General features: G+C 42.6%; 2 protein-coding genes and 1 pseudogene across 5 annotated transcripts; all 3 read left to right on the top strand.

The window, feature by feature from the left end:
• Nucleotides 1-6,636: 6,636 nt before the first annotated feature.
• LOC111076205 lies at nt 6,637-17,967 on the top strand. Of its 3 annotated transcripts, none has more exons than XR_002608001.2 (2): nt 6,637-6,981; nt 8,824-8,932. XR_002608001.2 is itself a non-coding variant. In XM_022369886.2 (2 exons), exon 2 carries the CDS (start codon nt 15,280-15,282, stop codon nt 15,976-15,978), a length of 699 nt encoding a protein of 232 aa, XP_022225578.2. In that variant the 5' UTR covers nt 6,706-6,981; nt 15,168-15,279; the 3' UTR covers nt 15,979-17,967. The 3 variants fall into 3 exon arrangements, 1 of the variants encoding a protein (XP_022225578.2); XM_022369886.2 differs by lacking the exon at nt 8,824-8,932 and adding an exon at nt 15,168-17,967 and having other exon boundaries at nt 6,706-6,981; XR_002608002.2 differs by lacking the exon at nt 6,637-6,981 and adding an exon at nt 7,001-7,394.
• Nucleotides 17,968-41,635: 23,668 nt separating this feature from the next.
• LOC111076190 (stress-activated protein kinase JNK) lies at nt 41,636-115,214 on the top strand. 2 transcript variants are annotated; one of them, XM_022369874.2, is made up of 6 exons: nt 41,636-41,819; nt 52,392-52,521; nt 52,581-52,778; nt 55,508-55,772; nt 55,841-56,124; nt 114,269-115,214. In XM_022369874.2, exons 1-6 carry the CDS (start codon nt 41,695-41,697, stop codon nt 114,380-114,382), a joined length of 1,116 nt encoding a protein of 371 aa, XP_022225566.1. In that variant the 5' UTR covers nt 41,636-41,694; the 3' UTR covers nt 114,383-115,214. The 2 variants fall into 2 exon arrangements, with proteins under 2 accessions (XP_022225566.1, XP_022225565.1); XM_022369873.2 differs by lacking the exon at nt 114,269-115,214 and adding an exon at nt 92,137-92,412.
• LOC111081977 lies at nt 113,060-113,942 on the top strand (annotated as a pseudogene).
• Nucleotides 115,215-144,179: the final 28,965 nt, after the last annotated feature.

Genomic DNA, 144,179 nt, shown 5'->3' with positions numbered 1-144,179 from the left:
GCGTCGTTGTGAGCGGGGTCATTCGTATCGTGTGGTTAAGAAAAGAAGTAAAAATAAAGTGGTCCACAAGAAATACTTTTACGAGAACTAATTTAAGCACAAACTGTATCACGTTTAAAACCTATCCTAAATACATTAAATAAACACTGGAATACTTTAATTTTCCTACAATTTGGGGGCTCAACCGGGATATGGCCCAAGCGTGAAGTGCAACTTAAAATTGTAAAAGTGCTGTGCGTTGGCAGAACGTTCTAGAAAAATCAGGCCACATACATACTGCGTAAGAAGGTCACGAAAACGCGAAAAGTCAACGGCGCATAAAATCTGCAAACGTTTTGTGTGCAACCGACTAAGCGGCGACAGTACATGTGTATGTATGGGTGGACAAGGAGACACGAAACGACCAAGCAGCAGAAAAGGCTGGAAGAAGACGTTTTCGTGGAATCGACTCGGACGACACGCAAGCAAGTGCCGAGCAACGAAAAATCAGACGAGAGAAGCAGATCTTCTGGTGAGCGTCGGCAAGCAAGTGCCGAGCAACAAGAAGGAGGCGAGTGAAGCAGAGTTCTGGTGAGCGTCGGCAAGCAAGTGCCGAGCAACAACAAGGAGGCGAGTGAAGCAGTTTTCTGGTGAGCGTCGGCAAGCAAGCAACCTTTGATTCTTGATATTTAACGTAATCGATATTCAAAATGCAACTAGAAGAGATCATGTTAATGCGAGTTGCAGATCTGCGCTTGAAGTTATCTGAACTTAATTTGTCCACGACTGGTAGAAAACGCGATTTACAGGATAGTCTTCTTGCTCACTTCGGCATTCGGGATGATGATGATGAAGATGGTGGTTCGGATGGAGATGGGTCGGTAGTTACCGCAAACGAATTTCCGGGGATTGCCATGCCACAGACCCGATCTTTGTTTACCCTGAAAGATGTAGAGGGTAGTGTATCCACTTTCTTAGGAACGAATAGCCCAGATGTAGAGCAGTGGGTACAAGAGTTAGAAGAATGTTCGGTCACCGTGCAGTGGAGCTCACTACAGTTGTTTATCTATTCCAAACAGTTGCTTGATGGAGCTGCAAAATTATTTGTACGCAGTCAGAAAAATATTAGGGACTGGAATTCACTAAAGGAGTCATTGCGGCAGGAGTTTACAGTTAAAATATCTTCTGCGGAAGTACATAGGAAGCTAGGACAACGTATGCAAAAGAAGGGGGGAAACTTTATTCGAATTTCTATACGCTTTGATGGAAATAGCAAAGCCAGTGTCACTGGATGAAGAAAGTTTGATAGATTATTTCGTGAAGGGCATACCAGATGTAAAGACAAACAAAATTATGTTATATCAGGCTAAAACAATCAAAGAGTTGAAGGTACAAATAGAAGTGTATTTAAAAGTTCGTACTTCGAGTAAGGTACCGATTAGGTATGAAACCCGTGCTGGTGATACTGATAGCCAGAAAGGTTTTGAACCAAAAAGAGAATCAGTACGAAAATGTTTCAAGTGTGGTGCTACTTCTCACTTGAAGAAAGATTGCAAAAGAAGGGATTTCAATTGTTTTCGCTGTGGTCAGGCAGGACATCGGGCATCAGAATGCAAGGTAGATTTGGTTGTTAAGGATGAGAAAGGTGCCAACACTGTTCATGAGGGAAAGACAGGGCAAAAGTCGAAAAGTGAGTTTACAGCGTCCGGTCTCGAACTCAAGAATATTGTGCATTCTGTGGTAACTTTTAAAGGCCTAGTAGACACTGGAGCTGATCTCTGTCTAATGCGTCGACGTGTTTTCCTGAAACTGGGTAATGAGATGCTGACAGGAAAAGGAAAACGTTTGACAGGAATATGAGAAAGCCTGGTACTGACTTTTGGGAGCTTTACCATACCAGTGAACATTGACGGAATCCCAATGAAAGTCGAATTCCACGTAGTACCTGACGAGGACATGGGTTTTGACGCAATTCTAGGCAGAACGATTTTAGATACAGTCGATATGAATGTGACTAAAGGCGGGACTGAGCTCGTACTGAGGACTGAAATGAAAAGCCAGAATAAATACCAGATAGAGGACAGTTCATGTAGCGATTTACTGGCAGAGTTCAAGAACATGTGTTCCGAACAGTTGCATGTGTGCTCTAAGGTAGACTTGTCTCATTTAGGCCAATTGGAGCAGTCGGAGGTGAAGAAGTTAGTAGAAGATTACGCACCCATTCGCAACGCTAATGCGCCAGTGGAGATGAAAATCATCATGAGAGATGAGGTTCCAGTATACCAACATCCACGTCGTTTCCCAGTTTGTGAGCAGCAAACGATAGACGAACAAGTTAAGGAGTGGCTAGTGGAGAAAATCATACAGCCGAGTACCTCGGATTATGCATCTCCAGTTGTTTTGGTAGCGAAGAAAAATGGAAAGAAACGCCTGTGCTGCGACTATCGAAAACTGAATGAGAAGATAATAAGAGACAATTTTCCAATGGCTCATATGGAGAGTGTGCTAGACAAGCTTCAGGGTTCCATGGTATTCACGACATTGGATTTAAAAGACGGCTTCTTTCATGTTCCAGTTGAAGCAGGGTCTCGAAAATATACTTCATTTGTTACGCAAAGTGGGCAGTATGAGTTCTTATATGTTCCATTCGGCATATCGAATTCCCCCTCCATTTTCACCAGGTTTATAATGTCAGTTCTTAGGGAGCTTGTAGAAAGCAACGTTGTCGTAGTTTATATGGATGATGTCATAATACTAAGCCAAGATAATCAAGAAGGGTTTCGGAAATTAAAAATGGTATTAGAGGTAGCTGCGGAAAATGTTTTGCGTATCAATTGGGGAAAATGCCAAATATTGCAGAGGAAAGTAAGTTTTCTGGGATACATTATTCAGGATGGAACAATAACACCAGGAGCAGAGAAGATTCAGTCTGTGAAAGAATTTCCAATACCACGAGATAAGAAAGGTATCCAAAGATTTTTAGGTTCGACTTCATATTTTAGAAAATTCATAAACGGATACGCTACAGTCGCCAGGCCTTTATCGGATTTACTGAGAAATGAGTCAAAGTACGAGTTTGGAGAAAAACAACAAGTGGCTTTCGAAAAGCTTAAGTTGGCATTGATTAGCGAGCCAGTATTGAAACTTTACGATCCAAATTTGGCAACCGAAATCCACACTGACGCATCCAAGTATGGATTTGGAGCTGTCTTATTGCAAAAGGATCCTGTAGACAGTATGTTTCACCCTGCTCAATATATGAGCCGCAAAACAACACCGTTTGAGGAAAAATACGACTCTTATGAGCTAGAAGTATTGGCGATCATAGGAGCTCTAGTTAAGTGGCGAGTTTATCTGTTAGGTCTTAATTTTACCATCGTAACGGACTGTAATGCTTTTAAAATGACCATGAATAAAAAGGAAGTTCCACTCAGAGTAGCTCGTTGGGCATTATATTTGCAAGACTTCAATTATAAGATAGAGCACCGTTCGGGGTTGAAAATGAAGCATGCCGATGCGCTAAGTCGAATCTCTTGTAACTTTTTTACAGATGCATTAGCACATCGTTTAAAGGTAGCTCAATTGAATGACGATTGGATAAAGGCAGTTAGGAGCCTAGTAAGGAATGAAGGCTATGAAGATTTTTATATTCACAACGATATTCTTTTGAAGGATCAAAATCGGGAACTAGTTTTTGTGCCATCAGTAATGGAGAACCAAATCATTTCGAATGCGCATAGTCAAGGGCACTTTTCAACTAAGAAGACGATAGATTTAATAGAAAAGTCATACTTTATTCCGAAGCTAAAAGATAAGGTCGAACGAATCGTTGAAGGGTTTCTGACATCTATAGACAAGGGGAACATGCCATTTGTAACCTACCATGTCGATCATGTCGGACCCATGGAACTAACTAATAAGCGTTATAACCACATATTAGTTGTAGTTGACGGATTTTCTAAATATGTTTGGCTCTACCCAACTCGTAGCACTGGGGTAGATGAGGTCTTGAACAGTTTGGAGAAACAAGCGGTAAACTTTGGAAATCCTCACCGTATTGTTTCAGATAGGGGCACTGCGTTTACGTCACACGCATTTAGAGAGTACTGCGAATCGAACAATATTCAACACCTACTGATTGCAACCGGTGTGCCACGCGGGAACGGACAGGTTGAGAGGCTGCATAAGCTGGTTGTACCCATGTTGTCAAAGCTTAGTTATGACAGTCCAGCTGCCTGGTATAAGTACGTAGGGAAAGTCCAGCAGATCATTAATAGTACTGAGCCTAGAAGCACCAAAGTTACTCCATTCAAGCTATTAACAGGAGTGGATATGCGTTTAGCTGATAGCAGTGAGCTAAGGGAGTTAATCAACGATTTTGTCATAAAGGAGTTAGAACAAGAGCGTGAACAGATCCGTAATGAAGCCCGACAAAACATTGAGAAACTGCAAGGAGAAAATAAAAGAGCTTTTGACTTGAAACGTAAGAAAGAAAAAGAGTATAAAGTGAACGATTTAGTTGCCATTAAGAGAACCCAATATGGAGTGGGCCTAAAGCTTAAAGGGAAATACTTAGGACCGTATAAAGTGGTTGCTGCTAAGGAACATGGGCGCTATGAAGTAGAGAGAGTTGGAGATACGGAGGGTCCTTTTAGAACGTCGACGGTGTCCGAGTACATGAAGCCATGGCCAGGTCCATTCGAGGCGAATGTTCCGTCAGGAGGGCCGATTGTGGGATTTGAACCTGGCGGGCAATCACAAAAGGGGCACACTAGAAGTGGTGCTAGTTATACGGCAACCCTCTGATCACCGGTCGATAGCCATGAATCGATAACCTACCCGAGCGTCGTTGTGAGCGGGGTCGTTCGTATCGTGTGGTTAAGAAAAGAAGTAAAAATAAAGTGGTCCACAAGAAATACTTTTACGAGAACTAATTTAAGCACAAACTGTATCACGTTTAAAACCTATCCTAAATACATTAAATAAAGACTGGAATACTTTAATTTTCCTACACAAATCTTTACAGATGGCTCAAAACTGGACAATAAGGTTGGAGGGGGAATCTACTCCGAACAGCTAAACATAAGACACTCTTTCAGGCTTCCAGAACACTGCAGTGTCTTCCAAGCGGAAGTAATAGCGATCAACCTTGGGGTGGCTTTGTAAAATTGCCACTACGGCATCTCATTTAAACATTTATAGTGACAGCCAAACTGCGATCAAATCGCTAAATGCGATAACATCGAGCTCGGCTACCGTGACAAACTGTCGCAAATCTCTACATGAGATGGCTCATCAGTTTGTTATCAGCCTAATATGGGTCCCTGGCCACCAGGACATTTGGGGCAACTGCATAGCAGATGAGCTGGCCAGAGCTGGTACAACAATCCCCCTTCTCCATGATAAGGAGGATATTCGTATGCCAATGGCCACCTCCAAGCTCAAAATAAAAGAACATTTTAAGCGATTAATAAATGACAGATGGCAAACTGTGCCACTATGTCGCATAACTCGGCAAACATGGCCTAACATTATTAGGAAGCGCACCGATGAGCTTTGCAAACTCAGTAGGAGTAGGAGCAGCTAAGTCATACGCTCCCTCACAGGACATTGGCTAATAGGCACCCATGCTAACAGGATGGGTGCCCCCTACAACGACTTCTGTAGTAGCTGTAGAGATGAGGACGAGGAAGAAACGGTGGAACACCTATTCTGCTCCTGTCCGGCTCTCAGTAGAAGGAGGCTACAAAACCTGGGAATGCCTTTCATGAACGACGTATCGGACATGTCTAATTTGAGTCCAAGAAGGATCGCAAACTTCATAAGGGCATCCGGATGGGACAACTGCTGACATAGTGTCTCACAAGGGAAGAGGACATGATCCACGCGGCATCACAACGGGCCGTAACCGGCCCAAGTGTGTCGTGTTCCTGGCGATCCCGTCAACCGCCTCAACCTAACCTAACCTAACCTGTGTACACTTTTTTTATTCAAAGCGTTCATAAAATATTTTTTAATTTTGCCATCTCTTTTCGGCCCCACTGTAAATACAAACAATACAAACAAATAACAACTTTAAATTTTAAAGTTTAAAACCAAAATCGACCTATTCAGGGCCAGATCAACCTTCAACCGGGCCCTGGGCAACCATCAATCTGGGGCCCTCCATTTTTTCATGCCAGTTCCTTCCTTTTTTCATATGAAATAAAAACTTATAAATTTAATGTTTGTTTAATTAATTTGTATGCCACTGATAATGGCTATTATATTTTTTATCCATTATTTGGAGTTTTGTTTTTTCAACAAATTTTTTCTGTTAGCCCTAGAGAGGCCGTCGGCAACTGCTAATGCGGCCCTGGACCTATTCCCGTCGTCAAATTTCAAAAATGAAAATGTATCCAAAAAATGTATATTTGGCAAAGCCTTCGAGATTTTAATAGTTGTTTTAATTATGAGCCAGACTACAATATGCTGGCTCAAGTTATTAAAGAAGAAACGGAGGACGGTTTATAATATAATTTTTAAGTTGTAAGAGAGACTATACCTTTAAGTTTGTAATGTTATTTAAATAATGGAAACACTAGATCAAATCATAAATATGTTTTTTAATAATCTGAATTATATATTTTATTCATTTAAACCACTTGAAATCAATGTTTTAAATTTATGGTATTCAAAATCGTATTTCTCGAAATTAAAATGGTATTTATTTTTTGGCCGGAAGGTATTTTTATCGTTATCGGCGCGGTCACGCTGTCTCCATCCCTAGTCAAATATTGGGATGTACTTACCACAAATGCAAGTTTTTCGCTTAATACAATTTTATCAACACATAATTTAACGGTAGTATTAAAAAGAACAGCTCCGGTATAAATTATTACATCATACAATTAAATCGATACATAAATATTTAATTTAAATTTAACTATTCCTTAGTCGTCTAATTAATGTGTTTAAATGTGTGAGTTAAGTGGTATTTTACAAATATTAAAAGACAATATGGTAAGTAATCAATTTACTATTGAGTTTGCCTATTTGATTATCTACATAAGTGCATGCCTTTATTTATTTTGTATGTATATATGTATTTATAAACATACTATGTGTATCCCAAATTGTTAAATTAGAAAATACGAATTCAAGAAAAGTACATAGCACTGATTTTGTATAAGATAAGAGAAAGGTTTAGGAATATGGTTAAAGTACATACTTAAATATATTTTCAGTATTTAACATACATACATATGTTGAATAGAACGCATTCAAGACAATCGATTTTTTTGTTTGAATGTACATATATGTATGCATATGAATGGCTATGTACATATGTATGTATTTACAACAGTATATTTTAAATGCAAGTTCAATCAATAAAGCACAATATAAAAAACTAGAACAAATAAAAATATATGATGGTAAGATTATTCAGTACATAAATAAATTATTTGTTCTTATATTACATATGTATGTACATACAAATTTTTTTACTAAGTAAATATGTTTCAAATTCAATTCAAACAATAATATTCGAATCTACATTCAAAGTTTTTACATCAAAACTGCTTGAGAAGTTACAAACTAGGCCGAGTTAAGTCTGGGCTTGGTTAATAAACTTACAGCAAGAATTTTCCTTCCATAATACAAAAATTACCGATATCATAATACAAAAATCGCAGGACAGCTCAGTCGGCACAAACATAGTGTAAAAACTTCGCGTGACTTAATTTTTCTCCTCGGCTGCGAAGTATATGACTTTTTTCTGCGCAAAATTAAATTCTAAACTGCAAAAAAAGCTCAATATACTGTGCCGAGATTTGTATACCTATACTAAAAGAGTTAAGGGGTATATTGTATTTGTGGTAAAAGTGGATGTGTGTAACGCAGAGAAGGAAGCGTTTCTGACCCGATAAAGTATAAATAATATTGACCAGAATTAAAAGGTGAGTCTCTGTCTGTTTGTCCGTCCGTCTGTCTTTTTTGACGCCCAGTTCTCAAAAACTTTAAGAGCTAGTACAACCAAATATTGTTTCCAAACTCGTGTGATATCACACTGTTACATGTGTATTTCAAAATTTCCACAATCCACAATTTTTAAGATACGTTAGAAGCAGTATCGTAGGAAATGATCATATCTACCAGATTGCTGAATATGGCTCTAAAAGGATCATATAGTCAGAATAAAAAAATGTATCTAGTTGCTAACCCTCCTCCTTCCAGCGCTGCAGCGATTACTCACTATCTATCTCGCTAACACACTCTGCCTGGGGTAATGCGGTATCTGGCGGAGGTGCAAGAAGAGAGATGTAGATGACAGATGTAGCAAAAAAATGAAAACGGATAAAATATTTTAAAATTCCACACAAATCATACATACATGCATACATATATACTATATACTGAGTACCGGGTATCAAAGTAAAAGCCTTTTTACACTGGGAGCGTTTGCTATCGATATCGGAATAGACGCAATGAAGCCGAAAAAAAGGCGTTTACATTGGCAGACGTGCGTCTTGAATTTTGATTTGGGTGAAAAACGGCGTCTCCGGCAAGACGCAAAAAATCATGACGCAGCCCCAATGCCTATAAATGTACCACAGTATTTACCGCGACTCACGTTTCCTCTCGTTTGAAATATGGGTGGCGGTGGGTAAAGTTTGATTTGTCAATACATGTATTTTAAGTCAATGCGCTTTGGTTTTTATTGAAGGACACAATAATATTATTATTCCCGTTACAAGGATCTTGTAGAAGACGGACTGAAAATAATCGTATTTTAATGTTTCCTCTAATATTTTTTATTCTGTTTGCCTCAAAACATCTTGCATTTAAATTCATATCTTTCAGTGTAAGAAACGGAGCCAAACAGTTCGTTCCTGATGTCTGAGCGCACCAACGCTCTAAAAACTAGAAGGAAAGCTGTGAGTCGCTGCTGTGGCTGCGACTACTTTTATACCTGTACTCAGTTAATATATACATACACATAAACATATGTATGTACATATGTGAGCTAATATATTTATACATTAAGATATTTTATCAGTTTAAATCTACAAATAAAATGTTTATTATGCATCCTAAATGTACACTACTGGTCAAAAAAAATAAGTACATGCTCATGAGCTTTCTTTCACGTCTCGTAAAACTTTTTTAAAAAACAAAGAAAAAATCCACTTAACTTTTAGATTACTAACCTACAGAAGAATATAAAAAAGATTGAACATAAGCAATTTTCCCTTAAAATATATAGTTTCTGATCAATTTTATCTAAAAAACATAAACAAGGGGTGGTCAAAATAATAAGTACAGGAATTCAACAAAGACAAAAACTTAAAGCGTATCTAAATTTTTCAATTTTTTTGTATTATTTATAATCCTATGTTAGTATCCGGTATAGCCACCCTTATTTTGTATCACTTTGGCGATTCTTTTTGGCATACTGGCAATAGGTTTACGGCAAGTCTCCACTGGAATCTCATGCCAGGTTTCCCCATAAGTTTTCAATAGGGTTTAAGTCAGGAGACTGACTTGGCCAATTCATAACGTTGACCTTGTTTTCTGTGAACCAATCCTTGACCAGCTTTGAGGTGTGTTTCGGGTCATTGTCCTGTTGAAACACCCATCTCAAGGGCATGTTTTCCTCAGCATATGGTTGCATAATGTTAGTCAAAATGTTTTTATATCCAAATTTGGTCATAGTATCAGTTATGCGATGTATCGGCCGAACGCCATGCCAAGAAAAACAGACCCAGACCATTATGCAACCGCCTCCGTGCTTAACCATTTTTTTTTGTGTACCGGACGTCCAATCCTTTGCCTTTTGGGCGTCGTACATATCTTCTATAGGGCTGCTCAACCGAAGTCGAGGTTACTCGGAGGCAAGTCTGCCCATTGTGATGCCCACACTCGTCACGGGTGTCCAGTGCCTAGGCAGGTTTCGCGAACCATCCCGAGGCCTCTATAAAGAGCACCAGTTTCTCTAGAGGCATGTTTGCCAGGCTGTCCAGGTCTTCGTAGAAGGCGCCGCCGAGTATTCGGTGACGCCTCCCCATGAGTGCAGGACAGTTGCAGAGAAGGTGCTGGATGCTCTCTATTTCCTCCTCGTTCCCGCAGCTGCGGCAGAAGTCATGGTGGGGCAGTCTGTACCCGACTCTTCCTGAAGCTTAGGAGAGTCTTGGTGTGTGATTGAGTGCGCACTGATCTGGTTTAGCGCGTTAACCGTATCACGTACGAGTCTGCTTGGTCTGGTCTTGCAGGATACCAAGGCTTTGATGGCAGCCTGACTGTCGACGCAGATTGCTATGTTCCTCGGAGGTATCTCCAAGGTGTATACCAACTTAGCCGCTTGCCATACTGCAAGCCTGCAAGCTTCTCCGCCGGGAATACACTGCACCAGTCTGGTAGTCTTAGGGATGTGTTGGTTACTAGTTCCTCAGAGAAGATTCCAGCTCCTGTCCCTTCGGCCGTCTTAGACCCGTCGGTGAAAATGGAGAGCTCGTTCTGCCCCAGGGCCTGTTACTCTTCCATTTCTCCCTGTCCGGTATGAGTCCTTTGAAGTTTTTTTTCCATGAGAACTCTGAAACACTCCCCCCGACCGTTCCACCTTCCTCCTTACGGAGTATAGTGGCGTGACCATAAGGCGATGGCTTGAAGAACTGCGCGGCTAGTAGCCCAGCTGCACTTATCTCAGAGATGGAGGTCTATCGGTTCCAGGCCTAGCATGGTGTCCAGAGCTGCCTGTGGGGTGGATTTGAGAGATCCGGTGACCCCAAGGCATGCTGTCCGTTCGACTCTACGGAGGTTCTCCTGGTGGGATTTGGTGTTAACCGCTTCCCACCATACCATGCCTCCGTATGTCAGGATGGGTCTTATTACCGTATACATCCAGTGCACTATGGGAAATTTGACCACTTTTTCTGGCCAAAATTAATAACTCAAGAACGGAGCAAGATATTTCGCTTCTGTTTTTTGCATCGGGTTAAATGAACCAACATCTATTGGAAATAGAAAAATAGAGGGCGTGGCACCGCCCCCTTTTTTTTAAACTCATTTAAATTTTCTCATTTTTTTAGAGTACTACTTTAACAAGTAACAACCATTTTTGTGACAGCATTAGGTTATAATTATTGGACAATAGTGGGCGTGGCATGCCTTTAACAAGGGGAAATGTTTTAGCGCATTCATCTTGTAGCCCTGTAATGAAAGACAATTAATAATGTTCTGTAAGAAATATATTTTCCTTACACACCCCTTAGACCTGCTCTTCGTTTTCCAATTCAATATTGTATTGATGTTCTAAGTCTAATTCATTAAAAGGGCTTTCATCCTCACGATCCGTATCATCCGGATTTGATGAGCATTCTAATAGGTTTAAAACCTCTAATGGAAGACACATTCTCCTCTCTCGCTGAATACGTCTATCCAAATTCACTGAAGAAATTATCGGATCAGAAGGATCTATAGCTCGCAGAAACACGTCTGTTAGGATTTCAATCCTACCGCATTTTCTGGCATGATCAGACGAACAGATTTCTTAAATTTATTTCGAGATTCAGCTCCTTCTCCGAAATATCCAATAGGAGGCACAGAATTTTCAATGATATCCCTTGCTTGAATTAAAATTGTATGAACACTTGTGGTCATTGGCAGCCAAGGGTATTTATCAATGATTATCTCGGCAGTACGATAACAAAAAGCTTGAAATTTTGAAACAGAAATTGGCAGCTGGCATGAAAGGCATATCAAAATCGTATGTAAATTTGCAATTAGCTGCTCATCGATACCAGTGATGTTGGAAAAAGCATGAGGATCGGAAAATGCTCGCTGAGCAGTGTTACTATCGTTGGTACTGCCAAATCCTCCAACTTTCGGTTGATCAACTTTAAACGAAAGGTGTTCCCAAAATAGGCCTTGGACTTCATCTTTTCGCTAAAGAACCTCTTTCTTATCAACACAGCATCCTCCTTTGCGACTTTTCCCCTTGATTCCCCACACTTGACAAAAAAATCTGAGTTTGCCAAATTGAGGTTATGTCCTAAAAATTGAAATTTCTCGCAAAATCGTAAAAAGTGTTATTTTTAATTACATTCATTTGAACAAGAACTTAATACTCTACAACATAAAATACATCTTGTTGATGGACTCTGCTGGACTCACTTTAAATCCCTTTTGCAAGATGAGACTATATCAAAAATATGCATTTACAAGGCTACTTACATTTTGGCTCTATTAAGGGGACAACACGATTTTTTTCTACATGAGAAGTTCACAAACACATAATAAAAACCGCACTGATTGGAATTCATTTCAAAAATTTGAGTAATATTGTTTGGTTTTTGTTTTTTGGCCACTTAAAGTTAGCAAAAAAAAACCTAATATTGCAGAAGCATGTGCTTTGCAAATGAAACAGCTGTGTTTATCAGCTGATTCTTTCGATGTGGCGCCCTCTAACAAGATTTCTGTGATGCAACACTAAAGATTGAAGTATTGTGAATGCGTTGCACTAAAATTTGTTTTTAATATTCCGACTTTCAGAAAATGGGTTTTGGCCAGAAAAAGGGGTAAAATTTCCCATAGTGCAGTGGATGATGCGCGGCTGTAATCCCCATGTCCGTCCAAAGGTCTTCCTACAAGTGTTGAAAGCTGCCATTGCCTTTTATTTCCTTTCCTCCGTGTTTCTCTTCCAGGAGAGTTTGGAGTCAAGGATGACACAAACATTCTTGGCTTCGCTTGATAGCTCGAGTGTCGTTCCACCAATTGCTGTTAGTTTGAATCTCGGTATTTTATATCTTCGTGAGAACAGCACCAGTTATGTTTTTTGAGGATTGACCCCCAAACCGTTCTGGCCTGCCCAGCTGGCGGTGGTGCCCAGTGCGGATTCCAGAAGGTTACTGATTGTGGGCAGAAATTTACCCGTTACCAGTACTCAGGTCACCGCATAGGCCGGACCTAACCGCCCTACCCAGCGGGGGGGGGGGGAACCCCGGGGCGAACGCACGGAGGCCCGGGGACGGGAGGGGCACCAGCATGGCTGGTCGGATATCATCCGGTCCCGGTGACTTGTAGGGACTGAATGATTTAATGGCCAGGAGCAGGCCTGGTGTGGTGGGTGCCTTTGTCAGTAGACGTCGAAGCCTTGAGGCCTCAGTGGTACCATCTATGGCATCGCAGAATGCTGCCCATGACTCCCTCTTCGCCTTCCTACAGGTGTTCTTGTAGGTATTGAAGCTGCGGCGATAATCGTCCCAGCTTTCCTGTGTGTTTGTCACTTTTGCTTTGTTGAAGAGTCTCCTCGATTCCTTCCTGACTTCGCTCAGCTCCCGTGTCCACCACGAGTTGTGATTGGACTTTGGGGGTCGGCTGATCGGGCAGAATCTGAGAAACGCCTTCTGTAAAGCATTGGTGACGTTCTGCGTAGCTTCCTCTAGTGCTCCCGTGGTCCGAAAAGGAACACTCACTAGACACGTGCCAGTCATCAATGGTGAGGCCAGTGTTATATCTATAACCTCTGCACGGTTCCTGTTGCGGAAGATGGGGTCTCCCCTGTTGCACACAACAAGATTTTTGGACAGAACGTACTCGAACAGCGACTCTCCTCTCGAATTTGTGCCCGTACTTCCCCAGAGGGAGTGATGGGCATTCGCGTCACAGTCTAAGACAATGTCGAGTCCCTCCCTCCGCGCTTGGTGGATCAGGGCCCTGCCATCGTCCGAGGGTGGGTCTTCTTCTTCGAACGGCAGGTATGCAGAGGCCAGGTATAGGTTTTTCCCGTCCCCCCTTTCACATAGTGCCACCGGGAATTGCTGTACCTGGAAGAAAACAAAACATTAAGATCGTTCCGTACCACGATACAGGTTCTTGTCTTGCCCGCGGGGTGTGGCATGAGAAGGCGGTATCCGCGACCGCTCAGTCCCCGAACCCTTTCACTTACGATCCAGGGCTCTTGGATGAGGGCCACGTCTACCGCCTTCTCCTCCATAAACCGCAGCAGGTCCGCCGATGATACACTTGAGTGATGCAGATTAATCTGCACCACCTTCATGCTATTCAGCGGACCTGGGATGTCGCGGTACTGCTACCACCAGGGTGCCAATACCGAAAGATATGCGGCTGTCCGTTGCAAGGAGTTTGGCACGGCTTTCCCGACCTCGCGCTATCGCCCTTGTGATGGTCAGATGGCTCCAAGATCCGGTTCTGTGCCTTGATCAGAACTAGTGTCCTCATCCGCCTTGATCGGGGGAGAAATCCACACCTTCATAATCGTTCTCCTGGGAATCTGATCCGTGGGGACCACGCAGAGTGCCCCTCCTGGCCATAATATGTTATTCCACTTTTTAGACCCATCTGGCCAAGACCATGCCAAATGATTTTCGGCAAATATTTTCCTCGTCTGTAAATTGTTTCCTCGGAGTAAGTGAACTTTTCCGGCTATACGTCCTGGTAAGTCTGCATATTGTAGTCTGCGACGAGCTGTCGGAGATATTACATTTCCAATTTCAGCGGAAATGGCCTTGGAAGACATGAACGCATCCATTTTTGCCAGAAATAAATACATTTGTACGTTGCGGCTGTCCGTTTATTGGTGAAGATTTTTTCTTCCGTCCTCGATTTTCAGTTAGCACTTTGGATTTTAAGGCATTCTGAACAAAACAAACCGATCGTCCAAGACTTTTGGCAATATCCCAAATAAAAAATAAATAACAACAAACCTTTGTCCAAATCCTGATAAAATACTTAAAAAATTATAAATTTCACTAGTGTACTTATTATTTTGACCAGACTAAAAATGCCCATCCAGCACAAATTTCAGCTTAGAATTGAATAGGTGGGGTTCCCCAATTTCATTTTGAATTTAAATGCTTTGCAACACTGTAACCCTTCAAAATATAAACAGTTGGCAGCCATTATATCAAAAACATAAGAGATATTTAATAACAAACTAGCACAATACCTCTATACTTATTATTTTGACCAGTGTACATGATAATAAGCTATTACCTTTTATTGAAATTAAAACTCAATAGCTATTAAAAACGCTAAATATCTTAACATTTGGTGACCCCGACATGATTGTACAATAATTAATCGATCAGTGCCATCACAAACTACATTTCAACATAATAATTTACACTTAATTCGTTCGTCCGCTTTCGCTCGCCGCTCTGCTCCACTGCCATCGACCATATAACCAGTGCCATCGACCACATAGCTGTCATACAAGCAAATACACCAGTTCCCGTTTATTACGCACGTTGCGCTTTTGTTCCTCTTCCCGCTACGAACGTTTCTAGAGCTGCTGCTGCTATGGATGCTGCCAGGAAGCAAAAAAGGGTGTCTTTTCTGAGGATTAAGTCAACGAAACTATGTGAGAAAGTGAAGACATTGGCTGCCGCTTTGGAAGATGAGGCTGCGGTCTGTGATTACTACATGCTACTGGTAAAGCTGGAGCAGATCGAGAAGGCATTTAAGACATTGCACAACGAGCTTGAAGAATTGGACTGCACCGACATCCATAGTGGATTGTGCGACAGCTTTGGGACAATTGCCAGTGCTCTCAAGGCTTCCATCATGAGTGAATTTGCTAGGATTAGCGGATACATGACTCTGCATTCTACGTTTCCGGGAGCAAATGCAACTGCAGATTTTGCCGGTCCACAGCCGCCACCTCGTCGTAGGCCAGGATCATCCCTTCCTTCTATACAATTGCCAAGGTTTAGCGGAGGATATGCGGATTGGACGGACTTTTACTCGATGTTCAAGACCATTATCGACAATCATCCATACCTATCCAACATTGACAAGTTTCAGCATCTGCGATCTTGCCTGCGTGATTCGGCGTTGGAGACAGTTCGTTTGCTGGAAATCTCAGACATCAACTATAATATAGCATTGGATTTATTGAAAAAGAGGTTTAATAATCGTCGTTTAGTTTTTCATGCGCTGGGGCCTGGAGCTACAGGCTATGGAGGATGGCTTAGGCTCGATGCTGCGGGAGATTTCTGACAAGTTCAACGCTCATATTCGGGCGCTGCAGGCTTTGGGCACTCCTGAGCAGATCGCAAGATGCATCATCATGCAGGTGCTGCTTCGTAAACTTGATCCAGCGACTCAAGCCAAATGGGAGGAACGTTTAGAGCACTCGGCCTTCGTCAACCTGATTCCGCCATGGAAGAATATGGCCTCGTTTTTGAAGCAGCGATGCACGACATTTGAAACAGTGGATTTCGCTATGGAAACCGATGCGCCGAGCAGCCAGAAAACCTAACCATTCTAAATCAACACTTGTTGCCATTAACCAAAACAAGCTGCGTGCTGTGCGTGCCCACAAATCGCCATAAAGAAGCCAAGAGCTTTTCCCTGTGTAAATTGCCTTGTACCTGTGGGTGCACCAGACTCTCCTGCATTTCGGAGGCCCTGAAGCTACTGCAGCCACTGTATCTGTGCCACTTGGCACTTAGTCTCTGTCTGCGTCGTCTCAACCCATCACTGAGTCCTCTGCTTCAGCGTCTACGGCAGCTACTTATACCACTGAAGCATCTATCCCAGCATCTACCTCTTCTACTCTTATTGCCCAGGGTCTCAGTAATGATGTTGTTCTGCTAGCTACGGCAACAGTCTTGGTCAAAAATCGTTCCGGAGTTTTTATTCCCTGTCGAGCGTTGCTTGACTCTTAACTGCACTTAATTACTTCTCGCTTCGCAAATCAGCTTCGAAAAATAAAATCATCGATTTCAGTATCAGGAATAGGCGATTCTACCTTTGTGGATGGCGTTTCGTTCAACGTTAGCCTGCACTCTCGTTCATCGGAATACTCAACTCTCATCACCGCTGTCATAGCCTCTTCCATAACCGACCGACAGCCAAGCTTCGGAATAGACACTTGCAACTGGAATATTCCAGCGAACCTGCCACTAGCTGGTCCAGAGTTTTATAGTCCGCAGCGTGTCAATCTTCTATTTGGCGCCAGCTTGTTTTACGAACTCCTCTGTGTTGGTCAGGTCAAGCTATTGCCGGGATTGCCATCAATTCAGAATACTCGTTTGGGATGGGTCATATCTGAAGGTTGTTCCCGTGTAAAGCAGATGTCCTCTTTAATGGTTTCGCGCGCTCCGGCAGTAGCTGCTGAGGATAACCTAGACTAGAGACTTGAAGTACTGCTGCGACGGTTTTGGGAGGTAGAGAATTGCACTGAACCCATAGTAAATTCAACCAAAGAAGAGCTAGATTGTGAAATACAATCTGGATCTCTTGGGAGAATTGTACCATCAAGCTCTTCGTAGATTCTTATCCCTTGAACGGAAAATAGATCGCCGTCCTGATGTTAAATCTCTGTATGTTGCTTTCATAAAAGGTCTAGGTCATATGTCTTTGGTTCCTGCAGAGTCAATGAACTGCTGCAGTCAACACGGCCAAGTATAACTTCTATCGTGCTATAGGCACGTCGGTGCTTGGATTTGAGGGACTGCGTACGCTGTTATGCCACCTTATGCCTTAAAGATGCTGTTGAAAGTCAGGCTTTCAACGCGGGGAGTATGTTGGGTCGGGTCAAGCAGCATAACGCATATGCCTACGCTCGGCAGCGGCTGTTCTGCATCAGCTATGTCTCCCGCTGCTTTCGTGTTGCTGCTGCACCTGTTGTGTTTAAGCAGCTCTCTCGTTCGTCATCTACCGCTCGTGATCGGCTCAGAAACCGCGCCGCTCAAAACTGTGTCTTCGACCACAACAACGACAACAACCACTTCAATTGCTCAGCGCCCGATACTGTCGATCCACTGCGACAAGCCCCACCTCTCCCAACCAATAAGTTCGAAAAATGCCAACGGAGCGTTTATTCAGACTGGGCTCGATCGCTATGTGCTATCAAAAGAAAATTGTGCCCACAAAATGCGAAGAACAACAATGCAGCACAAATAACTAAAATAGCCGAGAATAGAGCACCCAAGGCCAACAAATTAAGACCGCCACCTATTTATGTTCGACAGGCAAATTGTGCTGAACTGGTCAAAAAAATTGGCGCAAACACATTCTATGTCACGTCCGTAAAAAGGGGTAACATAAAAGAAACAAAAATACAAGTCAATGACGAACAAAATAATCGATCAGTTGCGAAATACCTCGAATATGAAAAAATGAATTACTACACCTACCAACTTAAAGTAGCAAAGGATTACAAGAGGTTATCAAGGGAATCGAACCAACAGTCCCAATCAATGAGATAATAGATGGACTTAACGATAAGGGCTTCGAAGTCCAAGTGGCTATGGACATAATAAATAAAAATAAAATTCCCCAGCCAATGTTCAAAGTAGAACTGACACCTGAAAGTATGCATATGAGTAAAAATGAAGTTCACCCAATCTACAAGCTTAAATATCTACTGCACCGTAGGATCACCGTCCAATGCACAAATTCCCAGGAATATGGACACACGAAAACGTATTGCACTCTACGGGCAGTCTGCGTTGCCTGTGGTGATGTTCATCTCTATGAGGCCTGTCCCATAAATAAGGAGGACCCATCTGCTTAAAAATGTAGCAACTGTGGGTGAAAGCATACTGACAACTATAGAGGTCTTGTCTATAAAGAATTGAAAAATCGCCTAAACCAACAAATAACTGCAGCTCGAGACCCGGTCGTCCGACAAAACTTACCATATATACCATCAACTACGACTCCAGCAGTTTCTTTTGCTCAGGCGTTAAGTTACAACAACGGGTCGTACGCCTCAGTCTCTAAGCCGACACTTCAACCAACCAAAGCAGGAATAATGCAGCATCAGGCATCAAATCAGATCCCAGAAATCTCTGCCCAACATACCTCTGCAAATCCATTCCCATTGCCTAGTGGAATTGAGTCAATGCTGGTAGCTATAACAAACACAATGGTAGCAATACAACAAACGATGCAGGAGCATCGCAACCAAAATTTCCTCCTGGAGCTCCTAATCAAACAGAAATCTGTTTAAATGGCTTCTCTATATATTTTTGTTTTTGGAATGCAAATGTCATTTCGCAGCACAAATGCGAGCTCTTACAGTTCCTCGCTCAACACGACATTGACGCCATGCTCATAACAGAGACTCACCTAATAAATAAAAACTATTTTCACCTCGATGGCTATAACTTCTATGCGACAAATCATCCCGATGGTAAGGCACATGGAGGTACTGGCGTTCTGATCAAGCATCGCATCAGGCATTATCCACTGCATTCATTTGCTACACCTTATCTACAGGCAACATCAATTCATATTGAGATTCAGAGCGGCTACCTAAACCTAGCTGCAGTATACTGCCCACCGCGCTTCTGCAATTCCGAAACAGAATTTATAATTTTCTTCGACCTACTAGGTGGATTTATAGCAGCTGGTGACTACAATGCCAAGCACACCCATTGGGGATCTAGACTTACCAACCCGAAAGGAAGACAACTGTATAACGCTATAATAACGCCAAAAAACAAGCTAGACTTTATCTCTCCGCGCAAGCCTACATATTGGCCCACAGATCCAAACAAGCAACCCGACTTGATTGATTTTGCAGTTACACGAAGGGTGCTGCAAGTTCAGATTCATGTAGATCACTTAACAGATCTATCATCGGATCACTCGCCCATTCTACTTCACCTTTACGACCATCCATAGCTTACGGAACGCCCACACATTCTAACCTTTAGCAAAACAGATTGGCTCAAATATAGGAAGTACATAAGTTCTCACATTGATAGCTGCCCAAACATTTATTGTAAAGATGATATTGATAGGTCAGTCGAAATATTAGTATCCTCAATGTCACTGGCGGCAAAACACTCAACACCTATATTAGCACCTAATAAACTTTCCAACAGCAGTCGTATTTCTTAGCACATTGAAGTGCTGCTACGCGATTAAAGAAGGCTTCGCCGAGAGTGGCAAGCACACAGATCACCTGTCTCGAAAGAGCGGCTAAAAATAGCCAACCACCTACTACGCAGAGCCCTAGAAAATGAAAAAAAACCGAGCTCAAATATCCTATATGAAGCAACTCTCCCCAACTAGGAAACGATTCCCACTGTGGAAAGCTAAATCGGGCGTTTGCCCACCAATCGAGAGTGAATCACCTTTGCGTACACAAACAGGAGAGTGGGCTCGCAGCAACAAAGAGACGGCAAATACATTTGCCGTCCATCTAGAAAACGTCTTCAAACCACACCCAGCAACAAATAGCTTTGTGCTCCCACCAACCAAAAATCCCGAAGCTACTCCGCCTATCATATTCCAATGAGGAGAAGTCACAAGGGTCATTAAAGACCAAATCTCAAAGCAAAAGAAAGCTCCGGGCCACGATTTTATCTCCCCTAAAATGATCATAGAATTGCCGAGCTGTGCAGTGTATTTCCTTACTGTGATATTCAACAGCATGATGAAATGGGGCTACTATCCTCAAGAATGGAGGAAATCAGTCATCAAAATGATCCATAAAGCCGGAAAAGACAAGTCCAAGCCATCTTCAGATAGACCTATCAGCCTACTGCCTTGCCTGTCAAAGATATTTGAAAAGCTGCTCCTGAATCGTATCAAACAATACCGACACATCAATGGTGCCATCCCGACTCACCAATTTGGATTTCGCGAAAAACACGGAACTATTCAACATGTAAACCGTATAACCTCTGAGATACGAAATGCATTTGAAAGGCGGGAGTATTGCTCCGCTGTTTTTCTGGATGTCGCCCAGGCTTTCGACCGCGTTTGGTTAGATGGCTTAATCCACAAAATCAAAATATTACTTACACAGAACATCCATGCAAAGATTGCCTCTCTGAATATCATCCAATTGAAACTGGTGTACCGCAAGGCAGCGTGCTTGGACCGACACTGTATATCATATTCACAGCAGATCTACCGACAAACAGTCGAACAACAACTTCGACATTTGCTGATGATACTACCATACTAAGTCGCTCCAAGTGCCCAAGAAGGGCCACGGATCACTTATCATCTCATCTGGTGGCCTTAGAAAAATGGCTAGCAGACTGGAGGATACATGTAAATGAGCAAAAGTGCAAGCATGTATCCTTTACGTTAAACAGACAAACTTGCCCTCCAGTGTATCTGAACAACATCAACATTCCACAAACCACCGAAGTAACATACCTTGGTGTTCATCTGGATAGAAGGCTTACTTGGCGTAAACACGTCGAAGCGACAAGAAATCTACTTAAATTTAAAGCTAGTAATCTACATTGGCTAATAAACACCCGTTCACCACTAAAACTGGAGTACAAAGTACTGTTGTACAATGCAGATCTCAAACCCATCTGGACATACGGCTCCGAGCTATGGGGAAATGCTTGCGTCAGATATTTAGAAATAATCCAGAGAGATCAATCGAAGATACTAAGAACTATCACTGGGGCACCATGGTACATACGGAATGAAAATATCCATAAAGTCTTAAATGTAGGATCAGTTAAAGATGAAATTGCCAAAGTGAAAGCAAAGTATCAGGCCAAGCTTCAAGCCCATCCTAATAGACTTGCGCAGTCTTTAACTTGGCACACTAGCCATACACGACTCTGGCAAAGAGACCTCCCCACCTAGCAATAATACTTCGCTAGGGACGTACTCCAAGTAATTAAGTGTAATTAATTAAATAAATATATTAGGTTAAGATTTGCATACTTGTCGTCAGTCTCTAATTGGGAAGATTCGATAAATAAAATATCGTGATAATAAAAAAATAAAACTCGGAGAAAAAATTATGAAAGGGCCCAAAACGTTGGGTAAACGGTGATTTTAGGAGTTTTGGTCAACCAATTGTAGCTTAGCCGTTTCTCCATTGATTTTTATAAACAATACTTTAAACGACGCCTATTGCACCTAAACACAAAAAATATAAGATACTTAAGTTATTTGAAAAAATAGGCGCTGCCGCTGAAAAATCATAAAAAACAATAAAATATTTGATAATTCCTTAAAAAAAGTTCTGCCATAATCTCAATATAGAATTTCAAAACCTCAAATCTATCAGAAAATGTCAGTCCGATTGTTAGTCTTACTTAATCATTAATACATTTTTTTTTTATTAACATTTAACGAAAATATTATTATTGTGAAATAAATGAAAAGGGATTATATTATAATTTTATAAAATTATTTACCAATTTTTTACTTGGCACCGTGATCATAGACTAAATTTTGGTATTCTTCTTATGGACTTTCTGGTTGAATCAATAAAGCTTATAACTCTCTTGTTCATATGTTTTAAAACCCTCTTCAGGTATGTATTACATACTATGTAACACTCATGCTCATTTGTAGCAGCGAGCAATTCAAAAAGAACACGATCTGTTGTTTCCTATATTTGCAACCGATAACACTATACAACAGCCAATAAAATACTGTCATAGTTATTATTCGAAAAGCAGAAAAAATAATGCTGAAGCATTTATCAGAAGAAAAATTTTCAAAATAATACAGACGTTGCTGATCTGTATATTGTGACATGGTTTGTTGACAGAAATTGTTGATTGTTGGCCCGAGCATACAATATGTATGAGTTCCTACATAAATAATCTATCCAGAGTCCCAATATTACTGGCCTGGTAGTTCAAAAAACTAAATAACCTTTTAATCATTCATTACGAGAACGTACGCAGTCTGTTAGGCAAATTGTGTCAAATACATACGAATAGTGCCTCTTTTGACTTTGACGCTGTCGTTTTAACTGAAACCTGGCTTAACTCTTCCTACTACGATCATGAAATTTTCGTTACAAAATTTATCATTTATAGAATGGACCGTCACTCTTTTGCTTTCTGATTGCTGTTTAAACGGATTTCTCATCTGAGTTGTTCCCATTCAACAATATCTATGGCATTGAATTCATTGCAGTCAAAGTTTGTGTTGGATCGGTATCGATTTAGTTGACTTGCTCTTACATTCTTCCCAAATCAGATGCTGATGTTTACTCATATCACCTTTCTGTAATTCAGACTATTGTATCTACTTTAGGTTGCAACGATCATATTATTGTCATGGGTGATTTTAACTTAAATTCTAAACGTAATTTCCTCCATCCCTTCATTATCGAAACAAATCAGAATCTTCTGCTGCTGGTATTGCAAATTTATTTGCCACCCTCTTCCAATCAACGTACTCGTCACCACGTACCACGCATCCACTCCGTATCCCTACCATTTACCTTTTGGCAATTTTTCTGCCTTTGAGGAAATTGATGTTCTAGAAGGTTTTTCAAGGATTGGCCTATCGTTCTCGGCGGGTCAAGACAAGGTACAAACTTGTATTTTAAAACACTGTGCGCAGTCCTAATGCAAACCATTGTCATATCTTTTCAACCTATCATTGGATCGGTCTTGTCTTCAAGTGATTTGGAACGAATCCTACACCATTCTGCTTCACAAAAAGGGTAAAAGAACTCACATTGAGAACAACCAAGGTATTGCTAAGCTTTCCGCCATTCCGAAGCTGCTTGAGTTCCTTGTTATCAGGCAATTGCAACACCTATGCAGTAGTCTGATTTCTCCATCGAAACATGGTGTTTTTAAACATCGATCAACATCGACAAACCTTCTCGAGTTCTCACTGCTCACTGCAAACAGACGTAATTTTCACGGATTTTAGCAAGGCTTTTGACTCCGTGAACCATTATCTGCTCATTCACAAGCTTTCTTTAATTGGTTTCCCCACTAATCTTCTAAACTGGATCTCGTCATATCTTTCTTACCGCACACAACGTATTTGTTTACTAGTGTGTTGTCGAATGTCGTTAATGTTACATCAGGAGTGCCACAAGGTAGTCATTTAGGTCCACTTCTGTTTATTTTATTTGTGAATGACCTTCTTCAAGTTATAACATACTCTTCTACGTGTACGCTGACCATGTTAAAATCAATCTCTCCTACTCTGTTTGGTACGCCTTCAACTCGACCCAAACGAGTTGCAAATTTGGTGTTAAAAAAATATTCTTTTTCTTGTTCTTGTTTCTTGTTCCTTTCTAAATGCAAACTTATTACTTTGTACCGTCGCGCTCCAAATTTTGTTTCATACGCTCTAGGAAATCATGTCTAATTACGCTCGACACGACCCTTTTAGAATTTTATGCTCTAATTATAATAATCTTTATCATTCCCTATCCCCTGAATTATCCCTTAAAATTATGGCCAGTAAGATATACCTGGCCAGTATATATATACTTTATGGGGTCGGAAACGTTTACTTCTCTGCATTACACACATCCACTTTTACCACAAATCTAATTTACCCCTACTCTTCGAGTACGGGTATAAATAGTTTTTTTTATTTTATTTATTTATAAGACAGGAGAGAAAGGAAATAAAAAAGTTAAAAATTTGCTAAACAAAGGTTATGGTAAAAGTGAAGTACTATGATTTTAATGGGTAGTTTGGGGGATATGGTATGGTAAAAGAAAACATGATAATGGCATAAGACTCTAAGTATAGTTTGACCTACATAAGGGTAAACGGATCGGTCGGAAAGTACGGATTGGTCTTGAGGGAAACGCAAAGTCGATCTCTCACAAAAGGTTTTGGGACTCCACTATCCCTAATGCATAATGTGATGTTTATTGCATGTTCTGCGATGGTGCAATGAAGGTAGGCCAGAAAGTTTGAGCTTTGATCGGCTCACAGTTTAGATTACGAAGGGTGAAAAATAAGAATGTGTTGCTCTTTGTTCTGAAGTCTCCACACACAAGAACAATGCGTATACGATATATAGAGTTTTAGTGACATGGGTTACAAGCCCATTGACTTTGTTTACCGAGTCAAAATGACTAAAAGCATAGTTTGTGATCGAAAATTACTCCAAGGCCATTTGATCTTGAAACTCGATGCAGGACATTATGTCGAGACATGTGGTAGAGACAACAGGTGGAATGCGGCGGTGGTCACAAAGCCTAATCTACAATAGAATGATTCAAAAAAAAAAAAAAGGTTTATCTCATTACGGTCGACCAATCGAAGGAGAAAGATATGTTAAGCTTGAGGTTGGCTTATGGCTTACACAATCAAAAAACCTTGCTAAAATCCTTACAAATTACCTTACCTTTACTAGCCTCGGTAGATTAAAGACGAGAACTCTAAATGGTTTATCGATATAACCATGTTGCGACGAGGATGCTGGCTCAAGAGCTGGCTCCAGGCTCTCTTGAAATTTTGTTGAAAAGCTAGAGAGAGAGCGTTCTAGAGCCAGTCACTCTCTTGTATGCATACAGCGGCAGCGACGACTGTATGTGTGACAAGTCTTCTCAAGCATTCTATAATAATTGATTATAATCTACAGGTATTTATGCGGTTTTTTACAGCTCTGTCGAAATATACTTCAGAATTTTTGTTTGGTGATATGACACTTCTAATAGACGCTTGCCGTCCAAATGTATCTATCTCAAATTTTTGCGGGCGAAATGTCGCGAATTTCGTCGCTTGCAGAAACATTGCCTGCATAAGGCAAATCAAATGTATGGCCGTTCTATAATATACTTACTATAATATGTCTTTGGTTAAGGTGTATATAAGATGTATGTATGTATGTAGTCAAAAGTGATGTGTATAACGCAGAGAAGAAACGTTTCCGACCCCATAAAGTGTATAGATTCTTGATCAGCATCAAAATACGAGTCTATATAGCCATGTCTGTCTTTCCGTCCGTCTGTCGGTCTTGATGAGCTCCTAGAGACTATACGAGATAGAGCAATCAAATTTTGTATTCTGACCTCTGTGATATCACACTGTTACAAGTGTATTTCAAAATTTTGCCGCGCCCGTTTCTATACCTCCTTCCAGTGCTACAGAGCTACTCATTCTCTCTCTCGCTCGCATACACTTTGCCACGGGTAGTGTCCGAGCTCCTTTTGGCGGAAAATATGTAGAATCTAAATTGTAGATGTAGAGAGATGGAGCAAAGAAAATTTAAACCCATAAAATATTAAAAACGAGAAGGAACGTGTGAGTCGCTTCTGGGGACGCGACTCTACTTATACCCGTTCTCAGTCAGCATATACATTTTAGAACATATGATTTTTTAGAATTTTAGAATTAAAATTAAAATTAAAAAGAGTTAAGGGGTGTATTTGTGGTAAAAGTGGATGTGTGCAACGCAGAGATGGAATCGTTTCCGAGCCCATAAAGTATATACATTCTTGATCAGCATCAATAGCCAAGTCGATGTAGCCATGTCCGTCCCACTTGATGAGCGCCTAGATCTCAGAGACTATAATAGCCACAGCAACCAAACTTTGTTTCCAGACTCATGTCATATCACACTGCTACAACTGGATTTCAAAATTTCGCCCGCTCCCTTCCGCCACCACAAATGACGAAAATCTGTGGCAGGCACAATTTATCGTAAAGAATGAACATATCTACTAATTTGAATCACATCAAATCATAATTATGGCCAGAATGAAGAAATTAATTTTCAGTTGCTTCCCCCGCCTCCTACAGCAAGAGACCCGATACTCATTCTCTTTCTCGCTCGCACAGTCTGCCTCGTAATGTACGCGAGCTCCCTCTAGCGGAGATGATGTAGAATCTAAATGGTACATGTATAATCTACATGTAGTAAAAAACGTAAAATTTAAAATTTTGTTAAAAATTTATATACTGACTGAGTACGGGTTAGATTCGTACGGTAGATTCGCATCCCCAGAAGCGACTCACACGTTCCTTCTAGTTTTTTTTATGTATAGGTGAATTAATTAAGCGTCAGTTAAAGTATTTTTCATTAAAATCTATGGAGAAACTGTTGAGCTAAATTTGGATGAAAACCCACCCCTCCGAAAATCACTACGAAAATACCGAATGTGCATGGCCGTAGGAAGTACTAGGTTAGGTTAGGTTGAGGCGGCTGTCGGGATTGTCAGAGACCCGACACACCTAGGCCGGTTTCGGCCCATTGTGATACCGCATATATCGTTCCCTTCTCCCTCGTGAGACCCTATGTTATCCATTATCCCATCCGGATGCCCTTATGAAGTCTGCGATCCGTCTGGGACTGATTGATTGACTAATGTCCGAAATGTCAATTAGAAAAGGAGCGCCCAAGTATTGAAGTCTCCTTCTACTGAGAGCCGGACAGGAGCAGAATAGGTGTTCCACAGTCTCCTCCTCGTCCTCATCTCTACAGCTTCGACAGAAGTCGTTATATGGGTCGTTAGTCGTTAGTTATATGGGGTGCCCAGCCTGTTTGCATGTGTGCCTATTAGCCAGTATCCCGTAAGGGAGCGTATGACTTAGCTGCACCTACTCCTACTGAGTTTGCAAAGCTCATCGGTGCGCTTCCTAATAATGTTAGGCCATGTTTGCCGAGTTATGCGACATAGTGGCACAGTTTGCCATCTGTCATTTATTAATCGCTTAAAATGTTCTTTTATTTTGAGCTTGCAGGTGGCAATTGGCATACGAATATCCTCCTTATCATGGAGAAGGGGGATTGTTGTACCAGCTCTGGCCAGCTCGTCTGCTATGCAGTTGCCTTCAATGTCCTGGTGGCCCGGGACCCATATTAGGCTGATGATGAACTGATAAGCCATCTCATGAAGAGATTTGCGACAGTTTGCCACGGTAGCCGAGCTTGTTGTTATCGCATTCAGCGATTTGATCGCAGCTTGGCTATCACTATAGATATATAGATATGAGTTGCCGCAGGGGCTAGTTCCTGAAGACAGCTCAAAGCTTCCTTGATCGCTATGACTTCCGCTTGGAAGACACTGCAGTGATCCGGGAGCCTGAAGGAGTGTCTTATGTTCAGCTGTTCGGAGTAGATTCCTCCTCCGACCTTGTTGTCCAGTGTTAAGCCATCAGTAAAGATTCGAATGGCTCCCTTTGGACCAGGTGGTCCCTCAAGCCAGTTGTTTCTGTGAGGGATGATTGTTTCGAAGGGGGTATCTGTATACTCCCTCGGAACGCAGTAGTCCGTTTTTGTGGGGACGATTTTGTTTCCATTTAGGATGGACGCATGACCGGTGTGATGTGACACCCATTGGTCAGAGTCTCTAAGACGGATTACTGCCATTTCTGCCTGCTCCTTACCTGCAAGGTCAAAGCTCTGCAGGCATAGGACAGCATTTAGCGCATCCGTTGGTGTTGTGCTCAGAGCTCCACTGATGCATAGTGCAGTACGCTGCACCTTGCCCAGTTGTTTAGTGATGGTCGATAGGGCAGGCCACCACACTGCGACTCCGTAGAGCAGTATTGGTCTTACTATTGCTAGGTAAATCCATTGAACTATTCTTGGGTTTATGCCCCATTTTAGCCCAATGGCCTTCTTGCTAGTGTAGAGGGCTATCGTAGCCTTCTTCACTCTGTCTTTGATGCTCAGGTTCCAGCTAAGCTTTTTGTCAATTACCAACCCTAAGTAACTGGCACTGTCGCTGAAGGAGAGCCTGCATCCGTTTAGTATTGGGGGGTTGAGGGACGGGATTTTGTATTTGGTTGTAAACAACACAAGTTCCGTTTTAGAGGGATTAACTCCCAGTCCACGCGACTGTCCATTCTGACAGTCGCGCGAGCTTTGCGGTCATTAGATCGCAGAGTGTTTGAGGGAATTTTCCCGAGAAGATAATGCAACTTCGTCCGCGTATGCTACCACCTTGCAGCCCTCCCCTTCCAGGTCACACAGAATCTTGTTGACTGCTATGTTCCATAGAAGGGGAGACAGGACACCACCTTGCGGGGTGCCTCTGTTGACATACCTTGACTGAGTGGACGATCCCATTGATGATGTCACTGTCCTGCATGTGAGCAATCGATCTATGAGCATCACCAAGTGACGATCCACTCCCAGGTCAGTCAGGGCCTCTGTGATGGCTCCTGGTATGACGTTGTTAAAAGCTCCCTCAATGTCTAGGAAAGCGATTAAGGAGTATTCTTTGACGTGTAGAGATTTCTCTACCGCCGAGATTACTTCATGGAGTGCCGTTTTCGTGGATTTTCCTTTTCGGTAGGCATGTTGTGCGCCTGACAGCCACTGAGGATTTATGGTTGTCCTCAGCTGCAGCCCGACTATTCTCTCAAAGGCTTTGAGAAGAAAGGACGATAGACTTATTGGTCTGAAGTCTTTTGGGGTTGTGTGTGAGGGTTTCCCTGCTTTGGGGATAAAGACTTTTTTCTCCTTTGGCCAAGCGCGGGGGATTTTTCCCACTGTCAGTATCTTCCTGAAGATACTTTGCAGCCAGTTGATGGCCATGTCCCCGGCTTTTTGTAACTGAGCCGGAATGACTTGGTCCGGGCCAGGCGATTTGAAGGATTTAAAGCTGTTTACTGCCCAGCTAATATTCCGTTTTGTGAGGATGTGCACCATCGAGGTTTCCGGGCCTTCACTTGGGGTGTCTGCCGGCTCGATGGTCGTACACCCAGGAAAATGAGTATCGAGTAGAATGTGAGAATCCTGCAGTCTTTCCGGAGGGTATCTATATGTTTAGACCACCAGGGGGGTTTCTTTTTTTTCCCTCTTGGTTTGGTTGAGAGGCAAGCTGGCATGAAGGCCTTATTGCAAGCTTCCGTGAAATTGTCCACAAGACGATTAAGATCGTCTTGTGTGTCCGGGCATTTTGGTGCTAGGGGGGGGGGGAGTAATTCCTCCATTTTTGCACTATATGTATCCCAGTTGGCTTTCCTGGGATTAGTATAGTTAGTGGGTATGGTGCTTTCGAGCGATAGGATTGTCTCGATGTACCTGTGGTCGGAGAAGGAGTGGTCCTCTAGGACTCTCCAACTTTTCATTATGTCTGACAGTTTGTGAGACAATAGAGTGAGGTCAATAACCTCTTGACGGTTTTGTATGATAAAAGTGGGGTCATTACCCCGATTACCAATAATTAGGTTGGAGTTTAGGATGAAGCTGAAAAGTGACTCACCCCTTACATTTGTATCCGAGCTCCCCCATTGGGTGTGGTGAGCGTTGGCATCGCAGCCTATTAATAGGCTTGTATCCGACCTCTCGCTGTCGCTGGCTATCTTGCGAACGAGGTCACTGGGAGGATAGCTTTCCTCGTGAGCCATGTAGGACGACACCAGGTTCAGGCGTGTCCCTTGTAGCTCTGGGCTAGCCGCCATGTTGTCGCCATTGCTAAAATTGTGGAGCAGAAAGATATTTAGGTGCTTTCTTGCTAGTATGCATGTTCTAATTTTACCTTCAGTTTGGGCTACAATCAGCTTGTAGTCCTTCGTCGCTAATCCACAGACCCTGCCTCCTACCACCCAGGGCTCTTGGATTAGGACTATGCCCCCTCCGCTTGCGACTAAGCAAAGTATTAGGACAGCGGATCCTGCTTTACAGTGGTGGAGATTTATCTGCAGAAGCCTCAGAGACTTCATTAGAGTCATTCTCCACCACTGTTATATCGGCGTCAGAGTCGTCGAGGCTCTCGTCCCGACACAGCGCCTCAAAATCGAGCATCAGCTCCGTCTCCGAGGAGTAGCTCTCCAGGGCCGGCTCCGGGTCTACTTCGGGTGCCTCGATCTCCGAGTCAACGTCCTGCTCAACTGGGTTGTTGACAGAACGCGCCTCGGCCGCTGCATCCGACTTGTAGACCTTCATGGTCACCGAGCTGAACCCGAAGTTGAGCTCTCCCTTGGCTGCCTCGATCGGGGCTAGCGATTCCTTATTTAAGACTACCACTGCCTGATTTGTGGGGCCCTTTGATGCCTCCACTTTGACCACCTTCCAGTCTGAGGTTGGCAGTGAAGGGTTGCATCTCTGCAACATCGTGAGGATCCGCTCGGGCTCCTTAAAAGTGGCCGGCACCCATATACGGGCCCTTGGTCTACTGGGCACCTCGCTCCAGTCCACAGCGACGAGCTTCGCCCCAGCGTAGACCTCTCCGATTTGCGCCACCGCAGCTTTGTATAGCTTCACGGAGCGCTCATCTTCGCAGGCTACCACTTTAATGCTCCCCTGGAACCATCCCATGTCTTTGCAGACTGGTGGTGGCCCGGGATCCTACTCGAGAAGCTCGAAGCAGCGGTCGGCCAGTGCCGCTTCCACCCACTTCCATTGGCTTCTGGGTATTTTCCCCTCCGCGCTGCCTTTGTCGAGAACGCCTATCAGCGTCCTATCCTTGGCAATCTGCGCGAAGGATATGTTTGGTATCACCGTGGAGCGCTTCGCGGCAGGTCCGGGCGTCTCTTGAGAGCGCTGCCTCTTCGGTTGTGCGGTCACCTTCTGTGGCTCCACACTGAAGTTGGGCAACACCACCGAGGCCCATTCCACTTTTTTCAGCCAGTCTGCTGTTGGACTGACTAGTAAGTACTATGTTTTGAGTAATTTCAGAGCTTTACTTCGCAGTGCTTGCACTCGGGTTTTTGTGATAAATAAATAAAAGAAATGTAATATCAACTACCTTATCAACCATCCGCTTTGCTTTTCATTCTCGAGAGCAAGGTTTATTCATTAAAACAAAAAGTATAGTGCATATTACACTACTCGACAAAATAGAACTTTTTATTCCCGCTGTGGACCAAAATTACTTTTTCTGATAGATTTCGGGATTTTAAAATTTGTATAATACCATGTTTTTGTATGGTTTATTTTTTTTAAAGCCTAGTACTCAGATCGAAAAACAGATGTCATATATTTTTCGAGCGACCAGTGGTGCGACCAGAGGTGTGTACTGCATTCCGAACGGTTACACTGCTCAGACCGCTGCTTGGTTTTGTTTAAAGTTAACAAAATGCACTTCTTCGGCTGGGGCCGCACTTCCCCAGGCATATCCTGGGCTCCCCAATATTTTATTGGCAAGGTAATGTGTCTGACTATCAGCAGCAACAGATGGCGACGCCACCCGTGCCGACCACCGTGAAGACAAACTGTTTTGAAAGCAATATTTGTTTTATATTTATGAAAATTAATAAAAATATTATATTATAATATCCATAAAATTGTCCTTTATATAATACTGCATTAATTAGATTCTATTTGTCTTCATTATTAAAATATTTCATTTGTTCTCTAATTGCAATGTTTGCTTCGTGTTTGCTGGCAAAAGATATCAAACTGATATCTTTTTCGAGGTTGGTCGAAACATACCAAAAAAACAAGCAAATACTTCTGATACTTTTCCAGTATATACCGACCATTTTGTTTTTCGATCTGAGTACTGCCTTCCGTACAGAGCCTACAAAACAGTTTTCGCCGTAAAAAATTTCTTATCGGTTTCATACGAATATCAACCCTGATTCTGTCCGCTAGGTGTTTTTTTTCGATATGAGTACAAGGATTAAAGATTTTTAAATCTGGTATTTTTCAGGTATTTTTTCAGAGGTTGTGCTTTTATTTTTCACATAACTTAAGTATCTTATATCTGGTTGCCTAGTAGTTGCAGTTCTGAAAAGCGGACAAATAAACGACGACTAATCAATGAGTCTATCAAAAACTAAAAATGTTTGCCAAGAAAGAAATTAAAAAAATAAAATATTTTTAAAAAGTCCTTAAAAAACCATAATTCATTAAAAAATTTGAAATCCCGAAATCTATCAGAAAAAGTCAGTTTGGCCACAGCGTAAATGTCGTGTTGACTAGTGTTATTATAGAAGCCGGGATTCAGCTACTCCGTTTACCCAATCGTAAGTAAAGGTTATGTTTTGTATACTTTTGGAATTGGAGCACTTTTCATAATCTTATCCCTTGTTTCTCTTGCAGTTAAAATGCCTCTCAGAATATCGAATTTGATTCGTCGTACTCGAAACTCAAGCAATGATCTGTGTTCGGCTAAACGCCGGCCCATGGCAGCGCAAAGAGAGCAGAATTAATATCTTACGCACAGCATTGCCTACCTGCCTCTGCGCTTTTGAGTTGTTTGCCTTTTCCCGCAATTCGTTGGCCTGTGAGGGAGGCTCGTCTGCGTAGCAGAAGGCACTTCAAAATCGATCATCGTCGCAAATAAACGTATCGTCGGTTGGCAGGTCACTGTGCTACTGCCACATCATTACATTGAACTCTAACAAACCCCTTGTTCTCGATAAAACACGGTCCGATTGAGTCCACCTGTTGTTAATTCTCGCCCCATAATCCTCCCACTCGCCTTGCATGGCAAATAAGGCATAAATAATATAATCGAACAAACTGGGTCTTGATTTCAATCCAATTTCAATTTCGATCTTAATCTACGATATTGAAAAAGCTCAATAGCTCAACAATCCGCTTAAATTCAAATCTGACTTAGGGAGAACGGACATCCCTACAAGTCAGAAAAATACTGTCTGTCGCTGAAATGCGTTCTGAGGAACCAGCAGAAAGACGAGCGACAGTCTTGAGGATGCACGATTAGGAGGACATCAAAGGTAATCGAAATAAATGAAATCGAAAGTGCGAGGTTAAACTGAACCAAGTGCAAGCAAGTATAGCAAGTGAAGCATATGAGCAATGTGTGTACTTTCTGCTAGGCCTTGAAATTTAGCAATGAAACGAACGAGATTTGTTCCTGGATTTACCGCTAAATCAAAGAATTTCCTATCGAACATCAGAAAATAGATACCTACCATACGCCCCAACACACAAAATACACAAAGTAATAAATTACAGTTTAGTCTACCAACAACTCTTCCTATCCATTCAAAACTCACTACCAACTACTTTATATATACGGACGCAACCAAACTAAATAACTCCATTGGCTTTAGCTGTACAGCCGAAAGCGAAATAATCAAATACCTACTACCTCACTACACCTCAGTATTCTCCAGCGAAATCACTGATATCAGGTTATGCATGAAATAACCCGGAAAATATGCGATTTGCTCCGATTCGCTCACAGCATTAAAATCCCTCAACAATCGTAACAACCATGCGTACTACAGCCTACCCTCATGCAACCTTATTACTGATCATAATCCAAAAATAGTTCAGATTTGGGTACCCAGCAAATCAACAACGTAGAAACGTCGATATATCGAATTAGAAATATTGATAATGGTGGACAATCATTCATGATAAAAATCAACAATATAGAAATTGACATTGACAATCGATGGGTAATACCATATTCTCCTCTGTTGAGCAAAACATTCAATGTAATGAAATCAATCAAATACATTTGTAAGTATATTAATAAAGGCAGCGGTAAGGCTGTGTTTCAAATACAACATAATGATGTGAATGCTTCTCGATTAAATGAAAATTCATGAACGGGAACCAGCAGTAATACATTTAGCCATTCATCTTGAAAATGGACAGCGTGTATTTTCCTTAGCTTTTAATAGTACTTCTCCTTTTTAATATTTTTTGCAATTTTTTCAAACGCTATTACGAGCCCCGACCACTATTAATTCGTACGGCAAGCTTTTTTAGCCATATGCAATGTTAGGTTAGGTTAAGTTAGGTTTATAGGGCTGCTCGACTGAAGTCGAGGTCACTCGGAGGCAAGTCTGCCCATTGTGATGCCCACACTCGTCACGGGATATTGTCCGGTGCCTAGGGAGGTTTCGCGAACCATCCCGAGGCCTCTATAAAGAGCACCAGTTTCTCTAGAGGCATGTTTGCCAGGCTGTCCAGATCTTCGTAGAAGGCGCCACCGAGTATTCGGTGACGCCTCCCCATGAGTGCAGGACAGTTGCAGAGAAGGTGCTGGATGCTCTCTATTTCCTCCTCGTCCCTGCAGCTGCGGCAGAAGTCATGGTGGGGCAGTCTGTACCTTGTGGCCATGCGGCCGATGACACAGTGCCCCGTTATAACTCCCGTCAGTGTTCGCACCCGACTCTTCCTGAAGCTTAGGAGAGTCTTGGTGCGTTTAAGGTCGTAGTGGGGCCAGAGCGAACGAGAGATCTCACAGTTTGGTGTGGTGTTCCACCTCCTGTCCGATCTCGTTCTGGCTCGGCCCATCATCTGCGAGATGATGTCTCGTATTGGTCTCCTTATGTCGCTGACTGCGTCCGCCACTGGCTTGGCCGATCCAGTTCTGGCACACTCGTCCGCACTCTCGTTGCCCGCTATGTCGGTGTGACCCGGAACCCACGTGAGTGTGATTGAGTGCGCGCTGATCTGGTTTAGTGCGTCCACCGTATCACGTACGAGTCTGCTTGTGGTCTTGCAGGATACCAGGGCTTTGATGGCAGCTTGACTGTCGACGCAGATTGATATGTTCCTCGGAGGTATCTCCAAGGTGTATACCAACTTTGCCGCTTGCCATACTGCATATATCTCCGCCTGGAATACACTGCACCAGTCTGGTAGTCTTAGGGATATGTTGGTTGCTAGTTCTTCGGAGAAGATTCCAGCTCCTGTCCCTTCGGCCGTCTTTGACCCGTCGGTGAAAATGGAGAGCTCGTTCTGCCCCAGGACAGTGTTACTCTTCCATTTCTCCCTATCCGGTATGTGTCCTTTAAAGTTTCTTTTCCATGAGAACTCTGAGACACAGTAGTCACTCCACCTGGTCGTTCCACTATCTTCCATACGGAGTATAGTGGCGTGGCCATAAGGCGATGGCTTGAAGAACTGCGCGGCTAATAGCCTAGCGGCACTTGTCTCAGCCTTGCACTTAAGATGAAGGTCTATCGGTTCCAGGCCTAACATGGTGTCCAGAGCTGCCTGTGGGGTGGATTTGAGAGATCCGGTGACCCCAAGGCATGCTGTCCGTTGGACTTTACGGAGGTTCTCCAGGTGGGATTTGGTGTTAACCGCTTCCCACCATACCATGCCTCCGTATGTCAGGATGGGTCTTATTACCGCTGTATACATCCAATGGATGATGTGCGGCTGTAAGCCCCATGTTCGTCCAAAAGTCTTCCTACAGGTGTAGAAAGCTGCCATTGCCTTTTTCTTCCTTTCCTCCGTGTTTCTCTTCCAGGAGAGTTTGGAGTCAAGGATGACACCAAGATACTTGGCTTCGCTCGATAGCTCGAGTGTCGTTCCACCGATTGCTGGTAGTTTGAAACTCGGTATCTTATATCTTCGTGAGAACAGCACCAGTTCTGTTTTTTGAGGATTGACCCCCAAACCGTTCTGGCGTGCCCAGCTGGCGGTAGTGCCCAGTGCAGATTCTAGAAGGTCACTGATTGTGGGCAGAAATTTACCCGTTACCAGTATTACTAGATCGTCTGCGCAGGCCGTAACCTTATATCCGCTCCTCCCCAGCTGAAGAAGGAGGTCGTTGAGGACCAGGTTCCACAGTAGAGGGGATATAACTCCCCCTTGCGGAGTACCTCGTGTGACCGTCTTTCTTGACGAGGAGGAGCCTAGATTGGCGCTTATCGTTCTGCTCCTGAGAACGCTGTCTATCCATCCGGTTACCGTCGGGTGTGTGCCAATCTTGGCCAGTGCGGCCGTTATTGACTCGATCCTGACGTTGTTGAAGGCCCCTTCTATATCTAGAAAGGCCGCCAAGGCATATTCCTTATAGCTTAGACTCTTTTCGATATGCCCAACAACTTCGTGTAGTGCGGTCTCAACTGATCTACCTTTGAGGTAGGCGTGCTGAGCTCCACTGAACACTTGTTTGTCTAGCTTGGTTCTTATATATAGATCCGTCAGTCGCTCCATCGTTTTAAGCAAAAAAGACGACAGACTGATGGGTCTGTAGTCCTTTGGGGAGATGTGGTTTATCTTCCCGGCCTTGGGGATGAAGACCACTCTCACCTCCCTCCACCCATGGGGGACGTACCCAGTTAGGAGGCATCCTTCGAATATTTTCTTCAGCCATGGTAGTAGGTGCAGGCAAGTTGCTTGCAGCATGGCTGGTCGGATATCATCCGGTCCCGGTGACTTGTAGGGACTGAATGATTTAATGGCCCAGATAATCTTGTCTGGTGCCATTATATTTCGTATGAGATCCTCGATTTCCTCTCCTGGATGATCCTCAGTGTCGTTGGTGGCGTTGGATTCGTCACCGGTGACATCTGAGCAACCTGGGAAGTGAGTACTCATGAGGAGCTCCAGGGATTCTTGGCTGCTCTCTGCGAAGGTACCGTCCTGGCTGCGGAGCAGGCCTGGTGTGGTGGGTGCCTTCGACAGTACGCGTCGAAGCCTTGAGGCCTCAGTGGTACCATCTATGGCATCGCAGAAGGCTGCCCATGATTCCCTTTTCGCCCTCCTACAGGTGTTTTTGTAGGTATTGACGCTGCGGCGATACTCGTCCCAACTTTCCTGTGTGTTTGTCACTTTTGCTTTATTGAAGAGTTTCCTCGATTCCTTTCTGACTTCGCTCAACTCCCGTGTCCACCACGGGTTGTGATTGGACTTTGGGGGTCGGCTGATCGGGCAGGATTTGAGAAACGCCATCTGTAGAGCATTAGTGACGGTCTGCGTAGCTTTCTCTAGTGCTTCCGTTTGAATTATGTCCCCTTCCGGTGGGTTAGGCAGAACCTTCTGTACGGTTGCGGAGAAGCGGTTCCAGTCTGTCCGCTTGGGATTGCGGTAGGCCTTGGGCCTCTCCTTGTTCCATTTGATGCTGTACACTATCCTGTAGTGGTCCGAAAAGGAACACTCACTGGACACGTGCCAGTCATCGATGGTAAGGGAGTCGCTATTCGAGGCCAGTGTTAAATCTATAACCTCTGCACGGTTCCTGTTGCGGAAGGTGGGGTGGTCTCCCCGGTTGCACACAACAAGATTTGTGGACAGAATGTACTCGAACAGCGACTCTCCTCTAGAATTTGTGCCCGTACTTCCCCAGAGGGAGTGATGGGCATTCGCGTCACAGCCTAAGACAATATCAAGTCCCTCCCTCCGCGCTTGGTGAATCAGGGCCCTGACATCCTCCGAGGGTGGGTCTTCCTCTTCGTACGGCAGGTATGCAGAGGCTAGGTATAGGTTTTTCCCGTCCTCCCTCTCACATAGTGCCACCGTTAGGTCCGGAGTGCTGTACCTGGAAGAAAACAGAACATTAAGCTCGTTCCTTACCACGATACAGGTTCTTGGCTTACCCGCGGCGTGTGGCGTGAGAAGGCGGTATCCGCGACCGTTCAGTCCCCGAACCCTTTCACTTACGATCCAGGGCTCTTGGATGAGGGCCACGTCCACCGCCTTCTCCTCCATAAACCGCAGCAGGTCCGCCGATGGTACACTTGAGTGATGCAGATTAATCTGCACCACCTTCATGCTGTTCAGCGGACCTGGGGTGTCGCGGTACTGCTACCGCCAGGGTGCCCATACCAAAGGATATGCGGCAGTCCGTTGCAAGGAGTTTGGCCAGGCTTTCTTGACCAATGCTGATCCAGAGTTCCTTGCCGTTCCCCTTGTCTCGCGCTATCGCTCTTGTGATGGTCCAGTCCGATGTCTCCAGGATCCGGTTCTGTGCCTTGATCAGAACGAGTGTGTCCTCATCCGCCTTAATCGGGGGAGGAATCCACACCTTCATGATCGTTCTCCTGGGAATCTGATCCGTCGGGACCACGCGGAGTGCCGCTCCTGGCCAAAGTTCACCAAAACCCTGGACCGTGGTTTTGAGAAACTCAAGAGTTTCTGCATTGCCACAGGCCACTGCTTTGGCTCCCTTATACCACTTGATACCCTTGAACTCGCAGACAAACGGGTTATCTGCGCGCACAATGGCATCCTTCATGGCGGTCAGGATCTCCGATCCTGCCTTCAGCCAATTTACGTCCGATATCTTCCCCTCTGGGTAACTTTGGTCGATGATGGCTACCTGCAGCTCGGCCGGCGATCCTAGGCTGGCCAGAATGTCCTCTGGTTTCGCCTTCTTCGACTCGGAAGCTTTTGTGGAGTCGTCCGTTCTCTGTCGCTTGAACCTTGGCTCTCGACCAGTCGGTTCCACCGGTGCCTTCTGTACAGAGGGCGTTGGTGGTGCCTTGGCACTCGCCGTGTTCTGCGTCAGAGGTGTGGTCTTCCCCCTCTGCTTCCCGGACAACTTTTTCCCCTTTCTCCCTCGCGCGTTCGCAGGCGATGACTTTGAGGGTTGGTCCACCTTCGTCTTCGTGCCAGCTGATGCTGACGCTGAAGTCGACGGTTTGGGGTCCTCAGTCACCGCCGCGTGTGCGCTTGGGGGGGCTTTGTCTCCGTTGGTAGGAGCGACTCCGTTAAGCCGCTCGTACCTCCGCACGTTTTGCTCGTGCTTCTTCTTGAGGCTCCTTTCCCTCGCCGTCAGCGTATCGGGGGGTCTTTGGTTAATACCACGGAGGTATTTTGCCGATGCCCTGTATCCCGACAGCCGTTTGCGTAGGGTCTCAGCCTCCGTCTTCTCATCCGTCACAGGTAGTGGACCCGAGTCGACCTGGATATTGGGAGCCGTGACTTGTGGCTCCGCCTTCTGCGGCTCCTCATTGTATCCGAGTCGAGAGAAGGCGGTAGCCAACTCTGCCTCTGACACTGAGGGACCAGTGAAGACGAAGCTTCCGTCTGTGGTTCCCGGTTCCAGATCCTCTATCGTCCCTTTCTGTCTGCGGATCCTTCTGTTGCTTGTGGCATTACACGATTTGGCAGCCAAGCACTCCACTGCCATCTCGGGTTTCCTGCAGTCACAGGATATCGACGCCGGGGGGCCTGCGCTCGCACCCCCAATCACCGCCGGTACTGGGTCTCCGACTCCCTGCACCTTAACTGGTTCTTCGTTACTGGACATTCCCCCATAACGGATGCGTTTTATCCCTACCGCCAGGGTGAACTACTTTTAGCTTCGGCGCTCCCCCAAGACCTGCCCGGCTTGGGTGGCCCTTCTGGCAGCATTACGCTACCGCCGGTAAAGCTCTTGGGTTCCTTACGCTTACTAGGCCCCCTCATCGCGGCAAGATGGTAGTTCTCCGAGGGGGTATGCAATGTTTAAAAGACGATATTTTCAATACTAATGTAGATAACACATGCGAACTTATTTTTCTCTGAAAGATCATTTTATTCTCTTAACATTAGAAACAAAAAGTTTTGTTGTATTTCAACAACAACAATAATAACAAACATTTCCTTGAATGCTTTGCTTAACTGATAAGAACAATTTGACCACTAATTATTCGTACTCTGCTCTGCTCCGGCTGTTCGTTAATGCCTTTGGCAGCCCACAAGGTCTTTGGCGAAGAGCAGTAGATCTACTCTTGGAGAACATTTGCATGTCATGCAATTTATTATTGTCTTTTTGGGTATTACCGTTTGCGAGGGTACCGAAAAGTATGTATATTCTGCTCCTTTGTATTTCTCCAGGGTTCTGGGACTTACTTAGCTGTAAAAACGAGCTAAACAGACCAAGCCGAGTAGGCAGCGGGCCGACGAAACATTGGTGAAAAAGACCCACTGTCTACGGGGCGTCACGAAAAACCCCGCTATAGAAGCGCATGTCGGTCCCTCATGCACCATCTTGGTATTGTATAGTCTTATTATTATTATGTGCTTCAGTATGTGCTATGACGACGATGAAAAGCTTAACTACTAAAACCCTCATTCCACTTAATCAATATTAATGACTGGTTTCATTATCAGATTTTATTTTATCCGAAAATTACTTAATTTTGATTTTTCGGCGGTTTGCCAACTATGCGCCTAGATCCATGTAAAATACCTGCTTATTTTCAATACTTTTTCTGTTTCTTTGATACTGTGGATGCCCAAGCTAAGTCACGATTGTAAGGCGGGTGAAATCATGATAAGTTGAAGAATATTGATGAAGTGTGATATTCATAAGCTCTAAAATAGGATCTCATCAAGAAGGGTATGGCTATATTGACTCGGCTGTTTAATATAAATACAAAATCCTTTTACGATTATGTCAACAGTCGTATCAGAAAAGCTCAGTCAAAATTGAATTTTTTTTTTTAACTTTAACATAATAACTGTTAAAAGAACTGTAAAATAATGAAAAAACGAGAAGGAACGTGTGAGTCGCCTCTGGGGACGCGACTCTACTTATACCCGTACTGAGTATATAAAATTTTGAGCTTATTATTTATGTAAAATTTAAAAAAAAAAGTTAGAGTTTAAATTTTGTTTGCTACATCTGTTATCCACATCTACAATGTATATTCTACATCTAACATGTAGATTATACATGTACCATTTAGATTCTACATATCCGCTAGAGTGTGCGAGCGAGAAAGAGAGTGAGTAGCGGGTCTCTGGCTGTATGAGGCGGGGGAAGCAACTGAAAATTAATTTCTTCATTCGGCAATCTGGTAGATATGGTCATTCTCTACGATACTGCGCTTTTAGTTTTATCGTATCTTTAAAATTGTGCCTGCCACAGATGTTCGTCCTTTGTGTTGGCGGAAGGGGGCGGGGCGAAATTTGTAAATACACTTGTGGCAGTGTGATATCACATGAGTCTGAAAACAAAATTTGGTTGCTTTAGCTATTATAGTCTCTGAGCTCTAGGCGCTCATCGAGACGGACAGAAGGATGGACGGACAGACGGACGGACAGACAGACGGACGGACAGACGGACATGGATATATCGATTCGGCAATTGATGCTGATCAAGAATATATATACTTTATGGGGTCGGAAACGTTTCCTTCTCTGCGTTGAACACATCCACAAATTTTCTATTTCAATTTTCTATCTAAAGTCCACAAATACAATATACCCCTTAACTATTTTTTGAGTACGGGTATAAAAAGTGAATAGCTTATTTTTGGCTGGAAAAAAAATCATAATTAATTTTTGGAAATCAAAATTGATATAAAAATATCGATAATTCGGAATTTTTGGATTCGATTTTCAACTTTTAAACAAATGTAATCATATTATAAAATTCAGTCCTTTTTTTCAGGCTGATTTGGTCATTAATTAATATTGAAAGGAATTACATCTGTATATTCGTATATATATATGCAATATAAAATGGCAGCTCAACACCAACACTATACTGTAGAAGTGGGCGATACTAATTTTACAATTCATAGTCGCTACATTAACCTAAGGCCCATAGGATCTGGTGCCCAAGGAATAGTATGGTAAGTTGATTTGAATAAATTTAAACTGGAAAGATATCCCTTGCATATCCATCTTTGCAATGGAAAATTACAGATATTAATGTAGTCATTAATCTGGCTAAGCTTTATAAAACACATTTTCATACATCAAAAACCCACCCTTGTTTGATTGGGCTTCCTTTAGAAAGCATGGGTAATGTTTGATTCCAATTTCTTAATTTTGTTAAAGCTCGGGATAGCAACCATAGAAATAATCTACAAAAAAATCCTTTAAAAAACAATTTAAATAGCACTACTTCACACGAGTTTTCCTTAAGGAACAAAACCAACTTTTTCTTAAAGACTTAGGGCTTAGAAATGGTTTGATAACAATTTTTTTTTATATGGCAGAACTTTTTTTATTTTTGAAATTTGGTATTTTTTTAAAGCTTTTTTCAGAGGTAGCGCTTCTTTTTCACGTAACTCTAGTATCTTACGTCTGGTTGTAAAGAACTTTGCAATTTTAAAAGATAATTAAAGCAGCTAGAAGCCAAGCCCAAACACTTTTTGATTTCAACTTACCGTCTGGGATATATGAAGCATTGAAGTGCAAAACTTATGTGCGGTATTTTTTTTACGAAATTTTGACTTTTTGCCAATTGGGCCCGCAACCTTCAAAAAGGTATTTTTTTTTTAATATTTTCCATTTTTTATTTTTGGGTAACGAATTTTAGCTCCAAAGTTTCTCCATAGATTTTAATGAGCGATACCTTAAAGGACGCCTAATTAATGCACCTATACACAAAAAAATAAAGAACACAGAATATAATTTTTTTTTCGACTTTTCTTGAGTTAAAGTCAAAATTTCGGTAAAAATAGCACACAAAAATTATAATTTTATAATTATAATTATAATTTTTGCATTTCAATGCTTTTTATTTCCCAGACGGTAAGCTAAAATCACAAAGTGTTTGGGCTTGCCGTGTAGCTGTTTTAATTATCTTTTCAAAATAGCAAAGTTCTTTACAAACAGAAGTAAGATACTAGAGTTATGGGAAAAAAAGAAGCCCTACCTCTTAGAAAAGCTATACAAAAAAATACCAGAATTCAAAAATTCTTAAAAAGTTCTGTTTTAGAAAAAAAACCATAATTCTTTAAAAAAATTTAAAGTCCCATATCTATCAGAAAAGGTTGGTTTGGATCCTTAAGGAAAAAAAAAAGTTGGATTTTGTCGAGTAGTGTAATCAATCTATCAATCATTTGACTTGTCTGTACGTTGATATGCAATGACTGCACCATCAAGTGGCCCATAAGACACCAAGCCGAAGCCTATGAAGCGCGCAGCCAAGGCAGAAAAGCAGTCTCTCCTACCGCCCAACAGACCGACGGACGCTGCCGCATCTATGTCACCCTTGATCAGGTTGTGCATAAAAATCACACCAAGCATTTTTCTACGACTAACTAAGTTGTAAAGGTTAATTAAAAGCAATCTACGAGAGTAAGATGTCAGTCTGACACCTGCATCCCAGTTAAGGCCACGCAGAGCAAAAATTAAAAAGTTTTTCTGGACTGATTCTATAGGGTCCTGGTGTACTTTGTACTGGGGGAACCATACACAAGAACCGTACTCTAAAATCGAACAAGCTAGATATAGAGAGTCTTCGATATATTAGTGGTCATCAAATTCTGTTGACCACCTGTTTATAAACCCAAGCACTATGGCCTTATTTACCACGGTAGAAATGTGTTCAGAAAACTTTAACTTTGGGTCTAGTCTAACACCAAGATCATCAACCAAAGTAATTCTCTCAAGAGAATACTGAAGTCAGGTCATTAATAAAAAGTGTGAAAAGATGGCTGCCCTGTGGTACTCCAGAAGTAACCTTAATAGGTAAAGAGAAGGAGTTTTTGAAGAGGACTCTTGCGATCTAGAACGAAGGTAGCTAGAAATCCATGAAGGAAGCATGAAGTGTTAATGGATAGGGTGAATTGTTTAAGCAGGGGTCCACACATAGTGTCGGCACAGTACCTGAGTACGCAGCCGGGATCTCCGTCGGGACCTGGTGAAAACACCGGCTTAACTAGTCGAAGATCATGAAGCAGCGAGCTTTCATTTAACAAGGGGCTGAAAATGCAATTCGACCTTGGTAAACTGTATGTATACTGCCGACCAGAGTAGCTTTCATGAGAATAGGTTGTTTGGAAAAATGTGGCAAAAAGATCGGCAATTGCCTGATCATTGATAGCGAGAATGGATGTGCGGACGTTCTACGCTTACTTTTTAAGAAGCTGTAAAACTGTTTAGGGTCCTGTGAAAATCGTATCCTGCATCGAGATAGGTAATTTTTATAGCATTGAGCGTTAGGTTAGGTTAGGTTAGGTTAACCCAGACGGCCTTCACGGGGCCACGCATAGGCCAATATGGCCCTTAGTTGTCCGGATGGGAGTGTATGAACGTTTCGAAAGTATTTATGAGGTTTTGAAGTCCTTAAGGATCGAGGTGTTTTTGGCAAAGGCTAGCAGTTCCCCTGGCGTCCTCTTGGAGGCATCTTCCAGTGATGCCAGTACCGGGGTGCCCAGGTATATTCTCCTAGCCCTTGAGAGAGCCGGGCAGTTGCAGATGAGATGTTCCAGGGTTTCAGTTGACCCGGATTCCTCGCATTTCCTGCAGTGGCCACTGCTGGTGATGCCTAGTTTGACAGCATGTGCCGCGGCCAGACAGTGACCTGTGAGTATTCCCACCAACATTCTGCAGTCCTTCCGTGGGAGGTGCAGTATGTAGTGGCTGAGTTTCCTGTTGCGCTCCTTGCACATGGTTTTTGAGGTTCTGCAGGTGGTGGTTCTGCTCCACCTGCTTCTTGCCTGTGTGTCGGCCCGTTTCTCTAAATCGCTTTGGAGCGTTCTAAGGGAGACAGGCACGTTCTCAGTTCTGTCGTTTTCCAGCCCGACGCCGTCCTTAGCCAGACCGTCCGCCATCTCGTTGCCATCGATGCCTTGGTGGCTGGGAACCCAGTAGATCCGCACTGACTTTGTCGTGCTTAGGGTATCTAGTGCCTCCCTGCTTGCCAAGACATTTCTGGAACTGACCGCCGACGACTGCATGGATCTTATCGCCGCCTGGCTGTCCACGAACAGGTTGATCACGTCGTGTGGACGATCCGTAGACTGAGCAGCCTCTGCCGCTTTCCGTATGGCGAAGACTTCCGCCTGGAATATGCTGCATTGGTCCGGTAGCTTATAGGACAGCCTTATCTCAGGGTCTGTACAGTATATGCCTGCTCCTACTCCTCCTTCCATCTTGGAGCCGTCAGTGTAGATGTTGAGGTGTTGAGTCTGGTCCCGACCCCTTTTCCAATCGTCGGGCCCCATGAGTCGGTCGCACCACCGAGATGTAGATCCAGTGCATTAGAGCAGGTGACAGGCCCCATGTGCTGCTTGGATGCGTATAGCGCAATGGTGGCCTTCTTCACCCTTTCCACTACATTGGGCCTCCATGCCAGCTTGCTATCCAGTACTATGCCGAGGTATTTGACTTGTGCTCTCGGGGTCAGCCTGGTTTACCTTGTATCTCTTGGTAAAGAGGATGAGGTCCGTCTTGTCCGCGTTGATACTGAGTCCTACTTTTCCTGCCCACTCACATATCTCCCTGAGTGTTGATGCCATTATGGAGCTGAGGGTCGATGGACATACTCCCGTAATAATTATGCTTATGTCATCTGCATAGGCTGTTATTTTTGGGGCTCTCCTCTCGAATCTCTTTATTAAGTCGTCGACCACCAGGTTCCACAGGAGGGGCGACAGGACCCCACCTTGTGGTGTGCCTCTATGCGCCGCCCTCACCATGGAAGCGGTGCCCCACTCTGATTCACCCGTCTGCAACTTAGAAGGTTCTTTATCCAGAGGTTGATTGCGGGATGTGTGTTGGTCGCTTCTAGGCGGTCCATAATAGCGTTCGTAGTGACGTTATTGAATGCTCCGGATATGTCTACGAACACTCCTAGAGCATACTTTTTATTATGGAGGGCTCTCTCGATGGTGGCTACTAGCGAGTGCAGTGCCGTCTCTACCGATTTCCCTTTGGTGTAGGCATGCTGGTTGGTTGACATCAGTCTCCCTACATCATTCCTGATGTGTAGATCCAGCAGCTTTTCCAGTGTTTTGAGTAGAAAGGATGTAAGGCTTATCGGTCTATAATCCTTGGGGCTCATATGGCTGCACTTTCCTGCCTTTGGAAGGAAGACAATCCTCGAGGTCCTCCATTGGATAGGGATATAGCCTGTGCTCAGGTAAGCTGAGTATATTGCAGAGAGCCATGGGGTGATCACGTCTTTGGTCACCTGTAGCATGGCTGGGAATATACCGTCTAGTCCAGGTGCTTTTGTACCCGCAAAGGAGTCTATAGCCCAGTGGATTTGCTTAGACGATATGAGACCTGTTGGGGGACCTGTCTTCCTCAGTTACTAGGTCCTGATGCGTTGTAGCGTCAGCAACCTCGGTGCATCCTGTTAGGGCTTCTTCACTGCCCTCAGTCCACTGTCCATCTTCTCGCTTCAGCTGACTCTGTATGGTAGGTTGCTTTGATAGCAGCTTTCGAAGTCTAGCCGTTTCTGGGACTTTCTCGATATTGGAGCAGAAGTTCCTCCACGAGTTTCTTTGTGCCCTGCGTATTTCCTTCTTGTACTCCCTGAGTAGGATTTTGTATTCCTCATTGATTATCTCCTCGTTCGCCTGTTTGGCGATTTTGAAGAATTCTTTGAGGTTGTTTCTTTGAAGCGATAAGTCCCGGTTCCACCAGAGTGCTTTGGTCCTATTTTTCGTTCTCGAGGGTGGACATGATGCGTGGTACGCATCCAGTAGTTCCTTGGACAGGGTCTCTAGGGACGTTTCTATGTCTTCCGGGGATTTCACTGTGCCCGGGCGAGTCGCGAGCTTCGAAGTAACTGTTTTTTTTAACTTTTCCCAGTTTGTGTTCCGGGGGTTTCTATAAACAGTTATCTGCGGAGAGTGTTTAAATTCGCACTTGAATTGAATGTACTTGTGGTCTGAGAAGGATGGTCTTTCAAGGACTCTCCAGCCAGATACCAAAGTACTCTTTCCCGTTACGAGTGTTAGATCTAGTACGTTGGACGAGGTGGGACCTACGAAGGTGTGTTCCTCCCCTACGTTTGCTACATCTAGGTTTGTTGATAGTATGAAGTCTAGAAGTGACTCACCTCTGTCGTTGATGTCGGTGCTTCCCCACACGCTGTGGTGGGCATTGGCGTCCGTACCAACCAGAAGTTGCTGGTCTTTCGGGCTGGCATCCGTCACCAGACTCCTTAGCTCTTCCGGTGGTGCTGGCCTGTCGTGTGCCATATAGCAGGAAGCTACCATAAGGTGCTTTTCCTCGCTTTCTAGCATCACAGCAGTCAGGTCATCAGTGCTGTAATGAGACAAAAGGTAAGCATGGATGCCCTTTCGTACAAGTACGGCGGTTCTGGTCCTGCTTACCGATGGTGAGTGGAAAAGATTGTAGTTAGAGGACTTTAGTCCGGCCACAGCGTTGCCAGAGGCAATCCATGGCTCCTGGACCAGAGCTATGTCGACGGGCCCTTGCTCCATGGCGATGAGGAGCTCCGTCGACGCGAGTTTGCTTTTATGTAGGTTGAGCTGCAGCACCCTCCCTGACATGGGAGGCTGGCTCAACTACACTCGACGGGTTGACTATTACTGTCAGGTCTCCGTCCTCCTCCTCTTCGGAGTCGTCCAGCGCCATACCCTGAGCGGCCTCCACGATGGACTCCAGACCGAGGTCCTTCTCCAACTCGCCTGCCTGCAGGGTGTGCGTGTCCTTGTCTTCGGGGTGGCGCTTTTTGAGGCGGGGGTATACGCTACCCATGCCCCACGCCATCTTCCCGAATCTGGGGTACAGCAGGTCCTCTGCCTCCTTGCTGATTTGGAGGATCGCACTCTGGGCCCCGTTGGGTAGTGGGCTCCCAATGTGCAAGATCCTCCAGTTCGCCGTTGGCACGTCTGGGTTCTGCCGCTGTAGCAGCCTCAGCGCACGGCCTCCTTGGATTGCGATGGGGAAGAGTACCTTCGCCTTTGGTATGGACGGGATTAGCTCCCTGTCCACAACCTCCAGTCTGGCCCCCTCCCACATCGCCTCCATTTGGCAGACCGTTTGCGTCAGCCACTTGAGTGTGGGGTCGTCCATACATTTCAGTATTTTGACCCCGTTAAGCCACCCAGCATCATCGAACGTGGGCATGGGGGCTGTTGGGTCCTCCTCCATTCTTCCGAACAGCGACTCTACGAGCTGCGCGTGCACCATCTTCCACCGCGCCTCCGTCATCTTGCCATTCCCATCGCTCCGGTCAATGAGTGCCAGGATCAGGTGTCGTTTGGTCACCTCATTGACCTTCGCCTTGGATTTGGGCTTCTTTGCCGTTTTGGGTGGAGGTCCCACCCCTTTGGGCCCGCGTTGCCGCTTGCTCGCCGGAGTGTCCTTACTGACGCTCTCGGTCGAGCGTTGCCTTTTGGTGGCGAGAATCTCCTCCACCTTGTTGGCAAATTCCCCCTTCGTCGCTTTCATTTGCGGCATTTGTGCAAAGTGTAGGCGGCCCTCCTCTACCTTCTGCTCGGCCCAGGCTAGCTTGGACTTCTCCTCTTGGGAGATGTCTTCTCTGCCTTGGAGCCGGCTTCGGATCTTGAGCGCCGCCTTGTATTGGGCCTTAGCCTTCATCCCCTCCCTAGAACGCTTCGGCCCTTCCCTACGCAGGGAGCTGGTACCTGGTTCAGGCGAGCGGAGAAGGCTCTCTTCCTCCGTTCTGCTTACGCTGAGCACGCTCTCCAGGTCCGAGTCTGTTTCGACCACGGCACTCGTGCGGCTCAGCTTGCAGAGAGGCGTTTTGGTGGCAGTAGCTTTAAAACTAATATGACCTGCTCCCGCCATATCAGAGTTGTGACCGCTGGCGACACGCAGAGAGGATTGCTCCTCCCCGTGCCCGCCGGTGGTAGCAGTCACGCTTTCCACCGACGTTTTGACTGACATCCCAGTCCCTGCTTGATCCTTACTCCGGTCCATGTGGTTAATATTTATCGGGGGACCACCCCCTAGCGTTTTATGCCTGTCCGCCAGGCACCTCCAGCCATGGCCATGGTTCAGTTCCCCCAATTTTATATCGGGAAGACCTGGACCTGGCCTTAGCTAGACACTGCATTACCTCGGACAGAGCAAACGGCAATGCATTACCCGATCCGGGGTAATGCAGTGCCCATTGCCCGGCCGGCACCCTTTGGGAGGGTTCAGCTGGAGGATTTTCGCCTGGCCGCATTGAGCGTTAATAACGGAGAAATTTGACCTAGCTATTACATAGCGAGAAAGAGAACTGGATAACTCTTTGGTAAACCAAGGAGGCTTTCCAGATCTAACCGGACAAGAAAGTGGGACACAAAAATTAAAAAATGTGTCAATTTATTTTAAAAAATGTTTGTCCCTTTCATAACGTCAGTGCACAAGTACAGAGCGGACCAATCAAAACCCCTAATGAGGTTATTAAGCTTCGTAAACTCGGCTTTACGAAAGCAGCGGACACGTTCAGATAGCCTACCCGTTCGATCCAATACAGTAGGCCCAATATCGACCAACATTTCGAATGTAAGATGGTACGAGTCTTCAGGTATAGTGAGCGGAAAGGCTCGGGTTAGCAACGCTATGGTCGGATCCGAGAAAAGGCACAGATCAAGCAATCGACCCAAAGAATTTTTCACATGGTTGACTTGAGACAGGGATAGGTCTAGCAAGCTGTCGATAAAGTCATGTCGAGACATGGGCACAAGATTATAAGACTCGTTTACCTAAGACCAAACAGCACTTGGCAAGTTTAAATCACCATATGGTCTTTATCTGATATCTGAAACAGTTTTTAAAGCAGACAGGTGATGCTCGTTTAGTAAGATATCCGAAAAAGGTGGAATGGAGCTGTTCAAGTTATTTATTGAGCAGTAATATGTTTTTGTGATACTGTGTACTGAGAATGTATGGAGACGCACTCATGAGGAATATAGGAACAAGACTCAAGAATTTCTAGCGTCGATAGATCCCCGGAGCAGTAGTGTACATGCCCAGTGTTGCTTTGAGATCGCTAACTTAAATATCGTGGCGGTCACTATGAACAGGAGTAAGTAATGAAAATGGAATGAATCAGTTTTACGCACAGGAATTCTGTTGAACCTTAACTATGAAATGTTCCGACGTGAAGTTTGAGTCCACTGGGACGAAAATGTGAGATTCTCCAGAAAGAGGGTGCTGAGCTTACTACGTAAGCCTCTAGCACTCTGGTAGGAACTAAAAGGGAGGGGAAGTTAGTTTTTTGGGATGGGTAGAAGTAGAGCGGGAAGAATCATTGGTCAGGGGCTAGCCGCGAGACAAAAACTTGTCGTTTTGGTGGGACTGAATGTTGCTCGACTTTTGTCTTAACGTATTGTGTGAGTTACATAAATCATAATATTACACACATATACATATAGTGACTGAGCATCGGGTATGAAAGTAGAGCCGCGGCTCACAACTTCCCTATGCAGCCGTTCTCTCGCGTCTTCATCTTGCACCTTTCTTTCTATCGCCTTTCGCTATCACTCTCTCGATCTGTCGCTCTCGTTCGCATTCAATCTGACCCCGTCTTGAATCCAGCTAACTATCCCTTCGACTCTGTATCGCCTTATATACTAAACTATATACTTATATATATATATACTTAAAAATCGTCGTCTCTTCAATAATTTCGCAAAACAACGCTACTGAAGAAGCTCAGTAGCGCAGCACACAAAATATTAAATATTGACTCAAAAACACTAAAATCGCGATTAAAAGTTTATGGGTAATGGGTAATATGAAGACAAAGAAGAAGCAGATATTAGATGAGAACGAGAGGTCAGAGCGAAAACATTCGAGAATAAGTTGTAAAGTCGAGAAGTCGTCCGTCGTCAGTTGTCGGTCGCATAAGGAAAAGTCGTCTTTTGCATTTCCCGATGTACATATGTTATTTGCATCTTTTTTGCCGTAGCCCAGATTATTCCCACTAATGTTTCGGTTATTGACCGGAAACTAATCTTGTGGATAAATGATACTGTACATTAGGCTGGTCCAAAAAATATTTTTTTCGAAATTCAAACAGGACACCCCCTAGTTTTTTTTACCTTAGATTTAATAATAATTTACATGATTTTATTTTTTTTTATAATTTTTTAGAGGTTGCTACCGAATTTTCCAAAAAATTTGAATCAAGAAAATTCAAAAAACAATTTGTTGCTGAATGAGTTGGATAACACTACTCGAAAAAATTTAACTTTTGATTTAGGCTGTGAACCAAAATGACTTTTTCTGATAGATTTCGGGATTTAAAATTTTGTGTAGTACTTTATTATTTTTTTATGGTGTAATTTTTTTTTTAATTTTTTAAATCTGTTATTTTTTTTTCAGAGGTAGTGCTTTTATTTTTCACATAACTTAAGTAGCTTATCACTAAGCAGTTCTTAAAAGCTGACAAATGCAGCTATAAATCGTACCCAGACACTTTGTATCTGCAGCTTAACGCCTGGAAGATATTAAGCTTTCAAATTCAAATTTCATCATTTTTTTCGGTATATTTTTTCGAAATTTTGACTTTAACAACTCGGGAAAAGTCGAAAAAAAAAAATAATTCTTGGCCAACATTTTTGGTTTTAGATAGACGCATTAATTGGGCTCATTAGAATCTATGGATAAACGGTCAACTTTCGACTTTTCCCGACTTTATAGTGTAAATTTTTGGAAAAATGCCGCAAAAAAATGATGAAATTTAAATTTAAAAGCTTAATATCTTCCAGGCGTTAAGCTGCAGTTACAACGTGTCTGGGTATTATTTATAGTTGCATTGGGCAGCAAAAGAAGCAAAAGAAGCACTACCTCTGAAAAAAGCAAAAAAAAAAAAAAAAATTCTTTAAAGAAAAACTACACCATAAAAAAACACCACAATTCGTTAAAAAATTTTAAACCCCGAAATCTATAAGAATTTAAATTTTGGGCCACAGCCTAATTCTAGTGTTGACTAGTGTAATTGCTGAAATCTATTGCATATATATTGATACCATTCATATCGTCATTAATAAGTTATTGGCAGCAAGAAACTTGCACAAGTTTTTGCGAACTAGTTAACTAAATATATCAACCTCAGCAAAACTTCTTGATATTCACTTATCAAAAAATTTTTTAACAGAAAAAAACAAAAACCTTAGATTAAAAAAGTGTCTAAGTTAACTAAAAAACTTGTTCCCCGGGCCCAAACATTAAACTAAAAATTTGAAAAAAAATGTTATTGAATAACAAAGAATAGAATTGGGGGTGCTGTCCCTTTAAAAAAAAACAAAAAATTAATTTTTTGGTCAAATTTTGGACCAGCCTACTGTACATGTTTGGGAGACTATCTGTGAACCGAATAACAAGTTTATTGCCAGTAACTGGGTAGATTCAAATACATATATTAAAAATTCGTATTGACCTTCGAATCTTTAAGGTATACAAATAAAGTTTTTAATGAATTTCTAATACTTAAAATCATATTTCTTAATTTGTAAAAAATTTTGTTTTTCTAGTGCTGCTTACGATACGGTTACTGAGCAAAACGTGGCCATTAAGAAGTTATCGCGACCATTCCAGAATGTAACCCATGCTAAGAGAGCATATAGAGAATTCAAATTAATGAAGCTTGTAAACCATAAAAACGTAAATACACAACATGAGAAATTTCACTTCAATTCTGTAACAACTAATTTTCTTATTAGATTATTGGCTTACTTAATGCCTTTACTCCGCAACGAAATTTAGAAGATTTTCAAGACGTTTACCTTGTAATGGAGCTAATGGACGCTAATCTCTGCCAAGTTATTCAAATGGATTTGGATCATGACAGAATGTCATATTTGCTATATCAAATGTTGTGTGGAATTAAACATTTACATTCAGCTGGAATTATACACAGAGTACAATATACATATTAATATATAATTTAGAGTATATTAAGATAAAGATAAACATAAATATTGCCTCTTTCGTCCATTCGTCACAATATCATACAAATGTCTTCGAGAAAAAGGACGAAAATAAAATATTTTTAAGAATAGATAAAAAAAAGCCCTGAGATCACTCATACATTTTCTGATAGATTTGGGTCTCCAAATTGTTTTTAGTGGACTATTGTTTTTTTTATGCTAGTGTTTTTTTTTTTATTTACAAACATTTTTTATACCCGTACTCAAAAAAGAGTTAAGGGGTATATTAGATTTGTGGTAAAAGTGGATGTGTGTAACGCAGAGAAGGAAAATGTTCCGACCCCATAAAGTATATACATTCTTGATCAGCATCAATAGCCGAGTCGATATAGCCATGTCTGTCTGTCCGTCCGTCCGTCTGTCCGTCTGTCCGTCTTGATGAGCGCCTGTATCTCAGAGACTATAAGAGCTAGAGAAACCAAATTTGGTTTCCAGACTCATGTGATATCACACTGCTACAAGTGTATTTCAAAATTTCGCCCCGCCCCCTTCCGCCCTCCTCCGCAGTATCGTAGAAAATGCCCATATCTACCAGATTGCCGAATCTGAATCAGATCGGATCATAATTATAGCCAGAATGAAGAAATTAATTTTCAGTTGCTTCCGCTCCCCCTCCCGCCGCCAACAACGCATCTCATTTTCCTTCTCGCTCACACATTCTGCCGCGTTCAGTGCGCGAGCAACCCCTAGCGGAGGAGATGTAGAATCTAATTGGAACATGTAAAATCTACATATTAGATGTAAAATATACATTGTATATGTAGATGTAGATATCATATGTAGCAAAAAAATGTAAAATGTAAATTTTTTTTTTCTAAAATTCTTAAAAATCATAAGCTCAAAAATGTATCTACTGACTGAGTACGGGTATAAGTAGAGTCGCGTCCCCAGAAGCGACTCACACGTTCCTTCTCGTTTTTAATTTGGTCTTTATTTAGAAACACATTATTATACAGGCAGGATCCGGTTTTGGTTTGGTACTTTCGGCACACCCTATTGCACCCTATAGCACAAACATACTTTCATCTGATGGGAGTATGGTGGCATTATCAGCCATGTTCCGGTTATCGCAATCGCAAAAAGTTGCGTTTTTATTATTAAATCAAACAAATCGTGCTCCAGTTTTCGTAAATCGCAAGATTTTTATGACTTGAAACCGGTTGAAACGAATTGCACATAAATAAAAACTTGTATGAGTGGGAAAAATATAAAAAAAATATGCTAATGTTTTAAATTTATATAACTGAAAGTAGTTTATTTTCGTATATCCTAATATATTTAATAATGGCACCTCACCAAAATAAACCTAAGCAACAATAAATTGCGAATTCCCATTTGACCGATAAAATATCTATCTATCTATCTATCTATCTATATCTGAGTACGGGTATAAGTAGAGTCGCGTCCCCAGAAGCGACTCTTACGTTCCTTCTCGTTTCATTCTACAACTAAGTTGGATAAATTCATATTTCAGGAGAAGAAACGAGTAGGAATCTCAGAAAAAATAGAAAAATATTGTAGTTAAATATGCCATCGATTTGGCAACTGGAAATGAATTTCTTCATTCTGGCCATAATAATGATCCGATCTGATCCATATTCGGCAATCTGGTAGATGTGGTAATTCTCTACGATACTGCGTTTTAAGATGTTCTAGCTCTTATAGTCTCCGAGATCTAGGCGCTCATCAAGACGAACAGAGATTGACTCGGCTATTGATGCTGATCAAGAATATATATACTTTATGGGGTCGGAAAATTTTCCTTCTCTGCGTTACACACATCCACTTTTACCACAAATCTAATATACCCCTTAACTCTTTTTTGAGTACGGGTATAAAAAGATTGTTTTCAAGACAAATATCACAAAACAATTTGGGAATGAGACACTATCGATAGCAAAAAGTTACGAAAACCGGAGCGCATATAATTTCAATTCGTACGAATTGTCTCAAAATCGTAATCGCACAAATTTACGAAAACCGGAGCAGTATAAGTTAAGATAGACTCCAGAGAATATTTTTGGCAATCACAGAAACCTGATAACTTACTATTTGTTAACAAATTTAACAAAAGTGTGCATGCCAGCGTACTTAAGACTATATTACATTCATATTCCAGATAAAAAATTTTTTGTTAGCAAACAAAATTACAACTTTTTTTTTGAAATTTTTAGTTCAATGTTTAGGGCTTACTACCACGAAAAGAAAGTTAAATATTTTTGTTAAATATACATACATTTTTCAAAAATTCCTCGATTTTTTCAAATATAATTGAAACTTAGAAACAATTTCATTTTGATAATAAGGTATTTTTTATTTTTATTTACTGAAGTAACGATTGGTGAAAATCAAAAAGTTTAACTATGGTTATAGTTAGCTTACTCGCAGAAACTTAAGCAGGTTTCTTGCAGTCAATAATTGATCAATGACGATATTAATGGCATCGGTATAATTTTTTTTTTTAGTTTGTTATAATTCTATTTATTTTTTTTTTAAATAAAAATAAATAGATAAATATGTATTACTATCTAAGCCGAGATAAAAAACTAAGGGGTGTCCATTTATTTTGCTGAACCTACTGTGTAACCATACATATTACATACATAGAAACATATGTATATTAAATCAGTATTTATTTTTTAAATTAATATGTTCCACAGGACTTAAAACCATCCAATATAGTTGTAAAGGCCGACTGTACTCTAAAAATTTTAGACTTTGGACTAGCTCGCACTGCAGGAACTACCTTTATGATGACTCCATATGTAGTAACCCGCTACTACAGGGCACCAGAAGTCATTTTGGGAATGGGGTATACTGAGAACGTTGATATATGGTCCGTCGGTTGCATTATGGGTGAAATGATAAGAGGTGGGGTACTCTTCCCTGGAACAGATCATATAGATCAGTGGAATAAAATTATTGGTAAATACTCCTATATAAATATATTGTTCAGTTGTTGCAAGTAAAGATAATTTTCTTAATTATTTTAGAGCAATTAGGTACACCATCTCCATCATTTATGCAACGCTTACAACCAACTGTACGAAATTATGTGGAAAATCGTCCTAGGTACACTGGATATTCATTTGATAGACTTTTTCCTGATGGATTATTTCCAAACGATAATAATCAAAATAGTCGAAGGAAAGCTGCAGACGCCAGAGATCTCCTTAGTAAAATGCTTGTAATTGATCCAGAACAGAGGATATCTGTAGACAAGGCACTAAAACATGAATATATAAATGTCTGGTATGATGCTGAGGAAGTAGACGCTGTGAGTAACAACCATACAATTTTAAATATATAATATAAGCAACCAAATGTTGTTTCCAGACTTATAAGATATCACACTGAATCAAGTTTCTTTCAAACTTTTGCCACGCCCCGGTGTTTGTTTGAGCTTCTCCCAAACGGCTCTGAGCCTAGCAAAATTCTCTTCACAAATATATTTTAACGGTCCGGCTTATTACACTAGTCTACACGAAATTTTCGCTGTGGCCCAAAATGACTTTTGATAGATTTCGGGATTTAACATTTTTTAAAGAGTTGTGTTTTTATTTAGGTTTGCAGCTATAAATCCAACCCAGACACTTTGTAGCTGCAGCTTAACGCCTGAAAGATATTAGGGTTTCAAATTCAAATTAGATAATTTATATTTTTTTCCGAAATTTTGACTTTAAAAACTCGGGAAAAGTCGAAAAAATATTTCTTGGCATGCATTATTAGTTTTAGATGGACGCATTAATTAGGCATCGTTTAAGGTATTGCTCATTAAAATCTATGGTTAACCAAACCAAAAAAAAATACTTTTTGGAAGGTTGCGGGCCCAACAGCGGATTTTCCCAATCCCAAAGCAAGCGAAAAGGTGGTACCTGAACGTGTTCCTTTGGCATTAAATGTTGTTGACACTTACTTTCTTTCGTTGTGCCCAATCTGAGGTATGGACACCTGTTCAGGTCAGGTGTTGACCTTTATTTTTTCAAAGTGCAGGTCCACACAAATTAGACTTTTGTCGCTTCTACCTAACCATATTTCAATGAAACCAAAGCATAAATACCTAAGATATAGAATTTCATTCCCTAACCCATACAACAATCAGTAATTTTTAGTCTTTTCAGTAAATTTAAAAGATATACAAATTTTTTATTTGGTTTTATGTTGCTACAAGTTTTTAAACATATGTGATAAATTTGGCTACTGCTTGTTACTGTTCTTAAAAAAATTTAAATTTTCTGGCTGTGTTCCTTTGTCATTAGAATCAAATTCCCTTATGATAGTCCACACATAGTCGCCCAACATATTCTCATTCCAAACAACTTGATACCTTCGTTCCATAGCTTTTAATTGTTGTTCAAATCTCTCTCCGTGTTCATCACTAACGTCCCCTAGGTTTGTCGGAAAAAAGTCTAAGTGGGAGTGCAGGAAATGGAGTTTTAGTGCCATGTTGGCTCCAATTTTTTCATAATTCTCAATTAGGTCTTGAGCGATATTAACGTAATCATCACTCCTGCTGTTACCAAGAAAGTTTGTTGTAACCAGTCATACCAGGCTGCTTTTCCATTCGTAGATAAAATATTTTCAAATCCATCAACTTTTAGTAGTTTTCTAATTTGGGGGCCATCAAATACGCCTTCTTTAACTTCTGACAGCGACAGACGTGGAAGGTAGGTAGCTCGTCAAATCACCTTCCTTATCCAGCGTTTTAACAACATTCTTCATTAGTCCCAGCTTAATGTGTAATGGTGGTTGTTGAAAGCTGCCGAGCTTTTTCGGCAACTCTGACTCCACATTTACAATAATTTACTCCGTTGGTTAAGTTTACAAATGTTTTTTATTTTCACGACGCGTTACAAAGGTTTTGAGGCCGTGGCCGTGAACTACGACTCGATGCGTTCGACGAATATTTGGACTGCACCGAGAACAGGGCGCAGCAATGCACTATAAGCAGTACTAGCATATGTGCGTGTGTACGGGAGCGTACTGAGAGAGCGATAAGTATAAGCAGTATAAGAGATGATATATGACTATATGATATTAAGAAGAACTATTATCGGCTGCTGCTCCGAACATACTCCCCCTCGTTGAAAGACTAGGGCTTTTAACAGGATCCTCAACGGGTAGGACGCACAGCTTGTTGACAGCTCGACGAGTGGTTCCAGATGGTGTTCTCAGGACGGCAACTCGCACAGTGCCATCAGCTCCAGCGATGATGTCGATCACCCGTGCTAATGGCCACTTCAACGGCGGCAAGTTTTCGTCCTTTATACAGACGATGTCGTTGACTTGGATGGCTGCGGTGTGCGCCATTTGGCACGTTGTTGTAGCAGAGTCAAATACTCCTCACTCCAACGCTTCCAAAAGATCTGCTGAGCACAGGCGACTCTTTGCCAGCAAACTAGTCTGTTAAAGTTTAGATTTGTAACATCTGGCTCGGGAAACTCCATCAGCGGACGACCAATTAGAAAATGTCCTGGTGTAAGGACGCCAAGATCTTCAGGGTTTTCTGAAATTGCGAGAAGAGGACGAGAATTTATTACAGCCTGGATTTGGCAGACCAATGTCCGCAGCTCGTCAAAGCCAAAGAGTGACGATCCCAGGGAGCGATATAAATGCTGCTTGGCCATCTTCACTGCTGCCTCCCACAAGCCCCCGAAGTGTGGTGAGCGAGGCGGGATAAACTTCCAATTGAAGCCATTGTTGATGCAATGATTATGAACTGCATTACGATGCTTCTCGCTCATAAACAGCCGCCGAAGGTCCTCCAACTCGTTCCTTGCGCGCCCAAATGCATCGGGGTATGCCGCGCGTGGCAACGAAGCGTTTGAGGGCACTCAAAAATCCAGCAGTTGTAAGGTCCTTTACTAATTCCAACCAAACGGCCTTTGTTGCAAAACAGATGAAGACGCTGATGTAGCATTTTGTAGGCGTTCGAGTGCGGCCATCTGGCTTGTAATAGAAGGGACCACAGTAATCGATTCCAGTGACGCTGAATGCAGGCGAATCCTGCACTCGTTCCTTCGGTAGGTCAGCCATTATGTGTTCCACAAGACGAGGTCTGGACCTGCAGCAGATGAGGCATTTCCGCAACGCTCGAGCAACAGTTTTCATGCCGCCGATGGGCCAGAACTGCAAGCGAATAGATCCCAGTAGAGACTGCGGCCCAGCATGGTGATGCTTCCGATGAAAGTGGATGATGATGGCGAACGTCAATGGATGATCCCTGGCAAAATTATTGGGTGGCGTGCATCGAAGCCAAGAGTTGAGTGCCGCAAGCGACCACCAACACGAATCAAACCAACGTCATCTATGAAAGGCGAGAGAGATATAATGCTGCTGGAGGACTTCACACAGTTCCCCTTCCGCAGATAACGGTACTCGGGATAAAGGTGGGCGCGTTGAACGATGCGACACAACAAGTGCGATCCTTTGCGAAGGTCTTCAGACGAGAGATCAGGTGACCTTTTCTTGCTGACGAACTTATGAACATATCCGAAAATGCGCATCATGACTCCGAATGAGTTAATGTGCTTAAACGAAAGCGAGATGTCGACACGCTCAGACGACAGCAATACTCGATGCCTAATTTCCGGAAGACTGAGTTCGGGCGAACAACGTTCAGGCCAGCTACTTCTTTCGCCTTGCAAGAAAGAAGGTCCATTCATCCACAACCTAGACTGCAAGAGCTCCTGAGGCGCTGCTCCCTTTGAAAGAATGTCAGCCGGGTTCATTTCAGTTGGTACATAGCGCCAATCCATGCCCCTCGTAAGTTGCTGTATTGCGGAAATCTTGTTAGACACAAACACGTTGAATTTGGATGGTTCCTCTCGCAACCAAGACAGTACCACAGTTGAATCCGACCAGCAATGGATCGGGCAGTCGAAGGTATCGATTTTCCTAATTTCGCGAAGTAAATTGGCTAACAGGAACGCTGCACATAGCTCAAGCTTAGGCACCGTGAGGGTTTTCAATGGTGCAACTCTAGCCTTCGAGCAAAGCAAATGTACCTCATCGGCGGTATCCCTAAACGAACGAGCGTAGATACAAGCCCCATAGGCCTGGAGGCTGGCATCACAAAAGGCATGCAACTCAAACCTTGCCTTAGGTGGAAGTATGTAACGTGGAAATGTAGCGTGACCCACAGTAGCGAAGTCCTTGCAAAACTCAGCGCAAGCCGATTCCAGTGGCTGAGGAAGACTTTCATCCCAATGTAGCTTATCTCTCCACATGCGCTGCATGATGATTTTTGCTCTTGTCAATGTGGGTCCAATTAATGCCATTGGATCATAGCACCGTGCAATGGTTGACAACACCGAACGCTTAGTGGGCTTGCCAACACCGATTTGAGGTGCAAAAGTAAACAAGAACTTGTCCTTATGGGGTTCCCAGATGAGTCCAAGCGCCTTGGTCACATCGCTGCCATCATCGAGCTTCAGTAAACTTTCCCTTTCTGCCTCAGGGACTTCACGAAGAACATCAGGAGAGTTGGAACACCATTTCCTTAACTGAAAATTGCCACAAGCAAGAAGATCCGTGGTTTGACGCATAATATCCAGCACTTCCTCTACTGAATTTCCTCCAGAAATCATATCATCCACGTAGAAGTCCTGTAGACTGTTTTCTGAACCCATTGGATCAAAGACGACTCATCCATGGCCAGCTGATGCATAGCTCGAATAGCTAAAAACGAAACAGGCTTAGTCCCATAGGTGACAATGTTAAGCTTGAAGATCTGTATATCGTAGTCAACTGAGTCCCTCCACAATATTCATTGGAGCATGGTGTCGGCCATCGAGACACGCACGCACCTATACATTTTACCGATATCGCCTGTAAGAGCAATGGAAAATGTACGAAATCGAAGGAGAGTGTGAAACAGCTTGGATTGAATGGTGGGACCTGACATAAGCAGATCATTCAACGAGAGACCAGATGTGGTAACTGCAGAGCCGTCGAATACGACTCTCAGCCTTGTCGTGGAGCTATCCTCTTTAATGACGCAATGATGCGGCAAGAAATATCTGCACTTGTGTCTATCTTCATTTGGAACCAGAGACATATGATCAAGGGACAGGTACTCCTTCATAAATGCCGAATATTTCGAATATAAAACTGGATTACGCACGAACTTGCGCTCCAAATTTTCCAACCGCCGCTTTGCTTGCAAGTAGGAATCGCCCAAGGACTCCAGACTTCGCTTCATGGGCAAGCTAACAGAATATTCTCCTGAGGGTAATCGAGTGTGATGTTTGACAAAGTGGTCCTCGCAGTGCAGTTCCTCCTTTGTTGCCCTAACGATTGGCTCAAAGATGTGCTCCACTTCCCAAAATTGACGAACCAACTCATCGAGCCGAGTGCTGTGATTGATGTCATCCGAAGATTAGGTTGCGATGAACGACGAGTTATTGAGGACCGAGTGCCCGCCACCAGAAAGAATCCATCCTAGATGTGTCTTCTGCAGCAACGGTAGTCCAGGCGCCAGCTGAATTTGCCCCACACACAGCAACTCGAAGAAAAGTCCGGCTCCGATGAGCAGGTCAATCCGCTGTGGCTTATGGAACGAAGGGTCAGCAAGCTGGATATTCGACGGTATAGGCCAACTAGCAGTGCTAACTGTGATGCTAGGTTGATGGTCCGTGATCTTCTGGGCAACGACGGCAGTGATGCTAGTGGTGAACTCTGAAATCCGCGATTTCAGAACGAGATCCACCGAGATACCTTCTGTTGGGAAGCTAGCATCTCCTATGCCAGAGACAGCGGTAAGCGATTTGGTTGTTCGAAGTTTTAGCTGATTAGCTAGACGACTAGTTATGAAATGCAATTGCGATCCCGAATCCAAAAAAGCGCGACAGGGTACGAAAGTTCCAACGCTGTTTTTTACGAGAACGACGGCAGTGGCTAAAAGCACAGCATCAGATGGACTGTGGGACATAAAGGCTTGAGGCAAGGAGGGCGATACTGCAACCATGGCGTTACGACTTGGTTGTGCTGGTGAGGCTTCAATTGGAGGAACAGATTGGGCAGCCTCTGTTGGACGAATGAAATGCAAAAGAGTGTGGTGCTTCGATCGGCAAGTGCGGCAGGGACCTGATCTACAATCTCTCAATTGATGGCCTTTTCGTAGGCAATTTAGGCATAGCAAGAGCCTCTTGGCTTCCAGGCGACGATCATTCGGCGATAGAATCGCAAACCGTTGACAATTGGCAATCATGTGATGAGTACTCTCGCACAGTTCACAAGAAACTGGAGCGTTCGATGCTACAAATGTCTTTCTTTGATGCGTACTCACGGTTTTTCCGGACTTGCTAACCTGACCATCTTGTCCTTGTCCTTGTCCTTGATCCACATTTTCAAGCGTGCGACATCTTTTTTCCAAGAATCCAGACAGTTTCTCCCAAGATGGCAGCTCTTGATTCGACGAAGACTCCTCCCATTTATTTTGAGAGGCTTTGTCCCGCTTCTGAAGAACAGTCTGCACGATAATGCAATCCGCCACTTCTTCCTTGCTTGCAAGCGACTCCATAGCACGAATATGCGATGTAACTCTGTCGGTCAATTCCCTCAATCTGCCCACCGATGCGTCAGCCTTCTCCAACCCAAATATCCCTCTGATGTGTGCCTGCAAAATAAAACGTTTATTATCAAAGCGTCGCTTCAGAATGTCTAATGCTATGATATAATTAGCTTCATTTATTTCCAACGAGCTGATGGTATTCAGGGCTGCGCCACTCAAGCAGGAACGTAGATGCTGCAGCTTTTCGATAGGGCTCAGCTCAGCCTCCTTGTCAATAATCGCGGTGAACATTGAGAAGAAATTGGCCCGCTCCAGATGACGTAACCGAGATCGATTAGACACTATGACGATTGACTGCGATTCACTAGAGTTGGCGTTGAATGTGGAACAATGCTTATTGCTCGAGCGACTTCCAAGCTCGCGCTGAAGAATGGTCCTCAACGACAATATCGACGAGTCGAATTTGGCAGGAATTTCACTGGACATCGACTCGAAATCCAAATCCTCCAAACTGGTGTGTGCCACAACAAAATTTGACTTAAGCTCCGTCAATGATTCCAACAGCCCTCGCAAGTCGTATTCATCCATTTGACGCAACTTTTCACTATCCATCTCTGTGCGTATGGACTCTAGCCGATCGAAAATAGCTCTAGCCTTCAGTCTCATGAAGAAAATACGAGATACCGGACCAGGGACTTGGGTGCTGGCTGCCTTCGCACTAAAACTTCCGTCCGATGGAGCAGCGCCAAATGTCACAGAATCACTTTCATTGTCCATAGCAAACGATCCACTCTTTTTGCTATTCTTTTTCTTGCCCATGGTTTTGGTTATAGAAAACGGTTGACGCGGAGGGTGCTAGTCGATCACAATTAAATATTATTACGCAACGCGCAAGTTCAAACGAGTTCAAAACGAGTTCAAACGCCTTTGCGTTCACTTTTTTGGCACTTATATATGCGATAGGTATGCACCGGTAAAAGCAACGAAGCGACGACGGAAAACCAACAATTATGCAAAGAGAGATGTACTCTGCTTTCGAGTTCGAATTTCAGAGAGTTATTACTGCAGCCTCTCACAAGAGCTGGCTGAAGCAAACGACCAAAGAGGAGGCGAAGAAAACTAACGGACCACGCTTAGAACTCTATGCAGCCAGTCTCGACAGTGCGTTGCGCAGGCTGAAGCAGACGGTGAAAGAGAATACGAAAACGAATAGCGGGCCGCTAGAACTGCTAAGGTCGGCAACAACGACTTTTGTTCGATACTTTTTTCACAAATGTCACGTGAAACCTTCAAAATTGGATTAATTGATTGGTATAAACACTTTTAACGCACTGTAAGTCCACGGCAATCACGTCGGGGTCACTAAAATGTTGGAAGCTGCCGAGCTTTTTCGGCAACTCTGACTCCACATTTACAATAATTTACTCCGTGGGTTAAGCTTACAAATGTTTTTTATTTTCACGACGGGTTACAAAGGTTTTGAGGCCGTGGCCGTGAACTACGACTCGATGCGTTCGACGAATATTTGGACTGCACCGAGAACAGGGCGAAGCAATGCACTATAAGCAGTACTGGCATATGTGCGTGTGTACGGGAGCGTACTGAGAGAGCGATAAGTATAAGCAGTATAAGAGATGATATATGACTATATGATATTAAGAAGAACTATTATCGGCTGCTGCTCCGAACAGTGGTAAAATAACGTCTTCAAACTTCACGAGAGTTTTGTGTGTTGTAATTTTCCAATTTATTTTTCCGTTTTGGCCAGAGTTTTCTTGAGACATGCTCAGTTCTAGCTCTGCTGTCCCATTGGCACAAGAAGCAGATTGATCAGGTTTTTTCGGGTAACCGCATTACATGGATCGGCCGATTCCAACTATTTTAAAGGAACAAAAGAAACATTCAGAGCCATGAATTTCTGGTTTTCAACACAGCAATGGAGTAAAAATTTCAAAATTTCAGAAAAAATACCGCAAAAAATGATCAAATTTGAAGGCTTAATATCTTCCAGGCGTTAAGCTGCAGCTACAAAGTGTCTGGGTCGGACTAATAACTGCATTTTTCAGCTTTTCAGAACTGCAATGTTAGATGCAACCAGATATATAAAGAAACACTACCTCTGAAAAAAAACATGAAAAATACGAGATTTTAAAAATTAAAAAAAAAACGAGAAGGAACGTGTGAGCTTCTGGAAACGCTTCTGGGGACGCAACTCTACTTATACCCGTACCTCAGTCAGTATATAAATTTTTGAGCATATAATTTTTAAGAATTTTAGAATTAAAAAAAAAAAATTTACATATTACTTTTTTTTGCTACATCTGCTATCTACATCTACATATACAATGTATATTCCACATCTAACATGTAGATTATAAATGTACCATTTAGATTCTACTTCTCGTCCGCTAGGGGTTGCTCGCGCACTGAACGCGGCAGAGTGTGCGAGCGAGAAGGAAAATGAGTTGCGTTGTCGTTGGCAGGATGGGGCAGGGGAAGCAACTGAAAACTAATTTCTTCATTCTGCCTATAATTATGATCCGATCTGATTCAGATTTGGCAATCTGGTAGATATGGGCATTCTCTACGATACTGCGTTTTTAGTTTTATAGTATCTTTAAAATTGTGCCTGCCACAGATTTTCGTCCTTTGTGTGGGCGGAAGGGGGCGGGGCGAAATTTTGAAATACACTTGTAGCAGTGTGATATCACATGAGTCTGGAAACAAAATTTGGTTGCCCTAGCTTTTATAGTCTCTGAGATCCAGGCGTCAAACAAGACGGACAGACAGACATGGCTCTATCGACTCGGCTATTGATGCTGATCAAGAATATATATATACTTTATGGGGTCGGAAACGTTTCCTTCTCTGCGTTAAACACATCGACTTTTACCACAAATCTAATATACCCCTTAACTCTTTTTTGAGTACGGCTATAAAAAAACTAAACTATACAAAAAACTACACTATCAGAAAAAGTCATTTTGGTCCACAGCGGGAAGAAAAAGTTCAATTTTGTCGAGTAGTGTTACCAAACTTAGCAATATTTCAAAACTTCTTTAGCGCATTATAGCCAAAGAGCCAAAATATTTCGGCCTTTACGGCCTTTTCGGACGAAAATCTTTGGAATCCACAATTATGATTATACTAGAAAATGGTAAACGCGGTATCGTAGGAAATGGCCATATCTATCAGATTGCCGAATCTTGTAAAGATCGGATTAATATTATAGCCAGAGTGAAGAAATTCATTTCTTCGCTACTGCGCTACTCATTCTCTCTCTCTCTCACACACACTGCCTCGCCTCCGTCTGTGGCGGAGATGTGGAATATTCATAGATGCAGATGACAGATATAGCAAAATTTTAACTGATAAAGTATTTTAAAACTCTACATATCTCATACGCTCACATGTATACTGCCTAAGTACGGGTATAAAAGTAGAGTAGCGGCAACAGAAGCGATTTACACAGTTCCCTCTCGTTAGATATATAGATTACACAGCCACACAAGAAAAATTGTATATCTGATCTGTAGGTCTGACTATGAGAAACATATATTTTTGGGATCGCTGAATCTGAATCCGAGGTCCATTTTTCACTTGGTTATCACGATTTTTCAATAACCTCAAAAACAAATATGGCGGTAACGCGTTGGAAACTTTTTATACCCGTACTCAAAAAAGAGTTAAGGGGTATATTAGATTTCTGGTAAAAGTGGATGTGTGTAACGCAGAGAAGGAAACGTTTCCGACCCCATAAAGTATATATATTCTTGATCAGCATCAATAGCCGAGTCGATAGAGCCATGTCTGTCTGTCCGTCTGTCTGTCTGTCCGTCTTGTTGAGCGCCTAGATCTCAGAGACTATAAGAGCTAGGGCAACCAAATTTGGTTTCCACACTCATGTGATATCACACTGCTACAAGTGTATTTCAAAATTTCGCCCCGCCCCCTTCCGCCCCCACAAAGGACGAAAATCTGTGGCAGGCACATTTTTAAAGATACGATAAAACTAAAAACGCAGTATCGTAGAGAATGCCCATATCTACCAGATTGCCGAATCTAAATCAGATCGGATCATAATTATAGCCAGAATGAAGAAATTAATTTTTAGTTGCTTCCCCCGTCCCCCCTCCCGCCGACGACAACCTTCTCGCTCGCACACTCTGCCGCGTTCAGTGCGCGAGCAACCCCTAGCGGAGGAGATGCAGAATCTAAATGGAACATGTACATTGTACAATCTACATGTTAGATGTAGAATATACATTGTAGATGTAGATATCAGATGTAGCAAAAAAATGTATAATGTAAAATTTTTTTTTTTTTTAATTCTAAAAAATCATAAGATCAAAAATGTATATACCGACTGAGTACGGGTATAAGTAGAGTCGCGTCCCCAGAAGCGACTCGCACGTTCCTTCTCGTTTTTTTTATTATTACGGGATTTTATTTATCGAATCTTCCCTATTAGAGACTTACGACAAGTATACAAATCTTAGCCTAATATATTTATTTAATTAATTACACTTAATTACTCAGAGTACGTCCCTAGCTAAGTATTATTGCTGGGTGGGAAGGTCTCTTCGCTGGAGTCGTGTATGGCTTGTGTGCCAAGTTAAAGACTGCGCAAGTCTATTAGGATGGGCTTGAAGCTTGGCCTGGTACATCTAACCAAACGCGGTCGAAAGCCTGGGCGACATCCAGAAAAACAGCGGAGCAATACTCCCTTTCAAATGCATTTCGTATCTCAGAGGTTATACGGTTTACTTGTTCAATGGTTCCGTGTTTTTCGCGAAATCCAAATTGGTGAGTCGGGATGGCACCGTTGAAGTGTAGGTGTTGTTTGATACGATTCAGGAGCAGCTTTTCAAATATCTTTGATATTCAAGGCAGCTGATAGGTCTATATGATGATGGCTTGGACTTGTCTTTTCCGGCTTTATAGATCATTGTGATGACTGATTTCCTCCATTCTTGAGGATAATAGCCCCAGTTCATCATGCTGTTGAATATCACAGTAAGGAAATACACTGCACAGCTCGGCAATTCTATGATCATTTTAGGGGAGATGAAATCGTGGCCCGGAGCTTTCTATTGCTTTGAGATTTGGTCTTTAATGACCCTTGTGGCTTCTCCTCATTGGAATATGATAGGCGCTTCGGGATTGTTGGTTGGTGGGAGCACAAAGCTATTCGTTGCTGGGTGTGGTTTGAAGACGTTTTCTAGATGGACGGCAAATGTATTTGCCGTCTCTTTGTTGCTGCGAGCCCACTCTCCTGTTTGTGTATGCAAAGGTGATTCACTCTTGATTGGTGGGCATACGCCTGATTTAGCTTTCCACAGTAGGAAGCATCGTTTGCTAGTTGGGGAGAGTTGCTCCATATAGAATATTTGAGCTCGGTTTTTTTCATCTTCTAGGTCTCTGCGTAGTAGGTGGCTGGCTATTTTTAGCCGCTCTTTCGAGGCAGGTGATCTGTGTGCTTGCCACTCTCGGCGAAGCCTTCTTTTATCGTGTAGCAGCACTTCAATGTGCCTAGAAATACGACTGCTGTTGGAAAGTTTATTAGATGCTAATATTGGTTTTGCCGATAGTGACATTGAGGAAACCAATGCTTCGACTGACCTATCAATGTCATATTTACAATTAATGTTTGGGCAGCTATCAATATGAGAGCTTATGTACTTCCTGTATTTGAGCCAATCTGTTTTTCTAGAAGTTAGAAAGTGTGGGCGTTCCGTAAGCTATGGATGGTCGTAAAGGTGAAGTAGAATGGGCGAGTGATCCGATGATAGATCTGTTAAGTGATCTACATGAATCTGAACTTGCAGCACCCTTCGTGTAACTGCAAAATCAATCAAGTCGGGTTGCTTGTTTGGATCTGTGGGCCAATATGTGGGCTTGCCCGGAGAGATAAAGTCTAGCTTGTTTCGTGGGGTTATTATAGCGTTATATAGTTGTCTTCCTTTCGGGTTGGTAAGTCTAGGTCCCCAATGGGTGTGCTTGGCATTGTAGGCACCAGCTGCTATAAATCGGTCACCTAGTAGGTCGAAGAATGTTACAAATTGTGTTTCGGAAATGCAGAAGCGTGGTGGGCAGTATACTGCGGCTAGGTTTAGGTAGCCGCCCTGAACTTCAATATGAATTGCTGTTGCCTGTAGAAAAGGTGTAGCAAATGAAGGCAATGGATAATGCCTAATGCGATTCTTGATCAGAACGCCAGTACCTCCATGTGCCTTACCATCGGGATGATTTGTCATAGCCATCTTATAGCCATCGAGGTGAAAATAGTTTTTATTTGTTAGGTGAGTCTCTGATATGAGCATGGCGTCAATGTCGTGTTGAGCGAGGAACTGTAAGAGCTCGCATTTGTGGGCAGGCTTCAGTGAGATGAACATCACCACAGGCAACGCAGACTGCCCGTAGAGTGCAATAGGTTTTCGTGTGTCCATATTCCTGGCAATGTGTGCATTTGTACCAGCATATCTAACGGTATATTTTTTCTAGATTTTGGGTGGTAATCTGTGAATTCCAAACATATTCTCTGGAGTCTATCTTCCATATAATACCACTCTACTCTCATCAGAAAATAGTAGGTTTCGTCAGAGACATAGGCCACTCCACAGGCGTTTTGGCTATATTGAACCCTGCACCCATTTGCTCTCTGACTAAGCGAGTAGCTTTCGAGGCCTTTTTGGAATGAAAATAATGTGTAATCAGTCGTCTACGAACTATCACATCATAGAGTGATATGCAAATTGTTTCTTAATTGTTGAGCAGTGGTCGGCAACGCCCTATATTATGTGCATAGGAAAGGGCGCTGCTGCTACGCTGCACTATGGAAAATCTGAACACTTTTTGTGGCAATTATTGCCATTTCCAAACGAAATAATATTTTTTGATTTGGTTTTTTGATATGAGATTATAATAGCAAAATGAAGGTATTTGAAAAAATGGGCGGGGTGACTGTTTTTTTTATAGAAAAATCTCATTTATATTTTTGTCTATAAAATGTAAAAAAAATAAAAAATTTTGGGGACATGTTGAGAATATTTTATTTTATTCCAGAGGGCGTGGCTCGCCTTAAAAACAATTAACAACAAGCAAAAATTATTATTTCAGATAGATATTTCACACAAAATTTAATCAGGAGACCTGATATATAAAAGAAATATTATTTTATTGTAAATAAATCCTATCACACCTTGTGTTAATCCTCATTCAAATTGATCTTCAGCCAGCTCATCGAAAATAATCCGCTCCGGTGGATCTCTGCCTGAACTATTGAACTCGCTTGATAAAAGATCGAACCCCTCCGTTGGAAGGGGCTTATTTTTGCATTTGTATGCTCCTTTCAAGGTTAATAGATGAGATAATTAGATCTGAAGTATCCATTGCCCCATGGAACACATCCGTGAAATTTTCCTTTCGGCTATATTTTCTAGCTTGATGAAGTTGATCAGACTCTTCTGCAAAATATCCCACAGGAAGAATCCTGTTTTCTTTTATATCGCTTGAATGCACTAAGATTTTGTGAACTGTCTCAGTCATCGGCAACCAAGGATATCGGTCAATATCACTACTCGACAAAATCTAACTCTGTTTGGTATTTTTTGTAATGCTTTTTTCAGATAGTTAAATACATTACTTACATTTCGTTGTAATGAACTTTGACATTCTGAAAAGCTGATAAATGCATCTATAAAGTAGACCTTAACACCTTGTAGCTTACCGTCTGAGAAATATTAAGCTTTCTAATGCAAAATTTATCGTTTGTATTCAGTAATTTTTATCAATATTTTGACTTTAAAAACTCCGGAAAAAACTATGCCTTTTGTTTTTTTATTTTTTGTGTATACTCGTAAGTGCATTAATTCGGAGACGATTAAGGTATTGTTCATAAAAATCTATGGATAAACGACTGAGCTAAAATTTACCAACCCCCCCAAAAATCACATTTTACCATTTGAAACGTTGCTGAGGTCCTTATGTTTTTGTCTAAAAATTAAGAATGCAGAGAAAACACGTACCCACGCGCTGATTAACATGATAAATATTTGAACAAAAATTGAGTTTTCTACAAGACGCATTAAGTCATATGGGTCCACCAGTAGTCACCTTTTTTGTACGCCTTTTCGAAGAAACATTTTTGTCACAAATTTCTACTTGTTAAAGGGCAGTTTTTACAGTTAAAACTCACAAACACATTTTACATACCTGACTGAACTGAACCTTAATTGCACTTTTTAGCACTTTTTACAAGATGAAAAATAACTTTTTGCACCAACATTCGCCTATCGATAGCAAACAGCTGATTTGACAGCTGTTAATTTAACAGTGGCGCACTGTTAACTTTTTTTTGCGTAACATTAAAGATCAATATTATTCAGATATATGAGGGATACAAATATATAATTTTTAACTACTTTGGAAAAATGGTTTTTGGGCTGGTTGGTTGGACCCATGGAATGTTCCGTTTTGCCAGCTGTGCCGACCACTGCTTAAAAGGAAATTTTTTCGCATACAAAATTGATTTTCAACGTTATTTTTATAGTTAAAGTGTTAAACACAATACTGAGTGTGCATACAACATCCTGCTTTTGGTTTTTAGTCAAACTCCTAGTTCTCCTATTCTGGACCGAGCAATGATTTATTCTACGCTTCTAAAATTACCGCTAAGTCCAAAAATTTCTTTCATAAAAGTGTTTAATATCTAAGTTAGGCTTTTTAAAATAAATTGTTTTTTTTCAATCTTTTTTCAAATGCTTACCCAATTGCTACGAGTATTTCAGTCAACTCCATTTTTTATGGGTATTTTTCTTATGTCTTAAATAACAAGTAGTAATACAAATGTAACGGAATTATACTATAAATGTCTCAAAAAGTTTTCTTAAAGTGGTAAGGTTCGACACTACTATTTCCTTGAACACAGATGCGTAAAAACATATAAAGCTATACTCTGGTTTTTGCAAAGCTTTTACTTTCAATTCTCAAATAAGATTGTTTGCTTACACAACTGTTTAAAAAGGCAATGTTTTTATAATAATTTATGTTCATATAATTATAATATTAATATACTAATAATATACTAGAACTTTTTTTTTTGAACAATTTTCGAAACGGGTATTTTTTTAAAGTTTTTTTCAGAAGTATCACTTCTTGTTTTCACATGGTATATTACATTTGTTTGTAATGAACTTTGCGATTATGAAATGCTGATTGATCCAGCTATAACTTAGACCCAAAGACTTTGGGATTTGAACTTACCGTTTGGGAAATATTAAGCTTTCAATTGCAAAATTAATGATTTTTGTACGGTTTTTTTTTTTTCAAAATTTTGATCCTGAGTCCCTTTTTTTTTGTCTATAGGAGCATTATTCGGCGGACCATAGTTGCAGTAACTGTAAAAATGTTAAAAATGTCAACTTAGATTCGCCATATATTTATGTATATTAGCTTTTCAGAATGACAAACGTCAGTACAACCAAATGTAAGATACTTAAGTTATGTGAAAAAACAGTGCGCTGCATCTGAAAAAAAGTTAAAAACAGATAAAAGCAGCTATCACAAATTCTTCAAAAAAAAGTTTATGAATAGAAAAAAACAAAATCTTAAAAAAAAATGTAAAGCTCTCAATCTATAAAAAAAAGTCGGTTTGGTTCGAAGCAGAATAAAAGTTCCGTTTTGTCGAGTAGTGTTATTGGTTTAATTCTAGTTAAATAAATATTACTGTTTGTTTTGACACCTGAATAGGCGTTTAGATCGGCTAGAACCCCTTCTAGTTTAAGTAAACATAAGTTCGTAAGTTAGTTGTTAGTTAACGACTCGCTTTTTATCGTGAAGTGAGATGATCAATCAAAATAAATTAGAAGGTGAAAAATTCAAACCAAAACCAAATTCAACCAAATTTACTCTCTCGAGCTATTCGCACCAATGTTGGATTTGGTAACTTTATAAAGAATGTGTAATGTGTAATGATAAGTGTGATGAAGTAATATCTGTCCTCAGAAAGAATGGCGAGTATTTCGTTTTGAAACAAATAAGCATCGAAAATATCTTTAAAACGGCTTAATCTATTATGAAAAGCGAATTTATTTAGCTTGAAGATACCAAAATTAGTATCAAGACATCATCTTCAAAAAAAAATGATGATCGTCGCTCACAAAACAAATTAATACAAAAAAGGGTAGACTAAACGCGATGAATTTTTAGTATGACATACGACTAAGAACACGTATCTTATTGATCGGTACTACAATATGCATTGGGTAAATACAAAAAAAAATATTATACGAAAACTTCATACCGTCTATTGAAGAACATCTTTCGAATACTGCCGGTCTTATCTTCTAGGACGACTCTTATCCTTGCAACCGTCCAGATTGGTAAGTAATAATTTGTTCACTTTTTAGAATATTTTATTATAATTTATCCAAACTTTGGGTTTTCCCATTTTCTCTTAAAGAATATGTAACTGGTCCGTTAATAGTCCTGATTTTAATCATATCATATTTTCTGATAAATATGGGGCTTACAATTTTTTAATAAATTATGTTTATTTTTTATTTTTTTTAAAACGATTTTTTTTTAAAGATTTTTTTTTCCTTTTTAGTCTTTTACACAACCATATAATCTCACAACTGGTTGTAGTGAACATTGCCATTCTGAAAATCTGATAATTGCAGCTATAAATGAACACTGAAAAATCGATTATTTTTTCCCGGCATTATATATTTGTATTTATTTTGATTTTTGTCCTAGGGCTAAGGTAAAACATATTTGTTATGCACTAGTCACAGAAGAGTTTTCGTTACAATCACAATATTTAATCTTCTTTCTAAAAAATATTTGACATACATAAAGATTTATTTATTTCATCTATTTTTGTATTTAATTTAATTTAAGCTCATATTTTATATTGATATTTGTTTGTTTGTAAATTTATTTTATTGATTCTTTTTTATTTAATTTATTGTTTATTTTTTATTTATTTTTAAATTTTATATGTGTATATTTAATTTTCAGTGGCTCCCCCACCTCCTCTGAGGGCTGCAGACAATACCTTTTCTCTTTCTCGATCGCACACATTCTGCGCGACCTTGCATATGTATAAAATACATTGTAGATGTATAATTACATTAAAAATTTAGATGACAGATGTAGCAAATTGTAAAATATAAAATTTTTGTAGTTCTACATAAATCATAAGCTTACATATTTATATACTGACATATACGGGTATAAAAGTAGAGTCGCGTCCACAGAAATTTGAAAATTGGTATTATTTTGTAACTTATTTACAGAGGTAGGCCTTTAAAGCTCCCAATCTATCAGAAAAAGTAGGTTTGGTTCAAAACGGAAAAAAATATTCAATTTTGTCGAGTAGTGTAAGTAGTTAAAACTAAAAACTAAAAAAATTGTAAGCTATAGCAACTGGGACCTTAACCTCACTATGGTGAGTGGTTAAGATTGAGTACACTACACGACAAAATCCAACTTTTTTTTCCTCAAGGATCCAAACCGACTTTTTCTGATAGATATGACTCTTTAAAATTTTTTAAAGAATAATGGTTTTTTTCTATGGCCGAACTTTTTTTTGGAGAAGTTTTGAAAACTGGTATTTTTTTTAAAGCTTTTTTCAGAGTTAGCGCTTCTTGTTTTCACATAACTCTAGTATCTTACGTCTGGCTGCTATTTTGAAAAGATAATTAAAACAGCTACAAGGAAAGCCCAAACACGTGATTTGTGATTTTAGCTTACCGGTCTGGGAAATATAAAGTATTGAAATGCAAAAATTATGATTTTTGTGTGGTATTTTTTTTTTTGTAGAAATAAATGTAGGCTAATCGGACCATCTAAAAAAGGTATTTGCGAGTCTTTTTCCTGCCCTCCTACTCGAAAAACATGACTTTAACCCTTAGTCCATTTACTACTCAGTAAATATTCAAATTTGAGGTTGGCCTTAAATTGGGTGGTTAATGCCATATGATGCAGACACTGCTGCAGGTGGCAGGCCTGTGACTCGTCTGGTCCTATGGGCTAAAGCTTTTATGCCTATTTCACCTTGTTTTGATGGAACAGATGGTAGGAACATCATGGCTAATCCGATGCAGGTAAGATGGTTTGTGTACCCTTCCACACTTGCTGAATTCGGATTTACGAGTTTACAAATGAGAAAATGAGTCTAAAGCAATAGCTTGCTGGTTTCCTGGTTGATCTTTCAATAGTGACTTCTGTAGTCGGGCCGCTTCGGGTAGGATTTTGAGCTTAGACAATAGTTACTTTAGGCACTCTCCAGTCTGGGCATCCTCGCAAGTTAGAAGCATCCATTCTGGCTTGAAACTACAGCAGTGAAAAAGGCTTTTATGTTCCAGCTCTCTTGTAAACTATCTTAATCCAAAATGGAACTCTGGATCGTGGATAACCGAGGCATCGCACAGTAGAACCTCAGCCGAAAATAGGTGGCAATAGTCTTTTTCTGAGTGAGCGCTATGGATAATTTGAACTAAAGCATCTGATAGAGATTTTTCCAAAGGCTTTCTCAAAATGGAAACATTAAGAAAATCGGACTTTTAGTTTATAAGCATTACAAATTTAACATTTTTGCAGTGAGCAGCAAATTACATACTACATCGTTTAGATCGAATAAAAATTAAACTATGTCATGTAAGATTCATGTTTTGGTCTCATTTTTTTAAGGTGTACTTATTTTTAGCATTTTTCAATGAAAATTCATTTTTATACCCGTACTCAAAACAGAGTTAAGGGGTATATTGTATTTGTGGTAAAAGTGAATGTGTGTAACGCAGAGAAGGAAACGTTTCCGACCCCATAAAGTATATATATTCTTGATCAGCATCAATAGCCGAGTCGATAGAGCCATGTCTGTCTGTCCGTCTGTCTGTCTCGATGAGCGCCTATATCTTAGAGACTATAAGAGCTAGGGCAACCAAATTTAGTTTCCAAACTCATGTGATATCACACTGTTAAAAGTGTATTCGTTCCTACTCGTTAAAGTTAACATTAAAAAACAAAAAAAAAAAACATCATAGAAATTATTTTTTTTCTCGCAATTTTAAGAACATGGGCTCTTACATAAATCGAACAATAACCCAAAATTCTGTTTATTCTATTTTTAATTTCCTTTGAGTTATAAAAAATTCAATCTGGTAGATATGTATGCTCATTCTCTACGATACTGAGTTTTTTCGTATTATCAAAATTGTGGATGCCACAGATTTTCGTCAGTTGTGGTGCCGGAAGGGGGCAGGGCGAATTTTGGAAATACACTTGAAGCAGTGTGATGAGTCTGGAAACGAAATTTGGTTGCTCTATCTCTTATAGTCACTGAGATCTAGGCGTTCATCGAGACGGACAGACGGACGGGCGGACAGACAGACATGGCTATATCGACTTGGCTATTGATGCTGATCAAGAATATATACTTTATGGGGTCGGAAACGTTTCCTTCTCCGCGTTGCACACATCCACTTTTACTACAAATACAATACAATAACTTTTTTTGAGTACGGATATAACTAGTAGTGCATCGCAATTTAGGGAAAATTAATTCAGGTAATTAACAATATAAAAATACTCGAAGCATACAAAAAATACAATTAAATTAAAGATTAAAATAATAAAAAAAAAATATAGTAAAAAAGAGCTAATATAAATATAATATAATATAACTAGGAGAGAACTAGGAGCTCATCGTGACGGACGGACAGACAGACATGGCTATATCGACTCGGCTATTGATGCTGATCAAGAAAATATATACCTTATGGGGTCGGAAACTTTTACCACAAATCTATTATACCCCTTAACTCTTCGAGTACGGGTATAAAAACACAGGATTCATTATACATTTTTGTAGCCCAAGCCCTATCAGAATGCACGAGTTTCCCACTGTACTACGGTTTTAAAAGGATTTTAGAGGTTTTTTTAATGAATAACCATTTAGAAACTGATACACTTTTTATGACTACTAGAGATTTTAAAACCAACCGGAGTGCCTTGGCCACTCAGATTTCCAACTCATTTCACCTGGGTTGGAGTGGGTTTCTGTGGCACCTCTGTATGTCTTTTCTGTTTCAGTTTTCGGTAAATGTTAGTGGCATTTTTATTGTTGAATGGATGCTTTGTCAGCCAGATCATTTCCTATGTTCTGGGGTCCACAGACCCAAATACTGTAAGGATTGATAGTTATTTTGTTTATTGTTTTGGCTACACTTAGCGAGTCGGAGGGTATTACAAATGCCGGTATATACCTCTATATACTTGTACGTACGGGACATTCAGCGAAAGGCGCTTGCAAAACCTCCGCGTCTGCAGTATGTACATGAATACAGACATACATACTACATGCTCTCTCCTCTGACGTTGTACTCAGAGACAGAGCCATAAGAACTTTTTGTATCTATGCTAAGTAAAACTTAAAATCGAAATAAACAATCATTTCTAAAACCGTATCTGAATGGAGCTGACGTTCTTGACTTATTACCTCTTCTTGCTCGCGTAGATAGCACAACGAACCAGCCAGGCCCCACCAATAGAATATCGTTGCTGTATTCCCTAGTAGCAATCATTGAGAGAGTTCTTTACAACCAAAAGTATTCAAGATGGAGTTCTGCCGCCTATACTGTAAAATTTGGTATTCAACATCATTAACAGATTTGAGAGGAGAACCCCTTAAATAACAGAAGGTGCGGATGACATACTCATACAGGAGTATGTCAATTGACACTAACCTCAAAAAATAGAACACTTACTCAGGAAGATACTATATGTGAGGCTATGCGGACCTCATCTTCTTTACCAAGAGAAAAAGGTACTGATATAGATCCCCCAAAAATTGACAGGTCTGATTGACACAAAAAAAAAACAACCTGACAGTGGGAAGGCTCTTACCTGCATCACAGGGCGCATAGGTAGACCCCAACAAAGCACTCGAAACCATATCTGACTGCTGATCCCCCGAACTTGCATGCATCCCCCGAACTCTGCAGTGACCAGAGACTTGAAGCGGGAATATACAGTTCCGACCCTGAGATAATGCTGTTTTATAGGCCACCGGATCACTGTATATTTCAAGTGGAAGTCATCGCCATTAGGAAACCAGCACAGTTTGCTCAACTTATGACATGGTCAACATCTTTGTGGACAGCTAAGAGGCGATCAGATCTATGGCGACTGCAGTAAGTTAAAAAAACGTCTTTGTAAGCAGGCAGACATCCTAAGCACATCCTAAGCACGTCCGTACGGATTCCATGGGTTCCCAGCCACCAAAGCATCGAAGGAAACAGACGTTTTGTCTAAGGACGCCGTCAGGCCGACGCATAAAATAGTGCCTGTCTCGTCTAGAACACTTCAAAGCGATCGCAAGAAAGTGGCCACTACAAAGACCAATATCAGGTGGCGGAATACGACTATTTGCAGAATATCGAAAACCATATGTAAAGAGCACTGTGAAAACATCAGTCACTACTTACTGGACCTTGCATGGAAAAACTGCAGACTGGCGGTCAACGCCCCACAGTTCTTTTGAGTTTGCCACGTTCCCGACTAATTGTGGCGAACAATTCACAATTGCCAAAAAAAAAATGGAAACAATTGAGTGGAAGCAGACAATATATGGTTTTCAGAACTCAGAGGGTGTGTATGTCCGCGGAAGGCGGGGCATGGATGGACGCATGGGTTGAGAAATGCTACGTTGTGAAATGGTCGTGGAAAGCACTTAGAAAAGTGCTATTATATGGATCCACTACAGTAAGGGTTAGCATCAGGCTCTCCCCGTGAATACGGATATTTCGAATTTCCGTCAGGAATTTGCCTAAAAAAACCAAAAATTTGAATCCCATGGAAGTGGGAGGATCTAAGAACTATTAATGGGAACACTCCATGGTCATTGTCTTTCTGCAGAGCAGGCAGTCCAACTATGCATCACCAACAAGTGTAGGTACAGAAAATGGGGTCGAGCCAGGGCCATAAAACTCTAGAGCAGTCATGATCCATACAGAATGGGCGAGCAATTCCCTTTAAATTTGTAATTGCTCTGATTTTTATGTGTGTAGGCCAAGACACATGATGTGTTGTTGCAATCTCCAGATCGCGCCTTCGAAGCATTTTTGACGTCTCTTTGACGCCAAATTTCTGTGGCATTGTTTTTGTAAAAATTCACGGATCGCTGAACGCGAGCGACGACCGTCTGAGCCGACTTGCTGGCGCCTCCCGAAAAACATTTTGGAAAGAGCCGCGGGAGCTGAAAGAGCCACGGCGTGCCCATCTCTGCTCTAGAACATCTCAACTGCGTCTACCAGGCTCTCTCACGGGCAAGGAAAAGGCACCTCAGAGCGCTGGTGCTGGCATCACTGTAAGATGCCATTTACATGTTTTGCCTAAGGTAACTAAGGTCTTTATAGGGCCGTCCTTGTTAAAAACTAACCATTAAAACCATTAATCTTTTCTATAGTAGCTATGTATATACTAGCTATATACTAGGGCTGTCTAATTCCGGGATCTTTTGAATTAAACAAAGGTTTTTTGATAGACAATCATTTTATTTTTAACATAGTCAGTTCGTTGTCTAATATAAGCTTTTTGCACATGTCTGCATTGTCCTGGTGGAAAAGATTCAAGTCCTCAATAAATCTATCCAATAAGTTCTTTTACCATTTTGAAGATAGATAATACCGCGTACATCCCGAAAAACGGTCGACTTTAGTGGGTGACAAACCCACCTTGGCCTGCTTTGGTGCAGAATCACCGTGAGAAACCCACTGTTTTGACACCTTTCCTCTCTGGTGTGTTGTGGTTTTATCCACGGTTACGAAACGGCGTAAAAACTGTCCTTATTGTGGTTGAACCAAACCAAAGGCTCCTTCAAAGTTGTCGCACGATTGCGTTTTCGGTCGATTGTGAGGAAACGCGGCAGCCATCTTTCTCATACCCAAGGGATCATTTAAAATTGAAACCACTGAGACATGTGATTGCCTATGGCTTTCAGTATATATTGGAATTTCAATCTCCGATCGGCCAACGCCAAATCGCGTAGGATGTGCGGCACCGATTGTGCTTGTACGGGCAAAACGAAAAAAAGTGGTTTATTTTACCATTGAAATGGATAGTGCAGAGTATCCCATAGTATTTATGAAGCTTTGCCTTGGTTTAAGTGGTGGTTTTTTTTCGCAAAAAATAATGCTGAATGAGCACACGAAATTCACTTTTTCCATTTTTTCTTCAAATTGCGATGAAACCTTCTATCACTGGCTGTAAACAAAAAAACTGACGCAGCTTCTTCAATTTTGTAACAGGAATAAGTTGACACAGGAATAGTTTAAAAGAAGTATCAGATAAGGCCTATCAGATATGTGGCGGTAAGTTCAAGAGGCCACGTACTTATTAAACAGCCCTCGTAATATGGTTATCCAGTCTCAAAGTTTCAGTTATGTTCAAATATAACAAGAAGGCTGCTGTTGCCGCGACTCTATTTTTTACCCGTACTCAGTCAGTATACATATATGTGCGCTTATGATTTATTTGGAATTTTTAGATATTTTATCTGTTTACATTTTTTTTCTACATCTGGCATCTACATCTACATTGTAGATTCCACATCTCCTCCGCCAGAGGACGCACGGCAATCTGGTAGATATGGTCAATTCAAAATTATGGATGCCACAGATTTTCGTTCTTTGTGTGGGCGGAAGGGTCGGGGCGAAATTTGGATACGCACTTGTAACAGTGCGATTTCACATGCGACAAACAATACGGACAGACAGACATGGCTATATCGACTCGGCTATTGATGCTGATCAAGAATATAAACACACATCAACTTCGCCCACAAATCTTATATAGCCCTAACCCTTCGAGTACGGGTATAAAAATGTGACAGAGGGGATCTCTCTTACTGTTTTTCATTAAATATTATTATGTTCATCTGGTTATTACTCCAGAGAAAGTTGTGCCATATAGTCCCAAGATTGTATTTTCGGTTCACACAAAAACAAAAAAAACGAGAAGGAACGTGTGAGTCGCTTCTGGGGACGCGACTCTACTTATACCCGTACTCAGTCAGCATATACATTTTTGAGCATATAATTATTTAGAAATAAAAAAAAAAAAATTTTATATTTTACATTTTTTGATATATCTGTTATCTACATCTACAATGTATATTCTACATCTAACATGTAGATTATAGATGTACCATTCATAGTCTACATCTCCTCCGCTAGGGGTTGCTCGCGCACTGAACGCGGCAGAGTGTGCGAGCGAGAAGGAAAATGAGTTGCGTTGTTGTCGGCAGGAGTGGGAAGGGGAAGCAACAGAAAATTAATTTCTTCATTCTGGCTATAATTATGATCCGATCTAGTTCAGATTTGGCAATCTGGTAGATATGGGCATTTTCTACGATACTGCGTTTTTAGTTTTATCGTATCTTTCAAAAAGGTGGCTGCCACATTTTTCGTCCTTTATGGTGCGGAAGGGGGCGGGGCGAAATTCTGAAATACACTTGTAGCAGTGTGATATCACATAAGTCTGGAAACCAAATTTGGTTTCGCTAGCTCTTATAGTCTCTGAGATCCATAAGCTACACTACCCCTTCCGCTCTCTTCCCAAAACAATTTGGGAATGAAACACTATCGATATCAAAAAGTTACAAAAACCGGAGCGCATATATTTCAGTTCGTACGAATTATTTCAAAATCAATCGGAAACAATTTTCCTTTTTATACCCGTACTCAAAAAAGAGTTAAGGGGTATATTAGATTTGTGGTAAAAGTGGATGTGTGTAACGCAGAGAAGGAAAATTTTCCGACCCCATAAAGTATATATATTCTTGATCAGCATCAATAGCCGAGTCGATATAGCCATGTCTGTCTGTCCGTCCGTTTATAGACTCATGTGATATCCCACTGTTACAAGAATATTTAAAAATTTCGCCCCGCCCTCACAAAAACCGAAAATTTGTGGCATCCAAAATTTTGACGAATCGAAAAACGAAAATATAGAATGAACATATCTACCAGATTGCCAATTTTGGTTGAGATCGGATCATTATTCAAGCTATCATGCAGAAATTCAATTTTAGAGGCTAACATACCATTTCCAGCGCTCCTCATTCTCTCGCTCGCACACTCTGTTCCGTGCGTTCTGTAGATGTAGAATCTAAATTGTAGATGCATAATCTATATTGTAGATGTAGATGAAAGATGTACCAAAAAAAGGTAAATTATTTAAAAATTCTACATAAGGCTGGGCCAAAATTTGACCAACAATTTTTTTTTTTTCAAGTGGACACCCCCCAATTCTGTTCTTTGTTATTCAATAAAGTTATACAATTTTTTTCAAATTTTTATACCCGTACTCAAAAAAGAGTTAAGGGGTATATTAGATTTGTGGTAGAAGTGGATGTGTGCAACGCAGAGAAGGAAACGTTTCCGACTGCATAAAGTATATATGTTCTTGATCAGCATCAATAGCCGAGTCGATATAGCCATGTCCGTCTGTCCGTCCGTCCGTCCGTCCGTCTGTCCGTCTTGATGAGCGCCTAGATCTCAAAGACTATAAGAGCTAGAGCAACCAAATTTTGTTTCCAGACTCATGTAATATCACACTGCTACAAGTGTATTTCAGAATTTCGCCCCGCCCCCTTCCGCCACCATAAAGGACGAAAATCTGTGGCAGCCACAATTTTAAAGATACGATAAAACTAAAAACGCAGTATCGTAGAAAATGCCCATATCTACCAGATTGCCAAATCTGAACTAGATCGGATCATAATTATAGCCAGAATGAAGAAATTAATTTTCTGTTGCTTCCCCTTCCCACTCCTGCCGACAACAACGCAACTCATTTTCCTTCTCGCTCGCACACTCTGCCGCGTTCAGTGCGCGAACAACCCCTAGCAGAGGAAATGTAGAATATGAATGGTACATCTATAATCTACATGTTAGATGTAGAATATACATTGTAGATGTAGATAGCAGATGTAGAAAAAAAATGTAAAATGTTAAATTTTTTTTTTTATTCTAAAATTCTAAATCGTATGCTCAAAAATGTATATACTGACTGAGTACGGGTATAAGTAGAGTCGCGTCCCCAGAAGCGACTCACACGTTCCTTCTCGTTTTTTATTTTTTTTTAGTAACTGTTAAAAAATTTACGATTGGTGAAAATCAAGAGGTTCAGCTGAGGTTGATATATTTAGTTAACTAGTTCGCAAAAACTTGTGCAGGTTTTTTACTGCCAATAACTGATTAATGACGATATGAATGTTATCAATATATATGCAATAGATCTCACCACTTATCCAGCTCATTCAGCAAAATTTGGTTGATCTAGCTCTTATAGTCTCTGAGAACTAGACGACAAACAAGACGGACAAGCAGACATGGGTATATCGACTCGGCTATTGATGCTGATCAAGAATATACATACTTTTTTGGTTCGGAAACGTTTCCTTCTCTACGTTACGCACATCCTTAACTCTTCAAGTACGAGCATAAAAAGGTTGGCGTGAACTTCCAACCACAAGGTTCGCAAATTTTTATTATATTTACATGTTGACCTTTTTTTAAAAAGCATACATACTTTTATTATTATTTTTTAATGCTAACAAATAGCTAAAACTAAGTATTAACATGGGTTGGAGCTATAGCTACTGAGGCCTTAAGCTCTATAGGATTAAATTAGAATATGTATGTACAGAGGTGTATTTACAGTTTTGGTTAATCATATGATGTGCAGGATTTTTGCTTTTTCTAAGAATGTGAGGTTTATATTGGTATTTGTGTTGGCTGGCGATATATTGTCTGGGATCATTGTTATTGAATGTTTAGGATCTTTGTGGGGAAAGGGTGGGACAGATGAATAGTATATGGTGTAGGTATATGGTGTAGGTATATGGTCGCGTTGCGGCACAAAGGACATGTGTTGGGCAATGTTGTGTCTATGTAGTGGGCGTTGATTAGCTTGGTGTGGCCAAGTCTGAGTCTGTTAATGACGACTTGGTGTTGTCTGTTTGTGGTAGCGTTTATGGGGGGATGTGGGGTTAAAGAAGTAGAGTTGGCTGATTTGTTGGTACCAGGTGGAAGTTTTTGTGAGGAGGTCGGTTTGTGTGGATTGGAGGATTTGTTTTAGGAAGTGTCATTTCAGTTGTGGTTTGGGGTGTATATAAGGGGAAATTTGGCAGCAAGTTTGGCTGAGAAATCTGCCATTTCTTTGCCATTTATGCCTATGTGGCTGGGTGTCCATATTATTGTGATCTTAGGAAAGTGTATATTAATCTGGTTTCTGATTGAGCAGGCATAAAAGGAGTGGTTGTTGAGGTTTGTAATTGCGTTAATGGTGGAGAGGGTATCGGTGCAGATGGCATGTTTTCCACGTTTTTTTCAGCATATTAAGAAGGCTAGTACCGAAGAGAATAATGTTAACGTTAAAAAGCCATCTGTGTATAGGAATTTGTGTTTAGGGAGTGAGGATTTGATGGAGTGGAATAGTTGGTGAAAGACTATTGGGGGGATAGTGTTCTTGTTGAATTTGGAGTTGCTGATGTTGGTTGCTTTGTGGATGGTTAGCATGTTGAATTTTTTGCATGTGGTGGTTCTGATTGGGAAAAAGTAGACGATTATGTTTATATTTTGTATGGGAAAAAATTTAACTTTGAAATTTCAATAAATAGAGAGCTAGAATTTTCGAAACCAACATAAGCTGTGGCAACTACAAAACTAATTCAGTTGGAGTTCGGTTGACTTGGCAATCTGTGCCACACCCTTAGGCTTTGTTTTATGTTTCAAAATTTTTTTTTCAATTTCAAAATTCTTGTTTTCTAATATATTTTTTTTTTCCTCTGGACGTTGATTTGCAATGTCTGCACCATAAACGGTGCATGCTAGGAATAATTTGACCTACAAAGTGGAAGGAGCAAGGGAATATAGTTTCTAGTAGATGTAATAGGAATCGTGAAGTTTATAGGGCTCAACAAAAATCACCCCAGGCATTTTTCTACGAAGGTTTATTAAAAGCAATCTACGAGGGTAAGATGGCAGTCTGACACCTGCATCCCAGTTAAGGCCAAAAAAAGTAACAAGTTTTTCTGGACTGACACCATACACAAGAGCCGTACTCTAAAATCGGACGAACAAGCGAGATATAGAGAGTCTTCGTTAAATAGTGGTCATCAAGTTCTTTTGACCACCTCTTTATGAACCCTAGCACGCCCATGGCCTTATTTAACATGGTAAAATGCGTTCAGAAAACTTTAATTTGAGGTGGAGCGATGAAATGTCATTACTTTGCATTTCGAGGCATCTCTTAACATATTTGCACAACACAATGACTGAAAGCTATTGAGATCGGGTTGCAATCAAGATTTAAATGTCCCTATACTGGACACAGAGGTTAACATCACCCGCATACATGAGTACTCAAGAGTTTGCTGCTAGAAATCCATGTCAAAAGATTGGTCGGAAACCCTAAAGGGCCAATTTTTGTGCTAAATGGGACTTTTTTCTCAAAAATTTGAAGAATAGCTGAACCTCAATAATTCTCTGCGTCAGACTTTCTACCTTTCTTATGGAGAGTAATGATAAAAGATTCCTTCCGGAGGAAGGTAGGGTAACTAAAAGAGAGGAAGTTATTTTTTTGGATGGTTTGGATGTAGAGCGGGAAGAAGAGGGTGGAGATGGAGCACTGGTCTGATTCTGCTTAGGGAGGGGGCCAATTCTTTTTCTTAGCTTTAAAATCTTTCACGAGCAAATGCGACGGCCAAAATTTTTTCTGAACAAATGCTTTAAAAATGAGTTCGGCAGACGCTTATCTTAAAGGAGGCTATCTCCCTGGCATCAGAGAAATTAAACTTCTCCACCTTTAAGTCATCGGCTTTTATGTTGCTTTGAATGAAAGCAGTTACATCGTTAGATGTAAGGTCAGGGGCAAGCCGTGATACAAAATCTTTCCGCTTTGGTGGGACTCCCACCAGTGGTTTAGGCTGGTACCTATGATGGCAATATCCGGTGGTCCTGGACGTCTGTTTACTTGTGGAATCGAACTGGACGGAATAGATAAATAAGTTGCTGCGTACTCTACGAAAACGGACGCTACAGACTTTTCTGGGTGCAGGCTCTCCGAGGTGATCAATTTGCCTTCCGAATATACATTACCAGCAGCTGTCGTAGCTCTTGGAGTGGCAAACGATATCAGCTGCTACACTGTAGGAGTCAGTTTTCCAGCGGCCAGTGGCCGAGAGACGATTGTCACTTGCAGATCCCGCGGAATTACCGTTTTGCGCCTAAGAGACTTATTCAGCAGTTTAGAACCTCAGCAGAACAGATAGGTGATAGGGAGAATCTGATAGAACAGCTACGACAAGAGAGCGGGAGAAATAAAGTTTGAGCGGACAACACACGACTAACCAACGCACAAAATAAATAATTAATTATGTTTATTTCGCAATTTAACAGGCATGCACTCGCGGTTAAGGATAGATTTTAAATTTTAAGCTAATTAGAGAGTATTATCAACGTTCCCCCTAACAGTTTTTATTTTTAGTGCTTAAAGGAAGTTAATTGTGTTTTTATAAACGTACTCAAAAAAGAGTTAAGGGGTATATTAGATTTGTGGTAAAAGTGGATGTGTGCAGCGCAGAGAGGGAAACGTTTCCGACGCCATAAAGTATACATATATATTCTTGATCAGCATCAATAGCCGAGTTGATATAGCCATGTCCGTCTGTCCGTCCGTCCGTCTTGATGAGCGCCTGGATCTTAGAGACTATACAAGCTAGAGCAACCAAATTTTGTTTCCAGACTCATGTGATATCACACTGCTACAAGTGTATTTCAAACTTTCGCCCCGCCCCCTTTCGCCCCTACAAAGAACGAAAATCTGTGGAAGTCACAATTTTAACGATACGATAAAACTAAAAACGCAATATCGTAGATAATGCCCATATCTACCAGATTGTAGAATCTGAATCAGATAATAATCAGAAATAATTTTCTGTTGGTTCCCCCTTTTTCTCCAGCACTGCTAACGCTACTGATTCTCTTTCTCGCTCGCACACTCTGCGAATATAAAGTCAATTCAGTGCTGTTAAACGCATAAACGCTATGTGTAACAGAGACTTAGTTCCGATGTATCGACAAATATGGCTGCGGCAGCTGTAAGCACGAAAACGTAAAATGTTGTTGACCTGAACAGTTGTTTCTGAGAAAATTTTTAAGTTGAATTAAAAAAAATTATTTAAAAAAATGCACAAGGCTAAATTGCTCTGGCAACGGTGTTAACTTTTCTTTTGGAATTAATTAATTATGTGTTCAGAAAAAAAACCGGTGCCTGAATGAATATTTTGGCTATTTTTGGTGTTAGTGAAATTTATCTTGCAGTCCCGGGTTCATGCGCACCGCCAGGTCATTTACAAACATTGATACCTTTCCTCAGGGACATCGACTTCGCCATCTGCATCTGTAGCCGGCGCCTTTCCAGTTAAGGGGGTAGGAGTACCCACCTCTAACTGTAATTTCATCCTGGAAGTCAACGCCGATACCGTTGCTGTCGTTTCTGTGGCTCATGTGCTTCGTTTTCTAAACCTTGTTGTCAGCATGGATGTCGAGACACCTACCTCGGAATCTATTGTTATCTCTAATGTTAGTTTAATTTGAGCAGGTTCAGCCCATCTGGAAGAATCTTCTTTACCTGCTTTACATCTCATACTAAATAACCTGTTGTTACTTCATCTTTTCTTACCGCTGTTGCCCCAACTACCCAATTCTATATTCGTTTCTCAACTTATGTCATCAGCTACGGATCATGTTTGGTTTTTCAGAGAGAGTCAGAGAGTATATATTTTCTAAACTTAATATTGATGAATCAAGGTCAAATAAAGCATTACATCATTATTCTTGTTCCTGATAAATAAGGCAAGAGTATGCTTGATACGTTCTTCCGTCCTTCTCAAAAAATAACGTTTAGTTTAACTCATTCACGTTGCCCATTTTCAGTCGGTTTAGTCTCATCAACTTTTGTTCCTTGGTGATGTTAATCTACCTAATATTTCTTGTTCATCGTATTATGACTTTAACCTGATGTTCCCATCTATACAAAATGATTTTGTCGAGTGTTTGACTGAAACATCTTTTAGCCTCTGCACACTGAGTAGAGGTGGAAAAACATCGATGAAGCATTGCAAAGCTTTGCAAGTTAGTAATAAAAAAATATTAAAGCCTAGTACTCTGACGCTCTAAAATTTCCGTCGACCGAAAGTGCTATATATTCCGCTCGATGCCCAGCGTGACCAAAGTGATCAATATGCATGCTCTACGATTAGACTGCACTATTGGGAAAATTCCAATTTTTCGGGTATTAATTAATAACTTTTAAATTAGGCAAGTTTTTTGATGCGGTTTTTTTAATGTTATTTACACCCCTAGAAACATTTTTGGAACACATTTTTTTTCCGGATGCATTTTTTCCATTTTGCATTAAGATTTTGGCAAAAAATTTGACTTTTGCTTTTTAAATATGATACATATTTTAAAACAATAATGTTTTTGATTAATCTCCTCGTAAAAAAAATCTAGAATAGCATTTTCTTTGTTGGAGCTGCCTTTTTTCTTCAAAGAGCTCTGCGTTTGAAAACTCGAAGTCCCTGCAAAAAAATTAATTTGCTCAGATTGTGCGGAAAAGTGCACATTGAGACAAACTGCCTTTATATCAAAATTAATAGCTCTACGACATGACATACATTTAGACGTACACTATTGGACCCTTATGGTCGTTTTATATGCCTAAACGAACTAAAAATATCTTTCCAAGAGATTATTTACTACTTTTACAAAATATTAATCGAACACGCACAACTACAAAGTATTAGTACAACCATTACAAAGTACAAACTCGTGTAATTCGTATCGATTTTAAATTTTACAAAAAAAATTTTCGCGTTTGAACATTTGCAATTTGAAAATAGGCTGCAAAAATATTGCAGTCCTAAAGTACGTGCTTTTCGAAAGCAACAGCTGATAGGGTTAACATTGTTATGTTATCAGGGGTGCCACAGATATCACTTCCGCTGGAAAATCACCTCAATTCCATTCCGCCGTGCCACACACCGATTTTTCAGCGGAATCAAAATCGCTCACAATTTATCCAGCGATTTGATTAAATACACCCATAAAACACAGCTAAAACACATTTGAATCTTACTTTTCCATAAAGGTTATTCAATTGGTGGTTAACCCTCATCCAAATAATTTAACATTACACATGTTGAGTTAATAAAATAAGCATTTTAGCAAATCACTATTCAGCGGATTGTCTGAATTTTCACTTAACGATTCCGCTCTCAATCCGCTGCAGAGCCAGGTGGCCACCTAGGGCGATTCGGACTTTCGAAGTTAATACAGTAATGCCACCTTTTTTAAGCCGAATTCGGACCAAGATATTTAATATTAATTATATTGAAAGCATTCTGTTTTTCTTTAATTAACCAATACAAAAATAAATCATTGCAGTAAAACTTCCTTTACGTCAAACGTGTGCATACTTTTTGTGCAAATTGTGACAACATTTTTAGTCATTTGTAGTTCTACCAGGTGGCATCGCTTCAAAATGCCAAAACAAAACTAACAAACCATTTCTACACATTATCGCCATTGCATTTATGTCAAAAACCCCTGTTCGGCTAAATGCAGACCCATGGCAGCACAAATAGAAGCATAGCGATCATTATACCATAAACTGATAATTGTAATGAACTAAATTAGTAGTTTGAGAAGACAATCACAAAAACCACATACATATCGTAGAGAAGCCTACGCTGGTTTTTATTCTAATATGTTGACTTCGTAGCTCTTCGATGCCAACAGTCTCGCTAAAAGCATTTTTATTAAGCTTACCGTAAAATTCAAATGTCTGTTTTTTTTGAACAGCTGATTGCTGCCATGCACGGAGAGTTGCCAGACAACTGCTAGAATTGCCGAGTACATTGTTTTGTTAACTCTCACGATATGGGATGTTTTTTTGCTTTGAAATTATAAAAGTACAGCATTGAAAAATCAATTATTTCATATCATAAAAGAAAAAATTAAAAACCAATTGTTTTGATATGATAAAATCAATAAAACTGCAAATAAACCCAATTCGAATTGAATCTTGAAAGGTGTCTACCCTAGCTTTAGTTCGAATTTGGTTTGTGACAATGCTAAGAAAAAGGAAATCGCTCGGAATTCTGTGGCACGGCGGAAATTTTTAAGCGGAAATCCTCTCCGCGATTTCCCATTTCACTAGTGATTTCTGTGGCACCCTTGTATATAACATTTTTTGCATTGAACTTTACAGTTTGAAGTTTTCTTAAAATGTTAACAAAAAAACAATTTTAATACTTTGAGAAAATGACAAAATGCCCGAAAAAGGGAAATGTTCTCCTAGGTGTACTGTTTTGTGTTTGTTTACAAATATAAATCTGTTCAAAATTCAGATGTTGCACTAGAGCAAGCAGAAATGTCTTATTTCTAGGCGCTGTGGAGCGGGAGGACGATAATTCGCACTGCAATATTGGATAAATCCCATCTGGAAGGACAGATATGATATCAACATGGTTTTAAACTACTTTTAAATGATTAAAATGCGTACATACCGGGTATAAAATTAACCAATAATAATATCCATATATTCGGTATTGATTCGACTGCCTTAATTAAATTTAATTTGTCTTCATTATTGCACTCTTGTAGCTGTCTTTCATTGTTTCCTTCCACTTCTAATGTGTGTACAAAATTTAAAATTTTAACAGCTTCTATTTGCAAACAGTGTAACCGTAGAGCATGCATTTTTCACACTTCTGTTACTCTTTGCCTCGAGCTAAATATATAAGCCCTTTTTCGACAAAAAATTTAGCTGATCTGGGCTTTAATTTGTTCGCAAAAACTTATGCAAGATGATTGATGACGGTATTAATGTTATAGATATAAATGCAATCGATTTCAATGCCGGTTCCAATTGAAAATAAATTGTTGTTTAGAGGAGGATAGCAAATGTATAACCTTGATTTATAATAAAACGTCATGAATAGATTAATATACATATGTGATTAGGCTATGATGCGTAAGGTGCGAATGCTACGTCAAGACTCTGCTAAGGGCAGTCGGACCGAATTGCCCGTGCCCTAATGAAAGCGAGAGTAAGATAGATGAAGAGAACGATAGCGAAGGCGAAAAAAAGAAGAAAGCTAGATGCATATATAGACCGCGACCCGTGTTTATATATGCGACGAGAGAAAAGTGCGAGAGACTGCAAAGGCATGCAAGTGCTATACCAGATCATGACCATTGCTAAGGCATGTTAGGGCAGACGGACCGAATAGCCCGTGCCCTACGCGATGCTCAAAAAAGAGAGAGCGAGAAAGTGATAGATCGAGAGAGTGATTTCGAAAGGGGATAGAAAGAAAGGTGCAAGACGAAAGAACGATTGAAACGGCTATTACAGTGAGGGGGCGGGTGTAGGTACATGTCGATTACAATTGTACCTAGTGGGCAGTGCAATTAACGAACAAATAACAGGAATTACTTTAAGGCTGCACCACTGATTATAAATGCTGAATATTGCTCGGCTGGGAGACCAAACAATTGTATTTGAAATTTTAAACATTAATATTATTATCTAACACAGAAAAATAAAATTAAGAGGTGTCTTATTTAAATATAAAAAAAAAACAAAATTTTTTGACTCGACCTGCATACACATACATACCTTCATTACATTTTTACATCTATGTATATTAAAAGCGCGCTCAAGAATCATATATATAAATGTATGGGCGATACTCATTCTATTAGATTTATTGTCTTGTGTCTCTTTTAGACCCATTATTCCGACTGAACTTAGTGCACACCAACCATATTGGTTGCGACTAATACTTTGTGCAATGCGTAAATCTTCCACTTGTGCTTCTAGGCACACATATTCTCATGTCTGGTATTTCTTTTGAAAAGCCATTAAAAATCATGAAATTCACTCCCATTATGGTGTGCTCAATTATGTTTTGCAATTCGAAGTGGCTTCGTGCTTATTAGTTGCGCGTCTTCACCTGCAGCCGTTTGGCTACATCGACCAGAATCTTCCTTCTTTTTTTCGAGTTCGCTCACGACATATGTATGCATGTCCTGTTTTGTTGTAGATGAAGCATCTCTCGTGAAATCCTTATTGACTAGCTTACCAATACAAATAAAATAAAAAGAAAAGATTTTTTTTCGACATTTACCAAGGTTTTTAAAGTCAAAATTTTGAAGAAAAAAAACCCAAAGAAATTATCAATTTTGCATTTCAAAGCTTTTAATTTCTCAGATGGTAATCTAAATATACAAAGTTTCAGATCAAATTTACAGCTATATTTATCTTTTCAGAATTGCAAAGTTCTTCACACCCAGATGTAAAATTAAATATAAAAACCTTGTTTTAAAATAAACCCTAATTCATTCAAAAAGAGTTGCAAGCTCCAAATCTACGAGTATTAAAAATTGGTCAACCGAAATAAAATGTAATCTTGAACTCTTCGAGTCGATGTTGTAAAACGCACATAACGAATTTTTCTTAAGAATCATTCCCCACCTAGAAACATCTAAGATGTTCAACACTTAGTGCTCCGTAATAATTACTGCAAGAGATGTGTTTATTCTGATCATATATCTCTAGTTTTATTAATATTTCGACTACTCACAGTTGAGCAACATGATTTTTTCTTAATATTTTTGGTTTTTTTTTTCGTTACAGCCTGCTCCAGAGCCGTATGATCATAGCGTTGATGAAAGAGAACATACTGTGGAACAATGGAAGGAGTTAATTTACGAAGAAGTTATGGATTACGAAGCACATAACACTAATAATAGAACACGGTAGAGATGGAAGTTGTCATGTAGTAGGGAGTCTCATTACCTCCAGCTAAACAAAAATTCTTCTTGTAATGTTAAATTATTATAGGAATAATATCAATATTCAACTTGTATTTAAATATATAGTTGCCATTTAAATAAAAATAAAATATAAAGTCAAATACATTTTTCTTCGGCACATTAATGATTTAAATATACTCTTCAGAAAGTATCATGATTTCGGCTCAATGTATACAAAGCACCGACTAAATACAACTCGCACTTGGTCTTCTTAACGGTTAACAGTGAGGCCTACATGCATTTCAGTTTCCAAAATTAATAGGTTCTGAAAGAATCAACATACTTCCCATGAAATGAATTGTATAAATTTGCCTGTTTCGGTGCATGGTGCTACGAAAGGATCCACAATAAAATTATGTTTTTATATTTTTCATCGATAAAAAACGTTAAATGGTCGAATTGCATTACATATAATATAAATCGCAAAAAGTTACAATTTGACAGTCCAATCGCAAAAAAAAGCGTTCTCCGGTTTTCTTAAATCGCAAGGTTTTTATGATTTGCAACCGGTTACTAGTGAGCCTGCTATTTCAAAACGAGTTGCACGGTATTTAGCACCTAAATAAAAACTTGTATGAGCGTGAAAAAAATATATACAACTCTGCTGATGTTTTAAGTTTATATTTATATAATTAAAAATACATTTTCGTATATCTTAATATATTTCATAAATTTATTTCTAAAGGCCCCCAATTTAGCCTCACCAAAATAAACCTAATTAACAACAAAGTGCGAATTCCCAGTTGACCGATGGACCCTGGACCTATTCCCGTCGTAAGACTTAATATTTTCTTGGTGTGTTCTGTGGCTCGACTCGACGCGGGTTGAGGCATTGACGAAGCGGTTCATAAAATATTTTTTCGTTTTGTTTTGAAAAGCTGATGTTGCGACGGGCGCGCGGTTCTCTTTTAGGCTAGCCTTTGCCTCTGCTTTCGGCTTCGTCAACAGAAAGCGACAGAATACACCAAGAAAATATTAAGTCTTACGACGGGAATAGGTCCAGGGCCGGATTAGCAATTGCCTAGGGCCCCCTAGGGATAACAGAAAAATTTTGTTGAAAAAACAAAACTCCTAATAATGAATAAAAAATATAATAGCCACTGAGAAAAATACAAAATAAAGGAGGGCCCCAGATTGATGGTTGCCCAGGGCCCGGTTGAGGGTTGATCCGGCCCTGAATAGGTCGCTACATCACATCAGCCCTCAAAACAAAACGAAAAACCAATTCAAGCGTCCAAAAATTGTAGAGCCCACACACAAGCACAGTATGTGTGAATACATGGCACACACACGTTTACGTAAACTGAAATCTCGAACAAAGTCGGTTTCGGCAGCTAAAAATTATTCTATGCATACAATCATATATTTTGGAGTGTACACGTACACAACACATGCATGCTTGCTGCCAGTCGGCTCGTGTGACGTCATGAGCCGAACGCGGCCATTCCCAGAGCCCAACGCGGCCATTCCCAAAGCCGAAGATCTGGGAACGTTCGCTGCAAGCTCAGCTGCGCCCCTTTCGTTGTATGAACTGGCACATCTATATACTGTATGGTTAGTGGTATAATATATTGCGATTGCCAAAACGATTAAATATTTAACTATAATTTAAACTAACCCCATTTCCAAAGCAAACAAAGATTTTTTTCCAGACAAATATCGCAAGACAATTTTTGAATAAAACACTATTGATAGGAAAAAGTAACGAAACCCGAAGCGCACACAATTTCAATTCGTACGAACTGTTCCAAAATACTAATCGCAAAAATGTACAAAAACCGAAGCATACCGGTATATCTATTTTCAATTTAATCTCAAAAATTTGTTAAAGAGCGATTACAAAAATTAAAAAAAAAAAAAATGCCTTCATTCCTTGAATTTTTTTTGGCGGACATTTTTTAATGTCAAAGATAATTTTTTTATGACACATCTTTGGACTAGCCCTATAACTGGTGCTAAAGTCGATTTTCGCAACTATTCGTTTTTGTTTTGTAACATCTCTTAATGTAATATCACTCTTTATAACCGTTTTGTTTGCTTTTGCTTATGCTCTTGCTGTTGCTTTGCTCTTTCTCGGCGTTCGTCAGCCGATGTAAGGGAGGCTCGACAGAAAAAGCAAAATACACTTCAAGATCGATCATCACCGTAGTTGAACCGTAGTGGCACAGTGACCTGTCTGCCACATAGTTCTAAACGCTCATAACATAAATATATCGCTTTCAACAGTCTTGAACCGGCCCCGCGTCTTCAATCGACCCATCGTAAACTCTCGTTAATAAATCCGCACACCTTTCGCTATTTTTTGATACTACATACAGCTGTGTTCAATGAAATAGTAGTGCCGCACCTCATCATTTTCACTTTTTGAGACACTTCCAGATATCCAAATTGAACATATCACACCTTTTTAAATAGACTGTACTTAGCATTGGAAAACCGAAGAAATATCCATACATATGAATTCCATCTTCTTGTTTTACATGACATAAGCCGAATACCCATGAAATTTTCTGTTCAATGAAATAGTAGTGTTTTTTTAGAATATTGAAAAAAACAACGAAACTCAAATAAAAACATAAATTTCATTTTCCTTAGGTTTCTTGAGCTTTAATATTTCGTTTTTTATCAATTTCGTTTTCATTGCGAACTTTCACGGGCCGGACATGCGTCATTAGACTCTTGCCAACTTTTCAAAAAGATTTGAGCCAATAATCATTGAACAACTTGCTAAAACTTTGCTCTGGTTGACGGATTTGCAATTGCAACAATGTATGTATATGGTATTTTCCCATAATATTTCGATGAGATTAAGATCCAGATGGACAGTTGGACATGACAAAACGTCAATATTTTCCGGAGAAACCCAATTTTAAAAGGCGTTTTCCAACTGTAATATGCATGTAATGTATTCTTAAGTATGCCTACATACATAGTTTTGATCAATACTCCAACGCCAGACTATATGGCATTAGTACAAATGAGCTGGGCCCCATTGGGCTCAGCCCAGCATACTCACTGATATTTATACCCGTACTCAAAAAAGAGTTAAGGGGTATATTAGATTTGTAGTAAAAGTGGATGTGTGTAACGCAGAGAAGGAAACGTTTCCGACCCCATAAAGTATACATATATATTCTTGATCAGCATCAACAGCCGAGTCGATATAGCCATGTCCGTCTGTCCGTCCGTCCGTCTGTCCATCTGTCCGTCTCGATGAGCGCTTGGATCTCAGAGACTATACAAGCTAGAGCAACCAAATTTGGTTTCCAGACTCATGTGACATCACACTGCTACAAATGTATTTCAAAATTTCGCTCCGACCCTTCAGCCACCATAAGGGACGAAAATCTGTGGCAGGCACATTTTTAAAGATACGATAAAACTGAAAGCGCAGTATCGTAGAGAATGCCCATATCTACCAGATTGCCGAATCTGAATCAGAATCAGATCGGATCATAATTATAACCAGAATGTAGAAAATAATTTTCATTTGCTTCGCCCTCCCCCTTCTCACAGCGACCACGCTACTCATTCTCTTTCTCGCTCGCACACTACCGCGTTGAGTGCGCGAACAACCCCTAGCGGAGGAGATATAGAATCTAAATGGTACATGTACAATCTACATGTTAGATGTAAAATATGCATTGCAGATGTAGATGTAGATAACAGATGTAGCAAAAAAATGTAAAATGTAAAATTTTTTTTTTAATTTTAAAATTCTAAAAAATTATAAGCTCAAAAATGTGTATACTGACTGAGTACGCGTATAAGTAGAGTCGCGTCCCCAGAAGCGACTCACACGTTCCTTCTCGTTTTTTCATGATTTTGGGTGGCAATCGGATTTCTGTGAATGCTAAACATATTCTTTTGAGTCTATCTTACCAAATAATAAATACTATCATCAGTAAAAAGTATTTTTGTCAATGTGACACAGGCCATTCCACATGCGGTTTTCCAACATAAACTCGTGCACCCATGTACTCTCAGACCCAAACGCGAATCTTTCTGGGACTTCATGCATTCAAATAATGTGTAATCAACCGTCTACGAACTGACGCATGACATCACTGACATAGCGATTACAATTTTTTTCATAATTTTTGAGGATTTTGAAGGCCTGGTCTTTCCTTTGACCATCGCCGACCATCCTCTAAAAAACAAGTTTTTCGCATACAAAATCGATTTTCAGTCTACTTCTTATAATTAATTGGATTAAATACAATAGTAAGAGTGCATACAACATAGTTTCCAATCCCATTATACCTCCTGCCCTAAGTTTTTAGTCTAACTCTTAGGTCTCCTCTTCTGGGCCGAGCAATGATTTCTTCAACGCTCCAAAATCAAAAGCATCGCTATATCCAAAACGTTCTTTCATAAAATTATTTGATAACCAAATTGAGCTTATTTAAACTTATTTATTTAAATTAATTTGCTTTGTTGTATCATTTTTAAAAATAAATTTAGCTCGGCACTACTATTTCATTGAACAGCAGATATCATGGGTAGTTGTCTAAAGTCATGAAAAACAAGAAGATGGAATGCAAAAGTATTTCTTCAAGTTTCTTTAAGTTTCTAATGCCTACATTCCAGGCTTTCCGTAAAGGTATCACTTGTTCAATTTGAAGGACTAGAAATATCTCAAAAACAGTTTTGAAAGTAGTGAGGTGCGGCACTATATATATTAACTTAAGTACAATAAACTGTGAATATATTAACTGAACAGTCATCGTCTGGTTAATAAACTCGCAAAACAATGCTACTGAAAAAGCTCAGTAGCTCAACAGCCACTTTCACTTTTATCTTTTCAACTGAATTGGGGCTATATGTTTATGTGTTAATTTAGGTCATAATATAGTAGAAGATTTAGTGTTGACACTAAATCCATTTCAGAAAATGTTTCAACTATTTTCCAGGATACTGGTTCATAATGTTTTTCGATACTTCTCTTCAACTTTATCTCGGTGTAAATTATAATGCAGGTCCTTTCTGAATGAGATTTCATAAAAAATTAAAACAGAATGCTTACTCTTTTTTTTTATCCATTTTTGAAAATATTTTAAGCAACGTGTTCGATAAACTACCATTAAAGGGAGCAAACATTTCAAAGTTAAGGACAGTTAAGGGGTATATTAGATTTGTGGTAAAAATGGATGTGTGCAACGAAGAGAAGGAACCGTTTCCGACCCCATAAAGTATATATACAGGCAGGCTCCGGTTTTAGCTTAAAAACAAAAAATGTGGTTTACTTTTCAAAACGAAAAGTCAGGCGCTCCCGCACTCGTAATCCGCCAGACTTTTCCGTTTTCAAAACGGCGAAAAATTCCTCGCCGAAATCAGCACATTCACAGCCAATATTCTGTGATAAATTCGAAAACTGAAGTTAGGGACTTGAAATTGAGACAAATCTGACTACGCCCACACCTACCGATCATATAAGGTACAATGTAACTAGTTTTTATACCCGTACTCAAAAAAGAGTTAAGGGGTATATTAGATTTGGGGTAAAAGTGGATGTGTGCAACGCAGAGAAGGAAACGTTTCCGACCCCATAAAGTATATATATTCTTGATCAGCATCAATAGCCGAGTCTATATAGCCATGTCCGTCTGTCCGTCTGTCTGTCTTGTTGAGCGCCTAGATCTCAGAGACTATAAGAGCTAGGGCAACCAAATTTGGTTTCCAGACTTATGTGATATCCCACTGCTACAAGTGTATTTCAAAATTTCGCCCCGCCCCCTTCTGATCAAACAAAGGACGAGAATCTGTGGCAGCCACATTTTTAAAGATACGGTAAAACTAAAAACGCAGTATCGTAGAAAATGACCATATCTACGAGACTGCCGAATCTGAATCAGATCGGATCATAATTATAGCCAGAATGAAGAAATTAATTTTCAGTTGCTTCCCCTCCCCCTCCCGCCCACGACAACGCAACTCATTTTCCTTCTCGCTCGCACACTCTGCCGCGTTCAGTGCGCGAGCAACCCCTAGCGGAGGAGATGTAGAATATGAATGGAACATGTACAATCTACATCTTAGATGTAGAATAGACATTGTATATGTAGATGAGATAGCAGATGTAGCAAAAAAATGTAAAATGTAAAATTTTTTTTTTTTTCTAAAATTCTAAAAAATCATAAGCTCAATAATGTATATACTGACTGAGTACGGGTATAAGTAGAGTCGTGTCCCCAGAAACGACTAACACGTTCCTTCTCGTTTTTTATCCATTTTTGAAAATATTTTAAGCAACGTGTTCGATAAACTACCATTAAAGGGACCAAACATTTCACAGTTAAGTACAGTTAAGGGGTATATTAGATTTGTGGTAAAAATGGATGTGTGCAACGAACAGAAGGAACCGTTTCCGACCACATAAAGTATATATACAGGCAGGCTCCAGTTTTCACTTTCACAAAAAAAAAGTGGTTTACTTTTCAAAACGAAAAGTCAGGCGCTCCCGCACTCGTAAACCGCAAGACTTTTCAGCACATTCACAGCCAATATTCTGTGATAAATTCGAAAACTGAAGTTAGGGACTTGAAATTGAGACAAATCTGACTACGCCCACACCTACCGATCATATAAGGTACAATGTAACTAGTTGTTTTTGTTGAGTATTGCCTTCATACCGTGCATTTTTTAGCTGACATTTTTTAATGTCAAAGATAATTTTTTTTACCTATTTCATAGTTTTACTCCGTGCTAAATTTAAATACACGAGTATGCCTTCAGTTGCTTGAATATCAAGCTTAAAACAGTGGAAGCATTTCTACTGTTATTAAGCCAAATACACTTGCCAGAATAACCATGCGTACCAAGATTTTTTGAAACTTTGTCGTTAAGAAACACGTTTAAAACATATAAATTTTAATTTTTTTTAATAAATAAAAAACTAAAATATATACAAATAATGTTTCTTATTATTTATTTTGATTAAACTCCTTAACTTCTAACTCACTAACTTTTCTTTCCCATTTTCTTCGTTGATATATAGACTATCTGGTTGACCGACGCTACATAAAGTTGTCTTTTGTTTTCCCATTTTCTGCATTGATATAGAATCTATCTGGTTCAAACTCAGATTTCATCGAAAGTTGGGGCAATATATTAATGCAAATTTTTTTTATGTTGTGCATTGATGTCTTTTTGAAAGGGTTATAATTTTACGCAAATATGATTCGTAGCTTTTTTAAATTTAATTAAAACCATATTCGCACTGACATGTCGCACGGGACAAAATTCCTAGGTTAATAACAGTTAAAACGAGAAGGAACGTGTGAGTCGCTTCTGGGGACGCGACTCTACTTATACCCGTACTCAGTCTCTATATACATTTTTGAGCTAATGATTTTTTAGAATTAAAAAAAAAAAAAAATTTTACATTTTACATTTTTTTGCTACATCTGTTATCTACATCTACATCTACAATGTATATTCCACATCTAACATGTAGATTGTACATGTACCATTTATATTCTACATCTCCTCCGCTAGGGGTTGCTCGCGCACTGAACGCGGCAGAGTGTGCGAGCGAGAAAGAGAATCAGTAGCGTCAGCAGCGCTGGAGAAGGAGAGGGAACCAACAGAAAATTCATTTCTTCATTCTGGCTTTAATTATGATCCGATCTGATTCAGATTCGGCAATCTGGTAGATATTTGCATTCTCTACGGTACTGCGTTTTTAGTTTTATCGTATCTTTAAAAATGTGCCTGCCACAGATTTTCGTTCTTTGTGGGGGCGGAAGGGGGCGGGGCGAAATTTTGAAATACACTTGTAGCAGTGGGATATCACATGAGTCTGGAAACCAAATTTGGTTGCCCTAGCTCTTATAGTCGCTGAGATCTAGGCGCTCATCGAGACAGACAGACAGACAGACAGACAGACAGACAGACAGACAGACAGACGGACAGACAGACATAGCTATATCGACTCGGCTATTGATGCTGATCAAGAATATATATACTTTATGGGGTCGGAACATTTTCCTTCTCTGCGTTACACACATCCACTTTTACCACAAATCTAATATACCCCTTAACTCTTTTTTGAGTACGGGTATAAATATACCGTTAGCTGAATTTTAACCATTTTGCTCGTATTTTTTTTTATATAGTTGACATATTCAACGAGAGATTTTGTGGAATAATTTTTCTCAAGAATCATTTTTTAAGAGATAATAGTAATAGAAAACATGACTAAAAGCAAAACAAAAAGACGTCGTCAAGGAAATGGCCATATGCTACATCTCTGCATTCGTCAAAACTTCCACTGTTCGGCTAAGTGCCGGCCCATGGCAGCACAAAGAGCAGTTGAGCATATGTAACAGCGTTTTGTTTGCTTTTGCTTATGCTCTTGCTGGTGCTTTGCTCTTTCTCGGCGTTCGTCAGCCGATGTGAGGGAGTCTCGAAAGAAAAAGCATAATACACTTCAAGATCGATCATCACCGTAGTTGAACCGTAGTGGCATAGTGACCTGTCTGCCACATAGTTCTAAACGCTCATAACATAAATATATCGCTTTCAACAGTCTTGAACCGGCCCCGCGTCTTCAATCGACCCATCGTAAACTCTCGTTAATAAATCCGCACACCTTTCGCTATTTTTTGATACTACATATATATTAACTAAATTACAATAAACTGTGAATATATTAACTGAACAATCATCGTCTCGTTAATAACCTCGCAAAACAACGCTACTGAAAAAGCTCAGTAGCTCAACAGCCACTTTCACTTTTATCTTTTCAACTGAATTGGTGTCTATATGTTTATGTGTTAATTTAGGACATAATCTAGTAGAAGATTTAGTGTTGACACTAGGCCAATTTCAGAAAATGTTTCAACTATTTTCCAGGATACTGGTTCATAATGTTTTTCGATACTTCTCTTCAACTTTATCTCGGTGTAAATTAAAGTGTAGGTCCTTTCTGAATAAGATTTCATAAAAAATTAAAACAGAATGCTGACTTTTTTTTATCCATTTTTGAAAATATTTTAAACAACGTGTTCGATAAACTACCATTAAAGGGACAAAACATTTTAAAGTTAGGGACAGTTAAGGGGTATATTAGATTTGTGGTAAAAATGGATGTGTGCAACGAACAGAAGGAACCGTTTCCGACCCCATAAAATATATATACAGGCAGGCTCCGGTTTTAGCTTTAAAAAAAAATGTGGTTTACTTTTCAAAACGAAATGTCAGGCGCTCCCGCACTAGTAAAACGCAAGACTTTTCCGTTTTCAACACGGCAAAAAATTCCTCGCCGAAAATAAATCTAAACGGCTTTTTATACAACTAAACAAATCTTAATTGCAAATGGAAAACAATAGATGACTTATTTATGCATTGACATGAATTTATACTGTCAAATTCATTTCAATGCATCACCCGTGCAATTGAGCCTGTGGCCTTTTTATACCCGTACTCAGAAAAGATTTAAGGGGTATATTAGATTTGTGGTAAAAGTGGATGTGTGTAACGCAGAGAAGGAAACGTTTCCGACCCCATAAAGTATATATATTCTTGATCAGCATCAATAGCCGAGTCGATATAGCCATGTCTGTCTGTCCGTCTGTCTGTCTGTCTGTCTGTCTGTCTCGATGAGCGCCTAGATCTCAGAGACTATAAGAGCTAGGGCAACCAAATTTGGTTTCCAGACTCATGTGATATCCCACTGTTACAAGTGTAACAGTGTTCAAAATTTCGCCCCGCCCCCTTTCGCCCCCACAAAGAACGAAAATCTGTAGCAGGCACATTTTTAAAGATACGATAAAACTAAAAAGTATCGCAGTATCGTAGAGAATGCCCATATCTACCAGACTGCTGAATCTGAATCAGATCGGTTCATAATTATAGCCAGAATGACGAAATTAATTTTCAGTTGCTTCCCCTGCCCCCTCCTGGTCACCAATGAAAATGACAACGCAACTCATTTTCCTTCTCGCTCGCACACTCTGCCGCGTTCAGTGCGCGAGCAACCCCTAGCGGAGAAGATGTAGAATCTGAATGGTACATCTATAATCTAAATTTTAGATGTAAAATATACATTTTAGATGTAGATGTAGATAACAGATGTAGCAAAAAAATGTAAAATGTAAATTTTTTTTTTAAATTCTAAAATTCTAAAAAATCATATGCTTAAAAATGTAAATACTGACTGAGTACGGGTATAAGTAGAGTCGCGTCCCCAGAAGCGACTCACACGTTCCTTCTCGTTATATATATTTTTATGAGCGGGCACTAACGCGTTCGTACAACAGGAGTATATTTGGCGCTTAACAGACAAAGAGTAAATAAATTCACAAAAGTGGATTCCAGAGCGCCTTGAAATGAAAAGTATGACTTTTTGCTGAAAAGTATAACGAAAAGTGAATGTGAATACCGGAGACTGCCAGATATTCTTGATCAGCATCAATAGCTGGTTAGATATCGCCATGTCTGTCTGTCTGTCCGCCCGTCCGTCCGTCTTTAAGTTCCGATGAGCGCCTAGTTCTCAGAGACTTTTAGAGCTAGAGCAACCAAATTTTCTTTCCAGACTCAAGTGATATAAAATCTGTGGTATCCATAATTTTAAAGATACGATAAAAAGAAACACGCAGTATCCTAGAGAATGACTATATCTAACATACTGCCGAATCTGGATTAGATCGGATCATTATTATAGCCAGAATAAGGAAATTAATTTGCAGAGGCTCCTGCCGTTACTTTTGCATAAATTCGAAAACTTCACAGAAATAAAATCTTGTTTTAATGGTACATTTTCATAGTTCATATCTTGGCTAGAAAAAATGCATTCATATTTTTGTTTTAAATGCTGGACTGAAATTTTTGCAGAACATTAAAGTCAGATGTTTGATTAATTACGAGCCGGTGTATGAAAGGCGGGAACTTTTTTTGACTTTGTGAGCTTGTAAGTTATGTATATTTTTAGAAAAGGTGAATGTAAAATATGGAGCAGGAAGGCCGGGATATGTAGAATTTTTATATAAAACAAGATTTTGTTCATATGTGTTAGCTTGTTTTTTCTGCGTATTAATTTGGGCCTTCCAAAATTAGATGAAACTTAACAGACTTGCCTGTCTATTGTGGTTAACAACTAATCCCGAGACAACTACAACCAAAATCTAACCATGAAAAATTAAATTAAAATGCATACATACTTACGAAAGGCTTTTAAATTATTTGCTACCGTTGGCGACCGTTATACTTTTGCGGGTATGTATTTTCATCTTGTAGTTGGCCTTTTTTATGAAACGCTGCTCAGTATTTGGATTGATATCAATAAAAATTCTTGCATTGATTGGAAGTTGATATTTAACAAACTGAAGACGTATCATCAAATAACTCTTCCCGACACGATTTTCCTTAAGGAACAAACCAACTTTTTCTGAAAGATTTGGGGCCTAGAAATTCTTTGATTTCATATTTTTTTTTCTATGCCAGAACTTGAAAAGCTGATATTTTTTATGCTTTTCTGCGCTTCTGTATTTCATATAACTTAAGTATCTTACGTCTGGTTGTTAAGCTGGTTGCCATTCTGAAAAGATTATTGTTGAAACCAGAAATTGTACTCAAGCACTTTGTGGCTTTAGTTTATCGTCTGCGAAATAGTAAGCTTTTACACAGCATCTGCGACGTCACGAAACTCGTCAGCAGGTTCCTCGTTGCCACCTCTTGTGTTCAGCAGCATGCTGAACAGTGCATCTGCGGTCCCGCTGGCCTTCTTGTGGACGTATTTCAGGTGCTCCTTTAAGGACAGGCGCGTGTCTATGAGGGATAGTGGTTCCTCAGTTCTGCACTCTGGCTGTCTCTACCACTTTCCGGCTCGATATTAATACCGCATCAGTTTAGTGAGCAGCCAGCTCAAATCCCTCGACCGCTAGCCAAGTTCCTACGGCCGCATTGACGAGATCCACCACGGCTGTGCGATCTTGGCTACCACCACTATCGTGACGTCGCACAATGGGGCCTCAGCCGAGAATAGGTGGTAAAAGTATTTTTTTGAGTGAGCGCTTTGGATAATTTAAATACACAAACCTGATAGTGAATTTTCCAAGGATTTCAAATATGGAAACTTGAAGAAAAATTGATTGTTGGAAAGACTTTTAGGGAAATTTAATTTCCAAAATATCTATTTTTTTGGTTATTTTTCAACTTTGATATCAAATAAGATAATACTATTCAAAACTACACTCGCTTTTTTTTAGAATAGCCGTTGCCTCTTCCACCTATCTGGAAACGTACCTTCCTGCAAGCATCTGTTAAAAAAGCCCGAAATTTCCATCGGGAGCAGAGCTAGGTCAAGCTTCTGCTTTCAAGTTCCTGCCTTCCTGCAGCACCTCGGCTTCCGTGACCTCGCAGATGTCACCCAGGCTATGCTCGGGCATTGGGGAACACTTGATCTGCTGTCCTTGCGGAAAACGTGCAGTAACTATCCTCTCCAAGACCACGGGATCGGTAGGGGCTTTGACGCCCGCGTTGATCCTCTGAACCACTATTTTGTAGGCTTACAAAGGGGTGCGTCCTCAGGTTGTCCTGCGGTACGCCTACCTCTGCCGGCGTGCAGTTCCCCTTTCCTTCAACCAGGCATGCTTAGATTACACTCTATAGCCTATAGACTCTATAGACCTCGTTGATCCTCCATCAGGCTTATACAGCGCGCTGCTGGCGTGAGGTTAATGACCGACAATTCATTTGACATGACGACGTCTAGAGCGGCGAAAGCCTCCTCGTCTGACTTATGAGGCAGGGGTCGTCGGCTGGAAACGGTAAAATGTGATTTTCGGAGGGTTGGTCAACCAATTTTAAATCAGCCGTCTCTCAATGGATTTTAATGAGCAATACCTTAAACGACCTCGAATTAATGCACCTACATATATTTTTTTCGACTTTTCCTGAGTTTTTAAAGTCAAAGTTGCGTAAAAAATACCGCACAAAAGATCGGGTCATAATTATAGCCAGAATGAAGAAATTAATTTTCAGTTGCTTCCCCTCCCCCTCCCGACCAAGACAACGCAACTAATTTTCCTTCTCGCTCGCACACTCTGCCGCGTTCAGTGCGCGAACAACCCCTAGCGGAGGAGATGTAAAATCTAAATGGTACTTGTACAAACTACATGTTAGATGTAGAATAGACATTGTTGATGAGATGTAGATAACAAATGTAGCAAAAAAATGTAAAATGTAAAATTTTTTTTTTTTTTCTAAAATTCTAAAAAATCATGCTCAAAAATGTATATAATGACTGAGTACGGGTATAAGTAGAGTCGCGTCCCCAGAAGCGACTCACACGTTCCTTCTCGTTTTTCTTAGCATTGTCACAAACCAAATTCGAACTAAGGCTAGGGTTGACACCTTTCAAGATTCAATTCGAATTGGGTTTATTTGCAGTTTTATTTATTTTATCATTTCAAAACAATTGGTTTTTAATTTTTTTCCTTTTATGATATAAAATAATTGATTTTTCAAAGCTGTACTTTTATAATTTCAAAGCAAAAAAACATCCCATATCGTGAGAGTTAACAAAACAATGTACTCGGCAACTCTAGCAGTTGTCCTGCAACTCTCCGTGCATGGCAGCAATCAGCTGTTAAAAAAAACACACATCTGAATTTTACGGTAAACTTAATTAAAATGCCTTTAACGAGACTGTTGGCCATCGAAGAACTACGGAGGCAACATATTAGAATACAGACCTTGCAGCGCAGGCTTCTCAGATGCGCATCGGACTCGTTTTCACGTTTTTGTGATTGTCTTCTCAAACTACTGCTAATTTAGTATAATTTAGTATAATGATCGCTATGCTTTTATTTGTGCTGCCATGGGTCTGCGCTTAGCCGAACAGGGGTTTTTGACATAAATGCAATGGCAATAATGTGTAGAAATGGTTTGTTAGTTTTGTTTTGGCATTTTGAAGCGATGCCACCTGGTAGAACTACAAATGACTATAAATGTTTTCACAATTTGCACAAAAAGTATTCACACGTTTGACGTAAAGGAAGTTTTACTACAATGAGCTATTTTTTGTAATGCTTAATTAAAGAAAAACAGATTGCTTTCAATATAATTAATATTAAATATATTGCTCCGAATTCGACTTAAGAAAGGTGGCATTACTATATTAACTTCGAAAGTCCGAATCGCCCTAGGTGGCCACCTCGCTCTGCAGCGGATTGAGAGCGGAATCGTTAAGTGAAAATTCAGACAGCGGATTGAATAGTGATTTGCTAAAATGCTTATTTTATTAACTCAACATGTGTAATGTTAAATTATTTGGATGAGGGTTAACCACCAATTGAATAACCTTTATGGGAAAGTAAGATTCAAATGTGTTTTAGCTGTGTTTTATGGGTGTATTTAATCAAATCGCTGGATAAATTGTGAGCGATTTTGATTCCGCTGAAAAATCGGTGTGTGGCACGGCGGAATGGAATTGAGGTGATTTTCCAGCGGAAGTGATATCTGTGGCACCCCTGTATATATTGTTTTTCCAAAATAAAAATATATAAAATATATAAATAAATATACCGTGCTATTTATTGTGATAAAATAGAGAGTCTTCGTTATATAGGGGTCGTAAAATTCCTTTGACCACCCCTTTATAAACCCAAGCACGCCCATGGCCTTATTTACCATGGTAGAAATGTTTTCAGAAAACTTTAACTTTGGGTCTAGTCTAACACCAAGATCATCAACCAAGGTAATTCTCTCAAGAGAACCACCGCAGAGGCGGTGGGGCTGGAGGGGCTGGAGCGATGAAATGTCATTACTTTGCATTTCGAGGCATTTACGTGTAACATATTTGCACAACACCATGACTGAAAGTTATTGAGATCGGATTGCATGTGAGAGTGAAATGAAATGGACGCAGAGTTTAACATCATCCGCATACATGAGTACTCGAGAGTTTGTTAAAAATGAAGGCAGATCATTAATAAAGAGTGTGAATAGTAGGGGGCCTAGATGGCTGCCCTGTGGTACTCCAGAAGTAACCTTAACAGGTGAAGAGAAGGAGTTTTTGAAGAGGACTCTTTGAGACCTAGAACGAAGGTAGCTAGAAATCCATCTCAAAAGGTTAGGTGGAAAACCTAAAAGGTGAAGTTTTTGTGCTAAAAGGGAATGGTTTACAGAATCGAATGCTTTGCTAAAATCAGAGTAAATGACATCCGTCTGCAAGTTACCTTGAAAGCCTTTAATGATAAAAGAGGTAAACTCTAATAAATTTGTGGTTGTTGATCGTCGCCTTATAAATCCGTGCTGGACGGAGATATAAGTGATTTGCAGAGATTTTGCAAGTGCGGAGTTAAAATGTTTTCAAACATTTTAGGAATAGCGGATAACTTAGATATACCTCTATAATTATTTGCATCAGACTTGCTACCTTTCTTATGGAGCGGAATAATAAAAGATTCTTTCCAGATGGGGGGACACCATGAAGAGTTAATGGATAGGGTGAATAGTTTAAGCAAGGGTCCACACAGAGCGTCGGCACAGTACCTAAGTACACAGCTGGGAACTCCGTCGGGACCTGGTAAAACACCGGCTTAGCTAGTCGAAGATCATGAAGCAGTGAGCTTTCATTTAACAAGGGGCTGAAGATGCCATTCGACCTTGGTAAACTGTATGGATACGGCTGACCAGAGTAGCTTTCATGAGAATAGGTTGTTTGGAAAAATTTGGCAAAAAGATCGGCAATTGCCTGATTATTGTTTGCTGACATATTGAGAAATGATAGCGAGGATGGATGTGTTGACGTTCTATGCTTACTATTTACGAAGCTGTAAAACTGGTTAGGGTCCTGTGAAAATCGTATCCTGCATCGAGATAATAATTTTTATAGCATTGAGCGTTAATAACGGAGAAATTTGACCTAGCTATTACATAGCGAGAAAGAGAAGAGGGAGAACCAACTTCTCGAAATTGTTTATAAAGTCTTGATATTAAGTTTTTTTGACTGGATAACTCTTTGGTAAACCAAGGAGGCTTTTCAGATCTAACCGGACAAGAAAGTGGGACACAAGAATTAAAAAATGTGTCAAGTTTATTGTAAAAAATGTTTGTGCCTTTCATAACGTCAGTGCACAAGTACAGAGCGGACCAATCAAAACCCCTAATGAGGTTATTAAGCTTCGTAAACTCGGCTTTACGAAAGCAGCGGAAACGTTCAGATAGCCTACCCGTTCGATCCAATACAGTAGGCCCAATATCGACCAACATTTCGAATGTAAGATGGTAGGAGTCTTCAGGTATAGTGAGCGGAAGGGCTCGGGTTAGCAAGGCTCGATTAACCGACGCACAAAATTAATTAAATAAGTTGTGTTTTTACACAATTTTTAGGCATGCACCCGCTGTAAAGATTCATTTTAATGTTAGTTAGTAGGAGAGTAAATTTAAAGGTAAAAACACCGGCTGTTTAAGCAAAATAAAAGGAAAATGTGGAGCGCAAAACAAAAACACGCCTGGTCACTACGAAAGAGAAGGAACACACACGTTCCTCTTGCGATTGATTAATAGAGACATCCCGATTACTTATTTCACGAAGTGTACGTCGTCCAAGGTTTGATCATCTAATAGCAGTCTTATTATAATTCAATTCATGAATAATCTCTCGCGTTTAGAACCCATTTTCAACTCTGACAATTGCCTCTTCGCCTACTTCCGTAAAAGAAACAAATACAAAATCACTTTTTTCGCGAACGAAGGTTGGTTTTTCCAAAATTTTCTTTCGTAAAAACATTATCTTTGCAAATACCAACAACTGAACAAAATTTGAAAAAAATTTATAAAAATCAATTTTTTTTCGCGTTCGATGGTTTTTTTTCGTAAAAACATTTTTCTGGCAACTACGAGCAACTAAATACAAATGTAGTCCAAATCTGCCCAGCCGTTCCCACGCGATGATGCACCATACATTTTTATCTCTCCATTTTTATAAATATAGATATGAAGGATTACAATACAATTTTTAACCTACGACGAATTTCTTTAGCACTAGGTTAGGTTAGGTTAAGGCGGTACCCCTTAACCGTAGTGAGCAATCTAATTGCGGAGTTAAGGGAGGTCCCATCCGGTGGCTTGGATGTATTTGGACAAGATCCCTGGTCTATTTTCGGACAGGTCCGAAATTTCGGTGAGGAAAGGAGCCCCAAGAGCCGTAGCCTATGGTTTCCCAGGGCCGGACAGTGACAGAAGAAGTGGGGGACCGACTCCTCCTCTTACTTGTCCCTACAGCTTCTACAGAAGTCGTTATGAGTGATTGACAGTCTGGCAGTGATGGTTTGCTGTCATCGTCTGTCGGCAATTAGCTCGAAAGCTTCGTGTGTTAGTAGCCTACACGTAGCCAAAGGCATCACTACTTGCTTCTTCTCCGGTAGGAGAGTTGTGGTAGTACCTTGCCTGGCTAGTTCGTCGGCAGCATCATTCCCGTGGATATCCCTGTGTCGTGGGACCCATATTAGGGAGAGATCTAAATGCTCTGCGGTCTCATAAAGAGACCTGATATGTTAACAGTCGTTGAGTTCGACGATATTGAGCCAAGTGCTCTAAGAGCTGCTTGGCTGTCTGAGAAGACGCACACTGAGTGTATGGCTAAAGAAAGTTTGGAGACCATAGAAATAGCCTCGTTTATTGCTCCAACCTCCGCTTCGAACACACTACAGTGATCCGGGAGTCTGAAACAATGACTAATGTTGAGCTCGTTACAGTAGACGCCACCACCCACACGGCCGTCTAGTTTTGAGCCATCAGTGTATATGTGGATCGCATTTGCGGGACCAGTTTCGCCCCTCTCCCAGTCCTCCCTGAGTGGGATTGATACCTGGAAGGTACCGTCGAGAGGTGATCACTCGGTATGCAGTAATCTGTCCCCTCCGGTAGTTTCGGGAGTCTCGTCAAGATTCCCGAGTGTCCAAGGGGGCGTCTCAGGGAGAATACGTCCCAGGTGGTCTGAGTAACGAGTCCAGCTTGTCTGCCTGAGGTCCCGGAATTGGATTGAGAAAACAGTTTCCACGTACCTGTGGTCCGAGAAGGAGTGTTCTTCAAGGACCCTCCAAGATACTATGTTGTTCTGTATCGTGTGAGAGGCAAGTGTGAGGTCCAGGACCTCCTCGCGATTTTTAATAATAAAGGTGGGATCGTTTCCCCGGTTTAATATGACCATCTGAGTGGTCAGTATATAGCAGAAGAGGGACTCACCCCGTTCATTGGTGCCGGTGCTTCCCCACTGACTGTTGTGTGCGTTGGCTTCGCATCCCACAATTAGGCCGATGTCCTTGGCCTCGCAGTCTGCGATGAGTGCCCTTAGGGTCGAGTGTGGAGGGGGTGAGGTTGGTCGTGACCCATATATGTGGAGCACGTCCTTAGTGAGCTCTCCTGGCCTTCGAAGCTCACCGCTGTGTGATCTTCATCGCTGAAATTTGGAAGCAAAATTAAGTGTAACTCTCTTTATGCAAGAATGCAGGTACGGATTTTACCTGTGAAGTCAGCTACGTATAGCTTATAGTCTTGAGTCCTCGGACCGGAAACCCGGTTTCCAGGGCTCCTGAACGAGGACTATATCGGCTCCACCCTTGGCTAGGTGGAGCAGTGGGGCAGCGCATGCTGCCTTACAATTGTGGAGGTTTATCTGCAGGAGTGTCAGGGACATTCCTGAGACTGACCTCCACCATTGTGTGGTCGGCATCGCTCTTGGAGGACTCCATATCCTTTCCGACATCGATGCGTCCAAGACACCTGACATATGGCTGCAGGCTTCACCGAGACCCACGCTCTGGCCCTCGGTCTGCTGGGGATGTCTTCCTATTTTTCGGCCTCCAGTTTGGCCCCTGGGTAGACCTTCTTGAGAGCCGCCACCGCCTTCATGTAGAGGGCCGCCGACAGCATCTTGGCAGGCGATGCCTTTCAGCGTGCCTTGATGATACCCAGCGTCCTCACATTTAGGCGGTGACCCTCCATTCTCCGCGAGCTCCTCCAGATATCTGTCCTCCGCATCGACCAGATGCCATTTGTCCCGAGGAACATTACCCTCCTTGGCGCCCCTATCCAGGACGCCAATTAGGGTCTTACCCTAAAGGCAGCGCGCCTCCTGTCTCGGTAGGACGGCTTCTTTTTCTGCGCTGCAGTTTCGCCGCAGTTCCGCCGCCTGCCGAGGTTGACGGGAGCTTACCAGCCGCGATATCGCTCTGCTTGGCAGCCACCCCGATGCCCGGTTTGCCCCGGGGCCCCCTGGCTTGGATGGGCTCGATTGGCTTATCGGAGCCCTCCTCGCAGCTTTTTCTGCCTGAAGACGGTGGACCGACCTAGTCTCCTTCTTCATCTTCTTAGGACCTGGTTTCCCATGCGTTGATGTAGAGGAATTGGCTTGTCCCTCCGGTACTTTAAGAGGAGTACCGAGCTCCTTTGCAGCTTGTTTTTGGAAATTTGTTCTTGAATTTGGCATGTTGTTCCCACGAGTAGGCGGGAAGGGGATAGTCACCCGAGGCATAGCTCGCTTGCCTTGGGAAGCCTAAATTAAACTGAATGTCGGCAGGTATCCAGAGTTCACATATACATATACCTTCGGCCACGCATCCATTACCATATCCTGTTTCACCGTGGATTGGGGTAATTTCACAACGAGAGTTGTCTACTCTCCGCCCGACTAAAATTCGCCAGCATCCGTGGCAGACACTTGACCGTACCAGGACCTGTTACCAGCCGCCCCACGAGGAGAGTATAGTCGCACTTCCACCGGAGTTTACAGTTACGGCGAGTGACGGGTGGCTCGTGATCCCCCCGTATCCTAGAAGGGCAACCCGAAGGAGCAAGGCCGCATTGGATCAGGGCAAGCCCTGACCCGAAACACCATTGCCCCTAGTCCGAGAGTACAGTTATGGCGGGACAGGCCTTCATCCGTTAGTCCCCCTGTATCACCCGAATGTCTGACGGCCTATTTAGCACTAACTTTCAGGGCTTTCGGCTTGCCTTTACTATAGGTCATCGATTTTATTTGTAAGACCAGCTTTGGAAATTAAATTTGTTATGGTGCGGATGTTTTCCATAGATGGTTGCGTTAATTCTTTGGCTGGGAGCGTAGGTATGCTCAATCTTATCGTGTTGGGCTGATAGTGAGGTAGCTTTGCAGAAGGGTAAGTTAGCAACACTAAGTCCTTTGAGAAGGTGTGTGTGGGTGACAGCAGTATGTCCAATACGTAAGCGGGTGAAGGGCCGTTTAGCAGAAGACTTTGCGTCACTGGGATAATTTGTGGGTAACCCTTGTTGGTTTAAGCGCTTATATTTGTGTTCCAATGAGAGATATGTTTTTTTATTTTCTATCGTCTGCCTTTTCGGCAATGTCAATGATTTTTTATTTTTTGTGCCAGCGTGCCTTCTTGTCAGCTCCCTCGTTTCATATTATTCCAGCAGGACCTGGAATCCAAATCAGCTCATTTTGTTTATTGGGAATAATGAGGTTGCTCATTTTGGATATTAACATGTTGGTGATATGTGGGTTTTTGATTGCCATAATTAAACAAAGTCTATCGGATGAAATAATATGAGGTTTTCTGTGATACACTGTATATTTTACTGCTTGTAATATAGCGTAAGCTTCCACAGAGAAGATGGAGCATAGATCGTTTAGATGCAATAATGGAGTTTTCACTTGCGCAATGGAAAATTATGTATAAGCATCCGCTTTTGATCTATCGGTGTATAGGAATTTCTTGTTTCGGGATAGGGTGTTGTTTAAGACTGCATCGATATTCCGCTTTTTTCATGTTGATTCCTTTTTTCCGGTTGACCTTAACAATAAAGATGCCAGGTGTCACAGTAAAGGATATTGACCAGCATGCCGTTACCAAGGCGGTTCCCATCTACCTCAAGAAGACTGGTAAATTGAAGGTGTCCGACCAGATGGATATAATCAAGTCAGGCAAATTCAAGGAGCTGGCCCCTTAGATCCCGACTGGTTGCTCCTCGATTCTGCGTCATTGTGATACGCAGTCCCGCTGGTGTTGGCTCCATCACCAAGATCTTTGGTGGTCGCAAGCGCAACGGTGTCCACCCCACCGCATTTTGCCGCGCCGTTGACGGTGCTGCCCGTCAGGCTCTCCAGGCCCTCGAGCACGCCTGCCTGTTCGAAAAGCACCCAGAGGGTGGCCGCAAGCTCAGCTCCATCGGACGCCTTGATTTTATCGCATCGCCAACCAGATTGTGGCCAAGCAGCGTGATGCCGCCAAGCTGACGGGATCGTTGGATCGCACCTCCACGCGAAGTCTAAAACCTTTTTAAGCTTATAATTTACGCGTTTCTTGTTTCCAGAAATGGGAAAATTAAAATGAACCATGTTTAGTCTGGAAGCTAGGCTAGATCCAAATGTATTACAATGTTCCATAAAATTGAAATTTTTATCAAAGGAGTGATTCTTGGACACGGAATAATATTTTTCTGTTTGTTAAAAATGACATTGTAAATTTAGCTGCCTACCTTCATCCTAATTAGTTGTTTAACCTCCATATGCATGCCTATTCGATCAAACGCTCTTTCGAATTCAGGCAAAGGACTAAGACGTGATTGCAGGTGGAGAGAGCTGAGGTGGTAAAGTGGTTAAAAATAAGTAAGCCGTCCAAAGTACTGTGCTTCTGTTTGAAAGAAATTGGACGGAAATTGGTTAGTTCAGTTTGTGATTGGTTTGGTTTCGGGATGAGGATTATTAAATATCTTATACGTAAAAGAAAGAAGGTTAAACATGATCTTATATTTGTATCTATTCTAAGACATTCAAATCAAAAAGAAATATATTTTAGTATTTTCTTTGATTTTGTTGATTTTATATATCTTTAGTTGTAGCCAAATCTTGAATTTTGATAAAATATTTAAAATTTTAGGTAACAAATTTTTTTTGGATAAGTACTTATAGTAGTTAGAACAAAAAAAAATTCTCTTCATATTTTTGGTTTATTTTTCTATTACAGCCTGCTCCAGAGCCGTATGATCATAGCGTTGATGAAAGAGAACATACTGTGGAACAATGGAAGGAGTTGATTTATGAGGAAGAGCACTATGAACACTATGAAGAAGAACACTAATTCCACTATGTACCGTTATAAAATTGGAAAAATTAAACCTGAATTTTCTGATAAATTTATTATTTTTTTTTGTGTGTAACAATAGTCAAAATTGTCTTCTGATAGATTTGGATTTTTTTATGATAGGATTTTTTTGAAGTATTGAAAAACGTAGTATTTTTGTAATAAAAATTTCAGAGGTAAGCTTACATATTTCCATATAACTACATATAAATTAGCAATTTAAAGACAATTATTTCACAGTGATGTAAGTGAAAAAACCAAAAACAAATATTTTTACGTTTTGTGACCCAAGTCTATCATATAATTTGAAATTATAAATTGATAAATTAGAAAATCCGATGTTGTTACCAGGTTCAATTAGACTTGGAGGAGACAGTCTAGTCATATTTCTATTAGAAAAAGTATTAGGTTAGTCACGGTATCTGCATCTTATTACAAATTCTTTTTGTATTGTTAATTTATTAAAAGAATAATAATATTAGTAAACTTGTATTTAAATCAGACCTCGCAAATAAGGGTTCAAACTTCCGGGGTGTAAACGCTTATTTACAGAAAAATTGAGACAAGTGACAGAAAAGAACCGACCAAATTTGTTTTTACTCAATTCGCTCTTCTCCTCTGTTTTTCACAGAGCACTTTGTCGCGAGCTTGTGAGTGTGGCGTCTATGGCAACAACCTTTTTAAAAAGATCCCAGAGAAAAAATTTCTCGTCACCCACCCCTGCTTCTAAACGATGAATTTTTGCATTTTTTGTAATTTAATTTGCGTTAAATATTTTAATGTGGTTTTCATTTTTCGATTACTTAATAAAAAGATAGAACAAAACTAATTTTAGAACATCTTTACGGAATACCATTAATTTTTTGCGCGCTTTAAAAGTCAGCTGACTCAGACGGGCTTTGAGTTGTAAAAAAAGTTGGGAAACATTGAACAATTTGTAGCTTGAATGTTAGCTCGATCCTAAATATTAACTGAAAGTGTTAATACGGAAAAAACAGGTCATGGTATGTAGATTTTTTGTTAGTACATGTTTTTAGTACATGTTTTTAGATAGTTATGTGTGGTTATTGAATTGCCCCATGTGTTGTTCGATTGTGTTTTAGCTGTATACTAACAAATTTACGTGTGTTCTGTAGGATATTACTTTTGTACAGAACAACCAATCACCAAGGTTAAATTTAGCTGTTTTTATTCAATTAAAATATAATATTAATGCTTTCGGCCCGTTGCCCCTTTTCGGGAAATGTTTCATTTTTCAGGTGTCTATGAGTTCACTCATGCAGCGCTGCTTGAGGTTTGGATCAACAACAAACGCGAAGCAGACCCTGTAAAAAGTTTTATTTTAGAAAATATTGATGAAAACTATCTCACTGAAGGCCAATCGGTTGCAATTTCAAAGAGAGTGACCAATTTACTGCCTATGTAAACAACCACTTACCGAAATACAATCGCATGTTGGAGCTATTCAAATAAAATCACAATTAATCAATAAATTATATTTTTTTAAGCTCAAGCTTTTGTTTAACTATTTAAATCATAATTAATGATTTAAACCAATTTTATATAATAAATACGGTTTAATAAATCGGTTTTTGCTACAAAAGACAACATTTTTTTTTTCCGAAATTATAGTTGAGCCTTTTTGTCGCATTAATCTTATGGTTAAGTTTTTATATTACACTACCCAACACGATTTTTCCTCAAGGATGTGAAGGGCAGCCCCTTCACAACCAACACCACCTACCTCAACCCACCCACCAGCCCACCCACATCACCGAGCTTGGACCGCTGCTCACGCCGTAGCGCAAATGCACGCAACGATGAGTAGGGGAGAAACGCACAGACTCTCAGCCGCTAGCGCGACCGAAGGAACTCCCACCCACTCACAGAGCCGAGCGAGGACTGCTGCCCACGCCATAGGGAGAGACTCACGGACTCCCGTGAAGAAGAGCGGTGAGAGCGAGGAAAAAGCCGAAGCACCAGCAGAGGCTAGGGGCAGAGAACACAGATTTCGGGGCTATCGAAGGAACGCGCAAAACAGAGGATCGGGAATGAAGTTTGAACTCTTGAACGTGCCGGTCGCAGCCTAAAAAAAAAAAAAAAAAACAAAACCAGTAAAAGTGAAGAAGAAGGCAAAGAAGCAACGAGGAGCCAGCAAGGAGAACGGGAGCGGAGCCAGACAACAAAAGGATGTACCCGGAGCAGGAGAAAGAAGAGGGGTAAGCTGGTCTCACGTAGGTGAGAAAGAGAAAAGAGATAGGTGCGATGTTAGGGAAGTAGAGACACACACACACACACACAGAGAGATTGTGTGAATTAGTGAGTGCGGTCGCAATTTTGGTCCGCTCCGTACAAAAACATCAATTGACACAGGAATCAGCCTGGAAAAAGGACAAACGAACTTAAGTTCGAGCCACTGTATTGCTGCAGTACTTACCTGCACGCCACACCAAGCTCGCAAGCTGGAAAGAGGCCACTTGGCTGTAAACTTAATCGGGAAAAGAGGGGCACCGCATGTAAGCGCCTGATTTCCTTTCCTTCTTCCATTTATTGGCGCCATTTGCTTTGTCGGGTGTTTTTGTGCTAATTTTGGCCAAACACTCTGCAAGTGGTGTTAGGAAGCGACGGCAGATCAGCTGGCAGGGCGTTGCCAGATCACACCCACCAACAAGTGCGGTGAAACGATCGCAGCGCACAACGTTGCCATAGCGCAGGGTTGCCAGACCCTGGAAAAAGGAGCTCATCAGAGATGAGCGACCAGACGGAGCCGGAACCGGAACCAGCGACAGCTTGTAGCACTCCGCTTACAAGCTCATTCGCATGAGATGATGAAAATCCCTTTAGGAGAAGGGCAACGATCGCCAGATCTCCAACGCAGCCGAGACAGGCAGTGGAGGAGCGCGTGAGGTCGTTTCCTCCAGCGCTGCAGTGCCCCCAAGTGGAGCATGCAGCCCCGAGGGAGACAGCCATGGCGCAACTGGCGAGCTTGGGTCAGAAAGCTAGAGAGCTGAGGAAGCTGATTGTGCTTCCAAAGCGATCCATCACCAATCCAATGAGGGATTTGATAGATGAGATCGACTACCTGCAGCGAGAGGTGGAATCGTACTGGCTGGTGGCCAGCGCGGAACAGGCGGTCAGTGCGGAGCAGGCTGAAGCCAAGGCCAGCCATCCGGAAGAGCAAGCGGAGCCGGATAGAACGGAGCGGGTGGGAAAGAGGGCGCGGCCAGAGGCCCGAAGCACCACCCACCCGTCCCAACCCCAAAGAAGGCAAAGCATGGGCACAAAAAGTCCCAGAAGGCAAAGAAGTCACAAGAAGCCCCAAGCCCCAGCGGCGATCCCCAAGGAGCGAGCGGAGGGCTGGGTAACGGTCGCAGCTAGGCGTAAGCCGAAGCCGCAACAACCGCGACCAAGACCCCCGCGTAGCGATGCAATAGTCATCGCTACCACTAGCGCGGTCTCATACGCAGGCATCCTTAGGAAGGTGAAGAATGAGCCAAGCCTTAAGACCCTAGGGCAAACAGTGCAAGGAGTGCGACACACCGCAAAGGGAGAGCTCTTACTAGTTCTGGAGAAATCGGCAGACCCGAAAACCCAGGAAATGCAGGCAGCTGTGCAGGAGGAGCTCGGAAGCACGGCCGAAGTCAGAAGCCTTACTGAAACGGCCATCATTGAGGTAAAGGACATAGACGAGGTGTCCACTCAAGAGGAAGTGCTGGCGGATCTAAAGGAGCAGGCAGGGGTAGCCATAAATGAGGCTGCGGTCATTGCCTTTCGACCAGCCTACAGGAGCACCCAGACCCTGACGCTGAAAGTCTCGCCGGCAGTAGCAGCGACGCTTATAGGGAAAGGAAGAATCCGCCTGGGATGGCGGTATTGCCGGATACGGCCCAAAACCACGCTCAGAAGATGCTTTAAGTGCATGGAGTTTGGGCACATCGCGACGAACTGCAAAATTGCCCAAGACTACACAAAGTGCTGCTACAATTGCACAGAAATAGACCACCAGGCTTAAGACTGCAAAGTCCAGCCGACCTGCATTCTCTGCAAGCGGCACCGGGCGAAGGACACGAAGCACCAAACGACAAGTTCGAGGTGCCCGCAGTACCAAAAGGCGATCCATCAGATGAGGGATAGATGAAAATCATCTAAAAAATAAACTTCAACCACTGTGAGGTGGCCCAGCAGCTACTGGAGCAAACCGTCAGAGAACACCGCATTGATGTAGCAGTCATAAACGAGCAATACCGCAATCGCAATCCCGGGGAGTGGATTGCTGATTGCAGGAAAAAAGCAGCGATATGGAGCTGTGGCAGCCCAACGCAGCAGCTACGGCACACATGTGTCGGAATGCACGGCTGAATGATGTTTACATCTACAGCTGCAACCTGCCACCGAGCCTCACGTTGCAGCAAGCGACGGCGGTGCTAGAAGGTATTGCGGATGATGCCCGGGAGAAACACCCTACCATCATTGCCGGCGACTTTAACGCATGGGCGACGGAGTGGGGGTGCCCGAGAACCAACCCAAGGGGACAGGCACTCTTAGAAAGCTTCGCGACGCTCGATGCCGTGCTGCTAAACACAGGCAGCCAGCAGACATTCGGCAGAGCAGGAATGGGGTCCATAATAGACCTAACGTTCGCGAGCAGTAGCCTTAGCCCGAGGACAACTTGGAAGGTTAGCGACATCTACACTGGGAGTGACCATCTGGCACTGATTTACGAAATCAAGGACGTTGCAGCACGTAACTCTGTCCTGGGCATGCAGATCAGGTACAAAGTCGACACTCTGGAGCCGGACATGGCCCGAGCCATGTTCGAGCATTACGAGACCAGCGGGACAGCCTCAGAAAGAGCAAGCCAATTGGCTATGCAAACGTTGGCTGCATGTGACGCCTCCATGCTAAGGAAAAGGCCGAACCCTGGCAATCGTAGCCCAACATACTGGTGGACTGCAGATATAGCTAGTGCCAGGCGGGAGTGCCACCACACAAGGCGGCTATATCAACGCTCGAGAGGATCCCCGGAATTCTAGAGGCTCCAAGGAGACTATAAAGAATGCAGACGCCTTCCGATCAGATCAGATCAGCAGATCAAAGAAAGCAAGCGAAAATGCTTCGAAAAGCTCTGTGACGACGCAGATGCGAACCCTTGGGGCTACGCATACAGGCTGGTGATGAAGAAACTGCGAGTGTTCATTTCACCGCCGCCAATGTGTTCAGATCTGCTGGCAAACATAGTGGGAACTCTATTTCCAGAGCAAGTGTCAGCCCAGAGAGTGACGGAAGGAATTCCGCCACTTGAAATAGAACCCACTACAGAAGCAGAAATCCTCGAACCTCTAACTCGGATCAAGGACGGCAAAGCACCGGGACCTGATGGGGTCCCAAATGCCGTACTCCGCACTGCGATGGAGACAAACCCACAAACCTATGTGGGACTCTTCAACGCGTGCATGTCCGATGGAATATTCCCCAGACCATGGAAGCGACAGCGGCTTGTCCTTATACCCAAAGGGAACAAGCCGACCGAGGAGCCATCATCTTACAGACCACTCTGCATGCTAGACACAGTCGAAAAGATCCTCGAGCGCATAATCCACACAAGGCTGGAGGCAGCTGTAACGCGTCAACTCTCACCGAGACAGTTTGGGTTCCGCAAAGGCAGCTCCACTGTGGACGCAATCGGCGAGGTATGGGAGATAGCAAAGCGAGCTATAGATGGCACCCGATGGATGTATGGGAGCAAAGAGTACATACTTGAAGCATTGAAAAACTTCCAAGTACCGCCGTATTTACAGATAATCATCGCTGACTATCTCAGAGACCGAGTGCTCATATTTTAGACAGACAAGGGGACACGTGAGCACCAAATCACTGGAGGTGTTCCCCAAGGATCGGTACTCGGACCGCTGCTGTGGAACATCATGTATGATGGAATCCTACAGATGAATATGCCAATGGGTGCCACGGTGATAGGTTTTGCCGACGACATAGTAATAGTCGCAGTGGCGAAATATAAAGAAGAGGCAGAAAGAATCTGCAATGACGCCGTAGAGCGAGCCAAAGCAGCAAAGCCGGTAAGACGGCAGTTGCCCTATCTCGAATAATGGCAAACACGCGAGCGCCAAAACAGCCAAAACAGAAGCTCTTAGCGAGCGTGGTAAGTTTTACGTTAATGTATGCGGCACCAATATGGGCCGATGCATTAAAAACAGAAAACATATGCCCGAGAATGCAACGCAGTCCAGAGAGTGTGCGCCTTGAGAGTATGCTGTGCATTCAGAACGGTATCGCAAGACGCAGCACTAGTGGTAGCAGGAATGATCCCTCTCCACTTGCTGGCAACAGAAGCCGCAGGAATAAGGACACAACGTGACCTAGGGACTAGCGACCAGGATACCAGAGGCGACGCGGGGCAGCGCACAATACGGCAATGGCAAAGCGCCTGGGACTCCAGCAGCAAAGGGCGTTGGACACATAGGCTAATCCCCGACCTGCAGAGTTGGCTGAGCCGTAGCCATGGACAATTGGAGTACCACCTGACCCAATTGCTGACAGGAAATGGATGCTTTAAATCCTACCTGCATAGGTTTAAGCACGAGGATGACCCCTTCTGTGTGCTCTGCACACGGGTCACCGAAGACGCGGAACATTGTTTCTTTGAATGTCCAAGGTTCGAGCAAGATCGGGTAGTCCTCACCAACAAGCTTGGAAGGACGCTATCAGTGGCAAACCTAGCGCAATGTCTACTGGAGTCAGAAGAAAACTGGGCTGCGATAAGCAACATGGCCACAGTGATGACTACCAAGCTGCGTCGCGAAGAAAGAGTACGCAAGGAAAGGAGATAGACATACTCTAAAATAGATGAGCGTATAGGCATTTCCCCCCGGCGAATTAATATCTCGCGACAGGTCCGCCGGGACCGGGGTTGGTGTGTTAGATTGGTTTTAGTGGGTTAGAGTCCCACACTTCGGCGCCATTAGGCGCTGAGTCGGCATAGAGCTTTCCAGAACATTGAACAATTTGCAGCTTGAATGTTAGCTCGATCCTACATATTAACTGAAAGTGTTAATACGGAAAAAACAGGTCATGGTATGTAGATTTTTTGTTAGTACATGTTTTTAGATAGTTATGTGTGGTTATTGAATTGCCCCATGTGTTGTTCGATTGTGTTTTAGCTGTATACTAACAAATTTACGTGTGTTCTGTAGGATATTACTTTTATACAGAACAACCAATCACCAAGGTTAAATTTAGCTGTTTTTATTCAATTAAAATATAATATTAATGCTTTCGGCCCGTTGCCCCTTTTCGGGAAATGTTTCATTTTTCAGGTGTATGAGTTCACTCATGCAGCGCTGCTTGAGGTTTGGATCAACAACAAACGCGAAGCAGACCCTGTAAAAAGTTTTATTTTAGAAAATATTGATGAAAACTATCTCACTGAAGGCCAATCGGTTGCAATTTCAAAGAGAGGGACCAATTTATTGCCTATGTAAACAACCACTTACCGAAATACAATCGCATGTTGGGGCTATTCAAATAAAATCACAATTAATCAATAAATTATATTTTTTTAAGCTCAAGCTTTTGTTTAACTATTTAAATCATAATTAATGATTTAAACCAATTTTATATAATAAATACGGTTTAATAAATCGGTTTTTGCTACAAAAGACAACATTTTTTTTTCCGAAATTATAGTTGAGCCTTTTTGTCGCATTAATCTTATGGTTAAGTTTTTATATTACACTACGATTTTTCCTCAAGGATGTGAAGGGCAGCCCCTTCACAACCAACACCACCTACCTCAACCCACCCACCAGCCCACCCACATCACCGAGCTTGGACCGCTGCTCACGCCGTAGCGCAAATGCACGCAACGATGAGTAGGGGAGAAACGCACAGACTCTCAGCCGCTAGCGCGACCGAAGGAACTCCCACCCACTCACAGAGCCGAGCGAGGACTGCTGCCCACGCCATAGGGAGAGACTCACCGACTCCCGTGAAGAAGAGCGGTGAGAGCGAGGAAAAAGCCGAAGCACCAGCAGAGGCTAGGGGCAGAGAACACAGATTTCGGGGCTATCGAAGGAACGCGCAAAACAGAGGATCGGGAATGAAGTTTGAACTCTTGAACGTGCCGGTCGCAGCCTAAAAAAAAAAAAAAAAAAAAAACAAAACCAGTAAAAGTGAAGAAGAAGGCAAAGAAGCAACGAGGAGCCAGCAAGGAGAACGGGAGCGGAGCCAGACAACAAAAGGATGTACCCGGAGCAGGAGGAAGAAGAGGGGTAAGCTGGTCTCACGTAGGTGAGAAAGAGAAAAGAGATAGGTGCGATGTTAGGGAAGTAGAGACACACACACACACACACACACACACAGATTGTGTGAATTAGTGAGTGCGGTCGCAATTTTGGTCCGCTCCGTACAAAAACATCAATTGACACAGGAATCAGCCTGGAAAAAGGACAAACGAACTTAAGTTCGAGCCACTGTATTGCTGCAGTACTTACCTGCACGCCACACCAAGCTCGCAAGCTGGAAAGAGGCCACTTGGCTGTAAACTTAATCGGGAAAAGAGGGGCACCGCATGTAAGCGCCTGATTTCCTTTCCTTCTTCCATTTATTGGCGCCATTTGCTTTGTCGGGTGTTTTTGTGCTAATTTTGGCCAAACACTCTGCAAGTGGTGTTAGGAAGCGACGGCAGCTTGTAGCACTCCGCTTACAAGCTCATTCGCATGAGATGATGAAAATCCCTTTAGGAGAAGGGCAACGATCGCCAGATCTCCAACGCAGCCGAGACAGGCAGTGGAGGAGCGCGCGAGGTCGTTTCCTCCAGCGCTGCAGTGCCCCCAAGTGGAGCATGCAGCCCCGAGGGAGACAGCCATGGCGCAACTGGCGAGCTTGGGTCAGAAAGCTAGAGAGCTGAGGAAGCTGATTGTGCTTCCAAAGCGATCCATCACCAATCCAATGAGGGATTTGATAGATGAGATCGACTACCTGCAGCGAGAGGTGGAATCGTACTGGCTGGTGGCCAGCGCGGAACAGGCGGTCAGTGCGGAGCAGGCTGAAGCCAAGGCCAGCCATCCGGAAGAGCAAGCGGAGCCGGATAGAACGGAGCGGGTGGGAAAGAGGGCGCGGCCAGAGGCCCGAATCACCACCCACCCGTCCCAACCCCAAAGAAGGCAAAGCATGGGCACAAAAAGTCCCAGAAGGCAAAGAAGTCACAAGAAGCCCCAAGCCCCAGCGGCAATCCCCAAGGAGCGAGCGGAGGGCTGGGTAACGGTCGCAGCTAGGCGTAAGCCGAAGCCGCAACAACCGCGACCAAGACCCCCGCGTAGCGATGCAATAGTCATCGCTACCACTAGCGCGGTCTCATACGCAGGCATCCTTAGGAAGGTGAAGAATGAGCCAAGCCTTAAGACTCTAGGGCAAACAGTGCAAGGAGTGCGACACACCGCAAAGGGAGAGCTCTTACTAGTTCTGGAGAAATCGGCAGACCCGAAAACCCAGGAAATGCAGGCAGCTGTGCAGGAGGAGCTCGGAAGCACGGCCGAAGTCAGAAGCCTTACTGAAACGGCCATCATTGAGGTAAAGGACATAGACGAGGTGTCCACTCAAGAGGAAGTGCTGGCGGATCTAAAGGAGCAGGCAGGGGTAGCCATAAATGAGGCTGCGGTCATTGCCTTTCGACCAGCCTACAGGAGCACCCAGACCCTGACGCTGAAAGTCTCGCCGGCAGTAGCAGCGACGCTTATAGGGAAAGGAAGAATCCGCCTGGGATGGCGGTATTGCCGGATACGGCCCAAAACCACGCTCAGAAGATGCTTTAAGTGCATGGAGTTTGGGCACATCGCGACGAACTGCAAAATTGCCCAAGACTACACAAAGTGCTGCTACAATTGCACAGAAATAGACCACCAGGCTTAAGACTGCAAAGTCCAGCCGACCTGCATTCTCTGCAAGCGGCACCGGGCGAAGGACACGAAGCACCAAACGACAAGTTCGAGGTGCCCGCAGTACCAAAAGGCGATCCATCAGATGAGGGATAGATGAAAATCATCTAAAAAATAAACTTCAACCACTGTGAGGTGGCCCAGCAGCTACTGGAGCAAACCGTCAGAGAACACCGCATTGATGTAGCAGTCATAAACGAGCAATACCGCAATCGCAATCCCGGGGAGTGGATTGCTGATTGCAGGAAAAAAGCAGCGATATGGAGCTGTGGCAGCCCAACGCAGCAGCTACGGCACACATGTGTCGGAATGCACGGCTGAATGATGTTTACATCTACAGCTGCAACCTGCCACCGAGCCTCACGTTGCAGCAAGCGACGGCGGTGCTAGAAGGTATTGCGGATGATGCCCGGGAGAAACACCCTACCATCATTGCCGGCGACTTTAACGCATGGGCGACGGAGTGGGGGTGCCCGAGAACCAACCCAAGGGGGACAGGCACTCTTAGAAAGCTTCGCGACGCTCGATGCCGTGCTGCTAAACACAGGCAGCCAGCAGACATTCGGCAGAGCAGGAATGGGGTCCATAATAGACCTAACGTTCGCGAGCAGTAGCCTTAGCCCGAGGACAACTTGGAAGGTTAGCGACATCTACACTGGAAGTGACCATCTGGCACTGATTTACGAAATCAAGGACGTTGCAGCACGTAACTCTGTCCTGGGCATGCAGATCAGGTACAAAGTCGACACTCTGGAGCCGGACATGGCCCGAGCCATGTTCGAGCATTACGAGACCAGCGGGACAGCCTCAGAAAGAGCAAGCCAATTGGCTATGCAAACGTTGGCTGCATGTGACGCCTCCATGCTAAGGAAAAGGCCGAACCCTGGCAATCGTAGCCCAACATACTGGTGGACTGCAGATATAGCTAGTGCCAGGCGGGAGTGCCACCACACAAGGCGGCTATATCAACGCTCGAGAGGATCCCCGGAATTCTAGAGGCTCCAAGGAGACTATAAAGAATGCAGACGCCTTCCGATCAGATCAGATCAGCAGATCAAAGAAAGCAAGCGAAAATGCTTCGAAAAGCTCTGTGACGACGCAGATGCGAACCCTTGGGGCTACGCATACAGGCTGGTGATGAAGAAACTGCGAGTGTTCATTTCACCGCCGCCAATGTGTTCAGATCTGCTGGCAAACATAGTGGGAACTCTATTTCCAGAGCAAGTGTCAGCCCAGAGAGTGACGGAAGGAATTCCGCCACTTGAAATAACACCCACTACAGAAGCAGAAATCCTCGAACCTCTAACTCGGATCAAGGACGGCAAAGCACCGGGACCTGATGGGGTCCCAAATGCCGTACTCCGCACTGCGATGGAGACAAACCCACAAACCTATGTGGGACTCTTCAACGCGTGCATGTCCGATGGAATATTCCCCAGACCATGGAAGCGACAGCGGCTTGTCCTTATACCCAAAGGGAACAAGCCGACCGAGGAGCCATCATCTTACAGACCACTCTGCATGCTAGACACAGTCGAAAAGATCCTCGAGCGCATAATCCACACAAGGCTGGAGGCAGCTGTAACGCGTCAACTCTCACCGAGACAGTTTGGGTTCCGCAAAGGCAGCTCCACTGTGGACGCAATCGGCGAGGTATGGGAGATAGCAAAGCGAGCTATAGATGGCACCCGATGGATGTATGGGAGCAAAGAGTACATACTTAAGCATTGAAAAACTTCCAAGTACCGCCGTATTTACAGATAATCATCGCTGACTATCTCAGAGACCGAGTGCTCATATTTTAGACAGACAAGGGGACACGTGAGCACCAAATCACTGGAGGTGTTCCCCAAGGATCGGTACTCGGACCGCTGCTGTGGAACATCATGTATGATGGAATCCTACAGATGAATATGCCAATGGGTGCCACGGTGATAGGTTTTGCCGACGACATAGTAATAGTCGCAGTGGCGAAATATAAAGAAGAGGCAGAAAGAATCTGCAATGACGCCGTAGAGCGAGCCAAAACATGGCTTTCAGGGAGGGGCCCAACATTAGCCACCCATAAGACAGAGGCGGTGCTCATAAGCAGCAGAAAGATAGAGACGGCCACGATCCAAGTAGGTGACTCCACTATTAGCTCTAGTCCAAGCCTGAAGTACCTGGGGGTCATGATTGACCATAGACTCAGTTTCAAGCACCACATGGAGTATGCAAGCAGCAAAGCCGGTAAGACGGCAGTTGCCCTATCTCGAATAATGGCAAACACGCGAGCGCCAAAACAGCCAAAACAGAAGCTCTTAGCGAGCGTGGTAAGTTTTACGTTAATGTATGCGGCACCAATATGGGCCGATGCATTGAAACAGAAAACATATGCCCGAGAATGCAACGCAGTCCAGAGAGTGTGCGCCTTGAGAGTATGCTGTGCATTCAGAACGGTATCGCAAGACGCAGCACTAGTGGTAGCAGGAATGATCCCTCTCCACTTGTTGGCAACAGAAGCCGCAGGAATAAGGACACAACGTGACCTAGGGACTAGCGACCAGGATACCAGAGGCGACGCGAGGCAGCGCACAATACGGCAATGGCAAAGCGCCTGGGACTCCAGCAGCAAAGGGCGTTGGACACATAGGCTAATCCCCGACCTGCAGAGTTGGCTGAGCCGTAGCCATGGACTATTGGAGTACCACCTGACCCAATTGCTGACACGAAATGGATGCTTTAAATCCCACCTGCATAGGTTTAAGCACGAGGATGACCCCTTCTGTGTGCTCTGCACACGGGTCACCGAAGACGCGGAACATTGTTTCTTTGAATGTCCAAGGTTCGAGCAAGATCGGGTAGTCCTCACCAACAAGCTTGGAAGGACGCTATCAGTGGCAAACCTAGCGAAATGTCTACTGGAGTCAGAAGAAAACTGGGCTGCGATAAGCAACATGGCCACAGTGATGACTACCAAGCTGCGTCGCGAAGAAAGAGTACGCAAGGAAAGGAGATAGACATACTCTAAAATAGATGAGCGTATAGGCATTTCCCTCCGGCGAAGTAATATCTCGCGACAGTTCCGCCGGGACCGGGGTTGGTGTGTTAGATTGGTTTTAGTGGGTTAGAGTCCCAAACTTCGGCGCCATTAGGCGCTGAGTTGGCATAGAGCTTTCCAGAACACACAACACAAGAAAAAAAAAAACACAACCACACACACACGCACGGACTGACAGTGAACAGTGTCAAACAGTGCGGACGCGTTTTCCTGGTGCTCCCGAGTGGACGGCAAATTTGCCGAGAAGCCTGCGGGAAAAGAGCCCAAACTGTTATAAACACAACACGGGAGACCGGTACATACCGATTATGGACGGCGCAGCCTCGTCAACCCCAAGACGGTGAACAATCCGGAGCACAGGACGAAGGCCAGGGGGGAGGGGTGAGATTATCTTCCTTTAGTTGCTCTCTCTCTCTCTGTCCTCTGTCACTTCTTGCAGTTGTAATTTGTTGTTGTTGAATGATAATTGTCATTATTGTCTTTGACTGTGCCGTCTGGTTCTGCTCCCAAATTGTACTAGTCATGCCAGCTGATCTAGATGTCAGCTGTCGAAAAGTGCTCGGAAGCGGACCATAGAGATTTAGTAGAGCTCCGGCAGGTGGCGCACGCCTAGATTTATATGTAGACAAGTAGGCTAGGTGACCACAGATGGCGCTAGAATGCTACGGCGACGATCTACTTGGCAGATCTACACGCGGGGGATAGGTGCCCCACCAACAAATGGCGCCAGATTGTGCTAAGGTAATGGAGCCTACCATTAGGCACAGCTACAGCGAGCCGCTGCTGGTCGCAAGAGGCGACAAAAACGGCATCAAGGCCGATACCAGTATAGCCTTGGCTGATGCCGCCCCCGTCCCGTTAAAAACGAACAATTCTCCTGGATACGCTTCCTTCTCCGTCGCCATTAGGTTGGTGGTGCAGGCTCGGTTGAGCATGGCTCCCGACTAGCGCAGATCCGGCTCTGAACTCTTGACCCCGTGAAGGCAAGAGTCAACCCTAGCATGGCCTCATTGCTTGCAAAGATAACCATGGGATCAGCAACGAGACTGCACTAACGAAGAGGAACAACGACCCGGGAGTTGGGACTCAACAGAATGGAAAAATTTTTAACACCACAAGCAGAGACGGAGGCAAAAAAGGCATTCGCGAAGAGTGCAAGACTGGCGAGATCACCGGACGAGGTGAGACCAGCAGCATTAGGTAGAGGAGCCCATGAAAGGACTCAAACGGAGCGACCACAAAAGGAGCAGAGCAGCACGGCGCTACGCGACCTTTGCCAGGAGATCGCAAATCTGGTGGAAATGCTGGAGGACGGAAAGAGGCGCTCCATTCACCAGCCAATGAGGGACTCTATAGAGAGCATCCGAGTGCTCTATGAGCTCGTGGCTATCCAGCTACACGATGACAAGGCGAACGCGGTAATACGCACCCATCAGTCCTCCCAAACCTCGCCGTTGTTCCGAACAGCGATTGAGACGAAGAGGAAGCAGATTAATGCGACCAGGCAAAAAGAGGAGCAAAGGGGCTGTTACCCAGACGGCAACCTTCTCAGCCGGAATAGAAACAAAGACACCCGAAGCAGCCAACATGGAGACTCCAACGACACCTCCAGCGAACACGGAGTGGAAAAAGGTGACGAGAAAGACGAGGTCAAGAAAGCCTAAGCCTACTCGGGTGCTGACCGAGAGAGCACGCCCTGATGCCATCATCATAGAGGCGAAAGACCCGAGTAGCTACGCAGATATTCTGCGTATGCTCAAGCTGGACGAGAAGCTCCAGGGGCTAGGCGAAGCCGTGGCAAGAATTCGCCGTACCCAGAAGGAGGAACTCCTTCGCCAGCTAAACAAGTCTGGAGAGGAAACCTCGTCCTTCCAAAACTTTGTCGGCGAGTCGCTGGGAGAGGTAGCAGGTGTCCGCACGATCCAGCAGCGAGTCATCGTCGAATGCAGCGACTTTGATGAGGTAACCACCAAAGAGGAGATAAGGGAGGCCATCCCAAGTGCAGCTGCCAAATGTGGCACTGGACGACATAAGCCTCAGGAAGGGGTACGGACAGACGCAGATAGCGACTATCCGACTTCCGAAAGAGGATGCCCGCAGGGCCTTGAAAGTAGGCGTGCTTAAGGTCGGCTGAGTTAGAGGCAGGCTTAGAGAACGGGTGAATGTCACTAAATGCTTCAGATGCATGGAGTTTGGACACATGGCCAGGCACTGCAGGAGCGAGACTGACCGACCCAAGATGTGCCGGAGATGCGGTAAGGAGGACCACCTCGCAAAGTATTGCGAACTGGATCCTCAGTGCATGCTCTGCAAGGGCAAGACTGGAGACTGGAGGCATGTCGCAGGCAGTCTCAGGTGTCCTCATTTAAGAAGGCACTTGCTAAACGGCTAGCATGAGGTGCACGCAACTGAACCTCAACCATTGCGAGGCGGCCCAGGCACTCTTGAGCCAAGACACCAAGGAGAGGAGACCAGACGTGGTCTTGGTATGCGAACCCTACAAACCCGTACCAGGCAGTGGATGGATACAGAGCAAGTGTAGGAAGTCCGCGATCTGGGTCGTGCGGACCCCGCCACTGGATACTGACGTGTCCTGGGAGGGCTTCGTGCGAGCCAGACTCAGCGGCGTAGCTTTTTGCAGCTGCTACGCACCGCCGAGCTGGGAGCTGCCACGGTTCCAAGCCATGCTGGAAAACATTGCGGAAGACTCCCACGGAAGGGCGCCCTTCGTCATAGCAGGGGACTTCAATGCTTGGGCCGTAGAATGGGGCAGCAAATAGACCAACACAAGAGGGTACTGCCTGTGCTGGCTAACGACGGAGCTAGGATGACGTTCTGCAGGGCGGGACGGTCTTCAATAATAAACCTGACCTTCCTAAGCAGCTCCCTGTGTAGGAATTTCACCTGGAGACTGGCGGAGAAATTTACCTTCAGTGACCAGGCGATTCACCTCGAGCTCGGACGACCCAACAGAGGTCGCAGTAAGCCGAAACTTACGGGACCGAAATGGAAGGATAGCCTCTTGGAAGTAGCATCCTTCTCGGATTCTATAAGGCAATGCGAGTGGAGCCCAGCTGGCAACTCAGCGGAGTACGCAGCAAGGGAACTGACGCAGCGGATCATTGACGCATGCAACGCATCTATGCCTAAGAGGAAGCCGTCTCTACGAGGAACACCCTGCTACTGGTGGATGCAGGAGATTGCCGAATTCAGGAGCGCCTGCCTCAGAGCGAGACGACGCGCCCAACGAGCGAGAGGCCGCCAGGACTTCGAAAATAGGCAAGCAGAATTCCGCATGGCGAAACAGGAGCTAAAAATTGCCATCAAAAGGAGTAAAAGCGACAACTTCCGCCGCATCTGCGACGAAGCAGACGTTGATCCGTGGGGCACTGCCTACAAGGTAGTCACCAAGAGGATCAGAGGAGTAAGCGCACCAACACCCACATGCCCCGAGTTGCTGCGACATATAGTGACAGCACTGTTTCCCAGGCATCCACAGAGGGCAAACCAAGCCCAGGAGGAGGCTCCCTACGAGCCAGTATCCACCAGGAAGGTAACCGAAGCTACCAGGAGGGTCGGGGACAGGAAAGCGCCAGGGCCAGATGGAATTCCCAACAGGGCCCTAAAGCTCGCAGTGGCCATCCGACCCGAACTCTTTGTCGACGCCTTTAACAGCTGCCTGGCTGAGGGACATTTCCCGAGGCGGAGGCGGCAACGGCTCATCCTGCTGCCCAAAGGTAACAAGCCACCAGAGGAACCGTCTGGGTACCGGCCGATTTGCCTGTTGGACACAGTGGGAAAGCTGCTGGAGAGAGTTCTCTACAACAGTCTCCTAGCGTTCACAGAGGATACCGAAGCTCTATCCGAGGCATAATACGGCTTCCGGAAAGCCCGCTCGACTGTGGCCGCCATGATGGCGGTGGTCGCGACGAAGGCCATAGAGGGAAAAAGATGGAGTTGGGGTACGAAGGAGTACTGCGCCGTAGTGACGCTCGACATCCGAAACGCCTTTAACTCGGCCAGTTGGGCAAACATTGAGTCTGCTTTGCGCCGGATCGGAGTACCAGGGTATCTGCTGAGAATAATCTCCAGCTACCTCTCGAATAGGGTGCTAGGGTACGAGACGGAGGAAGGAGAGACAGAATACTAGGTCACGGCAGGAGTTCCGCAAGGTTCTTGGACCGCTCCTGTGGAACTTAATGAACGACGGGGTGCTTAGATTGCAGCTACCAGCAGGATGCAAGTTAATTGGCTTCGCCGACGACCTGGCACTAGTCGTTGTAGCCAAGGAGATCAAAGGAATCGAGTCCGCAGCCAAAAAAGCAATCGAAGCAATTGCCAGTTGGATGCGAGATGAGGGTCTAGACTTGGCCAGTCATAAGACAGAAGCGATCCTGATCACTAGCAGGAAGACCCTGGAGTATGCCACAGTGCGAGTAGGAGCTGACCTAATAAAGTCGCAAGATGCGATAAAATACCTGGGAGTGATGCTGGACAACCGTCTAAACTTCCGCACGCATGTGGAGTATGCCGCTCAAAAAGCAGCGAGGATGCAGGGAGCCCTATCTCGCATACTGCTCAACGTAGGTGGGCCCAAGCCTGGACGCCGAAGGCTTATGGCAAGCGTAGTGCCCTCCATCTTGCTCTACGCAGCGCCAGTGTGGGCGGCAGCAGTGGTCCACAACAAGAGCCTGAGGAGAAAGCTGGCTGCACCGTACAGGCTAGCCGCACTGAGAGTTATATCCGGATTTAGGACTGTGTCCGAGGATGCAGCACTCGTACTGGCGTGAATGCTACCAGTGGACATACTGGCCAGGAAGATGCAGGCCATATACGCAAGGCGCTCGGAGCAGGAAAGCGTAGGCGGGGCGGACGTTATCCCTGACATGGAGAGACAACGTTCCATCGAAACATGACAGGACAGGTGGAGCCTGAGCAGCAAAGGGAGATGGACGCACAGACTGATCGGCAACGTGAAGGAGGGGACCGACAGTAGCAGAGGCATGGTGGACTACCACACAACCCAATTCCTTACAGGAAATGGTGGTTATCGTGGCTACCTCTTCAAATTCAAGCACGATACGAGCCCCTACTGCCCTACGTGCCCAACCGAAGTCGAAGATCCGGAGCATGTCCTCTACAGCTGTAGTCGATATGCAGCATGGACGGGAAGTGTTCCCCCGCCGGAGTCGCTAGTAGATTTCGCAACAGCATCGGAAGAAAACCAGAAGTATGTATGCAGCCTCATCAAGCGCATCCAGGATGACCTGAGAAGATGCGAAAAAATGCGTCACGTAGCGGTCTAGAATAGGCCTCCCTCCCCGCGAAGCAATACCTAACGGTGATCCCGCGGGGGGAGAGGTGTGTTGTTGTGTGGGGGTGGTTTTAATACGTAGGACTTGACTTGAGCAAGGAATCGTGCATGCCAATGGCACGGGCCATTGGTATCTTCAGGAAGATTTCCATCCCCCATGGCGTATCCATGACAAAAAAAAAACACACACACACTCACATGCGGAAAGCTTATGGGGCTACACAAGTAGCCACGCTAAATCTCCAGCCCGCCATCGCACAGAAGCTCCTCGACATTGGCAAGGTTCGAATCGGTTGGGTGGTGAGCCGCATACGACGACGGCAAGCGCCAACCCGGTGCTTTAAGTGCATGGCCTACGGACACACCGCAGCCAGGTGCAGATCCAAGTGCCCCGTGACTAGAGACGCCTGCTACAATTGTGGAGGAGAGGCGCACAAGCACAACCAGTGCAGCAATCCACCAAAGTGCCTACTATGCGCTGGCAAGCATGAAGACACCCGCTCAGAAGCCCACTCGGTCCCCAGACGCGCCTGTCTCGAGTACAAGAAGGCCATGTCTAAGCTGATTGATGGTTAAGCTACTGCAGCTTAACCTCAACCACTGCCGTGCTACCCAGGACCTGCTGGCTCAAACAGTCCTGGAGCAGAATATAGACCTAGCTATACTTAGCGAGCCATATGCGAGCAAACAAGACGGAGTCTGGCTGCAAACTCAGACGGTGGAACGGCAATCTGGAGCTGCTGGTCCCAACCAGACCAGCTCACGCACAGAGCATCAAGGGTGGGCTACGCAAGAGCGAAGCACAAGGGCATGTATGTATACAGCTGCTACATAGCACCACGCCACACGCAACAGGAGTACGAGGCAGTAATCCGCGACATCGCCAGCGATGCCCAAGACAGATCTCCGGTCCTAATAGCGGGCGATTTCAACGCATGGGCCACGACCTGGGGCAGTGCCAGGAATACGGCTCGAGGGACAGCGCTCCTGAACGAGTTCGCAAGCGTAAAAATTTGCCTCTTAAACACAGGAAGCGCCCCGACGTATAGCAAAGGCAGGCCGCGAGTCTATCATCGACCTAACTTTTGCAAGCCCGGAGATCGCACGCCATTCCAAGTGGAAAGTGCTGAGCGTGTACACACATAGCGACCACCTAGCGGTGCTGACGGACATCTCTGCTACCAGGAACACCGCCAGGAGCCAAAGAGCAGTGCAGACAGGGTACAAGGAAGGAACACTCGACAGAGACACCTCCTCTCTGCAGCAGAAAGCCTAACAGCCACTGGGGACGCCGAAACATGTGCGAGCGCCATCTCCAGGACCGTCATAGTGGCATGTGATGCAGCCATGGAAGGAAGGAAGATCGGGCTAAGCAGGCACCGCTCAGTACCATGGTGGCAAGTCAGGTGCGAGCACATCTCGCAAGTCAGGAGGGAGTGCTGCGAGGCCCGGCGCGCCTACCAGCGATCTAGAGGCACCCTGCAGTTTGGGTGCAACGTAGTGGCATTCAAGACCAAACGGAAAGCCCTAAGAGACGCCATTAGAAGCAGCAAGGCTAAATGCTTCCAGGAGCTCTGCGATGCGGCAGATACCGAACCCTTCGGGGGCATACAAGCTGGTCATGGGAAAGCACAATAGACAACCTACGCCCAAGTACCCCACCCAGCTGAAAGAAATAGTCGACGCCCTCTTTCCCTGGCAGCCACCACTTCAAGATGATGAGTGCGAGGAAGACGTCGATCAGGCAGCCACCATCCTCAATGTGAGAGAGGTGCTGAAGGCAGCAGCCAATCTAAAGAACGGCAAAGCGGCAGGCCCCGATAGAGTCCCCAACGCGGCCCTGAAATGCCTAGTTAGCGCCCACTCGGAAGCATTCACGAGAATGTACAACCAGTGTAAAGCGGAAAGAAGAGTAGCATGAGCTTGGAAACGCCAGAGGCTTGTCCTGGTACCCAAGCCGGACAAGGACCTAAGCGACTCATCGGCATACCGACCACTATGCATGCTAGATGGCATGGGGAAAATATTCGAGAGACTGGTATGCAAACGACTCGAGGTGGAACTGACAGAGCGCCAGGGCCTCTGCGATCACCAGTATGGATTCCGGAAGAAGAAGAGCACCATAAACGCTATTGAGATGGTCACCAGACTGGCCAAAGAAGCCATTGTAGGAACGCGATGGGCTGGAGGCACCAAGAAATACTGCCTGGTATGCACGCTAGATGTGCGGAATGCCTTCAATACAGCCAGCTGGAGCAGTATACTCGCGGCTTTGACAAGGAGGGCCATATCGCAGTACCTTACACGGACGCTGAGGAGCTACTTCACGGAGCGCGTACTCATATACGACACGGACAAGGGATCGAAAATACACACCATCCCCAGCGGTGTGCCACAGGGCTCGGTCCTAGGGCCGTTCTTGTGGAACACTATGTACGATGACATCCTGCGGCTCGCACTACCAGATGGGTGCACGCTCGTCGGATTCGCTGACGACATAGCGCTCGTTACAGTAGCGAAGGGAGTACAAGAGGCAGAAGCGAACTGCAACGCAGCTATCACGAAGATAGTAGACTGGCTCGCACAGAACAGACTTTCCCTGGCCGAAAGAAAAATAGAAGCGGTGCTAATAAGTAGCAGGAAGAAAGTAGAACAGTAGGAACGTAGGAACAGTAGGATCAGTAGAATAGTAGGAAACGTCACAATACGGACCAAACCAGCCCTAAAGTACCTAGGGGTAATGTTAGACCACAGGCTAAACTTCAAGGCACACCTGGAATACGCCAGAGCGAAGGCAGCTACAGCTACAGCTACAGCTACAGGATGATGGCCAACACTGGAGGACCACGCCAGCGCAGCAGACAGCTCATCGCCGGTGTGGTCACCTCCATTATACTATATGGGTCAGCTGTGTGGGCACAAGCAATGATTGTGCCTACTTATAGCAGAGAGAGCAGGAGCACATACCGACGCTGTGCACTCAGGGTTTCATGCTGCTTCAGGACGGTGTCCGAAGACGCCGCCCTGGTTGTGGCAGGCATGGTCCCACTGGATCTCCTGGCGGATGAGCGCCAAAGCGGAATGGCGGTAGCCAGCGAGCGGCGAGAGGGCAGCATAGCCCGTTGTTTGAGCGTAGAGGCGATGCGAAGTCCCACAGATGATTCCCAAAGATAAAGACGAGAAAGGTCCAAGTTCTTCAATGTATATTCGTAGGGTTTTTATTCACAATATATATATGTATCGAGTGCAAAAGCCGGCTGGTTTGCTTGGGGTGAAAAAGCGCATTATTTTCCCCTCGAAGTCAGCTGCCGACGGCTGTCTGCTGCAGGAGCGGGTGCGTGAGCGTGGGCGGGAGCGTAAGTGTGGAGAGTCTGAGCGCGCGAGAGCGCGTCACCGGGGGGAAAAACGCTCATAAGCGTGAGAGCGAGAGCGAGGGCAACAGCTTGCGTAGCTGGATTGCTAACAGTGGTGTGGCTGGAATGCCCACAGAGCTGTTGCCCCGCCAGCGCCGTCCTCACTCTGAACACCCGTTTTAGACATGCTGACGACCCATACTGCAGCTACTGCGGGCCTGGAGTCGACGAGGATGCAGAGCATGTCTTCTTGTCATGCCTCCGCTTCTCGCAAGAGAAGGGGAGACTCTAGCGAAAGTCAACGTAGACACCCTTACAGAGCAGATGCTAGCCGATGAGCGATCATGGAACGCGGTCGCCAACATGGCAGCATGCGTGATCAAGGAGCTGCGCAGGCTGGAGCGAAGCCGGACCGACTAAATCCGGCTGATGACCCCACAGTCCGTACCGCGAAGTAATGCCTAGCGGCAGTCCCGCTGTAACGGACGCATTCATCCACACCCGTGCCTACCCACACCAAAACCCACCCATCCCCCCTTCCTGCCATCATTGTTACTGGCAGGCAGACTATTAATATTTTAAGACGTTTTTTCCACAATAAAAACACTTACACAGACACTAAGCAAGGAATGCGGTCTTTCACCACTACCCATAAGCCTGGAACAGCGCTGCCCCGCGTCACACACTGTCCAGGCGGCACCTCGCCCCGCCTACATGCCTCCCCGACCCCGTCTCTATGGTCTTGAATACAAATTTTTGCTGTATTAAAGGCAGGGCCCTGAACAGACCGTACCTTGGCTGGGAAACTTCCTTACAAGGAACAAAACCAACTTTTTCTCAAAAATTTGGGGCTTAGAAATGGTTTGATGATTTATTCTTTTTTTTTTCTATGGAAACTTTTTTTTAAGAATTTATGAAAACTTCCATTTATTTAAAGCTTTTTTTAGAGGTAGCGGTTTTTTTTTACATAACTCTAGTATCTTACGTCTGGATGAAAAAGGCTTTGCTATTTTGAAAAATTAATTAAACCATCTAAACCAGTTAAGTCGAAACACTTTGTGTTTTCAGCTTACCGTCTGGGAAATATAAAGCATTAAAATGCTAAAATTATGATTTTTGTGCGGTATTTTTTACGAAATTTTGACTTTAAAAAGTCAAGAAAGGTCGAAAAAAAACTATATTTTTTGTGTATAGTAGGTGCGTCGTTTTAAGCGTTTAAGCGTTTAAGGTATTGCTCATTAAAATCTATGGAGAAACTTTGGAGCTGAGATTCATTAACCAAACCTAAAAAAATGAAAAAAATTAACAAAAAATACGTTTTGGAAGGTTGCGGGCCCAACTGCAAATTGGGAACAATCAAACGAAAAAGGGTTGTACATTTGGTACCTTAAAATATAAAGAGCAACAGTGAAAGGTCGCGTGTGACTTAAAAGTCGTAGTCATTTTAACGGGATTGCAAGGGGGTTACACAAAACACTGCTGCTTCCTGTGTCTATGTGATAGTACAGCTAGAGAACAGCATTACTCAAGAAAACTCTGGCCAAAACGGGAGGAACATGGAAAATTACAACATACTGAATGCAGCTCTCGTGAGGTTTAAAGACGTTATTTTACGACTATTACACATTAAGCTGGGACTAATTTGTTTAAAGCACTAGATAATGAAGGTGAATCAATGAGTTAAAACTGTTTTTCCACGTCTGTCGCTGGCAAAAGTTAAAGAAGGCGTATTTGATAGCCTCCAAATTCCAAAAGATGATGGATTTGAAAATATTTTTTCTACGAATGAAAAAGCAGCCTGGAACTTATTACAACTGGTAACAAATTTGCATGACAACAGCAAGAGTGATGATTACGTTAATCGTTCAAGACCTAATTGAGAATTATAAAAAAATTGGAGCTAACATGGCACTAAAACTCCATTTCCTGCACTCCCACTTAGACTTTTTTCCGACAAACCTAGGGGACGTTAGTGATGAACACGGAGAGAGATTTGAACAACAATTAAAAGCTATGGAACGAAGGTATCAAGTTGTTTGGAATGAGAATATTTTGGGCGACTATGTGTGGACTATCATAAGGGAATTTGATTCTAATGACAAAGGAACACAGCCAGAAAATTTAAATTTTTTTAAGAACAGTAACAAGCAGTAGCCAAATTTATCACATATGTTTAAAAACTTGTAGCAACATAAAACCAAATAAAAAATTTGTATATCCTTTAAATTTACTGAAAAGACTAAAAATTACTGATTGTTGTATGGGTTAGGGAATGAAATTCTATATCTTAGGTATTTATGCTTTGGTTTCATTGAAATATGGTTAGGTAGAAGCGACAAAAGTCTAATTTGTGTGGACCTGCACTTTGAAAAAATAAAGGTCAACACCTGACCTGAACAGGTGTCCATACCTCAGATTGGGCACAACGAAAGAAAGTAAGTGTCAACAACATTTAATGCCAAAGGAACACGTTCAGGTACCACCTTTTCGCTTGCTTTGGGATTGGGAAAATCCGCTGTTGGGCCCGCAACCTTCCAAAAAGTATTTTTGTCTTTTCTTTTTCATTTTTTTAGGTTTGTTTAACGAATTATGGCTTGCTTATAGCTAGCCGTCTCTCCATAGATTTTAATGAACAATACCTTAAACGACGCATAATTAATGGGTCTATCGAAAACTAAAAATTATCTGCAATCAAATAAATATTCTTCGTGTCCAACTCCGAACAAAAATACGCACACACAAGCGTAGCTGAGACCGGCTGCGTATTCCGTTTTGTCCATCAGAAGGAGGAGTGTTTGACACTTTAACTATTTTTTCGCAAAATAAAATATTTTTATACCCGTACTCAAAAAAGAGTTAAGGGGTATATTAGATTTGTGGTAAAAGTGGATGTGTGCAACGCAGAGAAGGAAACGTTTCCGACCCCATAAAGTATATATATTCTTGATCAGCATCAATAGCCGAGTCGATATAGCCATGTCCGTCTGTCCGTCTGTCCGTCCGTCCGTCTTGATGAGCGCCTGGATCTCAGAGACTATAAGAGCTAGAGAAACCAAATTTGGTTTCCAGACTCATGTGATATCACACTGCTACAAGTGTATTTCAAAATTTCGCCCCGCCCCCTTCCGCCCACACAAAGGACGAAAATCTGTGGCAGGCACAGTTTTAAAGATACGATAAAACTAAAAGCGCAGTATCGTAGAGAATGACCATATCTACCAGACTGCCGAATCTGAATCAGATCGGATCATAATTATAGCCAGAATGAAGAAATTAATTTTCAGTTGCTTCCCCTCCCCCTCCCGCCCACGACAACGCAACTCATTTTCCTTCTCGCTCGCACACTCTGCCGCGTTCAGTGCGCGAGCAACCCCTAGCGGAGGAGATGTAGAATATGAATGGAACATGTAAAATCTACATGTTAGATGTAGAATAGACATTGTATATGTAGATGTAGATAGCAGATGTAGCAAAAAAATGTAAAATGTAAAATTTTTTTTTTTTCTAAAATTCTAAACAATCATAAGCTCAAAAATGTATATACTGACTGAGTACGGGTATAAGTAGAGTCGTGTCCCCAGAAACGACTCACACGTTCCTTCTCGTTTTTTATATATTTTGAAAAAGAAAATAATTGAACACGCTATTTACTGCATATTCCCTTCCAACATTCGACAAAAAAAAAAAAAAAAAATATATAATTCCAAATATACAATATACAAATATACAAAGGAAATTGTTTTTTTTTTTTTTTTTTTTTTATTTTTTTTTTTTTTTTTTTGAATTGTGTCCCTTCAGGTTCGACAAAGAAAGAAACCAAGCCTCTTCCGTCCTCTTCAAAATCTCAAGATAACCCACAGTCGCGCGTTACTCGCAACGTAGGACAAAAAATGGCTGAGTTCAAGAAAACAGCGTTAGGCGATTTTATCGCGGCATCGGACCGTCTCAGCTAATTCGGGGCCCGAATCAATGCTCCATCATCCGTGCAGGTTTCTCTGTTTTCGCTAAAGATCCGTCTGGACGAGGTGAAAACATTATGGGAAAAGGTGCGGCTAGAGTGTGAACTCTGCACCAAGGTTCTTAACCACGCTGAGCCCGACAGTGAAGCGAAGCAAAATACGAGCATTGCTATTCGGTGTACGAGAGACGCGCAACAAACTTACAAGAGCAAATCGAAAACGCATCGACTCCCATTCCTGTGGCTTCCTCTAGCTCTCAGCAAGGTGGTTTCAGTCGTCTCCCCCCAATCGAAGTCGAAACATTCAATGGCGATTATCTAAAATGGCCCACGTTCCGGGATCTATTTTCCGCCATCTATACCAATAATTCAAGGCTGACTAAAGTGGAGAAATTGTATCATCTCTGCCACAAGACTCGCGGGGAGGCCCAGGACATCGTGGAAAAGGCTGCCTCACGGCCCTTGAACACTCCGACTTTCCCATTGATAACCGCTTCGCTGATGGAGTGCTGGTATTCCTGGTGTCCTCAAAACTGCCTCCAGTGACCTTGTCGCTTTGGGAGCAATCTCTTCCCAGCAAAAACGAAATGCAGTCATGGCCAGCTATGAATAAATTCCTCAGTGAGCGATACTTGTCACTCGAACCGTTGGAGAACGCGAATACCTCCATGCAAGTGATTTCCCGGCACGATAAAAGGGAGAAAAGCTCGAAAAAGGTCAACTCCTTTGAGGCAAAGGTCAGCGTCAAAACGCGCACATGCAACCTTTGCGCGAAAAAAAACCATCCTGTGCGTCAGTGTACATGCTTTCTCAAAATGTCTGCACATGATAGAGCCAGTTATATAAAGCAACAAAGGTTGTGTATGAACTGTTTCGCTAGAGGGCACCAAATCAAAGATTGCACTAGTAAACATAATTGTTTTACGTGCAAACGTCGCCACCACACGCTTCTGCACCGTGGTACTCCCAATCAAGATCCCAATCAAGATCCCAATGTCCAAAGCTACTACACAGCGAACACACAGGGTGTTCTGCTAGGAACGGCTATGATAAACGTATGCCACTTGTGCACCAGTTTTAAAGCACGTGCATTGATCGATTCTGGATCGGAAACAACGTTCATCTCCGAACGTCTGTTTAAAATCATCAAGCTTCCTTTCCAACCAGTTCGGGTTAAAGTAACGGGCTTGAACCAAGCAATTTCAGCCAAGCCTCAGAAGATATGCCACTTCCAAATAGGCTCACCATCGAAACCGAGAATCCACATAGAAACCTCGGCCTACGTACTCCCAAATGTGGCAGGCACTTTACCCTCGTACCCAGTTCCTAAAAGTGTTGTACAAGACCTGCCAAACATCCCTCTTGCTGACCCTTCTTTCTATAAGAGCTCGCAGATAGATGTGCTCTTAGGTGCAGATATCCTTCCATCTATTTTGCTCGGCGGCTCCCAACCCAACATTTGCGGCTCGCTACTCGGTCAGGAGACAATATTTGGATGGATCCTCACAGGACCAGCAGCTGAGTCAACTCGCCCCTCAATTTCTTCCTTTGCTACGAGGGTAAAGGTCAGCACAGAGCAGCGCTTAGAAAAACTTCTAACGAAGTTTTGGGAGGTGGAGGATCTTCCAGCCGTGAGGGCAGAAGAGTCTTCTGATTCCGTCTGTGAAGACAATTTCATTCAAACTACCCGTAGACATTACAGTGGCAGATATATGGTGTCATTACCCTTTCGAAATCGTGAATGTGTCGACTTGGGCCATTCAAGATCAATCGCGCTGGCTCAGTTCCTCAAAAATGAAGGGCGTTTAAAACGGCGTTTCTTCCAATTCGTTTTTAATGCTGACATCACAAAGATGTATAGGCAAATCAACCTCGATCCAACACAAACAAAGTTCCAAAGAATCCAAAGATGGCGAGCTCTGTGACTACAACCGTCACTTTCGGTGTGAATTGCTCACCATACTTAGCTATTCGCGTGCTTAAAAAACTTGCTCAGGATGTGCGGGAGATATACTTACTGGCCAGCGACATCATATCCGATTCCATGTATGTTGACATTGGGTACCCGGTACCCATCCTTAACTTGAATCCATTTATCGACCAACACGGGGTCATAAGAGCTTGCGGTCGTGGTCCATCGCAGAAAGTTGCAAACTCAGCTTATGGGGGACTTGCCCGAAGAGAGGACAACGTTCTCTCATTCATTTACGCGTACAGGCGTCGACTTCGCTGGAACCTTCAAGATCAAGATGTACGCAGGTCGAGCCTGCCGAATCACCAAAGGATATGTGTGTGTCTTCGTGTGCTTCAGTACGAAGGCGATCCATTTGGAAGCAACCTCTGATCTCACAACCGAAAAGTTTCTCGCAGCTTTTAATCGGTTCTTAGCAAGGCGAGGTTGCCCTCAGCAGATGTGTTCGGATAATGGGAAGACGTTTGTCGGAGCTGAAAAATCCCTATCTCACGATTTCCTGGCGGCCACCAGAGCAAGTGTTCTTGCAGCATATCCACAGCAGCCCCTCACATGTCGTTTTAACCCTCCAAGCGCACCTCACATGGGCGGCTTGTGGGAAGCGGGGGTGAAAAGTTTCAAGACGCTTTTCTACAAGTCTACCTCAACGTGGAAGTATACTTTCGAAGAACTGTCGACCCTCCTTTCCAAAATCGAAGCGTGCTTGAATTCGCGGCCCATTTCCCCTATGTCAGAAGAACCAACGACGCGCACGCGCAGTATTTTACACCGTTTTTTCGCAACTCTTGTTTTTGGGCACAGAAACCGAGAAAACTAAGCAGGCAAGGATCTCTCACAACGAACACAATGTAAAAATATTAATAGATATTCACGAATTTTACCTCCTCTAAAGGAATAAACTCCTGAAAATACCATTACCATGCTGGCTAAATGAATACAAGTACAAAGTATAAGCAGCTCTAAAAAATGATAAAAAATATAATATAATTATAGTTAACCATGATCAAGAGACAATTCTATTCAATAAAGAAATTTCTCCTAACACATTTAATGTAGGCGGAGCTGCTATATTAGCTTAACAAAAATCATCATAATGTTATCGCTGGTATACAATTTAATAAACCCTTATTAATTAGTATACTTCGTCTACCTAAACGCTCATAAGAAACATTTGCTAAACAAAATAAACCAGAGGAACATAACCCATGAGCAATTATTAAAGTATAAGAACCACATAATCCGCAATAAGTTATAGTTAAAAGGCCTGCTAATACAATACCCATATGAGCCACTGATGAATAAGCAATTAAAGATTTAAGATCAGTTTGACGTAAACAAACTAAACTAACTAAAACACCACAAACTAAACTAATTCTAACCCACACAAATATATACTTTAAATTTATTAATTTCACTTCCTTTTCAGCAGCGAGTGAGACCGGTCGTGTTTTTGTTCTGTGCTCCCATTTTCATAGTGTTTTGCGAAAGGCATAAAAAAAGTGATTCAAACAAATTTTTTCAGGGTCAAACGCGTGTTTTGCCTGTGGCAAAATCAAAGATATATCTATTCATCAAAAGAAAACTTTGATTCTTTCCCTGAGGTGGGTGAGTTTTTGGCAAGCTGGTTAAACCAGCGAAAATGGCGGACGCCGGTAACACGGCGTCAGTAAAAATGAAACCTCCGGACCAGACACTTAACAGCAATAAAAGACATTCCAAAACTGATTATGACAGAAAAATAAACGTTTTAAGCCCATCCTTGAAAGAAGACTTTTTGGACAGTCTAAAGAAAGACGCATCCTCGGTTAAAAAAAAGCGAACTAACGAGTACACTAATACATATGAAGAGGCTGAAAAAGACATAAGTGACACACATACAGATGCAAAAGACATGAGGTCGGACACAGACAGTTTTGAGAGTGTGACCTTTAACTCAAACATTAATAATACCGAAAACACTGAAATGAGTATTATGGCTGCGGGACAAAAAACCAAAAATGAATCGGGAGTTTTTGTATCGACAAATGGCTTTGAAAAAGAAATAGTTTTGTACGGAGATAGTCATAAGGGTGATGCAGCAGTGCTGATATCAACAAAAAATTGTGATAAATTCGAAAATAAAAATACCAAAAATGGATTATTTCTCTTTGAGAAAATCAGACATCTAAAAATTAAAGGTATTAAAGAAATTGTTTCGCTGGCTC

This window comes from Drosophila obscura, unplaced genomic scaffold (assembly GCF_018151105.1).
Source record: "Drosophila obscura isolate BZ-5 IFL unplaced genomic scaffold, ASM1815110v1 contig_199, whole genome shotgun sequence".
NCBI classification, from domain to species: domain Eukaryota; kingdom Metazoa; phylum Arthropoda; class Insecta; order Diptera; family Drosophilidae; genus Drosophila; species Drosophila obscura.
This window is presented reverse-complemented; position numbering and strand designations above follow the sequence as displayed.

Coding starts and splice junctions, on each gene's coding strand:
- LOC111076205 (XM_022369886.2), top strand. CDS start 15,280: ATGGATGCTGCCAGGAAGCAAAAAAGGGTGTCTTTTCTGAGGATTAAG.
- LOC111076190 (XM_022369873.2), top strand. CDS start 41,695: ATGCAATATAAAATGGCAGCTCAACACCAACACTATACTGTAGAAGTG. Junction 41,820..52,391: donor GGTGCCCAAGGAATAGTATG/GTAAGTTGATTT, acceptor TTGTTTTTCTAG/TGCTGCTTACGATACGGTTA. Junction 52,522..52,580: donor AGCTTGTAAACCATAAAAAC/GTAAATACACAA, acceptor TTTTCTTATTAG/ATTATTGGCTTACTTAATGC.